The sequence below is a fragment of the Lonchura striata genome, chromosome 1 (assembly GCF_046129695.1).
Source record: "Lonchura striata isolate bLonStr1 chromosome 1, bLonStr1.mat, whole genome shotgun sequence".
In the NCBI taxonomy this organism is placed as follows: domain Eukaryota; kingdom Metazoa; phylum Chordata; class Aves; order Passeriformes; family Estrildidae; genus Lonchura; species Lonchura striata.
Genome location: NC_134603.1, coordinates 14015544 through 14159722, shown reverse-complemented (window position 1 = coordinate 14159722; position 144179 = coordinate 14015544). Strand labels below are relative to the sequence as shown.

Below are 144179 nucleotides of genomic sequence, written 5' to 3'. Positions count from 1 at the left end.
CACATAGATAAAAGAAAATATCTGTAGTTATTATTTCTATGCTTTGTACAGCTTGTCAAGAGAAAGTTGGTAAAACAAAGTTTGGTTTCAGTACTTTGCAACTGAGTTTGTGTCCTGTGCATTACCTCCTGTTTCCAGGCCCCACCAGAAGCATCTCACATGCATTGGTCTTAAATTGCATGTACCATGTCCCACTCTCTTTACAGATTAAGCATATCTAGATATTAAATACCAGAACTAAAACATAGAGCACAGAGTGATTTTGATTAAATTATTGATATAATGTTGTTTAGCACTGGGTTTTTTCATTAGAAATGGCTAAAAATGATAAATTGCAATAAATTAAAAGCTAATTCCCAAAACAAGATTATGTCTAATATTTAATAAGTAGTGATATGGAAGCAGCTACAAATATGCATCCTTAGCATTTTTGATTACACTTATTGACAACACTAAGATGGTTATTTCACTGCCATGATTTTTTTGTTGTTGTCCTATAACTAAAGTGGAATGAAACACTTTTGCAGAAGTTACTGTGAACTGAAGGCTGCACCTTTCCAGAAATAGGTTTTTCAGGAAAACGGCACCTGCTACTCATAATATTCATGCACACCTATAAGTACAGCTGTTACTAGAGAGGTGTCTGACAGGATAGAAATGGGTACAAGATTTATCTGTTAGTTATATCACAAGAGAGGTTTTAATACATTATATATAAAACAAGTGAGAAAGCCCTATCTTAGAGATCAAGTTGAGGTATTAGGCTTTTCAAGTTCTTAGTGATGTATAATATATAATCTATGTATTCTCAGAGTTGTACAAACACAGAGAAAAATAGTCCCTGTCCTGATCACTGCTGCTTGTGGATGGATCACAGAAAGCAGTGAGCAGAAACATCCTTTGAATTCAATTAGCCTGTTGATATGGTGAGAATTCTCATAAATATGCCCTCAAATGGGCATTGGCTCTGTCATCTGTCACAATACAGAGTACAGACAAGCCTAGCATGAAATTCTTCAAAAGAATTTGGGTTTTGATCTTTGCTTTCATCCAACACTAAGATCTACAGGATTTGAGTAAGATTTACAGCACTGAGGAGGAAGTTATTCAACAGGCAACAACAAAGTTATTTAACTTTGGCCAAGAGTGGGGAGAAGCAGAGAGTGCAAAAGTTGAGAGCAGGACTTGAGTCCGGAGGCAGAGGCAGCCACCACGACTGCAGGTGTGACAGCTGGAGGTAGTGTCATGTCCTCTTGAGAAAAAGCAGCAAGTACAAGATTTAATAAATTCATCTTCTGTTTTCAACTCTCCCTGCCACAGAGCACATTTGCAGCCAAATATCAGTTGCTTACACCTGAGTCCCAATGAAAAGAAATATCTCTCTCAACTTCTCTTTTCTTGGACTTTCACTGCACTGATGTTGCAGATCCTCTCTACTTTGGTCTTTGGGCATTAAAAGTGTTAGAAAAATATGCAACAGCCTAATATTTATCCTCATTTGGCTTCCCTGTATTTCCCTGCTTTGCTTTCTCTTGCATTTCTGCATCTAACCAGCCACAACTGTTACAGAATTTATTGCAGAGAATTTCTTTCTGTGATTATGACTTAAAAAATATGATCAAGCTGGAAGGCAGGGTCTGTCTGGGCACAAGAATGAAAAAAGGAGAAAAATACCTGTTATGACTTGTTTCCAAACACCACCACTGACTGCAGCCTCACAGTTTACTCAGGCAATCTGCCCAAATACTTCACAATCATTTCTGTTAAAAAGTTTATATCAGTGTTAAGCCAGAACTTTTCATGCTGATTTTGGGTGATCATTTCTTGCCCTATTCACTACAGATTTTACCTTACACATTGAAACTAACTCTTACATCCTTGGAAGGCTGTTAACCTGCCTCCATGCTCAGTCTTGTCTGTATCCAGGTAATGAATCCCAAATAAGTTTTCCTATCCCCACACATCTGTTTGTAGCCCTCTGATCAATCCTTGCTCCTGTAAACTTCTTCCAGTTACCCATACACTGCTTCAAATGCCAGACCAGACAAAAAACCAACAGCAGACATTGTCTGCCCCTTGTGAACAGAGTACCTGGATTATTGTATCTTGGAGGCCACACTCTTATTTGTGCATCTCAGTTGAGGTTGCCTTCTCCCAGTATTGTGACACTTTTGGGTCATGTTCTTTTTGAATCTCTATTCTTTTTATTCTTTTTTTAATTTTTTTTTTTAACATCAGCCACCTATCCTGTTGTTCCTATCCTAGATTCAGATAATTTGTTGTTCCTGATGCTAATCTGTACTGTTTACAGTGATTTTTGAACAATCATTTGGATGATTTTTCCAATCTTTTACAATTTCTTTGAATCTTTACCTGAAGCCTTTTTTTTTTTCCTGAAGTCTCTTCCAGCTGCTTATCTATGACAAGCTCAATACTGCAGTTCTCTGCTTTATGACTGTAATTTATTCTGGTATTGAAGATTTCACTCAACATATTGATACCTTCTCTTTGGCTTCCAATGCTGTCCTATATGTGGGCATAACAGTTTCAGCAAGATTACATCTTCCTAGCTTGCTTGTCATGAATCCAATTCAAATTATCTCAAAGTTAACCTATGTTATCTTTTACTTCACTCATCTAGAATGAGTTCTTCATTGTACAAGGAAATTTGATGAGCTTGATATGAACCTTCCTTGGAAAAACACATTGCTCATACTCATGTTATCTTCCAATGCCTACAGATGGTTTCTTTAATGATTGCTTTGGACTAGAACACTTTAGCTCAACTAGAATTTCCCAGCTCTTTACTTTCCAAGGTAAGTGTTGCATTTGCTGTTTTCATACACCCAGTGTTAAACTTGATCTCTACAAATTCTCAGAGAATGCTTAATATTTTCTGAGCTTTCTTCATCAAGTTCTTTAGGCATTTATGGATGACTTTTGTCAAGTTCAAATGATTTAAAACACCCAGATCACCTAAGGGCTCTCTAATTTATTTTACTTTTTGCTAGACTGAAACCTTACCTAGTACTGTTTTAGTTGCCAACTAGTCACTTTTAAATTATTGTGGATGCAGAAAACACTAGTATCTTCTGGGTAACATCTTTTGCTGGCTCTATTCCCCAAGGAACAGCCAACTGGAAATGACGTTGTGCTTCCTGTTAGTGTATATGTATTTAAATTAATATCAATCAGTTAATAAAAGCATTAATAATAAATGATAAAAAAATATAAAATAAAATTAACTTAGAAGAAATAGAATATCAGCTAGTTACTCTGCTGTACCTAGCCAAGCACTAGTGTTATTGATTTACAATTAATTTATAGCCAATCCAATTTCTATCTGATTTTCTGTGTGCTTCCTTCTAGAGTTAAATGCCAGTGTAAAGCTAAACATGTGACCAGACCTCCTTTAAACTTCTTACACTTTCACCATTCTTGGACCGATTATGCTTGTTCCTTTGGAGTATTTTCTTTCCAGACTTATTTTATGTCCTTAAATCCCTTCACTTTGGACTACATGTTTATGAAATCTTACCTACAGATCCTGAGTTTACTAATTCCTGCTCTCAGGAAGCCTCTCCTTTTCCTAAGCACAGGGAAGTCACCAGCTCCTTGCCACGCTTGTTACTTTTCTCGTTCACATTCATAACCAGCTTCTCCCTTTTTGATTAGAATCAAAACCAGAACAGCCTCTCCTAATAATTTAATTAATTTGTGCAATGTAATTCAGTATTGAAACAAATACTTAAATCCCTTCTGTCATGAAAACCTATTTTTTGAAACAGTTGTTAACTCTGGATATCATAATGGTAAAGTTCCTTTTAACTTTTTTCCTATAGGACTCTTAGAGGGACTGTCTAGTCTGGTTATCTATGCACTCCACATTATGTTCTAAAATGTTAGACCTTTGCTGTGGTCCTATTTTAAATATTTCCATTAAAATTGTACAATCCAGTTCTTCAGGCATGAGAAAGGGTTTTATTTCTGCAGTGTTTGACTTTCAGAGGCCTTTTAAACATTTTGGCAATTGGAACAATCATTACAGATTGGAAGCCTGTTGAAAAGATACCTTAGAGACTTTTGGCTTTACTTTGCATTCTTACAGACAGAAATCATTCAGAAGGATAAAAAGGAAAAGAAAAAATGAACTTTACTGTCCTGCTGAGAGTCACTTTACTGATTTTTCCCCTGGCCTCCTGTTGGAAGAGCATTGCAATGGATACCTGGACTTCAATGTTATTACAAGCAGAAAATGGATTTTTACATTTCTTGTCAAAGTCTTGCCTTTTTTTTTTTTTTTTTTGCCACCTTCTGATAGTATCACAATAGAAAGATCCCTTGATCAGAACAGTTGGACACACAAAGGTGTGTGAAGGGCTTTCTCATTTAATTGATCTCGTTCTGCTAGGGGAAACATGGAACTGGTGGTAGGTTAATATGGAAGTCCCAGCAGATTGAAAAGATCCAGAGCTCAAATCCTTGAAGCTCCAGAGCCACATTGGAGAGGCACAGATCTGTGCAGCCCTGTAAACTGTGGTGTCACACACCTCTGCACCACCACCCCCTCCACGGGGAAAAGAGTAACTGCTTGATTTCTTACCTGAAGTCACTGAGTAACTTCTCCATGAGCAACTATTGTCTTCATGTTTTGCTTAATTTGCTATTTCATATTACCCTGGGACATCTGCCAGCTTTACCCCTCACTTGCTTTCCTTCACTGACACCAGACACCTTTGGAAGGCCACCAGCTTGGACTAAGAACTGTATAATGACTAATCTGAAAAGCAATGGGGAGCAGCAAACTTCCAGTTTCCCGTGCCATGTTATGGGACTGTCCTCAGGAGGAATGATATTGTCCACAAGTTTTATACCTTTTTATCTGTAAGATCCTAATTGCTTTATTTTAATGAGTATCATCATTAGTATGAGAATTGTGGGACCTCAGAATGCCAAGTTTTTAAGTGACCTGCTTAAAAAGAAGTCTGGAAAAGTCAGGATTTTCCCCTCGGTCTAATAGAGGTGCTTCATACACATGCCTCCTACCTGCTGTTATTAAATATTCTAGAGAACAAGCCTGCCCCAAATCTGCTGATTTTGATGGAATTTTCCTCTATTAACATCACTGGGTACTGGATAAGATTCAGAGTGGGTGTGGAGACAGGACTGCTATGAAGCAGAAAAAGCAGAAAGTTAAAGAATTTGGGAATGCATGATTTTTGAATGAAATATGAAATGTATGAAATGTCAGTTAAGAAAGAGAGAAGAAAAGGAAAGAGAGACGAAAACATGAAGAGATGTCCTGAAGTTAATCAAAGAATTACAAAATTTCTGAATTCTGAGAAGTAAAAAACTGTAAATTCTGAGAAGTAAAAAACTTCTCAGTAAAACTCAGATGTAAAAAAAATGAAGAGATTTATAGTCCTAATTACCTTAAATTATTTAATTAAGAAATACAGCTACAGATTATGAACTCTCCATGGTTGCTGGGAGATGATTTTCCCCAGATGAATAGATGAACCGGGCTTGCCATCTGTCAGGTAAAAATGAGCATCAAAGCCCAATCCAGTCATTATTTATAAATGTTTTGGGATGCTTTTGTTTTAATTCTATGACCTTCTTACGGAAAATGGATTGAGGTTTGCAAAATATGTAGATCTCTATTTTGCTGACTTTTATATGGAAAACTCAGCTGCATCCCAATATTTGGCATCTCCATCTCTTTCCCTCATCTACACTTCAGTGGTTTGGCTCACATGGAAGCAAGTCAGCCAAGGAGCTGTTTGATGGAGCCCTGAGCTGGAGTTAGTTTTCATGCTGACTCTAAGAAAGGATTTCCCAACTGCACCCACAAGTAAAACTGATGAACTAGGTTAATTCCCCTCACTGCCCTTCTTTTTATTCTCCCTCATTTTTAAGCTTCTTTCTTTCCTTCTTTGCCTTCCTCTAGGCTCTAGTATTTTATTTTTTTCATTTTGAAAAAGTCTTTTCTCTTCCCCAGGTGCAGAGATCTCCTTGTTAATGTGGGTGATCAGGATGTTAAATTCCACAGGTCAGGGCAATTCTGGATGTATTAGCTGTCTCACACTGAAGCTGGGAACAGGACCAGTACTGACTTCATTGGGAGAAGCATTAAATCCTAGGGACAGCTATAGAGGATTTCCATATCTAAAATTTTCCGGTTACTTTGAAACTTAAAATGAGGTTTGGATAACCAAAACATTCACAGAAAGATATAAAAATACTTTATCCATTCCATCCTCCCCCCTAAATTACTTGAGTAGAAGTACTCTGAGAAAAATAAAACTTGGGTAAAGTTAAAATCTGAAAAGGACAAAGAACAAAATAGGTTGTGAAAAATTTTGCTTGAGAACCTTGCAACCTGGGCACCTTACTGCTCCTTAAAGAAGACTGTTCTGGGAAAAAAATGGAAATTAATATTATTAAAAATAATCACTGCATATTACTGAAACCATGTTAATCATAGTTTTGGAACTGTTAAAAATTAGCAGCTGTTATAAAATGGGATACTTTAAAGCTAACTCAATTTTAAGTCATAGAATAATATCATAGAATAAAGGTTTGTGTTGGAAGGGATCTTAAAAATCATCTATTTCCAATCCTTCTACAACAGCTTCATCAAGGTCATGCTACTTGAAATGCAGGTTCTTTAATTTCACAGAAAGTTTTTCTCTTGTACAAAATCAAGCATTGGCATTTTTAAAAGCTACCAAATATTCAAGCCATCACATACTTTGTGTGAGAAAAAAGCATATTTTTGCTTGGAGGAAAAAAAAACAAACCACAATGGTTTTGGGATCTGCTCAATGCAGAATCAAAACTGAGCTGGGAGAATAGAACCAAGACAATGATCAAAGTGCACAACATTATAATTTGAAAAATCTCTTCAATAAAAGAATATTTATGGGAAATAATTTCTCTTGTTCCTGGGATTCCTAGGCAGCTGGGCAGCCAGGGCAGTATCCCCTCTGGGGTAATGGACATGCTCAGGTGGATCTTGTTCTGGATCATTGTGTATGTTTAAACACCACACAACATTGGTGTCTTAGCCCATTCTTCTAGATTTGGGGAGATGCAGACAGGATACCAATGTTTCTGCCCTAAAAACTAGACCAGATGTACCACTCTGGGTCTCATCTTTCTTTCATATTATAACAAAGAGAAACAAACCACGATATGGGGTTTTATATGACATTTAAATGCAGAGAAATATTGTGACACCTATCTTAATGTAAGGAGGGCTTTTATTCAATAAATTAAATTAACTTTTCATACAAACCCTATGTTATTACATTGAGTGTATGTTCTAGGACTAGAAATGTATATTCTCCAGTGTATTCTCTTTGTCTCCAAGGGCAAGTTTGGCTTTTCCAGTGATGAAACGTGGTGTATTTACTAAACAAAAGGCATCTTTCCAGTATAGTGAACTGTTGAAATCTAGACAGGTATTTCAGGCTTTGCCTGCACCACTTTCTTCCCTGACAGTTTTGTCTCCTCTAATTGTTTCTTTGACGTATTCAAAGCTTCCTTTCTAGGTACTACAGACCAAGATGAACCAGGAAGGGCTATAACTGGCAAAATCTGACAGTAAGAAAAATCTCACTAAATTGATCAAGAGGTGTTATTGCAGATTACCACTCCTGCTAGTGGATTGCTCAATTAAGCTGTGGATCTATGAAGCCTGTGAACCTTGGCACTTTTTCTCCCAGACCACAGTACAGAAACATCTGGGTGAAATGGCATTGAGCTTACTCATTGTGAAAATGCACAGCTGAACACTCACAAACCTTCTTAACCTCTCAGGGAAGCTGCTTTTCATTCCTTCTGCTAGACAGACTCCTTGATGATTGGTGGTATGTTTCACCATTCATATTTAACATGTTCATAAATGTTTTGATACCTGTTTTCCAATGATTTTAATAAAAAGAGTATGCAGAGAACCCATGAGATGAGCTTCTCCACCTTCAGTAGTTATAAGTCATAATTGGAATGTTCCTGAAAAATACTGTATCAAAGGAGCACAGAACCTCCACTGCTGCTCAGCCCGTGTGCTCAGCTGTCAGCTGCCTCCTGCCCCACTGATCCCCACTCTGCCACTGCTGCCCACACCATTTGCTGTAACAGTAGCTGTGATATTGTGACTTGTTCTATGGATGATGAACTGATTTTTCTATTTCATAAAATTATGTATTTTCTTGTAATTATTATTATTATCAACTAAGATTGACCACCAAACAACCAACATTTAGTTTTGATTTACATCTGCTGATCATACATAAAAATTAAATGTGTATATTTTCATCTCAAGCATTAAGACCATAAAAATTACTACATATTTTCTGTACAAACTGTTGCTCCATTAAGCTTTTTTACAAGTTATCCATTTAATTACCAATAGAAACTTTATTTACTAAAGAAGACATTTTAGTTATTAATTTGCTTGTCAGTTTTTAAATGTAAAATTTACATAATCGAGGCTACCAATTTTTAAACAACCTAGCACCTTTCCACTTATTTATTGGAATTAGTGTTATCTGCAGTAAATGTTTTAGAGTTTAGTTGACCATTTTTTACCAATTTAGATGTTTTTATAATGCTACCAGTTTCTTCTGTTCACAAAAAGGGTTTTGTAGGTTTAATTAGATTTTGCATTTAAAAGTGTCACTCTTACATGTATGTTAAATGTCCTGAATTATACTACAGGAGATGCAATTAAATTACCAAATGAAAACATTTTAATTCATAAAAACTGAATCAGAGCAGAAAATCAGGAAAACACGTTATGCAGGGAAGAGGGAATACTTTGTTCAAAAGAAGAAAACAAAATAGATCATCTACTCAACAAAGAACTCACATTTGTTTATAAGAGGGTGATATTGCTGAGGCAATGTTTGGATGAACAGTATTTGGATGATGAACTAAACACATTTTTTAATCTTATGCTGTGAAACCCAGAGTTATGAACTGAACAGTTTAAAATGCCTTGCCAAAAGTATTTAGCATGATCAACTTCTGGTTTCATCTTCCATTAATATGATTAAATAAGCTTCTTAATTTTATTTAGGTCAAAACTATCAGGATCAGGGATTATATCTTTTTCAGTATCTGTATTGTGACTCCCACATAGTATTCTAGGAAGCTACAATATTATCTATTACAAAAATATAATTATTAGTTAAGAATTATGATATATACCATATCACTGAATTACTTATGCTGAGGACTAAGATTTAAAATCAGCTTTATTGAACTTATTAAGATCCCTGCATTAATCTCCAGTTTCATCATAGCTGTTTATGGAGATAGGGTTAGAATTCCATAGCAGCTAATTAAAAAGTTGCATTATTAATATAATACATGTCTCTTTTTCTTCTTCTATTTCTCTAGGTTTTCTTTTCCTTTTTTTCTGGTCTGTTCTTGACCTCCTTTCATTTATTTTTCCAGTTTATACATTTTTCCTCTCTTCTTGGCAGGAGGAACAAACTTGTGGCCTGGAGACTTTAAAACATACTCCTGTAGCCATGGATTTCACATACCTACCCTCTGTCTGCACCACATTTCAACTGAAAAACTACACTGAAGGAAATATTTCTGGAAATTTTTATGAACGAAAAGAACTTTACAGCCATTTCCAATTGCCTGGCACTGGCACTGAAGGATGAATGGGTGTCAGTAGGCAGGACACACCAACAAGCCTCTGCCAGCCCTTCAACACCTGTATGAGCCTCTGCAGAGGGTCAGGAGCAGAGCAAAAAAGAAAGAGATCAGAGCACAGCTCTGCTTTGCTTAACTATCCACCCTTTCTTTATTAGACTGTGGAACAGAGGGAAAGCAGCCTGGGAGAAAGTGCTTTCCCTTTCATTAAACAAGCCAGTGAGTGGCCATTTGTTGACCAAAAGTTTCTGTCTTCCTACCAGGCACAGCTTCCTTAGCTCCTGGTCAGCAACCTTCAGGGCATGCTGGTGCTGCAGTACAGGAGCACCCAGCAGCAGCAACTGCAGCTGCTCCACATCAACCATTAGTGGATCTGAAGTTCCACACTTCCCCCAAAGAAATCTACATTCAGGGGGATAGCTACATCCCTATGGACTGAGTAATGGATTACTATTTCATTGTGGCAGTGCAGTGGTAAGGAAAGTAGTCCCTGACAATCTGATTTGATATATAGGGTATGATTTTCCATTGTTAGATTTTATGACCCCCGTCTACACTTTAGAATTCCTAATTTCTTCCAACAAAATTGCCACAGGATATCCAGTCCAGTACTTGTCATGGATATAAGATCTTCAACACAAATCTGCCTATTAGAGATGTATGAAGACACCTAATTACTGTCTTGCTAATATTTATTTGGAAATTTCCTCCTTTCTTTGGCTTTCATATTAGATTTCATTACAATCTAGGCAATAAACAGCCAGTCACTGAAATTCACAGTGAGACCCATTGTGCAGGTTTTGAAGCATTGTTCACACATCACCACAGAAGTTTTAGATTTTTGTATTTTTCAGGACTAGTCAAGACACCTCTACAATGTGGCAGGATACAATTACATTGAAAATGCCCATGAGTACAGATGTATATGAATACTAATGCAGGGTGCTCCAGAAGCACAAGGTAATGTTAATGTCACTAATGAAGTAATTTACTACACAATCTGGAATACTTTTCTATCTACTTCCTCAGCTATGTGGATTCAGAAAATAATGGCTGATCACACTTCCTGCACATTACAGAGTTTATATCCACTAATAATCTAGAATACTTTCATATTTGCTTAGTATTTGCTTTAATTTATAGCTTTGTGCTAACTCATTAAACAAATGGGATGATGCCCAAATTCAGAAGAATCTTTCTGCATGTTCCTCTGCAAAAATGCTGACGTTGTGCTGTTCCAAGTGAGATTGTCAGTCTGTTGGGATATCGGTTTCTTTCAAGGCTAGAAGAAGTAGTCTAATTTCACAGACCCAGCATTATACACCAGATCAGGGAACAACCACCTCTCCAGTCCTTTCACCTTGGTAAATTCCTCCAGTACTCTCTCCAGCTTTGTGAGAAGCAGCAATTTGAGGCTAGAAACATTTCCCTGGATTTTCTTATCACACAACCTCTACAACTGAACTAATAAAACAAGCAGCTGGGTTGAATTTTTTTCCCTGGTAGCCACGCCATCCTCTTTGCATCTGCTCCCCAGCTGAACGAGCTGCAGTGGTGTCAGGTTGAGCCCTGCCCATGAATTGTTTTCCTTTCCAATGGGGCAGCAGCACTTTTATTCCAGGACATCCTTCATTCCTAAATCCCTTGAAAGAAGGCTAAAAACTCATCTCAAATTTTACCCACAGATTTCTCTACCTTCTTTCCATTCCTGGTAACTTTCACAGAGCAAGCGACTGCCATGCTAACTTCAGTGAATAGCTGCACTGAGTTTATTCTCAACTTAGAAGTACATGTATCATATGTTATCAAAGAAAAAGTACATGAGGGGAAAAAAAAAGTTAGTAGAATGCATATCTATGTTCCATTTCCACAAAAGAGAAAACAGAGGGAGTCTGGCCTGGAAGCCTTTTAAAAGGACCAAAACAGAAACATGGGAAGAGGGCATGAATTGTGTTAAAGCACTCTCCAGAAACAAGCCCCTGAATTTGATTTAGAAAGAATGGTATGCTGATCTAAATAGACTTTTTCTCCTACAGGGATATCAGAAGGAAAACCTGGACAGAATTAGACAAACACAGAAAAAGGCCTGAAGATAATTTACAAGGAATATTGAAAGCATTAAATTATTTGAGCTTGGCTAAAGAATGACACAAAAATATTCTCAGTACACAAGCATTTTTAAACTTTATTTTTAAGTGCTGTTTTCATGATGAAGTGAAGCTAATATGTGGACCACTCCTTTTAATACAGTATCTCCCTGGCAACCAGACCAGCAAAAATAGAAAAGAGATTAAATAACCAATCATTCCTTCCATCTCTCACGTCTTCGATTTCTTTGCTGGATGGCTGATAAAGTGCTTGGACTCTGTGGCTCCTGTGGGTGAAGCCCAATGCAGTGTTTCCTTTGGCAAGACTCGGTGTGTGCAGTTAGATATTATGCTGTGCTGGTATCACATGGCAGTCTGAAGGAGAAAAAAACTCTTTGGAGTACCAGCAATGAAGGCTTGGCTATCATAGGGCCAACAGTGCAGCATTTCCCTATGAATATTTTTAAGCCCTACGTTGCAAAAACATCAAGGAGATTTTGGGAAGATCAGACAACTGGTCCAGGAGCTATGGAAGGGAAGAGTTCCCTGGAAGGACATCTATCTTGCCAGCCCAAAATGAATTAGTCACAGCAATGCAGGAACTCAGAACAGATGATGGAGAAAATGCAAATGTGTTACTGACTGAGAAAAATTATAGATCCTCAAAATCATATATCTGAACTGAAATGTATAGTCTTCAAAATTATTCCAGCTGAAAGAAGGGGCACCTTCCGCCAGGCATGTCCCTGGTGCAAGCCTCTGTGTGTGTACTCAGTGTTCCTGCCCTTCTCAGTCTGAGACAGGAGGGCTGCCATGCACTCTCCAGATCCAGCTGCCTCTGTAGGGAATGAATTGCTTTTACATTTCTCTGTCTTTTCTAGCTACTCACTTGCTCTATGAGCAGAACTTGTTTTAACCTTAAAAACTTAAATTATAGGAATTACCTCTGAGACTGCCTTTATACTCACAGTGGAAAGGAACAACAGAGACTATAAAAACTTCTCAATCTGAGAGGGTCCTGTTTAGTTGTATCTCATTTGTTTCCCTCGCCTCGCATTCTCAGTAGTTTAGAGTTTCTAATTCAGAGCTCCCCTAGTTCAAAAGCCTCTGGAGCAGCTCATTCCCAGGACAAGTTCTTTCTTATTCAGTTATGACAAAAAAAAACATGACTAAAGCAACTGGAAAATGAAATGAAAACTATAAAATATGTTCTCGGTATTTATGGTCAGATTATTCAGCACTTGGCAGAGACCAATGAGGATATGGGAAATAAGCACAAAGAACAGCCCTAAATTTGGTAACAATACTTACTTGAAAATGTCTGGAACTCTCAATTAGCTGAATTAGGATCTCATCAGCCATATCCCTTTATGTCCCACATGCTCTGGAAAATGGCTGTTCTTTAGTGAAGGAAAAAAAGATAGGGAAATCCCACTCAGCTGAACTAATTTTCTGATTTCAGAACACCCATTTTAGTACCACTAGGTTCTTCAGTCTGTCAGCATTTTTTCCTGCCTGTGCTCACACAGATAAGTCTTATTCTCAAAAGCAATCAGTGACGGAACTCTTTAACAGCTGTTTCATCCAGGAAACCCCATATGTTCCACATGTATCTCTTCCTGAAGCTCTTGAAGGAGAAATTAGGTGACACATTCCTCAAGGACTTTGTTGGCCCTCTGAAATTGGTTTCACTCGGTGAATAAAGAAAGGAAAACTTTTTATCCATCTGTTTATCCATTATGATCTCACGTGGTAAAATGGGCCTCAGTAATGTTAATCTCGTAATTTCAGATCAAAATATAATTATATATTTAGGGTTAATACATTTTAAAATAAAAATAAATATAAAGACTATTTAATTTCTTTTGCAAACAACTATTAATAACCTTTTTCTGGCATAAATGTTATCCCTTTGGTTCCCAACAGAGTAGAAACTGTCACTACAGAAAAGGAGTACCTGTTCCTGAATATAACCACCTACTGCCATGCTGAACAGGAGCAGCCATTCATACCAAAGCAGCATCTACCCTCAGGTTACTTGCATAAAAACACCATTTTGGAGGGCTGTAGCATAGCCCTTAAGCGACTTCAAGTACTTTGTTCAGTCATTCCACTCTTACACAAATAATAATGTTTTATGGCTCTAAGGGGACAGAGAATTCCAGGGGCATAAAAATCAAAAGTTAGTGTGTACAGAGTATCTGCTCTAAAGAAAGACATCTCCAACCACTGGGGACATGAGCCATCCCTACCCTACTGTTCTCACTATTTGTGCTGTCTCTAATAGGACAGATACCATGTTTCTGCTGCTTGGCTTTCTTCTAAAAATCTCAGCCTGCACAAAATCACAGCACCTGCCATCTTCTGACTAAAAAGGGGAAAATTTCTTGCCATGCACCATAGCATTTTGAATTTAGGATCAATTATACATGAACAAATAATAATACCTTTCTAAAAACATCTATGTCTCCTCCTATATTCCCCAAAATAACAAAGCCATAACAAAGCCATGTGTAAGAACTTCACCTGCTGATTGTGCTCTAAGTATTCCCGGCAGGCTTTATAATTAAATAGGTGTGGAGGAAAGAAACTTTTGGTGGAACATGCATTTAAGAAGAAACTGGAATTTTTCTACTGAATTTCTTTTAAGCACATAGAACTGTCTGACTCAGTGATGCAACTCCCCATCCCAACATAAGTAACTCTGACATTTTCAAAACAATGTTTTGATTTTTAATGTTATTTCATTTCAAAATTTTCTTCACTTGTATGTAAGATATTTTAAAATAATGCTCTGAAGTATTTTACTTTCAACATTTTCCCTCCAATTTCTTATTTGCTAAACCTGTTATTTCTTTTATGGATGACACAGAAGGCAACTCACAAAAAAGTAAAATCCAAGTCACTGTCATTTGCATGACTCTTACTATTGCAAAACTCACAGTATCATAGCATAACTTCAGTGGGATTGTAGACCACCACAAAAAATACTGTAAAAAAATAAAAACTAGTAGAATTCTTCCATTGGCAAAAGGATAATACATTTTTTAATCTCCTCTCAAAAGCACAACTATGACTAAGTCTGTGGGGATAATTCTGATAACGACATTATAAATAATTAGAACTTACATCTTACTTTAAACAATGTCAGGGTTAGCAGAGGTAATCACTGAATGAAGCAGTTGCTTTCCTGGAATATCTGTCTCTCAGGTGAAGCAGGATGTCTTTTGGAGAGGGAAGGCACTGGGGCCAGTGCATGCACTACAGGGAAAATTCACCGGCCTGGTTCATTCAGCAAGAGCATCCATGCCCACGTCGATGGCGGTGGCGGCAGTGCCTCTGCTGTCCCTGTCACAGCACACACGACAGGATCACCATGGCTCGGCTCTGCTCTCCTCGGAGCCGGGGCCCGTCGCTGCTGTCCTTCAGCACCAGGAGCTGGGGCGGAGCAGGAGCGCCGGGGGGGAGAGGGGCTGCCCCGACACCTTCCCGCTGGATGGGCAGGGCAGGGGGAGCCTTCCCTTCTCATCCCTGCCTTCTCCTGCCGAAACCACACCCCCACCCTGACTGCAGGGGTGCTGCGGGATAAACAACTTAGTCACACGCACACAGTGATAAAACCCTTTCTCGGTAACAAGGACGCTTCCACATGTCGCTCGTGTGTGGTATCAGTAACGCCACCAGATGTTAGGAATTTGCAGCTGTCAGCTGCCGCTGGAAAGGGATAGCTAAAAACTAAAACCTGTGATATTTTCTAGAAAAATACTGCCATTTATGAGGTAGACTAAAAGAAAGGGCATTATTTATGAAACAGTGCCGGACAAGTGCTGAATTATCCACCTTGTATTTGTATCAATAAAACATGGTAAGACAAAAGAGCAAAAGGAGAAAGAGAAGGATATGATGTTTATGACAACTGTACTCTAAAAATGGCATTGTTTGACATACATGAAGAATGGATAATTTTGTGGAGCTACATGTTGTGAAGCAGTCACTTTCACAGACAGCTGGCTTTAAAAAGAGGGATAGCACTATGAATGCTTGAATTTTTCTAATGTTTGATATATATCCTGACACCTATGGATAGTTATACCAGAAACCTTCTAAGAGTTGACCCAGTTTTATTTGTAACTCTGTTTCCAGTCTTTTAGATACAGCTTTTTCCAGCACTTTTCCAGTGCTGAAAAACCTTTAAGTACATTCTTAATACTGAGATTCTGCTGCTGGGCTCTGTTCCTGAACTTACACCTCTCAACAGTGTTCTCCAACTGTGTTTCCCTGCAGAGCGAAGAACAGAGGTTAATTTCTTTACATCTTAGGAGGGATTACTCTTTGCAACAGCTACAGCCAAGGTGGCAACCTAAATATTAACTCACTTAAGTACAGTTCTTTTAAAAAAGCAAACACAGAGAAACTAAAATATTTATTTGTACTTACTAATTTTGTATCATGAATGAATGCTATTCATTGCCAGCTGAGCCAGCATGAAACACCTCCACTGATCATTATTTTACTCTGTGAGAAGTAACAAAGGATGCTTTCATATGATAAGAAACTTTAAAAAGTTGCAAGAGAAGTACAAACAAAAAGATTCACAGTTAGGAAAATAAACCAGTGTCCAAGAACTGGTGGTTCAACAGATTGGAAATTATGCACGGAGGAAGTGAAATATCTAGGAAAAGATACTTGGTCCTATTGTACTAAAATGTAGCATAATCTCATTTTCATAACTGGTATTGCATAAACAGAGTGTTCATAAGCAAGTGCAGCTTTAATAAATCTATTAAACACATGTAAAAGAGGGTGGGTTTTTTTTCCAAATTAAGTATGCTGGCAAATACTTTTTTCATTTCTTTGACTTTTTCTGCAGTTTTATGTGGTGAAATGTTTTTATAGACACCAGAAGATATTTAAGATGATATTTAAGATATTTAAGATATTTAAAGTATTTGAGATATTTAATATATTTAAGATATTTAAGAGTGGTGTGAAGTAATCTCACTAAAAGGTAAGGAAACTTTCAGTGACTGTGAATGATTACCAGCACTGAAAACCTCTGCAGATTCACAAGCAGTGAGATGGGCAAAAACAAGTCTTGCATGTGCCCTCTGGCTTGCAGGCTTGCTTCTGGGAACACTACAGAAAAAGCCTTGCTTCTTTTCAGCAAATCTTCATGCCTGGCCAAGAGCATTGGTTATTCTGTTCACAAGCAAAGTGCTGTAAAAAGTGGCTGCACTGACTGACTAAGTCAGAGATTAATAAGGGAGAAAAAAAAGAGACAAAGAAGGCAAGATGACCTGTTAGGCAGTGGGTGACTTAAATAACCTCAAACTCATACCCAAGCTGCTAATAATGTTTGAACAATCCAATTTTCCTCTTGGCTGGTCATGCTGTTTGTGCCTGAGAAAATGAAGGCCAGAGATTACATGATCCTGCACCAGTGAAATCTGCTTTCCCCAGAATGCCAGGCATTTTCAGAAATCCTGCTGTTGCTAGTTAGCATCAAGAAAGCAATGGTCACATTTGTCCAAACCAAAACTTCTGTCTTGTCATTTCTGGTGATGTGTTTTGCTTTGGTACAGAGCTACAGTAGCTTTGTAAATTCATGAGTATTACTTGTGTCATGTCTTAAACTTAAAAGACATCTAGTTTTCACTAGTGTGTCAACAAGTTTTGTTTACTTTTCAAATATTTTCTCTTTAACAAGCCATAACAGAATCCAGTGGATATTATCTGCCTCAGACAACTAAGGATAAAGCATATCTGTATAGGATATCTGTATAGACCCAAGAAGGCCTGCCTTAGGCAGAAGGCAATTCCTGCTGAGTAAAACCCGTTAACAGATTTAGTCTCCCTTACACTTGGCCTTAAATCTGTCCTGCACATGCTAAAATAACAGCACAGAGCACTGGAGTTACTTCTACAAAGCATTCCTGAGGCCGGGCCTGTTGGCTCTGTGTCCCCTGTGGTTGCATACACCATGTAGGAACTGAGTAGTCTGTGACCACTCCAACGCACTGAGTTGCACAGAGCAGGGAGGACTCCCTATGCAACATCTGTGTCTCATCAGCTGATACACCTGCACCTCTCTAATAAAGAACAGCGCCCGTGACTTGAAAGTGAAGAGTTCAGTGCCCACCAAGCTCAAAACGCTTCAACGCCGGGGCCAGGAGCAGTATAGCCCCGGGAGGCGTTTGGCTTTGGGGTGGCTGGTCTCCAGCGCTGAGCACTGCCCAGCCACGCCGGCGGTGCCAGCGAGCTGCGAGGCAGCACCGTGCCCCCTCGGCGTGCGGCCCGGGATGGACGCTGCGGGCACACGGCACGGGAAGGGGCCGTAGGGACCGGCTGAGGGCGGCAGGCCCCTCGAGGGCACTGGGTAGCTCTGGGCCAGCCCCACCCCGGGCAGGGGCCGGCTCTGTCCCCGGGGCTGCGGTGCCCGCTCCGTGCGCCGCCGGCAGAGGGGTCGCGCCGGCGCCGGGCAGGGCAGGGCAGCGGCTCGGCGCCGCCGGGGCAGGTGGCGGAGGGAGCGGGGGGAGCCGAGGGCCCGGCCGGGCTCCAGCTCTCCGCCTCCGGCCCCGGTGCCCGCCGTGCGGGGGTGGTGGCGGAGGGGGGTCCCCGAGCGCCTCTATAAAAGCGGCTGCAATGGCTCTGCCGGCAGAGCCGAGCGGGCGGCGGGCAGGCGGCGGCCGGGGCCATGGCGACGGGCGGCGGGCAGGACCTGCCCGCCCTGCTGCTGCTGCTGCTGCTGCTGCTGCTGCTGCTCCGGCCGTGCGAGGCGAGCGCGGGGCGCCCGGCGGGGCCGGCGGCCGGGGGGAGCCGGCGGCCGGCCCGGCCCCGTGACCCGGCCCCCGGGGCCGCTCTGTCCCCGCCGGTCAGCGGCCGGGAGCCGGCGTGTCCCCGCTCCTGCGGCGGGCGCTGCCCGGCCGAGCCGCCGCGCTGCGCCCCGGGCGTGCCCGCCGTGCTGGACGGCTGCTCCTGCTGCCCGGTGTGCGCCCGGCAGCGCGGCGAGCGCTGCTCCGCGCTGCTGCCCTGCGACGAGAGCAGCGGCCTCTACTGCGACCGCGGCCCCGAGGACGGCGCGGCCGCCGGCATCTGCATGGGTAGGTGGCGAGCGGCACGTCCCCGCCTGCGGCTCTCGGGGCGGCGGGAGACCCTGCCCGGCCGGGCCCGCCGCGCCCGTCGCTGCCCCGCGGCTCTCCCGCCGCCCTCCGGCAAGGGGCCGGTCCTCAGCACCACCGGCGCTGCCCCCGGTGCTGCGGGAGGTGCCAGCGCGGACGCCGAGGGGCTGGGGGGGCCGGGGACTGTCCGGGTGCCCTCTGCCTCTGCGAAATGCTTCCCCTTTTCCCACTAGTGCTGGAGGGAGACAACTGCGTGTTTGATGGGATGATTTATCGCAATGGGGAGACGTTCCAGCCCAGCTGCAAGTACCAGTGCACCTGCCGCGACGGCCAGATCGGCTGCCTGCCCCGCTGCAACCTGGACCTGCTGCTCCCCGGCCCCGACTGCCCCTTCCCCAGAAAAGTCGAAGTCCCTGGAGAGTGCTGTGAGAAGTGGGTCTGCGACCCTGACGATGAAGTGATTTTGGGAGGTTTTGCTATGGCTGGTGAGGAAAATAAAATTACTTATTATAGTCATTGTGAGCAGGAGGTGATATCATCGTGGAAATATCCACAGGATTGCCAGGTTTAAGACATATTGCTTGTATGGTCAGGTGTTTTTCTGCCATACAGTGACTAGTATACCAGTGGTTATTAATAAAGGCAAAGCTCATCAGGTAAAAGAAAGATTCAGAGGATGAATATGCATAGTAGTTTTAAAAGTTAATTAATGTAGTTCCCAATTTTTAAATTTCTGTTTATCTGATATGCATTGGTTTTGTGACCAGAAGAAAACAAGGACAAGGTCCTAATCCGCCAAACATTCCCACACCAAGGAAAAAAGAAAAAAAAGATGCAGTCTTGCTAGTTGCTCTGCAAGAATATTTTTCAACATATATAGTATTATAACAGTTTAGTCTACAATATATTTTCTCCCCACTGAATTCTGCAGCTCTTACAAGTGGTCAGCACGGTAGCTAAAATGCCAGTGAATTCCAGCCTGTCTTTGATAGAGTGCTCATGTTTATTGATGGCATTAAAAACATTACAGAGTACTTGTAGAGGCAGTGGTTATAAACACAGTGAATGGATTTGTAAGAAAACTCAATCCATTCCAAAGTGCAGAACTCAGGCTTTTAAAAAAAGCTAGATAGGATTTTCTTCTTTTTCAGTTTTTTCCTATTTTCAGTTTTTGTACTGAATTATGTCTCCATCCCCATTAAATGAAACTCTTAGTTCAACATGAATTTTCATAACTTTCTTCCAAGAGTGGAGGGCACTGCATTCTCTTCCAGTCACTGCTCTTTGTGATCTTGGGCAGTTAGTTATGCCAAAACTCAGCTAATCCATTTTAAAAACAAGTGAGAAAGGATTGAGGAAGAAAAGCTGGAGTAGCTTTTCAGTGTGCTGTGAAGTGTTACTTGTAAAGCACATAAGGTGTAAACAAAAAGTTTGACACTTTTCTATTACCTTTCCTTTCCTTTGATTTGTCTGATGGTGACAGGCTAAGCCATAAGGTGCCTACAGATGAATTGTCTGCATTCTTTCGGCAATGGCCATCCCTCTCTGGAGGGCACCTTTTTTTGGATCTTTGCCATTCAAAAGGCAGGAAGGCTGTTGCAGAGGAGCTTAACAGCAAGAGCTGTGACTGACGGCTCAGCTGTATTGTCTCCTCCTGTTGGGTACTGTGCTAATCAGTGAACAAAACTGTGCCTCAGCAATGTTTGCCCAGTGCAGCTTTACACTGCCAGGAGAGCAGGACGGTGGTCAGACCTGGCCATGGCTTTAAGTACCTGTGATAGTTCCTGGAAATGGCTTCCCTCGAGCCTCCCCACCATCACCCTGGCTGTAGGCTGTCAATAATTGACAAGATGGCGTGACTTTATGACTCTCAGGTGTAAAAGGACTTTTGTTCCATTATGTTTATTGGTTTAGATAAAAAATTCAGCCTCTCTCAAGTACCTAATATAAATACTTTTATGACATAGCTTTAGAATTGACTTGTGTCATATTTCCATTAGAAAGAGTGAAGAATAAAAATCTGTTAGGATTCTAAACTGATTTAAAAGTCAGCAATAATTCTTCCAGCTGTGGACTTGAGTGAACAGAATCTAAATGCTTTGCTGATTACACTGATAGACATCTTTCTGCTTTGGGGCTTTTTTTTTAGACATAGGAAGTTGCTATTCAGGATTCCTAAAAAGTCAGCTTTTCAAATTTCTAAATCCTGTCAAAGGCATGGATTTTGAACCTTATTTTGTCTCACATGTTCCTTCTCAGACATGATGGAGCTCAATTAGATATTAAGATTTCATGTGAGTTTTTTTTGTAATAAAGTTCTGTGGGGTTTTGTCTCCAGCCTACAGGCAAGAGGCCACACTTGGGACTGTGACTGATTCAAGTGCCAATTGTATTGAGCAGACAACAGAATGGAGTGCTTGTTCCACCAGCTGTGGAATGGGCTTTTCCACCCGTGTTACCAACAGGAATCAACAGTGTGAAATGGTGAAACAGACACGGCTTTGCATGATAAGACCTTGTGAAAATGAAGAGTCATCGGATAAGGTATGCTGCAGAGAGTGAGGCAAGGCAGGTCTTCAGCTCTAATTCCAAGGTTGCAATATTACAGTCTGCAGCGGTCCAGATGCAACTGTACATAAATGCACCTTTTAGCACAAGTGCAGCAAGCTGAGTGGTTTTGGTAAAGCAGTAGACTTGCTGTGTTTGCTCAGTAGCTTTGTGCTGCACCTCCAGCGGCTCAAGGGAGGTGATTTCACCCCTCTGCTCCACTCTGGTAACACCCCCCCGGAGCACTGTGTCCAGCTCTGGGGCCCTCAGGAAGGACATGGATTTACTGGAGTTAATCCAGAGGAGGGCCACCAAGGACTGGAGCAACTCCCCTATGAGGTAAAGCTGAGAGAGTTGGAGTTATTTAATTTGGAGGAGAGGAGGCTTTGAGGATACCCTACAGCCCCTTGCAGTACTTAAAGGGGGCCTACAAGAAAGGTGGGGACAGACTTCTAGTAGGGCCTGTTATGGTAGGACAAGGGCTAATGGTTTTAAACTAGAAGAGGTAGATTCAGACTAGATATAAGGAAGAAATTTTGCATCATGTGGGTGGTGAGACACTGGAACAGGTTGTTCAGGGAAGTAGTCAGTGCTGCATTCCCAAAAATGTTCAAAGTCAGACTGGACAGTGCTCTCAACAGCCTGATCTAGTGGAAGATGTCATTGCTCATTGCAGGGAAGTTGGATGGGATAACCTTTAAAGGTCCTTTTCAACCCAAACTGGTCTATGATTCTATGATAATTTAAGTCATCCCAAACAGATCACATGTACTGCATGTGCAGGTTGACAGTTCACACAGTCTAACTTCTCCACAAATGCAGCTGTACTACCTGTACCAATCAAGAGTTGATGCAGTGCTACAGAATGGATATATCAGATTTCCAGTCTATTGAGCATCTGGAACAGCAGGGAAATGTGTGAAATGTCTGCTTGATTAAATTAAATGTTATCTTAATCCTTATGATATTTTTTTTCCCAAAGCAGACCCAATACTGACATTCTGGTGTAAAAAAAATTGTATCTAAGAGGGAAGACTTTTATACTTCTACTCATTATGCAAGTGTTTCTGTCAGGGAAGATAACATTTAGCTACGTAAGAGGCCCATCAATTTATGTAATGTTCTGAGTGTTGGAAAGCATTTCTAAGGCCTTTGCTGACCAGTCTCTACAGTTTTATATACTGTATTTTGTAAAGGAGATGAAACATGTGGGAGGAGTTGAAGAGATTAACAAGAATAATCAGAGGTCTAGAAAACATGTTCATCTAGGGAAACCAGATAGAACTGAACTTCTCCTGAATGCAAGGGAAGAGAGATATGTTCTCAAATCTGTATTCAGATATTGCAGCCTGTTTTGAGTCCATGGAGGATATAACAAGAAATTGAGGGTTTAGACTGCATAAAATTAAGACATGAGTGAAAATGTACTAGGCAGTAAGAATAGTGAACTCTTGGGGTTGTCTGGGGCAGATGTGGAGTCTCTGTCATTGAAGACTTCCAAGGACAAGTTAGTCAATCATTTATTAAAAACATGTCTAGAGCTGGTTGTGCCTCGAGTCCCAGGAATGGGTGATGACTTTTGCAGTTAATTTTACCCCCTTTTCTCCCCCTGAACCTAATCCTGTAACTTGCTCATTTGACTTGTTGATTCTCTGATGGAACTACACTAGCCTGAGAAGTTTTTCAGTAGAGTATAATTTCTTAATGAATGTAGACTGGGATTTTCTCAGATGAAAAGAGTGGATTTTAATTATTTGTCTTTCATTACTGGCCCACTAACATGCTGGTGTTGAAGAGCAGATCTTGTCACCTGTAGGTAACTACTGAAGCAGTTTCAGGGTCTTCTTGCTGTTGAATGAATAAAGACAACTAATTTAAATTCGATAGATAGACCTGTATCCTTGCATGTCAGTTGTTAAATGCTGTCTGTCCTACGCAATGATATATCTGTTGTCTCTTCATCTTTCTCTTTAGAAAGGGAAGAAATGTATCCGGACGAAGAAGTCCGTGAGGGCGGTTCGCTACGAGCACAAGAACTGCACGAGCGTGCAGACGTACAGACCCCGCTACTGCGGCCTCTGCAGCGACGGCCGCTGCTGCACCCCGCACAGCACCAAAACCATCCAGGTCGAGTTCCGCTGCCCCCAGGGCAAAGCCCTAAAACAGCCAGTGATGCTGATCAACACCTGTGTCTGTCACAACAACTGTCCGCAGGGTAACGTCGTTTTCTTCCAGCCGTTAGATCCCACGTCTAGTGAAGCAAAATTATGAAAAGCATGAATTGCATAACACAGAAAGTATAAGCAGTTTGTACAAAACTTGACCCACAATTAGGTGAATGTAACAATCGCGTATATGAAACCTTTAAAATGTTTATCAGAATGGTCTTTCAAACTAGGTGCTTTTTTTCCCCATACTTTATTAAATACCTCATTTTCCATTTGCCCCCTCAAAATGTCTTTTAGTCACTTGAAGGAAATTTTGTACCTTGGACAGAGCCTTCTTTTTTTCTGGTAGTGCCATAAAAATTACAAAGACAACAGCAAGAGTTTCCCCTTGAGTTACGGGGATCATGCAGCGAGTTTCAGTGGGTGTAAGAGTGGGCTTCTTGAGAGTCAATATATTCCTTGAGGAATATATGATACTGCATCAAATAAGCTTCCAGGCTCTTAACTTCTCTTTCCTTACCACATATAAACACTCCAGAAGTGTTCTTTTTTCTTTTTAATGAAACTCTGTTTTTTGATGACAGTAAAATCTTACTGATGGAAGTGTTACATTCTTGTGGCTTATAAAGTACCTTCTGTCAATACCTCTGACTCTGAGGATTAAGATTGCACATAGCCCTGGAAATGACATAGGGTAAAATCTCTTATCCTGAAGCACAGCAAGCTGATAGCTAACAGCAATTAAATTCCTCTTTGGTAACTTCACTAGCAGTCTAATCCAAAAGCAAATTAAATCAGTGTTATATAAGAATTTGATTCTAATCCATGCATGTCTGTAGATATAACTATTTGGATGCAAATATAATATATCTGTAAATTCCTCTGAAATACTAACTGTATCATTTGGTGCTTCATTTCTTTGATAGGTGTATATGTAAATAGAAACTGTACATACTGTAATATAACTTTAATAAGTAAATAAACTTTATGTGATTAAAAATATTTTTTGCTAAAGTTGTCTTTCTTAAACACCAGCCTTTAACAGCTAAAAGCAATGGGAAGAAAAATGGGTCTGCAGACTCCTAAAAACAAAAGATTATTTATTGTGTTCCTGTACCTTATCTTAATCGCTGCCTTAAAAGTCATGCAGTGTCTTGCTACAGGGAAGGATGAATAATGTGTGGGATATATATTAGAAAGGAGTTTTTTTTTCAGAGTAAGTTAGCCTGGGAGATAGGATGACATAACTAAGGTTATAACTGAAATATAGTGGTGGTGGTGAGGAATAATTACACAATTCAGAGTTCACATTTGGGTCTGAACAGCTAACAAAGTACTTCACTGGGTCATGCAACACTTCAGCCTCACAAAATCAGCCTGTGACCATGTTTGTGTTAGGTACTCTATGGCAATACCCTCAAGAAATAAGTCTGAGGGTGGCAGTCTCATGTGTGTTAAATCATGTATATAGCAGGACTGTGCCAATAAGTACAATTGTGGAGACATTCAGCTTCTTCAGCTATGAGACCCAGTTTAGCCTGGTGTGTGTCTGTTAGTGACAGCAGAGTTGTACTTATGCCACAACTGTTCTATAACCATGTGGTAGGAAACAACTCTGTCTTGAGAAAAAAAGGTAGAAAGCCAATTCTTATATTTTGGCCTAGTGTTCTACTCTCCTAAAGGAGCTGTCAAACTCTGGTTTGGCAATTCCTGAGACACAGGCTGGGATTCAGTTGAAGGTTAAGGCTCCTCATTTTAGCCAGTGAAGCCTAAGGTAAAGATAACTATGGGCAAGCATCAACACCTAATAGGTTTTTAGCAACTTTTAGGTTATCCTTGAAATTATGAGGCCCTGGTGCTGATTCAGTTGAGCTTTAGATACATTGGGTCCTCATCTGAGCTCCTGCATGTCTTTCTCCACTAACTGCACCAATGATTAATTTCTCTGTAGTCATTGCTATTGTTATCAACACATCCCTGACTGCCTTATGCATTTCAAGCAGCTAGAACAAGACCACGTTTGTGCATTCATACAACACTCCCTGCACAATTTAATTCTCTATCATAGAATCATGGAATAGTTTGGGTTGGAGGGCACCTTTAAGGGTCATCTGGTCCAACCCCTCTCAACGTGAGCAGGGACATCTTCCAGTGCTTCAGGTTGCTCAGAGTCCTGTAAGCTGACATTGCATGTTTCCAGGGATGGGGATCTCCACTTCCCTGGGCAACCTGTTCCAGTGTCTCACTACCCTCATTATACAAAATTTCTGCCTTATATCTAGATTGAATCTATCTTTTTTAGCTTAAAACTCCTCTCTCTCAGCCTTTCTTCAGAGGAGAAGTACTCCATCCTTCTGACCAGTTTTGTGGCTCTCCTCTGGACCTGGTCCAAAAGGTCCATATCTTCTAATGTAACACCTGCTGTGCTAGGAAATGCCAGGACCTAGACAGGACATGGCCAGGACTCCTCAAAGCAGCTGAGAAGTAATTAAGGAGTAGATCAGAATCCAGGAGAGATGGAAAAAGGTGTTTTTAAAAATCACTTTCAAGCCACATCTCCTCCCGTTTCCTCCCTCCACCCCAAAAATCAGGCTGGTTTGTACAATGCTTCTCTAATATAATGCAAGCTATCACATATTTCTCAGGGTCATCTTGAAAATTACAGGCACCTTGCAACTACTGAGCAATGCAGCAATAATGTCTGGACAAAAATAAACAATTTCTGGATTAATAAAACCCAGCTAATCCTGAGCCAGATGTAATTAGAGATGAATGCAATCAGCTACTGACTTTGTATGAAGTAAAATTGTTCATTCCATTTGACAGTTCCTCTATGCTATATCATACAAATCCAATAAAAGCACAAGTACCAGGGAGAAGCAGTTTAATAAGTAGCTTCCACTTTGCAGGCAATTTAAAAAGCTCATCTGGGATATGAACCCACCATACTTTGTACATTAAGGTCATTTACTACTCTTAAGTTTGTGGGTTTTTTCCCACTACAAAGAGTTTTATTTCTGATATTTTTGAAGATACATAAATGCAGCTTCCTGCTGGGACTTTTCTTGTGGATGGTCCATCACTTCCTTTGGAAAGGGAATGCGTGCATGTCGCATATGAGTTCAAGAGCAACTTGAGTAAATCCTTTTGCCTACACTGTTTTTCCAGCACTTTAAACTGCTGTCTGCACTTCAGTGAACCAGTGCCAAAATGCCCTCATAACCTTTCTTCAACCTTTCTGTCTTTAACCCATTTTGTGAAAAGGCAATTGCGTTGTTGTGAGCACTGCAACCTCCACAAAAGAGAAGTGCTATAGTATTCAAGTCCTTGTTAGCCATCTTTATAAAGACCTGAATGACAGCAGTCTCCATGTCTTCTTACATTACTATAGCAGCTCAGCATGAAAAATTATCTTCTGGAAGGAACCCCAAATGTTTCCTTTAGACAAAAGGAGACAAAGATCTGATCCAGTTTTACTCTCTTTTAGACTATATACAAATACCAATTCAGTGGCTATTTTTACCTCAGCTCAATTGATACAGCTTTTCATCTGCTCTCAGTTTGGTTATACTCATTCAGATTTGTTTTACTTTAATATGGACAGTTGCTACCTCAATCTCTGGGCTAATTTCAGCCTATTCCTGAAAAAGCTTTTAACACTGAATTAATTAAAACACAACAGTGGTGTGTCAAACCTCTGAAATTGATAAAAGGAAACTCCAGTGATAAAATCCTGAACATTTCTGGTGTAGAACTTGATTTTACTAAAGAAGGGAAGTTAAATTACTCAGATTGGGAAAAATTAAAGTGTCTCATTTTCGTATCTCCAAGGATTCATATCTGACCATTTCAGGGCATCACTCAGAGTTATAAGGATGGGCCCATACAGCAATGTGTACTGAGTACGTGTTGATGAAACAAGCACAAAATCTGCTGGTTGGCTTGTTCATCCCAAGTTCTCTGAACAAATGTACCTTTCCTTTGTACTACCAGTGAAGGACTGCCCCCAAAATGTCACTTAACAGGTTTTGCTGTTAACAACTGGTAGCCTAAGTACACCTTCAATAACAAATGTTGATGATACCTAGTGTTACACCCACAGCACAGGTACCCTGAGATGTTTATAGACACTTCCAGGACTCTTTCATCTCCAGGACTTCATCAAAGCAGCATACTTCTTGCATTTAATGTACTTTGAATTTCTCTAGGGCAGCAATTAAAGATTTTGGAAATATGTCTCTTTTTTTTGCCTTCATGGACTATATAAGGAGACCAGCTAACAGCCTGTTAACTGATGCCTGATATTGGAGTGAAAACCTCAAAATGAGTAGAATTCTCCAACTGATTTCACTAAGATCAAGGCCTTTCTGTTTTCCAGAATAACTCCAGGAGTAGGAAAATGTATAATAAAATCTTAATGGAAAATAGAATATTGCTATTTTTTTTCCCTTCTAGTCCAAGCTATACTTTCCCTTCACCCTATTTTCAATAATTTCTCAGTGGATGGGAAGATGGTACTGTTTCTAGTCCTACTATTTACTGCAAATGTGAACTTCATGAGATAACATTTTATTTATCTCCTCTGAAAACTTACTACACTGGAATTAATTTTCCTTTTTTTTTTTTAATAGTAAAATAATTGTTTTGCACTCTTGTTTCAGGAAATCATTCTAGTTATATCCACCATGCTAGATTTTGTAATATGAACTGTATCTTGAAGGTACAAGTGAAACTTGAGGGAAAATTATTATTTGCCCTTTATCAATCCAGTTTGTGCATTACACCTGTTCTATGACCAGAGATACTACACTGATATCAGTCAAGAAACTTGCTATTCAACTGCAATAGGAAGAGTTGAGTTGCAAATATCTAGTAAATATTTTTAATATTGTTTAAATATCTAATGTTAAATTTTTTAATAAATGTGTAAAGTTAGAGCTAAGTCTGTTTCTTTATCATTAAACATGTGTTTAAAATCTCATGTTCTCCATGGACTGTAGAAGAAGCCCAGCAGATTGTCTCAGTGACCTTGCTAGATGAAATCAATCTCACACTAAGCCTCTCCACTAAGAGAAACAGTGCTGAGTAGCCATTGCTGGTCAATTGACTTAATTTAATGACTTGTAGGTTAGCAAACAGGCAAAAAAGCCAACCAACCAAACAAAACCCTATTTATATCCCAAGATGTAGATTTATTCTGCCTTGGACGTGCAAATGGTCACACTAAAATAATGAAGATAAGTACCCCACTGACCTAAACTCCTCCATGTTCATGGATGTTAATTTGATTGTTGTTATTCTCAATGTTAGAACAAAGTATTTCCCCCAAAGTACTGCATTTCAGTTCACACAGGGACACCTGGATCTCTGGTCTCATGTTGTTACTCCTCTTCTGTAGCCTCTCATGCTATCATGATGTGCTAAGACTGTTTTCCACCACCTTCTTCCATGTTTTTAATTTTCTTTCCTTATCCCACTCCTTATTATTCATTTCCACCGTGCCTTCAAGTGGTAAATTAAGCATGTATATGCCAGAGGCTTTCCCTATGCACCCCACACACCCACTCATCCTCTTTCCCCATGAGACTTGCAGCCTTCAGGACACACACTCCATTGCTTGGAGCTAATTAGAGCTTAAGCATGGCATATTTATTTTTTCTCCTGGTAAAAGATAAAGAATATTTAGAAGGATATAATAAATTATTTTCTAAAGAGAATAAAGTGTGTTAACTGAGGGAGATTTGCTCTCCTATGCCTCTGGGCCTGGCTCAATTAAGACTCAGCCTCAGCACTTCATGTTTGATTCATAGGAATTCAGAAAGAATCCATCCATTAAGCCAAACAGAGGCTTGAGGCTACACATACCCAGGATTGTGATCTGATCATCAGGACAGAAGAGTAAGAATGTTAAACCATGTGGGAAGATTGCTATTTTGGGTTGTTTTGGCTTTTTTTTTTCTTCTCTGTTTTTAATTAAACAATTGCACTTTAATAGAAAGTTGGGAATTTGTGCAAAGAGGCAAAACCCAGAAGTCCATAGATTGAGGCAGAATTAAATTATTTGAACTGCCTTTGTAGACAAGTATGACCATTGAAATGCTTGAAAAGTTGAACCCTCACCACTTTGTGAAAACTGTATGTTCAGCCTGTAACGTTAGACTGCCTACCCCAGAAAAAAAATGCAGTTCTTTGGAGAAAAGAATGTGAATTTTAATATAATGAAAGTATCCTGCATAAAGTATTAAGCTTTCTGCAGCTTCTGCTCTCACTCTGTGGGCTGTGAGCTTGCAATTGTACATAAACGCTGTCATTCTCATAACAGCACCATGCTAAGGCTGCCTTTGCCACCGCTGCATTGCTTAGAGGAGAGGTAGAAGAGCCCATCACTTGGGGCCAGCATTACAGGCAGTATTTCACTTCCAATTTACAATGAAAATGCCTTTCAGCGGCCAGGCTCAGCTCTCCTGCAAACCGTGGAGGAGGGGGACGCCTGGTGGCTGCGGCTCTTTTGGGCTTGGCAAGGATAACCTTGGGCTCTGCTTAGGAAAGCAGGGACGCATCCCCAAAGGATGAGGCCGGCCGGTGCTGCTAGTGGAAACTGCCACTGGATAGGGAGTCAGCAACAGCGGGGGAAGCCAGAAGCCCGATTTTTAAATGTATCTAAATTTTTATTAGCATTATGGCAGGGCCAGCCTCCTTCAGCACCTTGTGAGCTTTGTGTAGATATACAGTGGAGAAGAAAGTTTCTCATCCCAGACTTTCCAGTTAAGCGGGAAAGACACGAAGGATGAAGGGGAGGCCCTTTTCTCTAGTTAGCACACAAGACACTAAAAGCTCAGACTGTATGAGCAGCTCCCTTCCCACCACGCACCATTTGTGGTAACCAGGAAATGAGGCGTTTCTCTAAAGTCACCCTCTACAACCTTAACCACAAAGGCTCTCCTCCTGCTCTTCCTCCTGCTCCTCCTCCTGCTCCTCTCAGCTTTACCCTTTCAAGTCTGCTCACCTCAGAGGATCATGGTGCAGAGGAAATGAAGTAAAATGCTTTCTTTTCAGAGAAGGGGAAGGGTCCCAGGCTCCATGAAAGAGAGGCCTTTAGAGAATAGAAGGACAATGAGCCCAGGGAAAATTATGGTCTTGGGAATGGTGATTATTTGCTCCACAGAGAAGAAGTTGCTCTCTGTGTATGATGCAGATGTACTTAGGACAGTCCTACTTCACCTGATTCCAAACAACCTTGTTTTGCTTAGGGAGTGGAATGTGGTGGAATATGGCTTTGCACCTCATCCTTCACCTGCACTAACCATTATTCAGTGTTGCTGCCAAATCTTTCCTTTTCCAAGCTGTAGTGAACATTATATTTTCCAAATCAGAGTGGAAAAAGCCACAAAGGGATCAGTGTCTGCAGCTCATGCAAACTGACAGAACACCAACTCCATGAAGACACAAGGAAAACCAGAAGACCAGGAGCCCCAGGGCTTGGTAGTGACTCCGTGCCCTGTCTCCCAGGCACTTGTCACTGCCTCCCAGGCACTTGGCACACACACACACAAAAACCCAAACCAAAACAAATCAAAACAAAAACAAAACAAAACAAAACAAAACAAAACACAGCTTCTGCTGCAACCTTCAGCTTCAGGCCTGTCAGAAATAGAAAGGTGGAAAGGGAGATAGAAGGGCAAGGGAATTGTTTGGAGAAATAGGAAAAGCCTTAAGGCAGCTGTGTAGCTGTTACATGAAGTTCTTTGAGATTATCTGTGTTCTTCTAATTAAGCTTATTTGGGCTTTTGGTTCATGGAAAGAACTGATATGTTCTTGCTTTAATTCACATTTGTCCAGAATTTTAAACCCTCTCCTCAACTAAAAACAAAAAAAATCTCTTGAAATGCAAGTGCTGAACTTTACCCAGCTTTTCACCATTTCCATGAACAGAGGTTTTCCACAGGTTTTCAGATTTACCACGAGGGGGAGGCAGCTGAAAAATTATGAGTCATCCATTCTTAGAACTCATTTTTTAATGAAAAAACACTGGGACATCCACAAAAAGAGTGCAAACAATCTGTTTTCAGCCTTAAGGAAAATATTAACTTTTGAATGTCTATTATAAATTCATATACTTTTAAGTAAAGTGGGATTTTTAAATCTTATTAACTGCAGTTAGGATAAATTTCAGCATTTGCCAGAGGAATGATATCTGCTAATTAAAATGATGCTTTTGCTTTTATAAAGACGGCGAAATAATAAAAATTACTTCTCCAGAAGTTAAATGATCCCGTAGATAAAAAAATTCTTTCTAATTTTCACATCTTACAATTCACATTGAATTACACAATTCATACTTGTGCTGAAAAAGCAGCTGTTTTCTCTAATAGAATATTCCATACACTCTAAATCCTTTCCTCAAACTAATTAATTTCCTGTGTGTCTTAAACAGGATTTTTAAGGACATATCTATCAAAACCTAAGAACATGAAAAGTCTTAAAGTGATAACTAAGGTAATCAAAAGCCTTCCACAGCCCACAGCATGACCAGACAAGGCAGAGAAGAAAACCAGATGAGGCAGAGAAAGATCAGGTCTCCAGCAGATCAGTGGCAGATCCAAAATACAAGGGACTAGTAATGGGTCTCTTGGATGACTTCTCTCTCAGTTTCTCTGATGACTGTACTTCAACAGCCATGAAGAATTTGAAGGCCAAGGTCAACGTGAGCAAAGAGCTATGAAAAGCAGCTGGGGAACCCTTTGGGAACACTAATTATGAGCCTGTGAGAAATGGGTCTTTTCCCCTGTGTGAGTCGTGAATCTGTCAAAGATTGGTATTCAATAGCAAGCCTTCAGAATAGGCCACCTTTGAAAGCTATGATGAATAACCTCGAAAGAAGCCCTTATAAAATCTTAAACATGCTCAAGATACTAGCCAAGGGCTTAATAAAATACACAAGCCCCGCATGCAAAAAAACAGGCAAAACAAACAGAAAGCTATGGCAACTCCAAACATAACAAGATGGACTTCATAAGGAGGAATTAACAGCAAATCTCTCAATAACTTGCCTTTTGTGGCCAGAGGTCTGCTATCTCCCCAGGGTATAGAGCACAGAGAAACCAAATTAAACTGTGGTTATCTGATGTCTCTAGTGAGATTCACTTCGTCGCACGTCAGAGCTCAGTGGGTAGCTGGAGTCCAGGACTGGGAGTCAGAAAGTCTGTGTTTGGTTCCCAGCTCTGCCACAGGCTTGCTGTGTAGCACTGCTCTACTTACTCAGCCTTTGTTTGCCTCAGTTTCCATGGCAGAAAGAGCCAGGGATTGCAACAGGGCTGCTGCACAGGGCAACGCTGCAAAGCCCAGAGCAGGGCTGCTTGCATACCACCACGTCAAGAGGGGTAACCACTGTCAAAATGCTAGTTTCTAGATGTTCAGCATCACATATTTTTGAGTTGCTAGGATTTCTGGCAAGGAAGGATGACTTTCAGACTAGCCTCAGTCGATGGACAGTGGATTAAGTGATTGCTGGAAGATGTGGCATTTCTTAATTGCAGGAGGTTAGTGCGTCCAGATCTTGAGCAGTGTGGTGAGGGAAGACCACACAGCAGTACCATGTCCCAGGAGCCGGAGGCCACATTGCACAGCACTAACAAGGCTGGAGAGGGGCTGTGGTCCCTCAGAACCCTGCTGAGCTGCTGGACTCTGTTTTTCCAGATATTAGTGACCATGAGTTGCTCAAGATGTAGCTGTAGGAGCAGTCTGCTGAGCCACAGAGAACTGGGACCATATCAAATGGCAGTGATGATAGGGAACAACTGTGCAACCTTTGTGAAATGCCAGCACTGAAAAGGTGTCCTCATCCCCACAGTCACACAACACAATCTGCAGCAGAGCCAACCCCAGACAATGCACATTTTTGGCCTCCTGTGATCCTTGCAGTTTATACATGGTGTTTTATGGCCTGGGGCAAACTCAGTTTCATAGAAAACAAACCTTGGAAGAAATTCTGAGACCCTGGTGCAGATCTGTAGTGTCACTTGCAAGGTCTCATCCCATCATGTGCAGTAATCTCCCATATTACCATGAAACAAGCATTCTGCATCCACCCTGGTGTTTGATGGAGGTATACCTAACCACAGAGAGAGGAATTTGCAGGAAGCCTGTGGGGAAAAAAGGCTGTAGCCAAAGGCAATAGAAATGCACCTGGAATGTGGGAACATGAGATAAGAGTGAGCTAGATCCTGGCACAACACAATAACATTATTGCAAATTCAATCCTTCCCAGCCTAGAAATGTCACTAATAAAGCTGCCTGTGTGAGGTGTGATTCAAACACTTTCCTTATCAGACTCACTCTTTTTCTGCTTAAGAGATGAATCATTATCATAAAAAGGTTTGTGTTACAAGAGGTTTTAAAGATCAGGTTCCAGCAGCTTTCCATTACAAGATTTCTTGATGTCATGAATTATAAATTAAATTATTAATCTCATTGTTCCAATCCCCATAGAACAAAGTAACCAGGACATCACATCTTACCTGGGATCTGTGGCCAAAGCAAGTACTGTGTGACCCAAGAGCCCACCTCTGAAGAGGCTGGGCACTGGCTATAGCAGCTGGAGGAGGCTCCATGATGGCAAACCAAAATGAGGGGCCAAGGCAGTAGGAGCTGATTTCCCCTTGCAGACAGGCAGGGAACTAAAATGTATGAGCCAAACAATCTATGCTTACTCTGAAATAAGATTAAATCAGCCAGGCAGGAGTGGAATGGCTGTAGTGGAGATGTGCTTCTTAACTTCAGACCAAATATGGAAAGGTCAGTGGATGCTACAGCTGCCTTGGAGCATCACAGGAACACCAACCTCTAGGCATTTCTCTCTGCCAGACCCACTTTGCACCTCCAACGTCTTGACTTCCTACTAACCCTTAGAGGAAGGGTTAAAGGAATCCAGTGAGTAACTAACTCATTTACAAAGTTCTTTTCATCATCCTCAACACAATATCCTTGTACACAGACCTTACCTGGTTCAAAGCACTTCTAGTTTCTACAGCTTTGAGACTTGTGTTCTCTTGTGGGAGTATAAATTAAGGCTTGAATGTGTCCCTTTGGGAAAAAAATTTAATGAGTGAAGTAACTTCAGGCAGTTTTCTTACATTCAAATAGCCAAAATTACTTTCAATTATTAATAATCATTAAAATATGCAGTGGTTATATGGACTGTAATCCACCAACTCATGTCACAGGAACTGCTTTCTTTTTACATGTAACATCAGCCACATATTAGCTTCTATGATCCCTCAGACTCTCTTTTTATCCTCTTGTGTTTTTGACATGAGCTGTCATAGAATTTGCCTGGGGCCTTTGCTTTCACAAAGTAATTTTTAGTTGTTTCTACATTTCAGATGAAAATGTCATTTGCATTTCACTTCTAGGAATAAAACAAGTATCAGAGTACAATAAGACAAGACAATACAATAAGACAATAGAAATACAATAATAAGAGGTAAAGAGACTGGGAAGCCAGAAGTGACAGAAATTTATTAATAAGTTATCTGTGTCATGACACAGCAGAAAATATTCCAAAGATCATGGAAATCTTCATAAATTGTTCTATATACATAATGGAGCTCTGGGGGACAATTCTCAGAAATTACTTTGGCTGCAAAGATACAGGCAGTGAGGACCAGTCCTCCAGCCTCCAGGGTTTTTTCTGTTGTGTGCCATTTTCAGGTCTCTGTTCCACTGTTTGAAGGTTTTGAAGTTGTTTCAAATTTGCATCCAGAAAATCGTTACAAGAGAATTGTATCAAGATGTGTTTTAATAGACTTTATTTTTCCAGGCAGTCCTTCTATCCACCTCCCAAGTCTCAAAATTGTACTGAACACACAAATAACAAACAGGGTTGTGAAATCACCTCCACTGTGATGCAGCCCAGGCCAAGGCTCAAAAGACTGTGTTGTTCAGCTTGACCTACATCAGAAAGAAACATAAAACCTGATTCCTGATGCCCTCACTGTGCTCTGGCAGTGAGCCAGTCTGAGCATAAGCCTGTCACTGCATCTTACAATCTCTCTGCAGACTGGTACTGCTTTTGATCTGCTTCCTGTAGGTCTTGAGAGCTCTGAATAAAAGCCAGTTTTACCAAAAAAAATTTTCCATGTGAAAATATCAGTATTTTAATTGTGGTAAAGACAAGCATGAAAAAAAAATCTGTGTTCTCTTAAATTATACCTGTAATACATAGCCAAAAATGTTGCACAGCATCTCACAGGCTGCAATGACATTGCCACTGGAAGAAAATTGCCCCTAACAAGACCATGTTGCAGACACTTCTGAAGTTTGAACAATTTTGTCTCCGAGTTCTTCTGTTTCAGTTCTGAATTTTACTTTTTCAGATAGTGAGTCAAGAAGTATCAGATGGCACACACAGAGCAGGCGCTTAGCTAAAACAGAAATAAGACTTAGAGCAAATTATTTCTGACTAAGAGAAAGGTTAAAATCTCAGCATAAACTTTTCCCAGGTGTTTATAAAATACTTATATCACCACTTGGAAAGCAACCTTATTACATGTGCTTAGCGTGATGGTGCTTGTACATACAGCTCTGGTGCAATATAGATCATGATTAAATATAATAGTAATAGATCCAGTGTGGAATTAGTCTCCACACAAACACCTAACTCTCTTGTAATTGGAATAGCACTTGTGCCTAGCAAACAGCAGCTGAGACTGTCCAGTGTCCTGGAGTTTGAAAGTTGCAAAGCCATTCAGATCCAGAAAGAAAACCACTGTGTTTGGGTCAACCAAAGAGCATTCTCTTTTGGGAATTAAAACAAGATCTTGGTCTACATGGGGAGTCCATACAAAGTGGTTTTCATACAGCCTTGCTTTACTGTCCCTAAATGCTAGGACATGCCACTGTTTTTCTTGCAGGAAGGTGCAGATGCCCAGTGAGCCTGGCCTTGACTTACACAGGACAAGGGGAGCCTCAGACATACCAGTCCTGGTCAGCACACAGAGAGAGCAAAGCAGGACCGAGGGAGACTTGGGTTGCCTGGGGACTGGAGGAGCAGAAACAGGCTGAAACCTTATGGCATAGGATGAAAAGCTATATGTCTTGGGGATTAAGAGAATTTGGCAGAAACATGATATTGCGATTTGAGAACAACAGAAGAGGAGAATGACTGACATATATTACAGCTGCTACAGTGAGCCAGCCAAGCATACACGTGTCATACAGAAGGATAAATATTTCTGTGGATACAAAATAAAACTGATGTTCCAGGTTTTAATCAGTACAGGTAAAGGATTTTTGTTTGGAGGAACAGGATTTTATATGCTAGAGGAGCTATGAAGGAAACAGGCAACAGGAATGCCTGCCTTACAAGACAATATTAGAAGCATCTGTCTTAGCCTGGAGAAAACACACACTATGATTACTCTCTATAAACACAAAGTAGAAAAGCTCATTCAAGAGCATGTGGGCACGGGCTACCAATGAAGTTTAGGCTGTAAGTTTACAATGGGGTTCCTAATGGAGAAAGCAGTATATTCTAGTAGGAAAGGGAAAAGCACCAAAGCAAAATTGTTTCTAGGACAGTGCTTGTTAAAGACCTCTGAACCTTCTGTTTTACTGCAATGGCAAAGGACTTGAATTTAAAGTTGGGTTACTTTAGAGATCTAGGCATTGGATAGTCCTGGCTCTGCACAGTCTTATCAAAGGAAGCAGCTGGAGACTTCACTGACACCTAAAATTAACTGGGATGCCAAAATTGGGATTTGCACCTCCTAAACTATTTCAGAGGTGCCAGTTTTGGTGTGGGATCACCAGACAGCAGATTCTGGCACCTCTACACACACAGTAACAATTCTGCTTTCCTTCAGGTGACAGGGGCAGGGGTGCTGCTCTCTCATGTGTTTTAGCTCAGCAATGAAGACATTTGTCTGGGGAACACAGTATGAGCATCTGTTGGGAACTCACCCTGTTCTATGTTCACTGGGGAATAAGTAAAGTAAGAGGAGGTCAGAAGTCTCTGGACGGGTGGAACCATCCCTGATGTTCCTGCTCCTGTCTCTGCCCTGTCATGTTACCAGGCATTGGATAAAATATGAGGACAGCCCTGAAAGTAGAGAGGAGAGTCCAGGCCACTTCCTTGACAGCTAGATGCCCTCTGCCCTGAACTGAAAGGTCATGTTTGTGTTCTTCCTCTCCTGCAAGGTATCCTGCAACTTTCCCACGAACAATGCAGTTTGCACAGTCCAGAGCAGTCTAGAGCTGGTTCCTAAAAAAATGCTGTTTGAGGGGAGCCATGGTTTTGAATGTTGTAATCACCAAGGTATGGGAGGAGAACCAGCCCTATGCCCTGTGTCTGCCCAACTCCCACTTAACTGCACAAAATGTGAAAAACATCCCTCTTCCTTTCCTCCCAAAATACTACAGATTTTTGGACAAATACTTCTGATATGTGAATACAGTAGTGCATATGAAATGATGAGCTAAATAAATCATAAACTGGGAGGACAAGACCACGAAGAAACATTTGTAATACTTCATAATACTCTTATTTTTAAAGCTGACAAACAGAGCTGGCAACACAGCTCCCAACACATGAAAGGAAGGGACATGTTGTAACATTTAACTTCAAACAACGTAACACAAATGGACTGTTGATCTTCATAATTGTTTAAGCCAGTGTTTTCAAACTTTTAGAGTAATGGGACCACCACTAATGCTAAGACCCTCTTTTGGACCACCATGTACCCTGTATCATCAAACTTTTAATTGAAAACAACTGAAAGCTGTTCATCTTGGTTCTGTAGCCCATCTGTGGACCACTTACCATAAGATTGTGGACCACCAGTGGTCTGCAAACCACAATTTTGTAATTATCAGTCCAACTGACTCAAGACCAGGCATGTGCCAGAAAAAGCAAGTGGGGGGTACTAATGTCATTACAAAGATATTATGCATAACTAACCATATGGATACAGAGCTCTTTATACCACCCGCAGCTTTCCATGTGGGAACACTATTCCAGTTCCTGATTGTCTTCTTGCTAATGTCTACCATACAGTGTATTTTTTCCAGCATATCCTGGGATTTTTTTATATGTATGAGCTTTGTGCCACAGCCAGTAGCTACAATTAAGGCATAATTATAAGTGGTAGGGAAGGGAGGAGAACTTGGCTACCAGTAAATTTCACAATCAATGGTTCTCCTGCTACTCATGAAAAGGTTTAATTGCTCCCTTTCTTGTTTGCTTCATTATTTAACTAGTTATGGGCCAGGATGGTCTTTTAAAGTCCCTGAGTCTTGTGAGTCTGTATTTGAAGTCCTGGTTCTCCTCCTCACTTACAGGAGGTGGAGCAGTGCAAACCAGAGATCTCTAGCCACAAATGACTACTTCGAGTCTTGTCCAAATACAGTTTTCTTATATGTTTTGGGCATCATTGAATTCTTGGTTTATGTTTTCAGGTTCATCCAAACTCTAATTACACACTGAATAGCAGATACTTGTTTAACCTGCTGTAATACATGTACACACACGTACTCACATACACAGAGGGTTTATCTACAGGACACAGTGAGGTGCTGTGCAGAAATGCCTTAACTATCTATAGATGACCTTGCTAAGGACTACACAGCACTGCACAGAGCCATGCTCAGAAGCCCAGTGCACCTTAAAAGCCAACATTTTTGTTCAGGGTGTAGGTGGATACCACAAGGTAGAGAAGCCCAAATTGTCTCTAAACAAGTTTACTCAGTTAGTACAAATAGTGTAGCCATGACCCCATGAAGCAGTGTAGGCATATTGTAGGGGCCATACTCTTTAGTACTAACACACTTGAGGTTTCCATGGTGCCTTTGCAAAGGAAAACTCTCATTCTGTCCTTACTCTCTAGTGGACGGGTAAATAAATGCCAGGAAAGTCCCCAAGGCAGCAACAGGCTTAGCTCAGGCAAAGACCAAAGAGGCAAGAAAGCAGGATTCTAGCTGCCAGAAGGAGTAAGTGGGCCCCTTTGGGGCTTCTTGACAATCTCTAAGGTGAACCATTGCAAATGCATTTAAAAGCTCAGAAGAAATTGTATGTGAAATTAGTCTTTGGCACTTTCTAATTTGGACTAGGTAAGGCCCTTTGGACAGCATTTGTAGCTGCTTGGGAAGCAAGAGGCACGTTATTGTTTGGATACATAAAGGTTGGGTCAATTGCTCTAAATTACACAGAAAATCAGTGGCAGGGCCAAAAACTAAGTCAAGGAGTGATGATTACATGCTTTGTTCTCTTAACCCTATACCTCCATCCCAGTGCTGCAAAAGGCAGCTCACTTAGGCAATGCAGAGAGGGAGGGAGCAAGGAAGAGTAAGATTAAAAACTCTGGAAAAGAGATGATAGAGAGGAAGTTGTTGCCTACCACCACTAAAAAACTGACACAAGGAAACAGCAGAAGTACTCCCAGGCCAAGCCTGTGGAGACAAATTTGTCTCTTGTGCAACATTAATGAAGGGAAAATACTAGATTATTTCAAGAATGGATTTGAGCCAATAAACCAATGCAAAGTTGCTGTGTTGTGGCAGAAATTTTTCTTATTCTTATCTGTGACATTTTATTGGGAAAAAAATAGAGCTGAGCACAGCTGTACTCCAGTAAGAAAAATAAATCAGTAGCATGTGGCTTCATGAAATAGAAGAGCCATGGATATGTTTTATTCAAGGAAGATCATGTAGATATACTTGGCTTACACAAACACTAAGCTGATGCTAATGCTTGCCCATGGCACTCAATACAATGTGCTGCTCCAACACTGCTCAGTTTCTGTGTCTGAGAAACAAATGTGACATCTGATTAAACAATCCTGAGTCCTTCCAGGGGAAAGGGAAAAAAATTCTCTTCTTTTGCTTCCAGTGTTTCAAAGTAAGCGTGAACCAGTAATACTCAGAGGCACTCACAGCCTGATCCCCTGCTCAGGCCAGCCCGCAGGAAGCTGCTGGGGAGGACACTGAGCTTCCTTACACACGTGGCACAGCACAGGAGTGTGATCCTCACCACACACCAGCTCCCACAGCTGGGCTGGCACACCTCCACACCTCCACTGGGTGCTGAAGGCAAGGCAGCTCAGCTTCCAGGGAGCCAATGGCTCCATGTCCTTCTGCAGCCTTGCAGCTCTCTGAGAGGAGAGAGCCAGCTCTTATGTTCTTGACAGTGCTGTGTGTGTGAACAAGCATTTATACATTTTTCAAAAATCTTTTTCACAGATTGGTTTTGGAATCTGGGAGCTTATGGGTCTGGAATAACACAAAGTCTGTTTTACTCATGATACCTCAGGTCCTGCTTGGAGGAAGTGCAGAAAGAAGACCGGGCCTAATCTCATTTCATCTTGGAAGCTTCTTGAGAAATTCAGAAAGCCTGTGAAAACCCAAAAATAGAGAAAGAAAAGAGAAAAACCTGGAAACAAAGAAATCCAGCTTTATTTGGGTTCCCCCTAAACACATTTGTCAACTGCACAGCACTGCTTACTGATGATATTTCCTCAGGTATCTTATGACTCACTGAGCTACACAAACTGTTTGCCAGTCTCTAGGACTCTAAGTAGCTCATATTTAGTTCACCTCTATCCCCTTGCACTGTTCTCCTTATTTACTCTTCCCAGCTTCCTTCCATCTCTTACTATGCCCATTGTGACCTCTCAGATAAACAGACTTATAAACTAGTTTTTGTGCTGTTTCAGAGCAGGTTTTGGGTGCTGTGAGAACCCCGGCCTTGCTTTGGGGCCTCATGTGGTGGTGAAATTCCTCCTCCAACCCGTGCTTCCAAAGAAAAACTCCGCAGGCTTAGCTGTTCGGTCTCAAGGCAGTTTATTGCTAGTTATCTAACAGATTATGTTCTTGGACTGCGGCTATTTGATCAGTGGCCTGGGTAGAGGCACACACATACACTGACATCCTCTCTATCTGCTGTCTTCTTCGTCTCTCTCTCCGCCCAGGGCTGCTGCTATCTTTTATAAAATATATTACGTATAACATGTTTACAATTATTGCCCAATACCTACTACCTACGTTGCCAAGTGTTTTTCTACTCTAAACCAATCTGTGAGTGCCAACATCACCAAGAACATGGAGGTAAGGAAGAAGAAGGAGAAAGAACAGGATCAGCCCACTTTCCTCCGTCTTAGAACTTCTGACCCCCATGTACAAAGTGAAAACCCCCCTGTACATCTGTTAAAACCCCCCTGTACAATACTAGAAAAATTTCCCCTCTACTTTGTAACTACTTTTACTATACTATCTAACCTTTTGTGATTGCTTGTTCCACCTCCAAAGTCGGTAATTCATTCCATGGCTCAAACTCAAAATCTCAGCTGTTTTTCAGTTGTCTGCCAGGGTCTAGAATGCTTCTGACCAAGGCCTGGAACCTCTAAAAATGTCTGAGAGACATTTTGAGTTCCCACAGGGTGCGTGTTTTTTTCTTCCATCTTATCCCAGCAGCTGATTTGGTGTATGGTGGGACATCCTCACACTTTGTCCCCACAAACAGTTCCTCTGAGGCCTGCCACAAATTTTCACAGCAGAAGCAATGGAACAAACTCCCAAGGTCCGTTTAGGTTTTTACTCCACCAGAGACCTTAAAAAGAATGCTTATTTTAAAGTCCCACTTACTGTCCACATCAATGTAGGCAGGATCTTCAGATACATCTCCTGTCCCTAACACTAGGTTAACTGATGGATTGTCATGCTTACACTGAGACCCTCCTGTGTCTTAAATTGCATAAATATCCTTGAGCCCATGTGTCTGAGAGGTGCTGCAGCTGAAGGACCACCTCAGGGAGCCAACACCTCTTGGACTGAGCCCACCAAACAAAGCTGTGGGCAGCAGCCCCAGGGCACTGGACCCCAGGCCACCCTGATCTCCTTGTGCTTGTCCTCCCCTCAAGTGTGTGGCAGTCGAAGGCAGCAGGGAGGACCTTGACCCAGAACTCCATGTCTTTCCCAGAAATAGCAGTGGTGGCCTGACTCTCCATGCCAGGCAGAAAAGTTCAGCAGGCCTGATTCTGCCAAGGTGGCTTGGTCAGGAGTCAGGGACTCAAGAGCCACAATCCAACCCCTGCAGCTGCTGTGGTTAAACCAGCTTCTTAATTACACAGGAAAATGTGCTTGAAATCATGGGTTTCATCGGTTCAGTTCACCCTGCCTGAAACCAGAGTAAATGGGCAAAAGAAAATCAACGTTCAGAGCCAATTTTGCCTATTTGCACCAGCCCTGTCAGGATGTGGGGACATTTGGAGACTGGGAACAAAGGGTTTTTCCTGAAACAGAGAGAGTCATAACCAAGACATTTCTTAAACCACACAGATATTTTTCACAGTTTGTTGTGGTTCATTTTAGTTTACTTGCTTTTTACCCCACTCTCTAAGAAGCTACTGGCACTGAGTTTAGCAAGCATTGAAGATTTCTCTATCATGCACACAAACAATTTTTGTTAAATTTGTCACAGGTAGATACATCCAGAAATTTGGGATCAAGAACAAACCCCAATACATATCAACTTGCAACACTAACAATTGCCCTTGCTGTGCAATGATGTTTAAACCATACAATATAATGTTTGAAAATGTAGGATACATTATTTCAGCAGCTGTGCTTTTGGAGATATTGTAGACTTACTGCAAGAATACTGAAAATTACTTTCATCATGCTGTTTGGAAAAAATAGAGAAACTTCAGGGATTACTAATAATGTGTAAATAAAGCAAAGTGAGCATTCTGGGGAAGGAGTAAACAGCAGCAGTGCTTGAGATCCAAAATTTTGACCCAGGTAACAATACTGATCAATGCCTGTCTGGAGGAGGGAAAATTAGAGCATGTAGAACTAGAGACACCATACAGTTTAAAATTAAGAGAGCCTTAAGCTAAAGAGAAAGAAACAACCTCATAAGGTTGCAAAGGGGCTTTTTGCTCAGTCTGTGCCATGCCTCCTTTCATTGTGCAAAGCTGTTATGAACTTTCATTAGTAACTCTTTTGGAATAAAAATTTTCTCCCATGAAACATGCAGAATTTTATGGACCAAATTAAGATTATTAAATTAAAATCCTGGATGCTTGGCAGTGAAATGTGACTGAGGAAAGAAGTCTGAAAGTACACAAGAAACAATCAAGTCCCTTGGCAAAAAGAATAAGCAAATATATACTTTGTAGCTGCATAAATATTATATTGTACTAGCTCTCAGGAATATCAGGGGCATAAGCTCACAAGCAGAGCAAATTTAAATTCTCTTCTAACTCAGAGGCCACATGGAGCACTAGATTGGGGTCTCATCTTTTCTTTAAAAGCATGTCAATTTATTTTACAGAAGCATTCACTACATCTGGAACCCAGGACACGTAGTCACAGCTACTAAGCTGTGGAATGCTTCTTGCTTCCTCTCACTGCAGGAATCCTGCCTGCAGAAGGCATCAGCATCATCAGGAGTACAGGAGATGTTCCAGACTGATCTGCTCATACCATGAGAGCTGTTGCATGTGCCTGGAGAGAGGCACAGAGGAGTAATAGACCTCCTCAAATTGAAGAGTGAACTGAGCTTGGGTCTTAATGCCTACAGTTGTCTCCACCCCCAGTTCACAGGGACAGGCTCCCATACTGACCCCTTTCCTGCTTCCCGTCGGGTCTGTCCTTCCACACCACAATTCCTGTGGGTCTTCTTTGTGATAGATAATCAAGAGAGGGTAGGAAGAAAATCAAAATCGAACCAGGTTAATGCATTAAGGCATAATGATAATAATCACTTTGGTGAGTCTCATGGCAGGCCCCACTCTCCTGCACCAAAAGGCTTGTGCAAAGCTGGAGCTCTCTTATGAAAAGGAACAAGTCACAGTTCCTTTTACTTGTCCACAGTTAGGCAAGGAGAAAAATTGACTTTATGAAGTCCCCAGCTGTCTGCTCTGTTTGTGCTGGATGTTAAGTTCTGCACCTTTCAGACTGGTTCCAAGAGCAAAGAGGGAAGAAGAAGTGCAGAGTTTGTTTCAGAAACTGCACTCGCTCCCTGAATCCTCCTCCTGGACTGTGCTGTCTGCAGCATGGAGAGACAACAGAAAAGAGCTCTCCTTTGCTTTTTAGTTAGTTTTTTTTTTAGCTAGCTGAGGCAGAGACGTTCCCCAGACTGTAGCTTTTCTTTTTCTTGGAGCTTCTTGGCCCTGCTGTGGACTGAAAACCCAGAAAACCACCGGGAGCTCAACTGTGGCCCACTGGGGCTGGGCCACAGCATTTCCTGCACAGGAGGGACTGGTAAGAGACTGAGCGAGCTAAGATACACCCCATGAAAAGGACTTCTTGAGTCTGCCATCTCTTCTATCAGCAAGAGGTTTTATTGTTTAATATTATTTTCTTTTTTATGCTTGTGAATACTTTGCTTGTTAAATAAACAGTTTGTTTCCACTTTTCTCCAAGGAAATCTTTTTCTGAACCAGTAGGGGGAAGAGCCACTTGAATCTGCTTTCTAGAGGGTCCCCTATGGAAGTTTTCTCCCAAATCTGCCCTAAACCAGGACAAACATTAACTTGGCTTTTAACACAGATCTTCCACTCTTCTCTCAGTAATCTTTACGAGTAATGGGAAAAAAGCAGACCCTTGATTATGGTAGAGAGCATCAAGAAACACCTTCAGCTTGAGAAGCAAGAAAGGGAATCCCTGCAGACAAGAAGGAAAATACAACATGGAGAACTAGAGAGCACACAGTTCCTACAGGAACAGACATGTAACAAAATCTGCAGAAACACTTACATAAGAAATACAGACCCAACTGGAGGCAGTACCAGCACTGGGGCCGTCTTGACAGTTACAAAGGAAGGAATTGGAGAAGCTGGCTTGATTTAATTGCATGCAGACAGAATGAAATCCACACCAGCAATTCTATGTACTTAGTGCTTTCAAGAAGTCAAATTACACAAAGCTGAAAACAATTATGAGCCAAATTATTGCAGAGAAAGAATTTAAACAGGAAAAATGTGAGTGATAATTGGGAACTATTTAAACACAATTTGCTAAGTGCCCCAAAAGGAACATTCTCACATTGCACAAAAGAGGTCAAGTAGAGTTAAAAACAAAAGCAAAACAAAACAAAACAAAAGCACAAGCTGGCTTAGATAGGAAATTAAATCAGCTTTGTAAAAAACTCCACAAACAATCCCCCTTCACAATTCACCCAGCAACAGAATATTAAACAAACAAACCCCACATATATCATCATTAATAAGGAAGGAACTGCTGATAACAACTGTGTATCAGGCACCAGCAAAGGCAGATGAAAGGAAACAATGGAATACAAAGGGGGGAGGGGGAGGTTGCCCATTGAAATCATAGCAGAGAAGATCTTTTTTTTTTCCTAAGCATATCAGAAGAAAAAGGCCTCCTAAGAGTTGCAATTATTCACTGTTAGATGGTAAAAATGGAAGAATCATAGAACCATAGTTCTAGGAACTTTTGATTTTGATAAAGGTCATCATATTTTCACTGTGTTCTTAAATCTCCATAAGAAGATTTTGATTTAGAAATTAAGAATGGGGGGAAAGTAATACAACAATAGAAATTCAGTTTGTTGTATGTTAAATGTGTTTAGAAATGCTGACCCACTGCAGTGCCTCTGAGGCAGGCAGCAGGGCCCAGGGGACAGTGCAGGTCAGGGAAGGCATTAAATTGGACCTTTCCTGGCTGCATGCACAGACCTGTCCAAACACAGACCCCACGTCGGGCACAGAGTGCTCCCATGATCCCAGAGCATGCATGTGAGGAGGAAAAGGCCACTTTGTCAGCTGTGCAAAGGTGATGGAGATGCTCTGTAGGAGATCCCTCTCCCATGTCACAGATCTGCCAACCTTTATGCACCATACCCACAGATTTTGTTACAAAGCACCTCTGGGCACCTTGGGAGCTCAAACATCACCACAAGTATGACCTAACCAAGGCCATATGTGTTGAAAAATTAACCCAGGCCTCTGCATGCCAGTGCCTGGGTAGCAGTGGATCAGGCAGAGATGGACAGCATACATGGGGCCAGCACAAAGTGGCTTTTACCCTTCATGTCTGTCTCCCCAGCTTGGCAGGACCTGGGACCTTACACAGACACCCCTGGGTTTTGTAGGCTTTCTGCCAGTCCATTTAGCCTCCAATGCAGCCTGATACCTCACCCTTGAAAGACTATTGCCAACAGTGCTGGTGCCCTATGAGAGGCATCTTTAAAATGACTCTGAAGTCCAGACTCCTATGGTAACTTGATCAATGGCATTTATGCTGAGTTCCAAGAAGAACCCATGAGAGCGGTGGTTTTCAATTGCTGTGACAGATGCTATGTGCTTGGCTCACAGCTGGTTGAATGTGAATATGTTGCATCCATTTGAAAGGATTTGGCTGAACAACTGAGAGAAATGCTACCAGTTAGCCTTGTCCTGCTGTGCTGTGGATCAGGCAGAATCGTTTGTGGGGATGGCAGATGCCAGGTGACATTTTCTCTGAAAATCCTGGGAGAAAACTGTGGGCAGGAGTATGTGGTGAGCAAAGGGAACATCCTCCTTTGGCAAAGCAGGAGCCCTTCAACAGAGCAGAAGGTGGAACATGCAGCCAGGTGCTTCTCCCAGATGCCTTGAAACGTTCTTGTCATGATTTATCTTCCAGTAAAGCCTGGGCATTGAGTTCACAAGCTGCTCTGGCATCTGGATGCACTTATTTTCCAAAAAAAGCACAGATCTTCGAAAAGCGCTGCATATCACCCTGTCTTCTGACAGCCAACCTACTTCAAGACAAGGCTCAAAACCAGACCAAGGCCTTTTCACCCATTGCTGCAATTCCACCCTCTCCAGACAAGTTTTTTTTTGCATTGACTATTACTCATAGATAAAGAAAAAAAGAAATTTCACCTATGAGAAGCCTTAAAATAATATTTTCATGGCACATCCTCCTCAGGATCAAAAAAATTCCCAAAAAATTAACAGCCAAAGGATATTAAAATAGTTGATGTCTAGAAAAGGAAAAAATGAAACCATAGAAGCATTTCTGCAAAACAGAGTTTTGCTGCCTGATTCTGCCACACTTAAAGGACAGCCCAGAGGGGAAATAATGGGAAATGACCATTGTGTTTGAAAAAATTATCTTAAAGGTCTTTTCCAACCTAAATGATTCTATGATTGTATGAACCCACAAAACAGAGCTGAAGCTGTGGTTGAGGATGTATTTGGCTGAAGCCCTTGCCCTGGTCCTTCACTGCCCTGGGCCAATACTGGCCTGGAACTGTGGATTTTGTCCAGGCTGGATGCAAAATCCTTTTTTCTTTTTGTGTACAAGATGGGTTTTCTGAATTTTGGTAGAGCATCTGTAGAGCTAATTGGCAAACATGTACCCAAGCCTGGCTTGATCCAACTCCTCCCTGCCTTACTGCCCCACTGGCCCAGGAGCTGCTCCTGCTGCTGCCACCCCAGCAGCTCCCAGGGGGACCCTTGGAAGGCAGCTGGGAAAACTTCTCAGAGGGGCGTGCAAGCCCTGCAAACAAAAGGCTCTGGGTATATAGCCCTATTTTTATAAATTTCTAGACAGAAACAGGGACTGGAGAACAAGCTCACTGAGCTTGTATTTGCAGCCACTGTGTTGCTCGAGGAGTGATGCTTCTGCTGGGGTCCACAGTGGGGGCTTCCCTGGACTCTTGGGATTTTCTTCCCTTCTTATCACTGGTCTCTTCTGTGAGCTCTCTCATCTCAGCCTTGTAGTCTGCTAAGGTGGCTGCAACAACATTTCCCAGAGGAAAACAAGGATATGTGGGAGCAAAGTAGTCAGGCATCTCTTTGTATACTGTTCAGACATGCTTCCAGGTTTAAGTTCTGTCTAGGCATACAGTCATTTCTCACTGTATAAGAATATATTTCAAGAATATAAGAAGTATTTCAAGGAACATTACTAATGAAAACTTATTACTTTAAAATATACCTTGCATTGCTTAATAAAATTTTAGCTGTAAGACTTTCTCTACTAAAATGTTTAGAAAAAAATAATGTGCTCAATTAATCTTCTAAGGTGAGAAAAAAAAGGGACTTGATTTGAGCCTCTGCACTAAGAAAAAAATCCCATGAGCTGCTGCCTGATTTTTTATATTGTGAGGTCATCTTGTTTTCCCAGCATATTATGTTTACTGGTACATTTGAACACAACAGGTCAAAAATAGGCTGAGCTGTATATGTAAAACAGATTAGCAGGTATATGAAAATATGTCAGTTTAATATTTATATCTTTGGCCTGGATTCTACTTAACATTTTACAACTTTAATATATCTTACACATGTATTTTAATTTTTACCCCATTGAAAAGAGTGATTTTAACTTAACATTTAAAGATTATTTAAGAACTATTTTAAGTGTTAAGTGCTTAAAAGTCTTCCAAGACTCAACATGTAAAGTTTCATTTATACTAAGAAATCAGCTGAGATGAAGGTATCACTTAAAATACAGGGTAAAACTATATTTTGTAAAGCAGTTGCCAGTTAAGTGTATGGGATTAGAACAGATAAAGAGGTTCTTTAACAAGCTTTGAAACTTGTGTGTTAAACCAGCACCAGCAAAATCACTACAGGACAGTCAATGTCCCATAAGAAGATAGGAATTAAAATGCCAAAATCAATTTTGCCCTTTTCCCCCCTCCATCCTTACTTTGCAGAAACATTTTTTTCAACCTCTAGGACCTCAGACCAAGGCTCTTTATATAACCAAAATAAAAGTCAATTTTTATATTGTTCAATAATTTGTAATACCAAAGATCCCATCAAGAGACAAAGATTGCTTCCTTTGTTTGTTTCTTACTGAAAGCTCACTACCTGGTAGAGCATGAACTGCTAAGTTCACTGCATATTAATCACTACTACTTTGCAGGCACTCCTAGAAATCCATCTTTCTTTTCTCATTTCCTTTTATATGCTGTTTTGGATAATCAGTGAATATAAGAATTTATTGCAGGTGAGTATACTTAAAAAACAAAACAAGAAACCCCCTAAACTCATGCATTTTGAAATAAACTTAAGTTAATGGAGCAAAGAATTACTATTCCAGCAAGCAGAAGTTATACAGAAATGCAATGAGCAAGTACCTTTATACATATAATTCATAGATGACAGACATAATACTTACATACAGAGTTCAAGGTTATTTTCAGCTATGCATTACCATTTCTGGAAAATCAATCTACACTATTTTTAGCACAGGTTAGGAACCGGAGTAATGATTAAGTGATTTGCCAAGGACATGGTTAGACAGACTTGGAAAATGGGAATATGTGATTTCTTTCCAAAGGGAACACGTAGTTTATAGTCACAGCTGGTATCGCTATGTAAAAGAGTTCAGTCTTATAATCCATGGTGTAAGAGATCAAACAGATTTTAATACAAAGCCTCCTAAAGCCTCCTATTACCAGAGTAAGAGGAATTATCTTAAACTGCAATCAGGTCTGGGACCCACTCTGAGGCTGCAGTAGGACACAGCAGGAAACCCAAAGGATATGCAAGGATTCACAGTTTGTAAATACTTTTCCTACACCCTGGTGTACTTCTCCCGCAAAGGAAAAACCAGTGTTGAAAAATACTTTGCAGCTTTAAACACATGATCAAGTGCCCTCAAAAATCAAAGGGATTTCAGTATAGAGATGTGAGCTAAACATGCATTTAAGTATCCTGTTGGATTACGCACACACACAAATTTGATATGACTGATTGAACCCACATTCCAGCTACTGGAAGATGTTTAAAGCTAAGGCTGTTGGTACAACATATCCATTGTGCAATACCCCAGTATTTTGCCAAGGAGTAGTTCTATGAAGCGTTACGTGTCTATAAAAAAGATTTAGGGAAGAGTAGAGATGATGAGAAGGGTTTTCTCCTTTTCTAGGGTCCAGCTTTATCTAGAAAAACACTTTTTAATTTCACTATAATTAGAGCTACTTAAGGTCATGTTTCCTCCTCTATTTTCAGCTGAGAAATTTGTCCAGGCAGCTTCCATACTACAGACTTGTCTGTGCTGCCCCTCAGTTCTGGCTTTCAGAGGCCCTGGGGCAGCTCAGGTCCCAGCAGACGGCAGATGTGCCAGATGTGCTGGCAGATGTGCCGTGCAAGGCACGGGGTGCTGCTGATGGCTTCAGCATGTTCAGAGTCACTGGGTGTGCCACAGCCAGTCTGTCCTCGCTGCACCCATCTTCTCAAATGCCACGCTAATTCCAGGAGACTTTCCTGGAAACTAGAAGTATCAGATGAATAACATTACTGGTTCTTCCTCTTGATTCAATCAGTCTTTGAGACTCCAAAGTTTTGAATAACTGGCCAGGCCAGAAAGAACAAACTGTTATTTAATATGATTCAATTTGTTTTGCTGTCGCAGTGAGAGATCATCTATCCTTGCAAAAAATTTATACTGTGTGACATTAAATACCCATCTTTCTTAGAAAGATCTGGAGCACTGAAATTCCTTTTGGTTTAAAAGGAACTTCTTGGGAATGTTTTACACTTATAAATGTACTGATTTGTGTGGCTTGGGTAACCAGAACAATGCCAAGTTTAAACCACAAGTAGGACCCAGTGTAAAATGAATCTTTTTCCCTCAATAAATTTGTTCATAAATGGCTTGACAATGTCAAATTCTTCCTAGATAGAAAGAACAAAAAATAATCACAGTGGACAGCAATGATCTAGAGATGACTCAGCATAAAACCAGGATGAAAGGCAGGAAGAGATTAAGCACCTTTCAGAGGGAAATACTGCATTTTACATTGCAAATAGAGGGCATCAAAGAAAACACAGAAGAATCAGATAATAGAAAGAGCTTTTTCATTCAAATGTTAAAAACATTTTGAAGACAATATCCTGCATACAGACACTTGCATTGAAGTGCTACAAAAATGGCTTCTGTTCTTTCAGCCTTAAATATACCCACTGAAAAAGCAAAAAAAGTGAACAGAAAAAATGGAATTGCCTAAAATGGGCTTGTGAGGATTCAGTGAGAGGCTCCTCAGCTGGAAACAAAGTATGAAGCAGCAAAGAAAATGTTTGATGCAGAAAGAAAAGTTCCAAGAAGGAGGCCTTTGGGAAAGGGGAACAAACTGCCAATGAAGTGGTTAAACCAGCTCTTGGCTCACTTAAAGTGAAGTGAGAATAGGGGGCATTTGCAAAGGCAAGAATAAATTCATCTAACAAGGATTTTCCCTTAATAGTGTCTGGTGTGATGGAAGATGCAGAAACTGCATTTCATCAGGCCCACATCTCCTCAAGGCTGGATGTTTCCTTTCACAAAAATGCCATATATAGGACTTACAAAAGCCATAGAGATGTCAAAATATACACCCACTGTTTGCATCTTCTGCTTTCTAGCAAGTCTATTGATGTATCTGTGCAGGTCCTCCAAAAGAGAACACTGGACAGAACATCACTTCTATTTATTGCACCTGTTGGGCCCAGATTTTTACCCACTGATTATATGAGTTGAAATAAATCCATGGAGACAAAGGCTGTTGAAGGTAGGAGATCACACAAATGATGCAATCACATCATTGGGTCAGAAATATGTGTCACCCCTGAGAAGAGTGTATTTTTCACGCACAGAGCATTCCCAGCAGTTGCATTAAGCAAGTATCTGGATCTAGGAAGCTGCTGAAATGCTTTGCTGAACAGAGCTGTGCAGTGTCAGGATGTTATTTTCAGGCCTATGAACAATTAAGGAATCTTACTGGAGTTCAGAGAAACAGTCAGCACCATTAAAAATCAAGTCATGTGGCTAATTGAGCAATTAGGTATTCAGGCCACTGCCTTAAAATGATTATTTCAACACATGCAAGGTCCTCATGCTTTAGACTAAAGCTCTCTTAAGCAAGAGAAAGTTAGAAACATAGAATCAGAGAATGGTTTGGGTTGGAAGGGAACTTTTGAGATCATCCCCCTGCAATGAGCAGGAACAGAGCTCCTTAGAAGAAAGCACAGCAAAACAGAAAATTTCTTAGCTCTGGCCCACTGCAACTGGTAACACATGTCTGTAGAGAAGTCCTCTACAGACACCCTCATTTCTACTTTTCATGAACATCAGCAGAGGTTCCCTTTGTTAACATCTGAGAGCCCCTCAGCTGAGCCCCCAGTCACCACTTTTGGGAGCAGCCCCAGGATGAAGTGCAGGGGATGGGCTGAGCTGAGAAGAAACATGTGCCTGAGTGGGAAAGTTGTGCTTTTGGGTGGCATTGCATTGTCTAACAGACTCAGCTGCCTCATAGCACTACGGGGCAAACTTGCACAATATGGGTAACTGAATTCATTTGAAGCATTAGTAAAGGTGATCTAAAACAATCAGGCTTCTTTGTGACTTAAACAGATAAGGGCTGTGAAGGATCATCACCTCGACTAATTCTCTCTGTCTCAAATGAAAATATCTTTAGTCCCCACTAGATCATCTCAGTCACTCAATCACTAATTGCCACTCTTTTTTGTTTTCTAACTAGGCATATTCTGTGTTACTTCCTAACTGTTTCCAAGTAAAATGATCCACAGGAGTAGAACTCTAGCTTTTTAACCCTTTAGTGAAATAAACTGTTCCTCCTCCTCGTGAAGTGGATTAGAGGGATGCAATTCTGCAAGTACTGAGGAAACAATAACCCTTGCCAGGAGAGGAGACAATATCTTCTTCAGCTAGTTCAGTGCAGCTGAGAGTCTGTGTCCAAAGCCCAAACATATCATATGATGTGCTTCTGCCACACCAAGAAATTTAACCTTGGGATGGAGGTGCTGGCTCGTTAAATCACCCTAGGAAGTCCCACGAGACTATATCCTTAAACTAACACTAAATTATGTGGGGATGGACTGAGTAGCTGATGAAGAATTATTATCTTTGTGCAAGCTTTATTTGCTAGTGTACATTTAATTATGTGAGTGGAAAATAGAGTCTTCTCTATGGCATCTGTGGAGGCATGTGCTCACATAAATCTAAATCTGTAAGATAAATACAAATATTAATTGAACCTCCTTTTCAGGAATCAGTTGCAACAGCTTCTTTCTTTATTCAGAAGAGATGTGCTTTTAGATTTAAGAAAAAAGCCAAAATAACCAAAAAAACAAATCCCAACCAACTAAAAAAATATTTTGGAAAGGAGTGGGTGGATTATTTAAATACCAGTAAGGAAGGCAAACTTCTTAGGATAAGAATGATGTTGACACAAAAGGAATAAGAAGGATAAGAAGATATAATCCGACCATGAACACATTAAGACTTGCCATATTTTATCATTTCAGTTCTGGATTTAGCTTTCACTCAGAGCAGAGAGGCCAAAAGCTTGACTGCAAGTGCTTGTTGCAGTTCCTACTAGAGGTTTCCTAGACCTGCTCTGATCTCAGAAATTCACTACTGAAATTATTTGTACATTCTTTTGAGTGAAATTCAGAAATGCAGCCTCTAAGACTATGTAGTTTGAGATACTTCTTTTTCTGTTAGGTAATGCTTACGGTAAAAACAAAGCTCAAAAACCCAATCCCTTGGGATAATTACACAGTGCATACTTGATGCTGAAATTTTGGGTGGGATTTTCCATGAACCTCTGCATCTTCAACATGTAGTGCAGCCTAGAAACTTCAAATCCCTTTCAACCCTTGTGGTATGTGCTGTGTTATCTTACAGATGACAAGGCTTGAGGTATTTACCCTCATGAATATCCAACTGCCTTTACAAATTCCTGGGCAGAGAGGGAACATCCGAGGCTCTCAGCCTTCTCTGGGGAGCAAATCCAGCATCTCCAGTGGAGCACGCTGGGATCTGCAGCCGCGGCGAATGTGTGAGGTGGCAGAGCCGGGTGCTGTCCCCTTTAGTCATACAGCACGAAAGAAACACTCAGCAGGCAAAAGCAAAGGGGCTATTTCTCCTCCTCCCCTTCCTCATTTTTACCTCACCCTTTCTTACTCCCTCATAAACCTGCTCAAGGTTGCTGACGCTTCTGCTTCTCGTGTGCGATGAAACAGCGTTGAAAAGGAAGCAATTGACCATGTGGAAACAGAATTTTCCTGAGGAGCTCTACAAAGGCCACAAAATGAAGGAAATTTAAAACCTTTTCTGCAACTTCAGCACAAGGTTAAAAATAAGCACACAGAACCCTCAGAATCACATCTCCAGCAAGGAAGACAGTAAACTTGAAATTTGTGTTGATGACATTATTTAATGCACAGCTGGAGGGTTCTGAGACAGGCTGATGATGAGAGCCTGACTATATCAGAGCAGAAAGGGAGAAGCCCACAAGGGACAGCAAACAGGGAGAAGGAATATGGTGGGAAGAAAGATGAAGTAATGGGCAGATCGTAGGCAATACCCCAACCCTGAAAAGATATGTGGACAGCATCAGATACTGGCCAAGGGGAGTGAGATGTAATGAGATTGACCCATGCAAAAGCTCAGGAAACTATCTAAATTTTCTTCCTTAACTGACTGGAGTTTTCTCAATTAATACTCCAAGGATAAAATTCAAAATGGAATTGACTGCATCAGATTTCGGGCTACAGCTGGAAGAATAGCTGATGATTTTGACCACAGGAGGGCTCCAAGGTTTCATGAATGCATATGGAAACCTTTTGAGGAAGGCTAGAATTCGATGATGAGGTGAAAGCCATTGAACTCTTAGGTCAATATGGAGCCCAATATACAAGCCCAGCTGAGCATGCTGCATATAATGGCTTTTTTCATAAACAAAGAAGAGAAACAAAAATAATTATTTTTCTGCAAACTTCTTTTTTCTCTTCTGCCCTAAAGGATCATAAAAATGTCAGTTGTTAGAGCCTCAAACATCAGTGTTTATTCTGGTGTTACCAGTAAGGAGAATCTTAGATTTTTTTTTTTCCTAACAAAAAATGTTTGGGGATTCAGTGTTGATCACATGGGAAAAGACTGATCACATCTGCCCCAGCTGCAGCCCACATAGGTTAGATACAGCCCAGGAGAAGATAACACATCATGTCTTTTTCTCTAGACTCTGCAGAGGCAAACAGTAAGTGTATTACAATCCTGAGTCCAGAAATGTGGCCATGGGGAAACTGGGACAACTGTTCATGTGGAGGAGGAAGAGGAGGATGTAGTTACTGTCAACCCAGAACACCATGTCCATGCACCCAAAACACATCCCAAAAGCCAACTAGAAACATGGAAAAGACTGCAAGTACAAACGACAGTGTGCAACTGAAATGTGGATGAAAAATTAAACCTTATAGTTTTAATAAAGATTTGTAGGGAATGGGTATGTTTCTTTACAGTGTTAGATGCATGTGAGGACTTATTGCCTTTTAATGAACATGTGCACTTTTGAGAACTCTCGATCCTTTTTTATTACTTTTACTAATTTTTATATGCATAGAATTTTACGATAGGTTAATGCATATTTTTTCTGTTGATTTTGCGTTATACTAACAGCTAGTTACAATTGTATTCAGTTTTTGGCAGAAAGTATAGAAAGAACTCTTAGGTTACTCTGCCCTGTGTGTTTTAAGGTTTGAGGAGTTTTTCTTATTTTTTATCTTTTAGTGTGGAAATTTGCATTCTTTTTCTTTAGCTGGGGTAGTTTTGCTAGTGCTGCAGTTACTGGACAAAACAGCGTATTTAGCAAGCTCAAAGTGGTATATTTTACTTAAATCCAAATGGATTTCTACCCTTTTAGATCACTCTGTCTCACAACTATTCTAGAGGTGAAAGTGGACCAATGAGCAGAGGTGATCTGTCACAGTCAATGCTGAGATAGAACCTGAACTTTGGCTCATCTGGATTGAGTCTGAACTTTCAAGTCCCAGAAATTAAATCCTGACATTATGAATAGTTAATTTTCTCTGTTGTTAGCAATGGGCTAGCCGGTCATGGCCTGGGTGGAGAAGTTCTGTTTGATTCATCAGAGCTTTGGCATTCTACCCTCAGTGACATTAAATGCCTTCAGACAAAGACACATACCTGGGTAAAGGCCACCAGATTAAATACTCTGAAGAGGGTTTTTATCTGCAAAACTGGCCCTGAGTTTTAACTGCTCTGGAAAAAAAAATGGGGATATATCTGGATCATCCACATTCTCTTCTATTCAGAAGTGTATAAGACTTGACAGAGCTAAGAGCTGGTAGGCTAACACTAAAGCTATTTGCAGATGATTAATAGATCAAAGCTGAAATAAAACAGGGAGGTCAGCAGGAAAAAAAATAACTCTGTGAGGAGATAAGAGAAATTTCCTATTTCAGGAGACAGAAGAGGTTGAACAGGTTGAAGGTCCAGGAGTTGCTGCCAGAAGGGGACTGGGGCTGGAGATTTATTTGGTGGGTGTGCAAAGCTCCTGTTCCCTCTTCATCCAGCCTCTTCTGATATATCAATCCCCCCCCTGCAGAAGAGGAAATAATTCCCTACTTGCTGCACGCAGCCAAGAAAAAAACAGATGAAAATATCCCCTGAAAAGGATTTAATCCTTTTCTGTTGACAGTTTATGATGTCAAATAATCCCACCTCTTTTCTAGTAAATTCCAGTTCTAGGGTCAATCAGTTACAGCTGTACTAATCCACAGTTACTGACTTCTTTGCCTGCTGATGTCTCCATGGTGAAACCCACAGATGAAACCTGGGTGACCTCCCTCTGCCTCTCCCCACCGTGTTTAGAAAACAACAGATAAGGTAACGCAGTAAGGTAAGGCTCCACAACAACTGTGCACATACCATGGATGCTGTCAGCAGGGCAGGGATTTTCCTTTGTGAGGGCAGGTCTGGATAAGCTACCTCCCAAACTTTTGACTTGTAAAGGGAAAGAAACTGGTGGGTTTTTTAACCACAGCTGACTGTTAAAGCAATGCTGCTTTTTATGTCAACATTCATTTTAGTAAATGTTAGTTTGTACTCTGTAGTGACAGGCTGTTTGCAGTAACCTTGGGAATACTGCTCTTATCTTGTATTTACACAACAAGTGCAAAGAAAGGAGATTAGGTATTTTTCCACAATGTTTAAAAACTCCTATTTTTCTCTTCTCTTGAACAAGGACTGAACTTTTCAAACACATCTCCCTCATTTGGAAGATGTACAGTTAACGTGGTATTATTCATTTACTTGCACATCTATCCTGGTCAGGTTATACTTATATTTTCATGACTATACCACTTCTCTTAGGTCAAGTGCAACAGTGGTCTGAGACTGCAGTAAGTGAAATTGAAACTAGTCAAAAACCAACCTTGACTAAGACCACATAAAGGATGGACAGACAAGTACTGTGGCATCTCTCTGGGATGCAAAAGGACTCTGGTAAGTAACCAGGCCTCCAAAAGCATTTTGATACATGGGATTGATAGAAAACCAATTCAGCATTGTTTATTGCCCCCAAAGGAAAGGAGTTTTCCTTCTCTTGCCCTGTATTCAAATTTTATTTCAGCCACATGATTCTGAAGTTTTGTTTCACAAAACTTACCTTGTGCTCTCCTGACAGTGATAGCACTACCAGAAATTATTTCAAAATGTCACATACTAAACCCTGCACAAGAGCACTGTGACCAGCTTTACAGGCCATACTATATGCATGCCCTTAAACAGATATCCAACCTCTCCATGCCACAGTTTCCTCCATGCCTGTGGTAACAGCAGCCTCCCAGATATGTTGTGGAGTTTCATTTGTCTCTCTGTGCCAAACCAGCAGAATGAACCCAGCTGTAAGTGCCAGACTCTTTGGAAGAGCACTGTACAGGAGCAGAGAGAAAGTGGCAGCTTTGCAACACCCACACCCACACCCTCCCCTGCCCAGCTGTATCCCTCTCCCTCAAGGCAGAGCAAGTGAATTTGCCCCTCTGTTGATAAGGGCTTGCAGGTTTTCTAAAAACTGCAGGCAGGATCTCCTCTGTCTCCAGCAGAAAGGAGCCAAGGAAATCTGCACAGAAGTGTCATACAAATTTAAAGGTGTTTGATGTGGATGTGAGACTGAAGGAAAGGATTTCTGGAACATCAGTTCCTGCTGCTACAAATTTTTTTCTTTCAGTGATGTCCTGCACTGTGTCCTCACTGTCCAAGACGGACACTGCCCAAGTTCCTGTTCTCCTGCAACAGGCAACACTTTCAGAGGGAACCTTCTGCAGATTTCCTGAAAAGATTTTTGCTTCCTGGCTGTGTGCAGGAATTAGAGAGCTATTTCACCTGTTGTATCTGGCAGACTGATGTGTAGGAAGAAACCAAATGCAAGGGAAACTGGGACTTAATAATCCTGCCATGCATATGTATTTTCATTAGTAAAGTCTTAAAAATTTTCACACATTCAGCTGACCAACTGTTTGCATATAAAGCACTGAGAAGCAAGGGATCATGGCAGGACTGCTATGGAGCAGCCTCCAGGGACACAGCAGGATTGGCCTAATTACACATGGTTATTGCTCACACAAAATCCATGTGAATTCTGGAAAAACCTTCACAAGATGGCACAGACCAGATAATTAAACCTTTTAATTTTCTTGTTCATCTGGAGATGAAATTGCTTTATAACACAATGCAAATTGATCTGCTGTTACCAAACCAGAACCAATGTCCAAAAAAGTGCAGAAACTGCTGAATATTGTACCTAACCCCATAAAGAGGCTAAAGGCTGGACATGGAGAAGAGAGAAACAGCAAGTAGAAAGTCTCTAATCAAACTGTTAGCAGGCCAGGATAGAACATAATCATAAGTCATTAAGTACTCTGGTGTTATTAGAACAGGATGAGGACTTTTGCTATAATTTCACCATCACAACCATTCTGTTGGTCAGGTTACTTAACCTGCTTTCAGTGCTTATCTATTAAGGAGATGTGACTGTGGAAAAGGGGTTAAAAAAATTAACAGTTTCCTGTAGCAGGGTTATTCTAATTGCGTAACTACATCTGAAGGATTTTTGCCAGAGCAAAAGGACTCTGCCTGGTGTGCAGGACACCAGAGCTTTTGTTGTTGTGTCAGTGCTCAATTGAACTGCCTCTAACCCATTGAACATGCCTCAAATTTTCATCACCAAATACAAACAGTAATTACCCAAATCCTCAAAAATAGTGTTTGCTTGGCAGAAAAATTCAGTGCTTGTTCTCCTCAATGGACCTCTTGCTGAAGCCAGAGAAATATCAAGAAAAGGTAATATGTAACAGAAACAAGTGGTATTTCATATTTTCAAAATGGTCTAACAGGATTGGAAGGAAGAAGAGTTCCTTCCCTCTGCTAAGCTAACATTCACCCTTGAAGACTTTCAGAGGCAAATTACAAATTATCTTTAAAATACCTGTTGTTCCTGCAGAGCTCATGTTGCTCAGAGGGATTTACAAGGCTTTAGCTTTGCATTAGACCTTTTGGGTTGATAAGGCATCTTTCAATGGGAAAAGTACCCCATGCCATGTGCAGGAGTCACTACAAATATTTCTCAGCAGTTTTTTCTGCTAATGCAGTAAAATAAAACAGCAATACCATGCAAGAATGTGGAACCAAAGGCTGAAGAGAAGTAGGTAAGACAGAAGTAAATTACTAGTATTTACTGTCACAGTAAATAGTAAAAAAAATTGATGTTTCCTTACACACACTAAGCACCACTGTTTAGTGAAACCAAGAGTTAGATTGTCTCTCCCAACCATTTTCAATCACTAATTACATTTCAGAAGCAAACTTCTCTGAACACAATATTATTTTTCAGAGCTTAAATGTTCCTTTGGTATAAATGTCATGTTCTTTTGGGAGAAAAACAAAAGAATTATATAATTTGTTCAATTTGATTAAAACCCAAATAAACAGAGCACCAGATTAATGTGAAAGTAAAACAGCCGTGGTGGTCTTTAGTTTAGTTTATGAACCACCACATTAAATCATTGCTTAAGTTCATGTTGAAGGAATTAGGTCTTAAGAGAAAGTTCTTTTAAATCCAAAGGAAATACCCTTTGTAGTACATGTAAGAACATAAAGTTTATCATGGCAAGAAGCCCTGCTGAAAGCTTTCAGGAAAATATTTCTGTACTACCAGACAACCACAAGAGACAATATTTAAGTTGCAAGAATAGGATGTTTCCCATAGCTTTGTGCAGTTATTAGAATTTCCATCCTAATATTTTGAAGGCATTAAAAAGTATTCAAGATTTCACTTTACTAAATTAAACAGAATTAATCAGATAGAAGATTAAATTTTGTCTGGTCACAAGAGCTTTATTATCTATGTTAACATGATTAATCTCAGTTTACTATTTTATCTTAGATGGATGCTACAGGGATGCAAGTTACAGTTGTGCTAGATTAATTTTACTTAGGAGACCCTGGCTACTTGTCTGTGTATATGGCTGAAATGCTTTCCAGCCCTACCCTCTTCCCTTCAATAGTTGCAATCCTCAAGGAGAAAATAGACACAAACAACTTTCATAGAGAGAGGGAAATGTATAAGTCCAAATGAAGTTTTTACAATATTGTCATTAGTGGGTTCAACCTCAAAGGCATTCTAAACAATAATTTCTCTTTTACATCATCTAGGTACACTAACGCTCCGTAACATATGTCTTCTATAAAAATCCTTTCCACAGTTCTGGGGCATGGCCAAGTGGCATCAGGCATAGGGTGCCCCTGCTAGCTCAGCAAGCATCCTCCCGTCCCAGCTCTCCCCCTACAGCAAAACCTAACCAGTAATGACTGCTGTGGGTATCTATTTTTTGGTCTCATTGCTGAGTACCAGGGCAGGGCACCTGGACCCCTGGCAGTCCTCTTACCAGCAAACCTAAGCTCTTAGGAAGGGCTCTACCCAGGAAGAGATCTGTAAGCTGCCCGCAAGCCCCTCTGAACATCCCTGTGAAAGGAAATCAAAACACATTAAAAAAACTGAATGTGTGGTTTATTATATTTAAGATGCTATTTATCTATAGTGTTTAAATATGTCTGTCACACAGTTATCAGTAAATGAGTGTAATTTTACATGTTCAGTATTTTGATACACAGTACAGGACTACAAATGTGTTAAAAGGAGCATGAGAAATTAATATTTCCTTGATGCACGCATCAAACTTTGCAGCACCACTTAAAAGCTCAGCGTAAGGACTCAAAATGCAGTATTACAAGCACTACTAAATCAACCAAGAGACATACCTATATTAAACATTAAAGAAACAAAACAAATGACACAAAGGTTTAATGTTTAAGATTCGATACAGGATTAAAATACTAATATTTTTAATGTCCTGGCTTCAAATTAATAAATATAAAAACAATATAAAAATATACACCAGTTGATAAAGGGATGCACTGAGTAAGGTTAAAAAGCTAAATTTCACTTTCAAATGTATGCAGGTATGTCTTTAGGGAGAGGATTTCTGTGTAGCTGCGACTGGTCTTTCGGAAGAAGTCCAAGCTAGTGAGCTGCTCGATGTCACGGACACGTGCAGTGTGCATCTTAAGAAGATCTTCAACCCACTTTGATTCATCCTCTGAGTTCTGTGGAAAAGAAAAAAAAAAGTTTTATCACAAGTCTTGTCAAAAATAATCTCCAAAAGCAAATGCAACTTGTCTACGCATTTGTTCCATATTTGAAGAATCTCTGTGCCTTATTCCAGAATGAATAAGGTAAAGAGTTCCAAGAAAATAAATTTGACATTTAACATGCAAGAAGAATCCTGCAATTTTATTTCAGTACTCATTTTATGATGGGGTTGACACAAAGACCATAATCATCTAGAAAAACTAGCCTCAAGTTGCAGGTGTTTCAGAAGAACAGCCATACGTTTTTAGAAGATCCACTGGTCGCTCCATGGTTTTTTATCTCACAGAAAGAACTCCATATTAATCACTTTTGAATTACCAAAGCCCAAACTCTAGGCTGTTTGGCTTTAAATTCTAAGCCTACCCATTATTCTCAACTGACCATTACATCATCTAACACAGTAATATTTTAATCTTTCCATTTTACTTCTAGGGGACCTTTACAATTCATTACACAGCTGGGACAATGGTTTATTATGTAAGTACCTGAAAACTCTTGTGGCTGGAACATACATACTATTCACTAACAGAAAAAAAATTTCACCAAGCATTTTCCAATACAAAGAGAAAAAATAATAAGGAAGGTGATGCTGCCAGAATGTTTGGGGTCAGGTTGTGTTCTCTTAGGGGATAGCATGCCTTGTGCCAGCACCAGCACATGTTGCAGTCATCCACAAACTAAGGTAGCTTGCAAACACATCAGAAAATCAGCCCTGCAAAACACTGCAGTGACTGGCTGTTTGTGTGCCTTAACCAGGCCAGCGACACGTGCCACAAGCATTGCACCCAGGCCTGGGGACAGCACAACGGGGAGCAGACGTGAGAAAAGGACAAAGCAAACAGGACTCTTCCCCTTTGGCCCCTCTGCCTGCTACCTGTGCACCACTGCTATGGAAGAAAGGAACGGTGGGTTGTATCTCGGGTATTTAGACTTTATGTGTGTGACTATTCCTGGAAGTGAACCCTTTCCTGACTGTCTCAGCAATGTCCCCCTACCAAATGATCCTTTCATGGACCAAGACTAAACTCCAGCAATGCCAGAACCTGTCCAGTGCAGTAGTTGAGCCGCAGACAAAGAAGTGGGTCACCTGACAAAAGGCAGGAGGGTGAGGTGATCATTTGCACAGAGAGAACACAAAGTCCCAGACAGATCACAGCTGGCTGCTCTAAAGCAAATGTCCATGACCCAGTCAGCACCTGCTTGGCTCAAAGCTCTCAGCCCCAAACCAGCTCTCCTGTCCATACCACTAACAACCTGAGGACCAAAACCAGGTCTGGAACAAGAAAAGAGAGATGCAAATTAAGAGGGAAGAGGAGGGAGTGCGTCCTGCTCGCTCTCCTTTGCCTGCAGTGCTGTGCTCTGGGGAAGCCCCTGCTCAGCCTCCAGCCTGGCAAGCAGGGGTCTGCGAACAGGCCTCAGCAGGGCTGCCAGTGCAAATGCAGCCACTGAGACATTTTTGCTTTCTTCAAGCCTTGCTTCTGAGCAGAAAATCTGCAGAGCTCAAAAGGAAGTTAGGAGCAAGCTACAGAGCTTACTTTTCTTGAATACAAGCGGTTTGCAAAAGATCTGCAACATGAATAAATCACAGGATGGAGAGGCTTGTTTAACCTAGTCCAGAAAGACAGCATTTGCATGACTCCAGAAAATCAATCAGCTGATCTATGTTTTATTTTTTCCAGTCCACAACTGGCCCATAAAGTCTCAAGCTCAGCAGAAAGGATTTTAAATAGTGATCAACTAACACACTATTACCACATAACAGTGAATGAAGTGTATGCATTTAAAATTACAGTTTTCTCCAGCTTTAGTGCTTAGTCTCACCTCAAAAATAAGGAGAGTTTTAGAAGGAAAAAGTAACAATAGAAAACATGGAGATAAATAGGAAGAAGTGATCAATTAGGAGGCTAACACAAAATCCAGTGGAAAAAATGCCAGATATTCTGCACAATAATCTCTCTGTATATCAATTAGGAAGCTGAACATGATGCATGTAGACAGGTGGGTGAGGAACTGACATAAGAAGAGAAATTTAAACATTTTGCTGAAAGAGAAAACAGTGGCCTGGAAGAATTTTCTAGTAGTTTCTAGGGTTCCTTCAACTTTGGTCTTAAAAAGGATTTTTCTGTAATGTTTTCACACTCACTTCTTGTGCCAAGGTCATTTGCTGCTAGCAAAATCCCCAACAGTTGGGAGCTCCTGTCAATGCAGAGGAAGACTGGAAGAACACAGTGGAAGATGCAGATGCAGGAGCTCCCAGGACAGAATGAAGTTGGGTTATCCAAACTGATATGCAGAACTGAAGGACCTGAGCGTACCAGCTGTGCATGAATGTGAACCTCTAGCTATTATAACACAGCTATGGAAAAAGAAAATTATAAGTAGTATCAGAGGAGTTGTGTCCAGTGGAAAGAAAATAATTTTCATTTTGAGATCTAAGCTGCAGTACTTAATCTCATTCATGATCCAGGTGAAAAAACAGATTGGACTGGATGAGATGCATAGGAAATCTATTCTACCAACAATCTCATCCTCTCTTACATGAGCAAAAAAGATCCTGGATCTTCCATGAATAGATAGAAGTTATATGCCTTGGGAATCATCATAAATCATCTCTAGGGTCAATCCAAGAGAAGGGCTATTTAAGACAGAAAAATGTTGACACAAGGATAAATGGGCATAACCTCACCATGAATAAACAGAGTTTAGAAAAGGAACAAATTCAGATGAGAAGAGTGGTGGTGTTCTTCAACGGCTGTATGAAGAGAATGTGTGTACAGCTAGAGCAGAGCAGAGGGAAAGCTAATATTTCTTCAAATCTTAAAAGAAAACGGTGGAGAGGTTAAGTAAAATTCCTATATTATGCATTTCATCCATGAAGTATGGTGAGGTTTTACGCAATCACTTCTTTGAGCAAATATGGAACACCATGTGGAAAAGCGAGGCTGATGATGGATTTCAATGGCAAAAATTTGCTTAACTGTATTTTCATTCAAGAGTGGTTCTTTGCTATATAAAAGGCATGGACCAATATCTGCTAATGACCTTGCAGAAGCACTGAAGATTCTCTCAAACTGTAAATACGTATACCATATGTATTTACAAGTAGCTTGACCTACAGAGAAGTCTCATTTGAAATATAAGAAATCAGAGACTAAACCAGACCATTATTGTAAAGAGCTCATTAAAAATATTGCAGCCGTTTAAGAGAACTATGACACACAATATAAGGAGGAAAAAATAAATTACTTTGTCATAAAATTACATATGGGCACAGTTACAGAGCAGAGACACTAATAACTACCAAAATAGTAACTTCCAGATCACTAACTGGATCTTGATTCAGAGCAAAACAGTCCAGGAAAAAGCCACAATGCAATATATGTAGGATTTCTGGAGACTTCTGGTGAAAAACGCCTCTGCCCAAAACAGTTGAGATCCAAACAGGGCCAAACCTGCTCAAGAGAGAGGGATACTTCTCCAAAAGCATAGGCCCTAAAAGCAAGCAATGTTTGATGAATGAGAAGGAACCAGTGCACAAGGTCAATTGTGCTCAGAGATGGAGTAACTATTTCTGTTTGTAGCTGGAATAGTCTTAATGTTTTTTGCCAATAGAAAATTTATAACATTAATGCCTTCATTCAGGAAATGGTTGTTTGGTGAGTGAGAAAGAAACAGTGTTCCAGGTGAATTCTGTACAGAGTTGAAATGACTATTTCTGCCTGTAGCTGGAATAGAAGTCATAACTCTTTTGCCAATACAAAATTCATAACATTAATGTGTTCATTCAGGAAACAGTCTCCTGGCAGCCCATAGTGAAGCGCCTGTGTGCAGGAATCCACACAGCTGTGTAATGGAAGAACAAGTTCAGGCGGAAGGACAAGTCTAAATACAGCTGCCTGGGAGCCCTGCTGTCCTCGTGGAGTGCCAGAGCCCACGGGGGACCCAGCACCCTCCTGCCACACAATCAGCTGCCAAGTGTGAGCTTTCTGCACTGCTGGCCAGACCAAAGCCTTCATCAAGATTCTAACAGCAGAGGATCGTGCATCCTAATGGAAGATAGAAAAGAAACCAGGAGGGTATTTGGCCATCTCTGTAATAAGAAGCCAAACTTTTCCCTTGAATCAAGGTGTTCTGCAAACAGCAAGAATTGGCACTCTACCCTTGGCAGGTTCTAGCATATACTTTTAATACTGTGTGTGTTGGATGTAATCATGTTGACTGATGCATCCAGACTGCTCTAGCAGACAGATTGCATTGTATCTGCAAATGGAAACTGACCTCCATAAAAACATCAGGCTGGCTGCCAGCATAGTATATTTATGCATACAGCCTCCCCCCAGTCTGTTCTGAAGTTCCACTGTAAAATGTAGAATCCTACAGACAAAAAACAATGCTGCCAACATATTGTATGGCAGTACTTCGAGACAATTTTAGGTGCAGTAATAGTTCCATACTTTTGCTGCTGTCATGGAGGAGTGCTTTTGTCTAATGAGCTACTGACATTTCAACAGAGGCACAACCCTGTGCTTCCCATTGAAGACATTAGTGAACACATGCTTCTAATAGTAATGGGTTTTCACATGTCTCAGGGACATGTTTACCACAGGGCTGCAGTAGCACAACTAAACTTACATTGCAGCTCTCATCGTTGTCAGGCCGGTGGGGAAGGATGTATGAGAGAACAGAGAGTGGTCCATCACACTTGTCAGCTGGCTGAGTGAAATCTAAGCAGCTGGTGATGATGGCATAGTAATGCGTTGGAACAGGGATTGCACTGCCTTCCACAAACCTGGGGGAATAAAGCAAATATTTATCCACAAAGGATGAACTTGTTTGGAAGAAGGTTACACAAATAATATAGTCTTTCCTCTCCTACGTGTGAGGACACACATACATTGTTGAAATGTGTTTGATTCCTGAACACTATTGAAAGGGAGCATCCAATTAGCTCACACTGTGCTGCTGAAATATCTCATGCAGTGCTGAAAGGCTTCTTCAGTTCACAGACATAGAGAGAATGCATTACTGAATTAACAAAAGACTTGAGCATGTAACTCGATAGCACAGCTCTTAAGTTCCTCCTCCTTCTTAAATTCTCCTTAAGTAAGGAGAATTTTAGAGACAATAGACTATGTGGAGCCAAATTGAACTTCATCTGGAGGATGAAAACAATTTCAAAGTCAAGGTGAACAGCTAACTGCTGAATTGTAATTTTCTTATTTTTACCATTGTCCTACCTACACTGGGCATTCAGCCCCAATAACTTTAGAAAGAGCTAGAAAATTATGTCTCCTCATAAAAAATTAAATAATGTGCGGGTAATTAATTGTTTAAGATAATGTCATCATTAAGAGAAGCAGCAGCAAACCAATTTAAAGACAAACCCTTACTGTTTTATTTTGTCAGGTGTGTCATGTAAACCATCATAGTCATAGTCAAAGATTGGTCCACTTATAACATTGACTCCATTTCGTTCAGTGGCATATCTCTTCACCAAAACCCTTTGGAAATAGTTCCATACCTCTGTGGGGAAAAACAAACAAACAAAACAAAACAAACCCAAACCAACCAATCAATCAAAAGTAATAAAAAAACCCCAAAACCCAAAACAAACAGAAAAATCCCAACCAAACAAAAACCTCACAACACACCAACATTTGGATAATTCAAAACATGTCAAGATTATAAAGTTTTTTCTTCCTCAAGATAAAAATCCAGAGGGTATTATTCATATGACAGTAGGGAATATGAAAGACTAAGCATTACAGAGTTGCTGCAGCTTCATTCAGTTTTGTCAATAAAGCCTATTCAGACTTTGTTCTCAGTTGATTTTTTCCCCCCAACCGCTGATAAAGGAAATACATGCTACCACTCCAAGGACAGCATTGTCATAGGCCTTGCACAGAGATTCTGCTGTTCCTTCACCAAACTGGAGAAACAACTATTCACAGGTTTTTGATATCTCTTTAAACACTGCCTTTGTCTTTGTTATCTCCTTATAGGGAACTGTGCTGGGGTTGTGTTTAGGGGGTTTTTATTAATCTTAAAAAGGATACAGTACCGCAATTAAAAGCTAAAACCAAACATTTTAAAAGAAAGAGAAATACAAATTCATTGTTAAATTCTTCTTCAATATAAAATGTTTAACTTTTAAACTAGGTGCCATCAAGGATGACCAAAGTCATGTCATTGCAGCAACCTTTGGGAAGAGCATGATACACTTTCTCCCACTGTGTCCTCCTCAAAAAGTTAAGATTCTCGCACAGATGGGAAACCCACTGGAACCTCCAGTGATATAATTATTTTCTTCTTTTACTTTTTATTTTAACTAACAGAAGTGTGGGTAGACAAAACTTCTGAGACTTGTAAGAATTTAACTCTTCTCTTGCCAGCTCAGACCATTAAGCCCATGGTTCCCTGGGGCTGGTGGCAAGACAGCCTTAGAAAGGCCCCTTGGACATAGTTCCAACATTGCTCAGTGCCACATGCAGAACCAGCTGGGGCTGATGCCCAGGGCTCCACCAGCAGTGCTCTAACAAAAACCTTAGCCTAATCATTTGGCAATACCACTCCTCCAGCTGCTCACTCCTCCAGTGCATGTGCTTTATCAATGAAAACAGTTCAAAAAAGAAAGACTCCCCCTTGTTCCACTGCCTCGAGTTTTGTATCTAAATCAGATTGCAGTTCCAATTCCCACTGCAACCACATACAGAACAATGCCAGGGCAATAAGTGGCCAGCCCAGGGGTATCATTTTTGGAGCTGCAGCAGAGCACGAGCTGCTTAAGCCAGTCTCATTAGGGAAAAAGTGGACACAGAATTATTGCCAGTGGGAATGGGATGGGACAGTGAATTATGAACACAAAGCAGAGGAGGGGGCCTCTGCAGCCAGCACTACCACCAAAGCCAGTGCAGCATAGCACTGCCACCTCCTATTTAACCTGTTTTGGAAAGAAGATCCATATAATGAACTTATACTTAGCTCTCAGCACTGCAACCTGTACACATGGAGTGCTTTGTAATTCTCCAGGAATGACAGTGGTACCAAAATTTGCTTGTAAGGAATCTTTCACATGTGATGAAGAAGGCCACTAGACAAAATGAGCTGCTAGAGGTAGGTTGTTCTCCTGTGATTAGCATTTCAGCCAGATACTTAGATTAATATTAACATTAAGAGCATTTTTATGAAGTGATTCAGGAGTGGGAAATCCCTGATAATTTTTCACTCTTTAATCAGTCAAGTGCTTTTGCTCAAATTTCCAGCAAACATCACCACTTGGTCCTACACAGAGGTTTTTTCAGTTAAAAACACTCTTTATTGGTTTTAAAAAGGAAAAGGCTCCCACAGGCTTTGATGTTTATCCAAACCTCTCTGGCCTAAAATCTGAATTGGAAATCTCACAACAGGCTCTTGAGATTCTTCCAAGTCTTGTCAATCCCTGCCAAGCCAAAAATGCCACCAGAATAGCCTGATGGTTTTCCCACCTCTTGGCAAGACTAGAGAGAAAAAGGATGTGCAGACAAAAGAAATGTTAGTAATATAACCCTGCAGCACTGAAAGTTTCAGACAGGTTTAAATCATCCCTCATTTTCCATAAATGGGTTTTCTTCTCTCTCTCTCTTTTTTTTTTTTTTTTTTTAAATAGGTAATAAATATGTTCAGTCTCCCTCTAAGGGCATGGATAGAAAAATAAAATGTAATCACTTGTCCCTGAACTACAAAATACCAAGGGCACACTCCCAGGCTTGTGCAATCTCTCAGGCTCCAGTTGTTGCCTAAGAATGTTCTGCACTAGCTTGGGCTACAGACAAGAGAATCTGAATAGCCTTACAGAAAGTGAATTACTGTGGCACAAAGCACAACTGTGGACCTACAGCATGGCTGTGCCCTTACATTAACCCAGCACCAAGGAAAATAAACCTGTCTTAAAACTTAAGCCCTTCTTGTGGCATTTTGCCTGACCATACCTAGCACTATACAGGTGTCCACAGGTACTAGCTGCTGGCTACAGGTAACTGAATTTAATGTTCTAAACTTATCCTATCAATTCATTCCATAATCCAACACAAAGTAAAAAAAAAGCTTGCTGGTAAAGAGAAGCATAGCCATGGAAACGGCACTTACTTTTGAAGGCAGGATACATTGGAATGATATTTGTTATTAGAAAAGCATCGTACTTTGCTTCTGCAGAGGAACTTAATTCTGAAAACAGGGAAACAGAAAATAATTAATAAGATTAAATATAAGAACTTCAGAGAATATAGAAATGTTTTGAAAATGGCTTCAGAGATTAACCAAGGGTAATACCATAATCTAAACAGCAATCTGTTATATTCAGAAGTGCACACTACATACACAAAATTTGTCTTTAATGTGACAGCTGAACATGGAAAGGAAGAATTTTATCTTTGCTTCAACTTCAGTCAGTTCAAAATATTTTCATATAGCTTATCTATTTTTGCTGTCTTAAAAAGCAGAGACCTCTGTGGGCTTTTATAAAAGGCGCCAACAATTTCTTGGGAGAGGAGTGCGGGATTATCTTCTAGTTCTGAGCAAGCCTCTGCATGAGTAATTCCATTTCAGAAATCCACCATAAAGTATTTCAGCCACTGAGTGAGGAAGACAGAGCAATAAAGTTCTGAACTGTGAGACAGTTGTGCCCCTTCAACATTTACTAATCCCAGATGATCATAGATCCAATACTGCAGCAAAGCAAGTGCATCAGGAGACTCAAGGATGCTTGTTTTACTCAGGTTTTCTATTCTCACTATTTCTATAGGATGGTAAAAACTTTCACAGTATGTAAGAATCTAATTTGGATTTATAAATTAAAAATATGTTTATCTTACTTGTGTTTGAAATCAAAATTAGTCTGTTTATATCTGATGGAGTTTGCCTGAAGTATGTTCACACCAAAGGTTTTCCCTAATAAAACAAGAAAATTACAAAACCCCTAGGTACTAAAAAGCTATCTAAACTTACGAGGAGGAAAAAGGAATCCATAGGAGAGCTGTTTGTCGCCTCTGTAGGCAGCACAGCTCTGGCTGTTTCCTGGAGAAATGCGGAGGTCAGGCCTCACACAGCTGGCCAGATGCTCTGGGACACCTGATACCTCTGCCTGCATTGAGGAACAACAACGGAGACAACAAAAAAAAGTACTTTCAGTTTTTACAGATAAAAGGAAAGTAGGTCATACCATTGACAGACTACACAGAAGGCTATACATGCAGCAAAATAAACCACTTGGCTGTACAGCCAAATCCTGCTCCTGCATTGCTGCACAGCCCCTTCTTCAGGGAGCAGAAATCCCCATGGGAGAAAATTCAAATGAAGTCACTCACAATAAAACAAACCCCTGCTGAACAAAACTTTAAAATAAAATTAAAACAGGAGAAGAAATACACAACGCTTCCCCTTAAAATAGTTCTCATTAAGAAAATAAAATAATTTGATCATTGTTTACACTGGTACTTGACAATTTCTGGTGCGAAAATTTCCCTAGGGATAGGAAGTTTAAGGACTTCAAAAATATAGATACTGAAGAAATCTTCCCAAGATTTTTAAAGCATGTTTCAAGAGTAGAGAGAACACTAACCTGTTTGGAAATAGTGTAGGATGTCCACAGAGGCATCAGGAATGTTTCACTGTAGCCACTTTCAAAGTCATGGTGATGCAATATATTGTATTTTGTGCGGTACAGTACCGCAGGGCGTCCATATAAAAGATGCTTATCTAAAAATCAAAAGAAATTACATTTATGTTTATCACTGAAAATCTTAAGGATGAAAAAACAAGGTGGGGATTGGCTTTCCATCGGATGTTGATTTTTTCAGTGATCATTACTGGGATACTGACCCTAAATAACTACTAAGGAAATCTTGACAGAGAGAGAACAAGAAGTCTTCAACTGTTCTGGTTGCGATCCCATTATTCCAGGTTCACAAACACCCTTAGGGATTAAAAGTCCCTTTTACACTTGAAAGCTTCGTTTTGTCACAGGGTGGAGAGAGGATGTTTTTTCCAAAAGCTGGAGACTCTTTAACAGTCTTTGTGTCCACATGTCAGTCACACATGAGGTGGTAAGCACTTTCTTTTCATAGCTTTAAATCAGTCCCTAGTCTAACAGTCCTGCCACTCTTCAGTGGACTTTCTCTACTTCCTATGTCTTCTGTAAAGACTGTCTCAAAAGTCCATAATATCAAAGAAAAAAAACTAAGGAAAAAACCTTTTCCTAAAATTAGCTACAAAAAGATGCCTCCAGCTCTGTAAAAGCAGTTCTTCTTTCTTGGTGGTATGTTACAGTTAAATGTCCTTAGATAACTCTGACAAGCTTGCTTACAAAAAGACAAAAACATTGAAAGGGGTAGAAGAAAAATTAATTTCCTGGATAAATATACTATGCTGGATAATCTTGCATTGTCCTGTACAGTCCATTGAATTTGATAACCTTTTGGCAAACACACTTGGCTTGCTTTTTTGAAATTAAAACATAGAAACAAGGAAAGTGGCCTAACACAGTTCCCAGATAGGCATTTAACCTGAAAGAATAGGGCATGTTTCATTAGTGCTTGAGTACAAAGAGAGGATGTTTTTATAGGGCACAAAGAAAAAAGTAGGAAAGGCCTACTCTAATGACAAAGATGATAAACTTGCTTTTTTCAATAGAAGCTGAAGTAATCTTTTCCTTCTGCCTGTGAATATCAATATGGTGCATCATGTTGTAAAGTGCACCATGAAGGAAAACATAACTTGCATGAAGAAGAACCACTTGTTTAAATAAGGACACATCATGCCATTTAACAGAAAATTGACAAATGAGCAAGTACAACTGGTTTAAATGCTTACATCTTAAAATATGCCCAAAATACTATTTTTGTATTACTACAGAAAGAAGTTGCAATTAGAACAGTGAGGGTGCTTTCTTCTGATGCTATAAATTGCCACAGTGAGGAGTAGCTCTTCATTAATTGGGAAAATCAGTATAACAAGATGAAAGCTGCAGAAAGACTTACAAAAAACTTACAAAAAAAAAAAACTTACAAAGAAGAGGACTAAGCTCACCTTTAGAAACTAAAGGATAGGCTGCATTGCCCATTCACAACAGAGAATCAGAAAATATCTTCATAAGGGAATGAAAACAAATCTCCTTAATCATCTGAACAATGCAATTTGAGGTACCTCAAAAAATCTTTGTCTAAACTGAAAGCTTCAGAATTTGCTAATTTGGACAATTGTTATGGTAAGGGAAATGCTGTGAATTGTTATGCTGAACTCGATCACCTCTGTGAGAAGGAAAACTCTGCTTTGGTGAGCCTTTCAGTCAGCAGTGCTGCTCAGAAAAGCAGCTCCCATCCCCTATCCTCTCTCCTATTGCTCCACTTTACCCTGGACCATGGCCCTGATGCAGCTGAGGGTCCATCCACACAGAAGTCAGTGCTGGCACACAGCAGGAACTAGTGGCCAGGAGAGCTGGGAATGCTTTCTCCTGGGAGTAACATTGACTTGAACACTAAAGAGGAAAAGAATTGCACTGAGCAGCTTGAACTAGCAAAACACTTGTTTCTTTGTGCAACCTGCACCCTAAGAGCCAAGCAATAAGATTCTTTCAGGGATTGTCAAAGCAACTGTAGCATCACTGTAGGTGAAATCTAAGGCTGGAAAACAATGGTAAAACCCAGCCCACAAATACAGTCTGGTTTCTTCCTCATTTACAGCTGAACAGAGTACTGCCTCATGCACCATCTCCTTTCCTCTTCTCTCTGCCTTCACATCTGGGCTTAAAACTTCTAGAAGTGATGGAATGGAAGAGCTATAACTCACATTGCTTTGAACAATGCTTTAGTCTTGGTTCAGCAAAAGGTAGTGTGTACTTTCTCCAGTGAGCAGCACTTCACCTTGCCCATGAATCTCACATGTGTCTGTGGGCTACCTTGACAGGTACTCAAAAAGACAGTTTACTACACATTAACTAAACCACACCAGGAGTTGCTCTGGTATAAATGATGCAAAGTAACTTACAAAAGAAAATTAAATTAGCTTTCATCAACTGAGGCACCAGGCTCTTACCTTCTGTTCCTTTGACATGAAAGCGTTTGTTGAGTTCATCCAGCTTGTTCTTCTCAAGAACAGAAAAAAAAGGAACGAGATTAGGACTACTGAAGCACTCTGGAATTTTGTTTTACTAGCATCTAACAAAACAAAACTAGTGCTATAAGACAGGATTTTCCTGTCTCCTCTTTTATAAAAATCCATAGGTTTTCCAAGGGGGCCCCAAAGGGGGCACAAAGACTCCACAGGAGGGACTTGGGAATTCTTACAGATCAAGCCCTCTCAAAACAATAAAATAGCTACAGCTTTACCAAAACTACCACTAATAGTGGAGGCTTCCACAGATCCTACACACCTACCTTATCATCACATGTACATCCTATGTCGAAATCTGATGCAGAAGGTAGAGCTACAGGATACAGTGGTTTAGCAACTTCATCTGGCACAGTTGGTTTATAAACATTGGCTCTCAGCAGGTGATTTAAACTTCCATGGGTGCCATTATTGGGAGCAGGTTTTAGTCCAAGCAGATCTATGAAAGCACCAAGGAAAAATGAATGGTGATTACACTCCAAACATATATTCAAGCAGCAATTCTATCAAGCCAACATATTTCTTAGTAATACTGTTTATACCTACAGCTTGTTAGTGAAAACTTTTAATGTAATAAAACACTGATTATTTTTTTTTGTCCAAATAATAAAACTGTAAATGTCACATGAATAGTATCTTTGCCTTTATAACAAAATGTTAATTTGCATCAAGACACTGGAAAAGTTTAAAACTGGACAAAGTTTTATTGTAACAACTCCTTCACCTTCCAGTGCAAACCTGCAGTCCATGTGCTGACCTCACACCTAACATCTGCAGCACAGTGATTTCTAAATAAGGGCTAACTACCCCTTAGGTAGTTAAATATTACATGTTTGGGGAAAGAAGGTGAATTACACCTCTGAAACACCTTAAAGTTTTATTGTGAATTACACCTTGAAAGTTTCATTGTTCTAGAAAATCAGTACTAAAGAAAAGACCCTAATGAATATCTGTATACATCATCAGATTCATGAATATCTGTATACATCATCAGATTCTTCTTCACAGCTTCAGTACAAATTCGGGAAACATAATCATACAGGGAAATGCCATAGAAAACAAAGTGATCAATCTGAACTGCTGCATCAGATGTGCAGATGTAGAAGCAGTCTCTGAACAGAAATCTCCTTCCTAGACAGCTGAGATGTGGACACCAGACATTGTAGAGGTGTCATTTGATCTCTGTCAAGCTGAAAACATCAAAACTATACTAACTGCCTTTACTGGCCAGTTCCAGAGCAAACTGAGGCCCCTGAGAAGTGCCTTCAGCCTTCCTGGTAAGTGTTTGGGAAAGGGGGACTAGGGAAAAAAAACACTGAGAGGAAGTCAGGGCATAAGCTCATGGCTGCCTAAATGAAGCCCTGTTAAAATAAGTTGCTGCTTTTCAATTTCTCAACTAGGCAGCTTACCACACATGACGTTGTAAAGTTCAATGTTTTCAAAAGGAGGCACTTTGGTCTTGTACTTGAAGGTAGGGCCATAACCTATAAAAACAGTCTTAAAAAAAAAAAAAAAAAGAATGGAAAGAATACAAAAGAGCATTAAAATTTAGAGAGTTTTCACTGAATATTTACATTTCAGAGATCTTCAATGACCCTCCCAGACGTTGCTCATACCTGCATGCTGTTTATCTTGTTGTCATAGCCATGGTCTCCATGAAAGAAACATTTTCCTGTTGGTTTCTTGTAAACATCCATGGCTTTCCTAAATTGAAAAAATTTTAGAAATTTTCTTCAAAGGTGGCTGACCTGGCAATATCCTTCTGAGCAGGAAGGATAAGGTTACAGGGCAATGCATTGTAATAATTTATCTTTCATGAGTAGCAGTAGTAAGGACTTGCAGGCTTATACAGCATCCCCAGGGTTTCTCCCTCTACTCCCACTCTAAGGAATAACTCTTATTATTGATAAAACTTCAGTATCTATTACTTTCTCACATTTTCTCATATAATCTCCTGCAGACTGGAAGCGTTGGACTTCCAGTCCAACAGAGGCTGCTCAGAAAGCACTTTTCTGTTGTTACAAAGCTGCAAATGTCATACAATGATATAAAGTGCTTTCACCTGTTTGCCTACAGCCCAATAAGCAAAAATGGGTAACAGAAAAAAAAGAAATTAAATATATTCATGAAGACAAATAGCTGGATAATAAGTGCTGTACTATAGGAATGCTAATTATCATCTTGTTACTGAGATGGAGTTTTTTACAAAATACATGGAAAAATATTTATTTTGTCATAGGAGTTATAATCACCAACTTATTTCAGAGTACTTCTATACAGTTTTATAGGGCCATGTGCAGGGAATACATGAAGAGGGCCACATTATCCTACAAATTAATTTCTTCATCTGCAATAAAATAATGCTCAAAGTCAAAGTTTGATTTTGGCCTTATAAATTACTAGACTTGCAGCAATTAGGGCTGTAACTACAATTTTCCTGTAACTACCAATTACATTTACACTAATGAATGAATTACTGGTGAATGAGATCTCTGAAAATTAATAAATAAGCAAAAGAAAGACTGATGTAAGTAATAAGAAATTACTAAACGTAAATCAACCTGGGCAATCCCATCCATTCCAGTACAATTCTTAACACTACAGCTTTTATAGACCTAAAATTCAGAGTGTGATTCTTTGACATATACATAACCCCAACCACGGGGCAGCCTGCCAGCAGTCCCGTTATGCAAGAAAGCAAATGGGGTTTCTCATTCACTGCTTCAGCAGAGTGATCCTTGCATAATTCATGGAAAGATAAGCACAGATGTCAAAAGGCATTTACAACACAGTCTGTGTTTGCCTGGCAGGTATATGGGCAAAAAAATCCAACCATAATTTAAAGCTCATAACAGTCCACCATGAGCCAAAAGCTGTATAATCTTCCAAGAAGCACTGAGTCAGATTAATGCAAAAGACCCCCCACCACTCTCATATTGTAACACACCACATGTCAAAGTATATTCAAATAGAAAGCTGTGCACCATCCACAATCAAAGGCTATTCCTCTCCTGTTCACTCTATATGTGTATGTGCCAACTGATTTTTCCTCATTCCATTTTTAGCTAACTAATAAACACTGCACATATTCTATAACCAAAAATTCAGAGTCATAAGGCTAAGAGCAACCCAAACCAGAGTTTTTGCCTGAGCTAAAGCATCCTGGCTTTCTGTGGATTTGTTTTGCAATGCAATACACTGCCAGCACAGCACTTTGATGGCCACCCTGCTATATTCTTCCACATGTTCTCAGACATTCATCCAGTCTGCCAATATCTTCATTTTCTTTCCATTCACCTACTGCATCCACTCAAACTCTTGTTCCCTAACATTCCCTCACCACATAAGCCTGCCCATATTCCCTGCTTCCCTCTTGGACTAAGCTTCCACCTCATTAGAAAGATTTATCACCTACATTTAAGCTAATCAGTCAAAATCACTAAGCTGCTTGAGCAAATCAGTCTGGGTTTCTACCTCTTATCCAACAACTGATTTTCCCACACTTTGAAATACTTTCTGTTCTCAAAACTCCTTATTCTCACAGGGTAGAGTAGCAGGATGCTAACAGACAGGGCAATCCTAAGTGTCCCATTTCCTCAGAAGAGAAGACTGGAAATCAGGATGGAAGCAAACACAAAGGTTTACCTTGCCACGTGCCATTTGCGATCCACCAGTAAATGGACATCCTCAATCCTTCGGTTGTTGGCATAGTGCAAACGTTTAGGCAGGTGCTGTTTCAGGTAAGGCTTGAAGTGCTGGTCAGGCTTTCTACACTGAAAAATAAATGGTTACAAATAGCATGCTGTCAATTAGCTTAAGATGCACACAAAGCCTTTGACTACAGAAATCAAGCTGTTAAAGTCATTACTGATGGTGTCTGGAAAACAAAGTGCACACCTAGAGTACTTAGTCCAGTTATTTCTGTGCAGTATTTACATGCAGCCAAGGCCCAGAGAGCCATTCAAAGATGTATTGGGAAAGTTTATTCCTGTGACAGTCTATGAAACCATCAAACAAAGTATCACACATACGTAACTCACACTTGAAGAATTTTATTCTAACTGAACCAAAACTTAACCAAAACTTAAGTTCCAGCAGAAACCTGAATGCTCAAAAATACACCTCATCTGCAGATATATTTAAAGCCATCTGGTTACAAAACTTGGGGGGTTTGTTTTGATTTTTTTTTTTTTTTTTTATTTTAAATTTAAACACTTTTCTTCCATTAATGACAAGGTTAGAGTTGAAGGCTATCAAAAGCACTTTTTCAGTATCTTCAAAGTGCTAGTAAAATGTTTACCCTAAAATATTTTTTTCCAATTCTGAAGCAATGAATAAATAGACTAAATTCAGGGAGTAAAGACAGTCCAGGAGATTCTATTTCTGCACTGCCCAAAAAGGTTATAAAAGCTACTAGAGCAGCAGACAACAGAAAACATAACAAACATTAATCTGTGCTCATGAAGGACATAATTTAACATTCTTTATTTATAATAATGGTTGGTTGATTTTCCTGTCTAAAGAGTGAGAAGAGAAAACTGAATAATACCAAGAATCAAGAAGTGAACAGTGAAGTATAGACAGATGTCTCCCAGTCCTAAATACTTACTGTAAGGTTGGCAACAATCATTTTAGGGTCATCTGTTAAACAAAGATTAAAAAAATAGAAAAGATTAAAAATTTTCGAAAGAAACCACAAGGTTTACATAAGCGTACTTCCTAATACTTCCCTGACCTTTATGAAAAGTTCTTTGTATTTATCATAGAATCACAGAATCATTTGGGTTGGAAAAGACCTTTAAAACCAAGTCCAACCCTTAATCCAGCACTGCCAACTCTATCACTAAACCATGTCCACAAGTGCCCCATCTTTTAAATACCTCCAGGGATGGTGAGTCCACCACTTCCCTGGGTGGTCTACTCCAGTGCTTGACCACCTTTTCCATAAAGAAATTTTTCCTAATATCCAATCTGAATCTCCCCTGGTTCAACTTGAGGACTTTTCCTCTTGTGCTGTCTTTTGTTACCTGGGGGAAGAGACCAACCCCACCTGGCTACAGCCTCCTTTGGGCTGTAGAGAGTGATAATGTGCCCCCTGAGCCTCCTTTTCTCCAGGCTGAACACCCCCAGCTCCCTCAGCTGCTCCTCTCAGACTTGTGCTCCAGACCCTTCCCCAGCTCTGTTGCCCTTCTCTGGACAAATCCCACCCCCTCAATATTCTTTTCTGAGTGAGGGGCCCACACATGAACCCAAGATTTGAGGTGCGGCCTCATCAGTGCCAAATACAGACAATTACAGGACCAAGACAATCTCTGCCCAGGTCCTGCTGGCCACACTGTTTCTGATCCAGGCCAGGATTCCATTGGCCTTCTTGGCCACCTGGGCACACACTGGCTCATGTTCAGTCCCTGTTGACCAACACCCCCGGGTTCTTTTCCAAGGGCAGCTTTCCAACCACTTTTCCTCAGCCTGTAGGACTGCATGGGGTTGTTGTGACCCAAGTGCAGGATCCAGCACTTGGCCTTGTTGAACCTCCCACCACTGGCCTTGGGCCACTGATCCAGCCTGTCCAGATCCCTCTGCAGAGCTCTCCTACCCTCCAGCAGATCAAAACTTATGCCCAGCTTGGTGTTGTCTACAAATTGATTCAGGGTGTCGATGATCCTCTCATTCAGATCATCAGTGAAGACATTAAACAGAACTGGTCCTGATACTGAGCCTTGGGGAGCACCCTGGGCCCAGCCATCCAGACAGTTTTTTACCCACTGAAGGGCGCACCTACCCAAGCCACAGGCTTCCAGTTTCTCCAAGAGAATGATGTAGGAGACAATATCAAAGACCCTACAAAAGCCCAGGTAAACATCATCCACAGGAGCAGGTCACTTTGCCATAGGAGACCATGTTGGTCAAGCAGGACCTGACTTTCCTAAACCCATTCTGGATAGGCCTGATCCCCTGGCCATCCTGCATGTGCCGTGTGATGGCTTGGTGACATGTAATTGCTTCGGTAGTGTTCTCACTGTCTATAATCTGGGCCTTGGCCTAATACTTATTTTGTTTTCTGCAAACACATGCTTTCAAAACGTTTGTCTGTTTTACTTTATTAAAATAAAGAATCATCTGCCAACACAATGACTTTCCTTCAAAAATTTTGAAAGCATACTTGAATGCAACAATGCACTCTGTTAGGATGAGTACGATAAATATGTAGCATTTTTGGTCAGTTTTAACATTTGACTGAATTTCATAGGCTACTGCTGAGTAAGTGAAAATATTCTGGATTTGTTTTTGAGCTCTTAAAGGGATATGCAAGATGTAGAAAAGCCCAAACCCAGTAACAGTCCATACTAACTATGTTCTTTTGTGAGGTGGGCGAAACATTTTTCAGTCACAAGAGGAAAAATAGGCTAGAAGAACATTTTGGGAAGTGAAAATCTCTTGTTCAAATACTATTGTTTTGGTTGTTTAAGGCGTGATCTTGCTGAGCTTGAAATGGGCTCTATAGCATTTCAAAAGACAAGCTGCAGGCTTTTGCATTGCAAAGGTGTGTTGGCAGTATTGACACAGTATTATAGAACAATAAAGAATAAAGAATTTGGTAATTTGCCATTTAAGGAGGTAAACCCCAGTTCTAAAGGCAAGAAACATGCTTCTTTGTTCTATGTTCAAACTGCTGATTAACTAGCAATTGCAAATATTCAAACTAGGAAGCTGCACACAGAGGCCAAAAGATGCAAACATTGTGGGAAAACCTCTGGTATGACTCAGAGGTCACACAGACAAGCTGATCTTTTTGAAACATATTGCCATTCATTCTCTAAGGAAAACTTATTTTTCCCAGCAATTTGGAAGACTGTGTAGTGTAGGAATTCAGTCTCATGCTAGTCTAGAAAATTTGAATAACATTTATACTTCAACATTTTCAAGAAATCTTTACACACTCATCATATATTCCTTGAGCATAAATAACCAAATACTGATTTGTGTATGCATTTATTTTACTATATTTTTTTTTTTACCAGGCAAGCAAAGTTTATAGTAAAAAAATGCATACACAAATCAGTATTAAGGATGTTTTATCACATTCTTAAGATTTTTGCTATTATTCTAGAAATATTTAATCTTCAAAGATGGATCTTTCTATGAAATTTGTCCTCACCCAAAGCATATTTGAAGTGTTGTGAGGGAACATTTAGCTATCCCAGATGTGAGATCTTCCCCTCTATCAAAAGTTGTCACTCTTGGAAACATATGGTGCAAAAACCACAGGTACTTATGGGTTATTTATCAGTTACATTTACAGTTTGCATGGTGGCTTAAACTGCTGGCAAAGCCAGGTTTGCCCTTGTATACTGAACCAGAGCAGTCAGGGTGCTGGCACAAAGCCCTGTCGTAGTACTGGTGCCCTGGAGGCAAAAGGAGGACAGTTGGTCTAAAATACCTGAAATTACAGAGTTAGTTTCACCAGAGGACTCTTACCCTGAGAACTATTGTCAAAGATCAATTAATCTCAAACACTAAGTCAGGGTAAAATTCTAAAAGCATGGTTCAAAATAACAAGTTTTACTGACAAAATTGGCCCTGGATGCATTCACTAATCTTCTGTCAACATCTCCAGTCTGTTGCTGTTTAGCAAACCACATGACTTCTCATCTATGCCAAAAGTATGATAAAACTACTGAATTCAAAATTAACAAGTCACTTGTTTCCTATTAGCTCATAAAATGTACCAGATGCTTTTTTTCTTACATCCAAGCTGTGTAGTGCTGAGATCGCCCAAATACAGCTTTTGTTGACAGATGAGAAAAGTCCATGAATAAACTCAAAATGACACGTAAGCTGGCATGTGAAACTGGCTTGGAGCTCCCATTCCTCCATGATAAAAAAGACTGGTGTTTAACCTAGAACTTTTAAGCACTCCCCTGAATAGTTCTATCACTGTGGTGTCTGTGAAGTACAAACTGGAAATGGAGCAAGCAGCTGTCTTCAGTGGGATTCCTTCTGAAATTCCTGTCAACACTCTGCAAATTTACACTCTGTGGACAGCATCATTTCAAGGAAGGAATAGAGTCTAGTACTCAGGATATAAAAAGGTACAATTGAATTAACTTACACTTTAGGTTATTGCTAGACCTAGGGCGAATTCGCCCTAAAGATCCAGGCAGCAAAATTATATCATCCACATTAGTCAGATAGTTGCTTAAAAATTCAGTTCTTTCACAAGTTGTGTCTTCCATCCCTGCAAAAAGGAAATGCAAAATTAATCCACCCTGAAAATAAACACATTTTCCAGAACAGAAAAAAAAAGAGACCCCAAACACTCCCTATGTATTATTTCCTTTTGGATGACTAATCTTGTTATTTACAGCCATCTAATTCCAACATAATACATTGGTGAGACTCAAACTGGAAGTGCTTATGTGAAAGAAATACCAGTCTAGGCATCATAGGAACAGAACCACATATATCATGTGTGCACTGACTCAACTCCAAATTAAAAATAATGGAAAAATCAAAGTCTGTTTCTAGTTTAATGTACTACTTAGGGGATTATTTCTTTTTAAACAAATTATTTTAAGAGGAATAGCACACAAAAGGTATTGTCTGATGGTGGTCTGTTCTAAGGCAGCCGCAGATAAACAATTTTCTCTTGCAGATATTTGTGGTGGGTAAGAATGTACTGCCAGCCACAGGAGGTTCTCAGCACAAAACTGCCACCCCTGGAAAGCCTCCCTGACCCTTACCCTCCTCTACCCACATCCAGAAATGGGGCATATGCCATTTTACTGTTGATGTAGCAGTTCATGTGAGACTGTCAGGAATAAAGACCTAGAAAGAAGAGGACCTTTGGTGGCATCACTAAAAAGTTATGCAAACCCAGGTTTTCCTTTAATAAAACTTGCTTTTTATCTTTGCTAATATTAACTATTTCCTATATTGCAAAGTTTGTTCTAATGTTTGAAGGAATAAGACCTACCAAATAATATCTGTACTTTTAGGTGACTACATCTGACCACAAAATATCTTTTACCTCTTTCTTCCATTATTTTGCTTACTTTTCCATCTAAGTGGGACACAGTCTTATATTCCACAGATATAAGAAAGATATTCCAGTCTTTCTTCTAATAGGATAACGACCTATTAATTGCCATGGAAATACCTCAATCTAAAGTCCTATTCTTCTCATGTACAGGAGAACAAGGCTATTAAATTTTTCATTCCATTACTTATTCCATTATTCCATTATTGGAGGGCAAATTATAGCTCTCCAATACATGCAAGAAGAGCCACACTTGGATGTGATATCAGAAACACCAAGATTTGAAAAGTTCTGAGTTAATATCCAGATGACTGTTATGAAAGAGAAGTCTCCCTCTATGATGTTTAACAGGTGAGCCAAGTGGCAAGCCCACACCAACTGACTTTATCTGGGAGAGTAAAACTACCAGAAAAAAATAACAGCACAAAAATATCTGAAATGGAACTTTGATTTAGATTACCTATTGAATTTACAGCAACATTGCTTAAGCATTTATCTTCCAATAAATATTATGATTTAAAATTTACCATGATCACCAACAAATATAACATTGACACATCGATGTAGCTTCAACTGTTTCAGTCCATCCATTAGTTGTCCTACTGTCTTGTCAATCTCTCTCAGGGGATTCACCATCATCTGTATAAATATTCAAAAGGAAAAAAAAAGTTAATTCTGTCATTGCAATCTTCCTGCTTCTCCAAATGGGGGTCCTTTGGCAAAACTCTGATGAGAAAATCATCCAGGTCAAGAGGCAGAGCCTTGGCTGAGCTGTTACTCCTACAATTCTTGTACCCTTTCCTTTTGTATATCCACACCATGATTTCATTGTGAGAAAGCCTTGCTGAGATCCTGACACAGCACAGCAAAAGGTCTTTCTGGCTGATCCTAGGCCTCCCATGAACATGTGTACAGTTGGTAAAACAATGTGTAGAGAGCAGAAAAACACATGTGACTTTGGGGTTCAGTTAATTTCTTATAGATAGAAAGCAGTGTTTTTAAGAGAAAACAGTGAGATGAAGCTTTAGACTTGGGATTCATATGCCAAGGCACTTAATGAAATTCACTTCAAAGAACATCTGATATTAAGATGACAACATGCACGTCACTTGAGTAGCATATGGGGCTCAGAGTAAGTGTTCTTCAGCTTCAAAGCCAAGAGTTTCCAACAGCTCAAATGACAGTTCTGGCAAAATTATCAGCAGGCTCCAGAGGATACAGATTCTGTACTGTGATTTCTTCATTAAAGATTTTTTTTATTAAAAAACAAAACAAAATAAGAAATTAAACACAACAAAACAAAAAATACCCAATCAAACAAAAAACCAACCAAATACCCCCCAAAACCAAAAAGAAGTAAGACATGGGACTATGTTTTCAGCCTTAAGAAAATGAAAAATTTTTTTACAAGATGGCACAGAGAGGGGGAAAAGTAAGATTTTAGGCAGAAGACTCTTTTTGTTTTGATTTTGAGAAGAAAACATTTGTTGTCACTATATGGCAACTTCTTCCTCACTTGTCTGTTTGATTTGGCTGGTTCAAGTATCCACAATAAAAAATCCTTCCAATGACAAACAGAATGATAACAAATTCCGGATGAGAAAAAACTAGATTTCAGAAGAATTTTCTAAAATAAACACCATGTTAGTGTGACCCAGAAAGAGATGGTTCAGAAATTCTCCCTCTGCCTGAGTCATTAAGGGGTAGATGTTAAATGAGTCTGCTAGGTTATGAGACAGGAAATGTCAACTCCCATGTGGCACTATAAATACAGAGAGAAGGGACTTACAGGAGAAGGAATCACGGTAGGAAACAGGAGGAACAATTTCTGCAACATATGCAAGTGGTTCAGACAAAGAGTGAAATTTTGAAATATTTTAATTCAGGAAAGCCTAAGTAATAATTTAAGTTATTAGTTTTAAATTTTAAATTTACTTTCAAATTTTAAAAATTTGAAACCTTCAAGTTCAGAAAAAAAGAAAATTGTCTGTTTCAGCATTCTTTCACTCTCCAATACAAAGAGTTTATTCTACAAATGGGAATTCTATTTTTATGAAAGTCTATTTATGTTGTGTCAATCATATAAGGAAATACAACTTTTACTCAGAATCCAAAATGTATTCAAGAAAGCTGGAAATCCAGACAGATTTCCCATTAATGTTTACTTTTGTCAGCAAGCTGCAGTCTTCTTTTAAAAAATAATAATGATGATAAACAGCAACAATAATTCAAGGATTTCAAGTGATAGTTCTGTTTAGCTACCCTCTTCAGCAACCTGAACTCATTTTACAGCTCCTCCCAGATGTAACATTCAAAAATTTACTGGCAAACAAATAAAGTTGTAGCATAATCCTTTCTTCACCTATTATCAAGACTTTGCAAGACTGTACAGAACCATTTTATCGTTCAAGATATATGGAATTCTAGGATGGTGCTACAATAGAGTTTTGTAGCATTGTGAAACACTGTAGCATGTCAGCTGGGTGTGGTATCTGAAACAAAAAACATGCTGGATTCGCCTACAAGTTTTCCCATAGAGGAAGTCTGATTAGAAGGAAGAAAGAAAGAAAGAATCTTACTTTTAAATTTTTTTAATAATTGGGAGGAGCCATCCTGTACTGCATTTCATTGCTGTCAAACAGTATCAAAAGATTAACTTGCAGATACAATGGCAATTATTATGTAATAGTAGGGGGATATTTTTTCTGAAATAATTCTGTCAAATCTTCACAGCTGACTTATAAGAAGAAGTTCTTTAGCGGTAAGTTTGGATGACCTTTTCATTCAGAGAAAGAAAGGCAAAAAAAAGAGGAACATATGTTCACATCACTAGGAATATTATTTCTACTCTATTTCATAATTCTAATTTGCCAATCCATAGCTTGGAATGGCAAATTAGTGAGTAATAGCAATATCAGCCATAGTAATTACTAGTTCTCCTTTCAAATAAATCTTAGAATGTTAAAAGTTCTCTGGAAAATTCCTGTTTGTTTTTTTTTTTTTTTTTTTTTTGCATGTCCCTGTTTGTCATGCTTTTACACTTAAATAATGTGTCTCAATATAACTCTTTAAAGTTGAATTATGCAACAACTCAAAAAACATTCTCACAAAAAATCTCTTGAGAAGAATGTTTATAGCCTACTGTGGAGTGTAAAGGCTTTGAAAGGCTTTTGTTTCCAGTGTAAAGGAGAAATACATAGATTGTTAAAGCCAGGTTGATAAAGATGTACACTAAGGAATACTCCTTTTATCCACTTGCACTTTTTCCTAATAAAGCAATTTCTATTTGATGTGAAAACAGACTTACACACCACATCTTGCAAATACACCATTCAGAATCCTGCAAAAAAATTCCTTACCCTCTAAAGTCACAAAATTACTTTAAAATGTGTATTTTTAAAACAAATCCTTTTAGATTTTATTAGTCACTTTTCAGGACATTTCCACAACCATGCTGACTCCAAAACCTCCAATAATCACTATGTTCCCATGAGCTGGGAGTTACAGAGCCTACAACATATTGCAGAACTTGTAATGGTTCAGAAGGTTTAGCAGCAGTGGTAGTGTCTTCTCACAGATTTTTCTGATATTGCCTCCAGCTGGTGGCTGGATTTTAAAAAACAAAGAGATTATAAAGATAACTTTCCCTAATGCAAACACACTGAAACAAGAAAAACACAACTCCCAGAAGGCTTGGTCTGGTTTGTCTGCTCTCCTTTGGGCCCTTCAGTAAATTTATAAAAGTTTTGGCTGCAAAATCCCAACCTGAAGCCTGAAGTGAACTCCCAAATTGAAAAAAAAAATAAAGACAGTGTAGTGCCTAAAAAGTGGCACTTCCATCATAAATTTTTGGAACTTACTTTCTTCCGACGAGTTTCCGTAGAATATTGATCCACTCTATGTACTTTTCTTCTTTTCTTTGGAGCTGCAACTGGTCTTTCCTGTCTCCTCTTAGGAGGAAGCTTTCTCTTAGGTCTCTTAGGCGGAGTAAGAGGGGAGCCATAACTACTCTCCTGTACTGGCAGGGAGAGATGTCTGGACTCAGAAAAAAAGCCTGTCTCAACTCACATCAGATAGTAAAGCTACCTGTATCAGATAATCCTGAAGCATAAATGCTATGGCCTTATCAAATATTTAGGCTTTTGGACAATTTAGGATCTACCCCTTTTTAAGGAGGAATTCACCAAATTGTACTGAAAGCGGAACAGCAGTTACAAGAGTAGACAGCATAAAAGCAAATTAAACTGGTGTTTCTAAAGATACGTGGGGTGTCTGTGTTTGAAAAGACATAGTTATATAGGGGGTATTAGTTATCAAATATTAATCCATATTTCAATTACAGCAAAATTCACTGCATACAACTTGATGAGTTTCCAGGGTAGAGTATTGGTGGAAATGCAATATTTCACTTGAACAACAGTTCAGGTATGAGTATTAGAGGCTGTCCAGTCTCAGTGACTTCTGCAAGGTTTCCCACACCAATGTTTTGGCTGAATTAGTGAAATCAAGTACCCTCATCCATAGCACTAGCAGGTAGCACTATTGTGTGCCACACCGTGCACTGCACTGAAATCACCAGAACTGCATTTGCCACTATTTGAGGTCTGCAGATCAGAGCTATGCAACTGAGACCCAGTTAACATGGAGCTTCAAATTAGCTGCATGGGGCACATTAGTGGCAGTGAATGAGAAATCTGTGCTGCTACCTGCCGTATTGACAGCTTTTTGGGCATTTTGAGAATTTCACTTCCTAGCAGTTTCAGAGTGTCATCTCATTGGGTAATAGTATTGTTCCTAAATGCACAATACCTAGGATAGACTTATGGAAAGAAAAATAAAAAATGTAGAAGGAAAAAAACCCCTAAGATCTAGCTAGAATAAACTACTCTCCCTTTAATCAATTTGCTTGTAATTTTAAACTGTCCCACTCTTGCTGACTGTCACACAACTCGCAGGCTCTTGGCACTCCTGGAGATGGTGTGAGAAGAGCCGACACCTACCAGGAGATAAACCACAACCTGCAATGGAGCACACTGAGTGGGATGGGGAAGACTTGGAAATTTGTGAAGGTAATTAAGTTCTATGTACTTAGGTAGCTTCTCCCAGTTGTTGAGTTACAGAGCTCCATAAACAGGGAAGGGGAAGAAGGGGATGTTACCATCTGCCATGCTGTTTCATTGCTTCCAACGCAAGCAGCTGGAAAGGAGATTCTAGTCCAGTCTCATTCGTCTTTCTCCAGAAAGGCATTTTAATAAAGCAGCACCAGAGGTTTCTGTTTGTAAAACACTTCAAGCTTTGTGCAGTCCTGATGAGAGGAGCGGCAGGGAAAGGAAGGATTCTCATTTTACTGTCTCTGAGTCGGCTCAGACAGAGCTCCACAATGCCAGAAACACACGCGCGCGGGAGACCGCGGTCTGAACACTGAGGTGACTGTCTCAAGACAGCATGTTAGAGGAGCAGCAGAAATGGCTTAGCACTGCCAGATTTTGATGTATTTCAGAGCTCTTATGGTAGTATATTTCTAGAATATTTTATGTAAAAAAAAAAAATAGTTAGCTAGGAAAAAAAAAAAAAGCCAAGTTCTTATTAACCAGCCAATTCTTAGTCTTGCTTGAGAAGAGTCAGAACAGAGTTATGGAGGAGGGAACCAAATCCCTCCCCGCTTACAGAAGGAAACTGTAACATCACAAGGGTAACCAGCCAGCCAAAGCTTTGCTTCTTGACCTGGATGGATCAACCTACCAGAGTTCAACTGCAGAAGCACAGAGGGAAAGAAAAAAAAAAAAAGGCAGAAGTAAATCAAAAGCAAGCATTTTATTTTATAACTCCCACAACTGCTCCTGGAAACATAATACAACCCACTGAAATACCTCCTGAAATGTTTAAAAAAAAAAAAAAAAACCAACAAAAACATGAAACACTTCTACCCCAAAGCAAAAAACCCAAACAAAACAAAAAATCACCACCAAACTCCAAAACCTAGACAACCAACCCATTTACACTGAAATTCATGTTAGTGGATATGCAAAGTTACACTTGTAGAGATTTACTATAATATCAGTGCCATTTATATAAAAAAACACTGGCAATTGACCAATAAATTTCAAGTGTATCTAAGTCCCTTTGCTTCTCGCTTTGAGACACTGCACATAGCTGCTGTGCATATCCTGGGAAGATCTAAGAGCCATCTGGATGCCATTAAACCTCTAAGATTATACATTTTAAATAAATTTAGAACATTATTTCATATAATAAGCTCAAATAAAAATTCCCTTTATTCTAACAAAGATTTAGAGGTTTTCAAGGTAAATACCTATTCCTCAAATGACTAACTGCAGTAAGAAAAATCAGCATGAAATAGTCACTCTCCAAAAGAAGAAATAAGAAGACCATTGTAAACATAACACAGAGTTGTTACAAGCTTGTTTTCAAACTTTATTGTTTGGTTGATCTGTCTTTGCATGAAGAAAAATGGTCAGTAATTCCAAATGTCTAACTGCTGCCAGCTGTATACAATAAAAAAGATTTCACAGGGAAGTCATGCTCTTGGTATCAAGGAATTAGCTAAAAGGGATCCTTTTGAGGACTTTCTTCCAGATGATATAAATTTCATAGCTTCTTAAAATTATACTGAAACCAATGTTAAGAGAAACAATATAAAATACTTCCTCTAGCTCCTCTGTCCTGAAACCAGCCCCCTAGCAAACCTCAGCATCTGTGTACTTACACAGCTGTATTCGTTTACTTAAGTTTCCATTCACAAAGTTGGTCCACTGTTTGAACTGCAAACACATACATGTTCTTCTGCTAACTCATCTGTTCTCAATTTGCTAAAAATCTATTTCATGGTCTTCTTGTGTTTAATACAAATGACATGAAACTATCTATTTGCAAAGTTCTCATAAGCTATTAATTCACACTTATTAAGAGCTGAAGCCTTGCCTTGCAATTAGAGATCAACCTTCAGATAACAATCCACAAGAACTCCCCTACAGGAAGAGCTTTTGGGGGCTTTTTGCTTTTATAATGACTTTTCCTATTATGAACACTTTGCCACATTTCACTTTTTAGGCTCTTATAATTAACCTGAAACTAGATTGCCACATTGGATGCTAAGCAGATTTGTTAAACACCACAACTGAAAGAACATTTTCAATGTCATCATGTTAATATTCCCCTTTCAAGTCCATGGAAAAAGCTCCACAATTCTGTTCAGAAGGAAGTGGCTGTATCCAGATAAATAAAATTAAAGCTTTCAATCATAAGGCACATATAGTAATTGTAACATTTCACTAAGAGGAACTATAAAGCACTATTAAGAAATACATCATTAAACCAGAGAGCTCTCATTACCAGTACCTTGCCTGACTGAATCAGATACAACTCCAGAGCCAAATGACAACATGGACACATATCCATGTCTGTCAATTTAGCAAGTGTTGGCAGATCTGAACCCCTGCTTATCCAGAAAAAGGATTGCTTCTCTCCATCCAACATGGTTCTTCAGTGCTGATTTGATTTCTCGCACCCACTGCTTTAGGACCATGGCCCAAACTGCTCCAACAGGGCTGCTACCGACAGCAACTTCATAACCACTGCAAACTGTTTAAACAGCCCAAATAACTAAAGTCTACTACAAAATATTGATGCTGCTTCTCTTTGCTCTCTTCTACTGTCAAGAGCAGTCAGCAGATACGCACCAAACAAATAAGAAACTACTGCTGGGTACCTGGCTGCTCAAGGAGATCAGTATTGCCTTCCAGAGGGCAGGTATCTGATACACTCCTCACTTTTTGAAGACTGCAAATATTTGTTTACCCTTTGAAAATCTTACATATAAAGTCTTGCAGTCTTGTGATGGGAATCTGCAGGCATGTATTTGCACTGAAACTAGGGGACTTTGCAAGATGTCAGACATCACTGGAAATGCCAGATCCCAGCTACTCAAAGTAGGATATTTGGGTAGAGCATTTGCTTTCCCTCCCCACATATCCCAGACAAGTGCATTATCTCTACATTCTTGTCACCTGGACAATGTTGTCAGGGGAAACAGTACCCATCGGTCCCAGCCAGCTACACAAAGTCAAACAAGGGGTTAAACTACTGCAGCATGTTGCACATAATTTTTCATTAAAATGTCTTATGGTGCTTTAAAACTTTTTCCAAACTCAATAATATGTTCCTGAGGGAACAGTATTGAAAAAGCTTTCTGAACCCCTGTAGGGCCTATATGAAACTGGAACTAGCAGCTTTTTACATTTCCTGACAGACTGGAATTATTACTTTGGCTACTGCCGGCTGTCAGCTTTAAAGAAAGCTTTTTTCTTCTCTACATTTTATCTCAATATTTTCAGTATTATATTTTAATTACTTTGCAGAACGATAACTGTTAGAGGAAAGTTATGTTGTTGCACACAAATATACTCCCATCTTTGCCAAATAAATCTTTCCATTTGCATTATCTTATCACACTAAGCAATATCCTCCTTAAAGGCACAGGCAGTTCCTTCTAGAAGTGAATTTTATATCATAAATCCTTTAGAAGACAACTTTGTTTTCTTCGGCAGAGGGGAAGCATACTGCAGAAACAGGTGAAAACAAAGTTGCTAAACATGTTACTCCTCAGCAACATCAATAATTTGGGGGCAAAAAAACAAGTATTAGAAAAATACTGTAGAAAAAAAGATCTGTAGAAAAAAAAAAAAATCTGTGCTAACCTCTGAGTTGAAAGGACCATATCTGTGGCCAGCAGCATCTGGTTGCTCAGAGTAGAAGGCATAAACATATGGCCTGAAAGAAAGAAAGGTCTTGTTCAGGTTAGATTTCCTTTGACAAAATCACAGAAACACAGGCTAGCCAGGTCAAGTCAAATCAAGTCAACTGCCAATGAGACTTAGCTCTATGGAAAAAGAACTGTTTCTCAGCCATAGAATCCTACAATTATTTAGCAGTTCTCTGTTTCCATGGCATGATTAGTTGTTTTGCAGCTTTATTAAACTCAAGAACATGTGCAAGCAGGCACATGGGGTGCCATCTGAGGACACATGCTCATTCTAATTCTTGTAGGAGAAATCCCAAGAGCAGCTTGCCTAAGCCTTGCAGCAGCATGTGGGAACTTGTGTAGTAAAAGCCACTCCTAATTAAAATCTTAACATTTTCCTAGAGCTCTGTGTCCAGTTCTACAACTGCCATTGCCTGTAATGTTGTTAAAACATATTAGGTTCAGTAGGATAAGAACAATACAAATTAATCCATGTAATTACATGCTTCTTGATAAGAAATAAATTCATACCATACATTGATTTGGAATAATCAAACTGCTGATGGCTAAAAGCTGATATTAAGAAAACCCAAACCAACAAACCAAAAAAACCCCAAAATCCCAAAGAACTCACACTAAACACAAAAGCCAAACAAATCTTTAAATCAGCGATGGCTTGTAACAGACAAAAATAAATTTCAGAATTAAATTTTTTCTTGCTCTTCCAGCTACTTATAAAGAGAAGACAAACTAGCAATTATGCAACAGCAGATAACAAGTGAATTACCTTTCATTGTCTGGAAGGGTTAACCACTGAAGTATTGTTAATATTCTGCGCTCATGGGGGATGACACTGGACCACAAAATACAAAGATATACCTTGTTATCATAGAATACAAAAAGCACCAACAAAATTCTTGTTATGAACTGAATTTAATATTAAGGTAATGTATCATAATAGCATAATTTGCTTTTAGCATGCTGTATTGTCTTTGTTGCTTAATACTGATTCTTAATTTGCAAACAGAATCATATTAGACCTCCTGAATGTCTGCATACTCCAAAAGAAAGATGATTAGAAGTTTGCAAATGTAGTCAGAACTCAAAGCAATAAATCTACCTCTTCTAAGCAGGAGTGAATAAAAGATTCATTCAGGTGGCTTTAACCCAGATGAACTTTTTTGTATGCTGCCATTGGATAGCTGGCATAGGTAAAATCCACTATATTGCTCACATCAGTACAGGTTTAAAAAACCACCCTGCTCTGGTAGTACTCCTTTTTTTTGTTTCCAGACACTGGAAAAATTTCCATTGCCTTAACAGTAGCCACTGAGGGCTAGGCTGGTGTGAATCAGAACAGAACCATCTGAAACACCAGGCCAGCAACACATGGACTTGAACCCTGCAGAACAGACCCATCTTTACTGTTTGTATAGTGGTTGCCATTCTCACTTGGCTGCTGATGCCAAGTTCGTGCTATGACAATGACTAACATTAGAAACAGCTGTTAAAGTTCCAAATATCTTATCTTAGGAAAGCTCTGCAGGTCAGTGACCACACAGTCATTTTAATACACTAGCACAGTCAGTCCAGAATCCATTAGCTCAATAGCAGAATCCCAAGGCAGGAATCAGACACCACCATCAGTCACCATAATGAACTGAATTCAGCACTCTTTGGAAACCTCTGGCAGAGAAATAGAGATGGCAGCAGCCATTTGCAGATACCTTCATTTTTAATGCCTTGTAAACCAAGAGTAGTCCTCAGTTTCCAGCTACACAGAGAACTTTGGGTTGTAAAAAAACATAAAAATGAGAATTTATACTAAAATTTGCAAAAAATGCAAAATTTCAAACTGGAATAATAATTTTGGGTACTGTCCAACTTTTATGTTTTTATTACTTTGCCATATGAAAAAAAAAGGAAATCCATTAGTTCAATTAACTCATTTCTGATTAAAATATTTTGAAAGTTCTGTTTTCCTGAAAGAGTCTGCTTGAAAATTCTCCCAAAAATATTCTGTGTACCAAATGAAATAAAACAGTTTTAAGACATAAATACATAATTGGCTGCCTCATTCCCTTACTAGTGCCATTCATATAACCTGTCCTTAGCTACCTTTTCTACATTCTGTATCTCCAAGCATGCATTGGCCAGGGTGTTTATGTAGACTATGTAGCTATAGTTTAGTTTGTAGAGCACCAGAGTGGAGCACTGTGAGACTTCATCTTGCAAGCCTAAACCTATTATCAGCTTGCGGTATGCTTTATTATTCACACTATGTGCTTTATGATATTTAGAACAGTAAAACGTGTTATTTCTAAAGGAATCACAAAAAAAAAGTCAAATTTCTTTATTACTTCAGTATTTTAACTTAAACATTTCCTTTGCTCCTGCAATCCTACCAGTCAGAAAGACTGATCTGCATGAATTCCTCAAAAATTATCAAAATTCATTCATTTTTGGTTGTAAAGATACATTTTAGTGGGAACAAGGAAAAATAAGTGGGAACCATTAAACAAGAGAACAAACAGCATAGATCCTTAAGGCTGTCTCTTAGGAAAGGGAAATTTAATATCTTGCTCAAAGGATGGACTGTATTGTAAAATGAATGAATCAGACCTTTAGGTCAATTAGATTGGTGATGCAAATTAACATAAGAGGACAATAAAAGTCTTCCACACTCAGAGGACTAAGAAACATTGCTAGCAATACTAAGGTAGGAAAAAAAACACACTTTGAAATGAAAGACAGTAATTCTTCACATAGGCACATATCTTTTCTTTAGGCAACTGTTAAAAGTCAGTGCATTAATCTAAAGCAGCAAACTGTAGCATCAGCTTTAGTTATTAGCAACTTTGCACAAATGAAACAATAGAGGGTTACAGGTAGAGTCTCCAAACTACCAAATGATTAGAGAAAGGAAATTAACTTAATAAACGCTTATGTTGAATTAATTCTGAATTATTAGTTAAAAATCTCTAGAAAACAGAAAGTACTTACATAGACCAGAAGAACGTGCCAGCTTTCACCCCTTGCTTGGCTGCAGTAATCCAAATCTAATGAGGAAAATATAAGAGGATTAGAATGTGTTCAGATCTCTAATGACTCTCTGAAATCAAAAGAAAATGTTTTCAGGACACATTCTTCTACCCTGAGCCTAGAAGTGAAAACTGCAGTTTACAGCCTCAGCCCTAATTTGAAAACGAACAGTGACAAACCTATGCAAACTCTGTAGCAGTGGGTCAGCTGCTGTGCTGTAGACTTTCACCCCTAAATCTCTATGTTGCTTTAATTAAAAGCACTAAGTTTCATGGCTAGGAATTCCTCCAGTATTTAATTTCATTTTCAAAACTCAGCCACTACTCACCTGACCCTTTCAGCGTTCAGGTTTTGGAGGATAATCAGTTAGAAAGGAACATACCTTAACACTAATCAGTGCCTGCATAAATGTCCCTCTTCTCAGAATCCTACAATCAGCAGCCATCAACAGAAGATGTGTTAGCAGAGAGTACACTAAAAAGGCCAGAGAGTGACACGGAGCTGTTGAGACTGCAGGGAGGGACAACACCTTCCTACACAGATGTTTAAGAACTTCTTGAGCTCAGCGTGAGGTGATTGATGAGAATGACTGAAAGATCTCCATGAAATTTTCGAACCCTTTTTTTCAATCCTTCAAGTCCCTTGTATTTTTCTAGCTGTAAATCAGTTTGCAGCAGAAAGATCTGCAATGTAGTCACACACTCTGTGAGTGTATTTTTAATATTGCTTGGTTTAAAACCTGCTGGTTTTTCAGTGGATTAGGGTACCATTCTCATACTTCAAAACAGGTTATTAATCCTTTCTCTTCCCACTTCTATATGGCATTCATGATATTCCCCTCTATTCATTCCTTTTCAAACACAGGTTTGTTTGATTTTTTTCTAATGAAAGCTATACCATACTCCTGGTTATCTTTCTCTCTTCTATCCTATGACTCCACACAAGGCAGGGGAATGAAAATGCTGGAGAATCAGAAAGGTTCACAATCTAGGAAAGCAAACAATGTTTGTAGCTCTGCAGAACTAAATTTCTCTTGCAAGGAACTATCCAAATTATCTCAAAACTCATTTCAAAAGTGGCACTGCGTGTAGAGCTAGATTATTTCCTCCCATTATCTATGCATACTGCAATATATACATTTTATGAAGCATTAAGACAAAATGCTCACTTACATAAAAATTGCAGTTTTTTATTTACTTTAAATCAACTCTTTAAAAATTCAAAATCCCTATACCTTGCTCAAACAGGCATTTATCAACCGTCATCTGGACATGCATCATTCAAATCACATGCCTGAATTATTCATACATCAGTCTTAACTGAAATTGATTTGGCACAGTAATGAAAGATCATTTGTACAATGAGGTTATAGTTAACAGCAATTAGATTTGGATATTGTTATGTTATTGATGGGAAAATTGGTTATATTTGCATTTCCATTACCCTGAACTTGACCTTTAGCTCTCACCTTCTATTCCACCAAATCTGACTGGACTCAGTCCAATATTCTAACTTTTTAATAATGCTAGGAATCTCTTTTCCATTGAAAACTACATCCAGACTAACACTATAGAAAGCATGTTTTACTAAATATATGCAGAAATATCAGGAACAGAATGGCCACGAGTTTGGAGCCCACTCTTTGTTTTCAGGTGCCTCGTCTAAAGAATCTGATTTCAGGCTTGGTTCATATTTACAAACACTCAAGCTGCCACCAAGAAGGGAGTCCCCCAAACATCTGTCCCAGACTCTGCAGCCCCAGCCTTCCCCAGCACCACATTTTGCATGGTGATCACAAAATTATGTGGCTGCACAGTAACTGCCAAAAAAATCCATTGCTTTGAATTTATATTGGAATTTGGGGGTTATAGTTGAATAATAGCAATATTGTTTTCAATATCTCAGGATACTGAAATTTGAATATCACAGGATACTAGCTCTAATGGGAAAGATGCAAGTGAACAGGAAAGGGAGCGTGCCTACAGCCCAGTGACCACGCTGCTCAGCTCACACACTGCAGTCAGGAGTATGATTGCAATGCAAGGATGCTTGTTTGGGCCACCTAAGTCAGCACAGTCAGGGTATATAACCAGCCTAGATACTGGCTAATTAAGGCAGACATTCATTACATATTAATTAGTGCATCATGGTACCCCCAGGTGAAAAAGGGCCCACACTTAAAGCAATTTCCTTTGCATTGCAGATTTATTCATAGAGAAAAACCCAGTCATGGCAGAGAAAGGAGGCCAACAACACATTAGGCATGAAATATGTGTCAACTCCCACTGTCGTTATGCTCTGTCTTCCTCCACTTGGAGGACCACTGTCCCCACAGCAGATTTATTTTTCTTTGAAAATGTTTATGTTCCTGCAAATTCTAAACAATTTTGGGAACGTACCAACAAACTAAGTCCAGGGAATTCTATGTTTGGATTTTACTATCTGCAAACTCTAGTTTGACTTCCTAGTGCTTTGATCCACAAAGGCCCAAACTGGTCCAGTCTGCCTGGCTGTCTAAATGAGACCAGCCAATTTCTACCCTGAGCAGTTGAAGATGTCCTGTGCTGCTCCTGTCTTATACAGATGAATTCAACTCTGTATTTTAGGCAGTGATTTTAAACACGTGCCAAAAGACACTCTCCCTCCAGCCAGGTGAGTAAAACACTTGTCATCCTGACAGATGAGTAATTGGATCATTGGTATATTGCCAAGGTAGCCAGCACATCTGTGAGGAAGTGGTCGCTATATTTTCATTCTTGTTGAGCATAGCGTGTGCTTCATGAAAACCATGTGCTGGGGTAATGCACATAAGTGGAGATACTCCCAGTTGTGCAGTCCTAAGAGCAGTAAGTGCAGCCTAAAGGCATTCAGACTGGCTTCAGAGAGGGAAAAGCTGCACCTGCCAGTACTTCACCTCAGGAATGCAGCCATTTACATTGGCATTAGCAGTTTAGATGAGTACAGGTGTCTGCTGCACTTGAAATAAGAGGAATAGCTAAGACAAGGATCTGTTGAAGTCTAAAATCAGCAAATCAAAGGGCCTCTATCTGTCTGAGTGAGTCTCAATGACTCCATCCTGACTTTGGCAGGCAGAGCCTGATTCAACTCAAGCTTACAGCAAATCACTACTAGACCTCTGCTCACCTTTGTTTTTTAAGGGGAAAAAAAAAAAAAAAACCCAGCCAGGCTATTGATTTATTTAAATCCAAATCAAGAAAAATCAACTATCACCATGATACCTAAAACTGTTACTCAGCAATACATTGTGGATGTCTTTCAGCATGCAGAGAAGCAGCCATATCAAGGTGGAAGAATTTCTATTTGCATTTATCATGCTCTAAATAAAATACTCAACATGTTTCAGAGCTGAGACACTGCTGATAAATCTAGTAGTAGCTGTTTCTACTAGAGATATCCTTTGTTACCCAGACCCCTTAGTGGATAGGCAAAAATAGACAACAGACTGGAATAACTGATGGGAGCACACGAGTTTATTTAGAACTTTGGCTATAGGATAACTTCAGGAGAAATGTTGGTAGCAAACTCTTACTGCAGTCTTATCACCAGTGAACACCTCTAACTGTCTTTAAATAAATTCATTGCCTTTCAAGGCAGTCTACAAGTTGTGCAGCAGGGTGGGATAGAAAACAAGTTATCAGATGCCCTCTCAGTGTTGTCCATTCAAACCAGTTGAAATTAAGATGCAAATAAGGGTTATTGTTCTGCAAGATCAGCACCATTTGTGAGCTTATGCAATTTATTTGCCATATGTAATTTTGTTGGGTTTAACTTAATATGTTAGAATTTTATAGTCAGCTGTTTATGTCAAATGTCCACTCCTGGGTTTTTGTAGGGGACGAGCCTAATTGTGTTGCAAACTATATAAAGGACATATTTCTGAATTAATTTGCTTAAGTAGAGAGAAGGGGAATAAATATTTGAGAAATAATGAGATCAACCACTCTATCTTCCTACCATGCCACAGAAAAGCAACATTATATAGCTTTACCAATACAGAAAGACCTATTAAATTATGCAATCACAGATTGAAACTTAGTAAACTGGCATGTGTCCCAAAAAATAGTATGCATGCTTTCCCAGGCATATGTTAAACATATCCTGTAAGTTTAATTATTTTTATTTTTATATCCTCTGTGTTGAATGACTACAATTCTCCTCCATTACCTATGGATGAAAGGAGACAAAGCTAAGCAATCAGTTAGGTGTCAATGTCATATGGAACATGGAAGTCCCAGATTCTCCCTTCTTCTCACTGCTAGACACACTGCACACAGCTGTGCAAGTACTTAATTCAGAGTTATGCAAGATAGCTGTGGAATTTTCTTTGAAAACCTGCACAGAAAGTGGGACACCTCCCTGGTTTTAATCTTCCATGAATAAACAAGAGTCCACAACTTCACAAAGCATGACACATATTTGATGTATCAGATGCATCAAAGGCTGATATAGCAATGAGAAATCTCTTCCACATCTAGGCAAAGGTGGGAAGGAGGAAATCAAAACATTTCCAAGTAAAGAAAATGTGTACAAGACTGGTGCAAGCATGTAGAATTCATACCACTCCTGCACCATATGCAATTTGTTCTGCAACAAGGTAAAATGTGGAGTAGCCCCTTCCACACTTCTTACATTACAGAAATGTTATCCCGGACTTGGCAACTAAGCATTGCCTTCCTGCCCAGACAGAAGATTTTTGGAACAAGAAGTCTATTAAATAAAAAGACAGAGTCGTGTTGCTTGTTCATGGCTCAAGATGGATAAGAAGTACTTATAAAACAGAATTACAGATATCTCTCCTTTTGCTTCCCCTACCAATCAACAAAGTGATTGCAAGACCTGTTCAGGATGGAAAGGCAGATGACAGCATTCTGAAGCTCCTTTGATAATTATTAGACAGACAAAATCACCAAAATTCTAATAATGGTTTTATTCTAAATACTGAGATATAAATTTGGATGAATCAGGAATATCAAGTTAAGATGCAGGGTCATGACAGACTACAAAGACAGCTTCTCAACATGCTGTCTGATACCTAGGAATGTCATGACCATGTTTAAAGATTAACATCTCATTTTTTTGCGGGTTGTAGTCTTTAAAAGGTTGATAGTGAATTTAAAGCTACATACAAGACACCCTAAACATCCATCAATAATTTTAAAATTATGGTATTTCTGAAGTGAAAGACATTTTTTGAACTCAACCTCAGATCCAAACCAGGTTACTTTGTGAAGGAGCCTCTCTGTCCCCATTAACCAGCAGTTGTATACCTTGCTTCTTCTGACCTTGGAAAGGCTAACAGGTTATTTCTAAAGATCATGGAAGAACACTTAAAAAAACCCCAATATATGTAGTGTAAGCTTAAACTCACTACATCAAACCAAGACATGGAAAACTAGTGCTTAACAGAAGCCAAAGACAGCTGGGGCCTAAATTTAGTGCCTAAAGTTACTTGGGATGAAAACAAGAATGTCAGTGTCCTGAAAAACTAGCAGTAAACTTTGTTTTCCCCATGGGCCCTAATGCTCACCATTTCTGTGAGATGCTGTTGCAGTATGAGGAGTGGTTTTATGGCTGTTTCCTATGAAACACTTTTGTTTTGAAAACAATGATGTTTTAAGCTTATATAATAAATCAACATTGTATACTAAATCAGGAAGTCACATAACCAGCTACAGCACCCTGAAACACTTCCAAACTACTTTCTCCCCCTTCTCCCTTTCCTAGTGCTATTAATTTCTCATAATTCCTGGAGTAAAAACATTCAGATACTCATCTGCCAAATCCCACTGATGTCTGGGGTAATCTGGCTGTTTTTCAGCAAAAAACTGAGTATTAGAACAACTAAAGAAAGAAAGAAGGAAAGACCACCAAAACTCCCCACATTTTCATAGAGCCATATACAGTAGGCCAGTTTCCAGGAGCAAGAAAGTATTCCAGAAATTATAGACATTAAATCACATTCCTTTCTAGGCATTTTAGCCATAATACAAAGCTGGGAATCTCGGACACCTTTTCTGCACAGAAAAATAGTAATTTCCAATCCTGTGCAAACCATATCCCACTCTGCTGGTTTTAAGTACTTCAGTTTGAAACCCAGGACCTAAAAAGAGTCAGTTGAATATATGATATGACAGACAGGATTCCTTTGATACATAGACCAGGTATCCCTTTCTACTTCCTTCAACTGTCTCATCTTTCAATACCCAGCTATTTTGGGCAGTCTGTGTCAATGTCATATTTAAAGAAAATTATAAGGAGGCATTAGAAATTGACTGTATCTAACCAATACACAGACAGAGATAGCTTCTCTTATAAAAATCTGCAGTTCTCTTATCAAATGTGAATTCTTGAACATGCAGAGAGAGTTTAATTTATATCATACTTCTGCAAGAGGTCTATCACCTCCTTATCCAGCTATTGTGGCCACTCAAGCAGGTTTGCCCAATTTATATGTTTCCCTCATATTATGTGTATGGGAGTTGAATTATATTCCTTCCTCTGTGTATTTGCTTCCATTTTTCCAAAGACATGTCCAGTTTATTACATGATTAGTGTGTTTCTTTTTTAACAATTCTTCAGAACAACTGGTTTATTTTATCATCCCTATTTGGGTATTCAACACACCCACGCACACACACCCCCATCCTCTGTGGATTTCATCCAGCGTAAGGTCACCCACTATTGCATAACTTTCTCAAACTCTTCTCAGATAACATTTTTCATCCAGAAAATCTTTTAATCCCTGGAGTAGCATAGGTGTGGGAATTAACAATGTTCCCCACAGAACACAGCACATGATGAAGTATTCATAGACTTCCATCGTACTTCTAAAATATCATACTTGAAAAGTACAGACATTTGTACAAGCCCCAACAATTAGTTCTCCACTAACTCCTACCTAACCATGATTAAGGTAAGATGCAGAATTAAATTTGCAATGCATAATTAAATTCCAACTGCTTAATGAGTTGTCCCACAGCAGTTGAGCCACAGGATTATCTATGAGCTCGACTCCAGACTGGAGCAGGTTTTAATTCTGGCTCTGGCTGTAGCTGAGATAAAGAGGTTACACACTGTTGCTCTTTCACTGCTCCTAGTTTTGATCCTGAGTTTTTCCTTCCATCTGGAAAGGTAATAGCTACGTTCCTCACCACTCATGCCAAAGCATAACCCAGGTCACAGATAGCCAAGGGAATGCCTACACTCACTGACAGACTTTACAACAGCACAAATACTTCATTCTGACTCAGCTACAGGCAGACACATCTGCCTGCAGCTCTAAATTGCCTTGTCGCTCATTTGTAGTGGACTAAACAACTTGCAGACAACACACACACTTGCTAAGCCTGTAACTGTCAGAGTAAATCCCTTTAGCCACTTGGGATATTTCTGTCTTAAGAGATTTGGGGGATGATATGGATCAATTTAGCAAACAAAAGTGACAGATTATGTTGTTCCCAAACCCCTTCCAATTTCCTCACCTCTACCATCTCACTCTTTTGAGAGGTTAATTCATCAGGGAGCATTCAAACCATAGTTCCCTAAGCAATCAGTGCAATGAAATGTGTATGCACCTTGTCTTCCTGCACTTAAAACTTACTAGTTTGACTTTTGTTGTCAAAGAAAGCAGTTACAGCATGCACTAATAGGGGAATGTGCAGCAGAAGCAAAGCGACTGTCTTAGCTGTAGTAACACAGAATACTTGGAAGGACTCCATCTCCTTACCTAGAATAAGGGTTCAAACCTAGGCAAACCAAGTCCAACACTCATCCAAGAGACTGGACATAGTTCAGCCTCTGCTGCTATGCTCAAAGCAGAAATTAATTCTCAAGTTTCCATAGCCTCTGCAGTAAATTAGGTAACAGTGATTACTTGTGGATGTTAATTATGAAATTACGCTGTGCTATGCTGACAAAATATTTATACTAAAATTTCTCAAGAACATTACTAGGACAAAAACCTAAGAAACTCATAATGAAAATGAAACATTATGCCACACTAACAAAATCACAGTGTTATACTGCTGCCTCAAGTGAGGGTTTTATCCTAGCTGTGGCTAATTTATTCTTATCAGTGCAAGCACCTTTCCATAATCAATGGATTTATTATTCTGAAAAGAAAAAGCCAACTCAAAACATTACATTAAACTGATAGACGGAGGGCCAGCTGGAGAGGAGGGGGTAGGGATTAGGTACAAATTGTTCACATATGTTTTTTTTAATTATTATTATTGGCTATGTTCCACAGCACAGGGGGAGGGGAGAAGAGAGAGGAAGAAAAAAGTAGGAGGGAATTTGAAACTTACTGGTTGACCTCCCCACCATCTGTGATTGAATTTCTCTCGCCCTCGAAGACTGAAGCTGGCATCAAACACTGGGTCATACATCGAATTGCCAACAATCCCATGTGATTCAGGATAGAGTCCCTTTGTGCAGAAGTAGATTAATTAGTAAAACCCTAATGCACACAAATGCAGTGCTTCATAGCTATCTGAAAGTACCACTAAATTACGTTAAAATAAGTATATTTGTAACTACATACCAGAAAAGATTTTTACTTTCAGATAAGCATATTTAAATCTGGCTGTAGTAATGAAAGCAGTAAGAGACTATTGAAATGTGCTAAAAAGAACAAAAACTCCTGTTAGTTTCAAGTTTTTCACACTGTTAAAAACTTAGTTTGAGGTCATCAAAGAAAAAGCATAAGATTGATTTACTTTCAGCTCCTCTTCATGAATGTCCTTTCTGGACACAATAATTCATTCTCTGGTTGCAACAGTAACACTTAGCATTTCCATTTTGTACTATTTTTATCTTCATGACTGCTTCTGTTAGGCAAGTTATTTCCAAGAAAAAAAAAGTGAGGCAGGTCACCCAAAGCCATGGCTTTATATCACAACTTGTCTTGCAGTAAAAGCAATCCAGAGAGAAAAGCAGAAAATTCCTTTCTCTGGGCCCTCTCCCAACCTATTCTTTCTCCATATGTTCCTGTCTCATCCATTTAAACATTTGTGCAGCAGCTGCACAAAAAAAGAGAAGGGGAAAAAATTGCAGCTGCAGGTGGAAAGTCCCTTATGGCAGCTTTGGGAGCACTATCAGTGTCACACAGGTGTGGGGACAGCCTGGCTGCCAGCCCTGCCACCGCAGCACAGCGCTGGCTCCTGTCACCGCAGGGCCAGCACAGCGTCCAGACACACTCAGCAGCTGCACACTGCCCACTGACTTCAGCTGCTCCAGCACAGAAACAACTGCTGGTTGTACTCAGGGCAGCATTTTGGGGGTGGTTTTTTCCCCTAGGAAAACTTTGACCTGTAATTACGCAGCAGTACAAATAACTGCAAAAGCCGGCATAAGCATAGGAAAGCTGTGACAGTGTATAATGGTGTGATACAATCCATTTCACCACTTCAAAATAAAAGAAAATACTTAAATACTTTTTCTTCAAAATGAAGAAAATACTTAACATATATAAATACCATGAAGGATGGACAATAAAGCAGTTATACATATATATACACATTAATATGTATGTTGGTTTGTTTTTTTTTTTTTTTTGAAACCTTGCTTCCCATAACACACATTTCTACTACAGTGCAACATTTTATCATGAAAAAATCCTTCCCAGGGACTTACAGTAGCAAGGGTGTACAAGTTGGGGAATGTTTTTGTAGGATAAACAGGTCGCATATAAGGAGAATGTGTTCCACAAGATCCTGAAAAACCAAATGCAAATGTGAGGAAGCAAAGCTCTTAGATATAGAAAACAAAACCAGGAAAAGTAACTCCTGTGACTCAAAATTATGCAGAAACAAGTTAAATTTTAACTAATTTAAATGAACTTCCCACTGCTTAACAGCAGTCAGTAGTAAGGGCAGTAGTAAATCTACTCATGCACTCTTTGTACTTCACAACTGACAGCTGAAATAATGCCTCTAGATGACTACAGAACCAGTTATATTCCCATAGACTGGTTTATCTTTCCTGAGCTAGTCTCTATCTGGAGTCATTGGAAGTGTCTTGTTAAGTAAAACAACATGAGAAAACACTGGCTTATTTTAAATAATAAATACGCCAAAGCTGCAGTTTCACACTGGACTTTGTGGGCTCAGCCTCCCCGTCATTTAGGCTAGAAAAGACTTTCATTGAACCCAACTATAGGTGACTACACAAATATGAGGGCCAGCACACACACAGGGGAAAAAAACCCCAATACATTTCAAGGGTACAGGCACACACAAACTACCATGCAGTACAGAGAGGCTCAAATATTCAGTGCACCCAGTCCTCCACAAACCCAAGAGGATGCCCATTCCCAGGAGGGTGAGTGCAGAGTACAGCTTCTGCAGCCACTTATCCACACCTCTGACATTTCTGAATCAAGTGGAAAATTTTGAGGGTACCTCCCAACTAGCCTGGAAGCATGCATGATATGTATTGTATACTAAAGATTAATTTCTTTGCTGACAAAACCACATGAAGGTCACTGATTCTGAGCAGCACTTCCCAAAGCAGCAGCTGTGTGCTGCATTTTTCAGGGTACTTTCAAGTCACCAGTTGATATCACCTAATTTAAAGGGGGCTTATGCCATTTCATCTCCATGCTGACCTGAAGAGGGTCCCACAGAGAGCCAGCCAGAGTAATGATGCTCAAACCAACGTGGCTAGATGTCATCCTCTCTTTATTGTCTAATTTTTACATGTTTTATACCTTTATTGCCTTACATAATATAACAGCTACTTAACATTCATTGGCTAACATAATATAATTACATATACAAGTTACCTATTGATTGGCTGTTATACTACAAGCGTCTGGTCAGGTTGTAGTATGTGATAGTTTTTCATATACTACTCAGTGTCCAGCATTGACTGTTGTGTTTGTACAAAGCTTACTGCTTTTTCAAGGATGTCCTAAATACTTTAAAGTAACTAAAGTAACTCTGTAATCTGCAGGCCAAGGTTGTCCAGTTCCTGCAAGGGAACAGCATCAAGGATAGCATGTCCTTGTTCTACAAGAAATTCTGCACTGACCCTTCTGTTGCTCAATGAACAATGAAAGAAATCGGGCTGCAGAAGACTGTCTTTCATTTATTGACAGAAAATAGATGTACTCACTCAGCTTTTCAATATTGGGCATGACCTTGTTCCCTTTCTTCATATATGATGCACGGAAACCATCAACAGAAAAGATGATCAAAGGAGGACGAACAAAGCTGAAGGCAAAAGCAGCAGGAATATAAAGCAGCATTTCAAAATTTTCATTTTTTTAATTTCCACTTGCTCACTGAGCCTCTAGGAAATCCAGAAGTTCAGTTACTGTATAAACTATATACCTATAGTCTTTTACATACTTAACAGACCATGAGAAACAGATAATCCTCACACTTAGTAACAGCCAGTGTTCAGTCACAGTCAGTGAAAGGGCTGATATCTAACATAAAAGACATCATCCCTGAGCTAAAAACATATAGCCCATAAAGGCAAATGCTTATAAAAGGCGATGGAGAAGGAAATTTACCATGCACAAGTACCCAGCCCAGCACACAATCTCTAGTTAAAAACCACGTCTCATGACAGTTGTTCTTTCTCAAACAGAAGCCCATGGAACATTCGAGCCATATGTGAATACAGTTCAGGCCTGTGAGGCACAGTTCACTCTAGCATACTAAAGATGACAGTATTTCTTGTTACTTTATTACTTTTTGAATTTACTACTGCTACTGAAAGTCAAGTCCAAGCAGGCAGATACACACCATGTATGGACACACCTGGGCTTTTAATGTCATCTGCTGCAGGGGTTAGCAGCAGTCACTGCCACCACGAGAACAATCTCCAAACTATCCTTCTAACAGCACAGGCTGAGGTGCAACCCAACACAGCACCTGAGCAGATGCTTATCTTTAGGGATAATAGTGAGAAAAATGCTTTCAAAAGTTACTTACTTCCTCCACCTTACTTACATGCTCAAATTCCTCACTAAGTAAGCCTGTGACTCACTGCAGTTCAGAAATCCTTTCATTTAAGAGCATAATGCTAAAAGTATAAAATTCCATTTAAAAAAACAAATGGCCTGAACTGTGTTCACATATGGCTTAACCTGAATTTTGCTGAAAGCAGAACAACCTAGACTTTCCACTGACTTCAGAGGAGTCTGGCTACCTTCCCTATGCAAGAAAGTGAAGCAGGCAAAACCAGCAGCAGGTGATTGAAGATCAAGAGTTCAAACCCAAATATCATCCACCACTACTCATCCAGCAGCTCAAAGGCATGACAATATTATGAGGCCAAATTAAGGCAAATGCATTACAATATTATGAGCCTAACTTTGGAAATGGTGAAGCCCAGGAAAGCATCCAGCCCACAGTTATTCAGCCTGCATGACAGAGCCAGTGCAGAAATGCGATAGGTAGAGGTCCAAGGCAGAGCTAGGGACCAATGGCTTTGCTGCATTTGCCTTTCCAGATGCAGGCAAAACACTTACCCTGCTGGACATTCAGGAGTCTTTATCTCTTCACAGTCATCATCCACCCAGTGGGTTTCTCCTACCAGAAAAGTCACATTGTAGTTACAAAAAGTAAAAAATACAAAATCTATGGATATAGCTACAGGTTTCACAGAAAATATACATAAAAAAATAAAGTCTATCTCCAGTTAATGGACCGATTTGTCACACTTCCCATGAATAATAAGAATGTATTTTCACAAAGCTGAACAAGTGATGTGGTTGTATTCTATTCAACAAAAATATCCAAACTAGCACTTCTACAAGCAGCTCTGGAAACTGGGATTAAAAGTGTCCTTTTGACCACAGGAGGCAGTGGTAACGCTTTAGACACAGTGGTCATCTATTTTAATTTTTTTTTTTTTTTTTTTGATCTGTCAAAAACAGGTAGTGCTGCTTCTGGCTGTGAATTCCCACCCTCCTACCATCAGTTCTCATGGCTCCATGAGCTGATTCAGCCAGCTAAAGGCATAAAACAAAATCCATTCTGGGAAAGAAAAACAGCTCTAAATAGTTTCCAGCTGTCTTAGAGAGGTGATCAGCTCATGGATCAGGTGAGACTCAAGCTAAAAAAAGCATTAAATACTCTTTCAGAGCTACATTACTTAAAATGACTTTGTGTAATCAACTATTTTCTTAAGGTTTTCACTGCTGAATGCTGTCTATAGAGAGCATTCACTATTACACTTTTACAGATCAATTGAAAAAAACGAAATTATTAACCAATGACCCTATTTCTGAATCTAGTGCTATTAAAGGAACTGCAATTCAATTAAAATAATGAAACAAAAAACATCATAGAAAAGACCTGCAGAAAATGTGTGCTGCAACATGTTCCAACTGACCATGACAGGAGGTGGATGGACAATTTCCAAGGGAAAAAAAAAAAAAACAAAAAAGCAAAAAAAAACCACTATTCTCAGATAGGCAAAGGCATGAATAAAGAGGAAACACTGTTCTTACATAAAGCTTAGTCATGTCTAAGTTCCAGGGTTGTTGAGATAAATGAATATTATGTACATTAAAGCTAGAGATATACAAATTCCTCTGTCTTGACCCTTGTGAGAGGAAGCTTACCAAAAAGGCAGGAACTTGAAACTATATCAGTATTTAAGTGGTCTCAGCTTCTGGTTTCTTTGGGAAGGGGAAGGACAATCTAAAGGGATTTGTTAGAAAATACATACTCCACTTGGATTCCCAACAGCAAAACCCAAGTAAACGAAAAGGTCCATTTTCAGTGTATGGATGGATCTGGACTATTATAATTTTGTGAACATAGGCATTTGTTCAAAATGGTGAAACAATTGCAAGCTGTAACCCTTGCCGACATAAAATTAATAAATGAAAAGAACTAAGAATTAGGTGAGCTACAAAAGCAAAAACCTGTAGAGCTCATTCAAGGACCAGAAGACTTGCTGTCAATGGCAGACACACTAGACAGGCATCCATGCTCTAAAAGAGCAGAGCAGTGGATGAAAACAAAATCTCCAAAGCCCATCCACCCAGCAGGCAGTGCAGGCTGCTCTGAGCCATGGTGGGTCAGCTGAAGCCCATGCCACCCACCTTCGAGTAATAGCCCCTGCATTCTTCCAACTCCTCTTCCACAAGGAACAAAGCCTACAGATCTTAGACCAAGTAGTTTGAGCAGGAACTTTTGTGGTGAGGGTGGAGAGAGGTCTTTGGGACAGAGATAACATATCTAGGAATGCTCTGTTCCTTCTGGGATCATTAGAGATCCCTGCACTCCCTGTGATGCAGACAAATGCATCTGAACACTTTAGAGCTTTGCTTTAAACTCTTCTTCATCCACCTCCATCTCTCCTCTTTCTACCGCAAAGATAATGTCCTTTAATATATTATCTACCCCTGCTAGTGCCCAGAAATTTACAAATGCGATTGCCCACTTCCCCCACCTCTTAAACCAAAAAAAAAAAATCAAAGCAAAACAAGGAGAGTTCCTCTTTTGGATTAAAACTCGTTACCCTGCATTCTATTGGGTTTGGAAAGATAAGAGATAGAAAGACCAAAGACCTACCTTTGCAAACGACTTGGTAATTAGTACAACAATCTCCTCTACTTAAGCAGTCTTCAGAGCAGTGACAAGCATTGTCATCATTCCTGGTTTCTCCACAGCGATCTTTAGTACACTCCCAGCCCCGAGCTAAAATATTCACAATGTAAGCAAGAATGAGAGATTGTTATCAAAACAAAAATATTCATTCACACTATAATGAAAACACTCTAGTCATTAAACTAGGTATGTCAACCAGAAACAAAAAGGATCCTGGTCACTTGCAAGTGCAGGAGGGCTCCTCCACAAATACGTGTGTATTTCTGCTACCCTCATGTGCTGTACTACAGGCTTTGTACAGTCTGAATGCTAGAAAAAGTGTGGAAAGGAAAAGACAAAAAGGATCTTCACGGATAAATGGTGGAACCTAATGCACAAACCAAGAATTCCAGTGTTTTTGGGTAATCTTTGCTTTTCCTCACAATTACTACAATCCCCTGTTCAATCCGTAGAAATAAGAAAGTAGAAAACAGACTACATCGAGGCAAAGTGATGCCTTGCTCCCACCATCAGTTCCTCACCCACAGGGCAGATCCAGCACCAGCCTCAAAGATGTGAAAAAACAAAAGCTGTTCTTCAAGGAAAGCATGGCGTGGCTGCTGTGAGAATTCCATCTTCTCTCATCTTGCAAATGAATTTAAGATCTGGCCTGTCGACATTAGGTGCTCTCTCAAGGGTAGTACATTGCTTTGGAACAGGGACTATGGTTTTAAACATATGGTTTTTCCACAATAAGGCCCACACAAGAAACTATAAAAACCACTTTAGAAAACATGCACCCAGTAAAAAGCCACACATCAGAGCAATGCCTTTTATCCTCTTTTCTGCTTCATTTGGGGCTTTTTCCTATAATTGTGTAATACTTACAGATCACACATGTGATAATTGCCTGAATAAATGCCTGTGGGAGTATATGACTGCAAGCACAACAGCCCCAGGGGCCATACAGGTATCCATATGCATATGTGAACATATGTGTCTGCTATGGACAGGAGGGTGAGAGACTGAGATTCTGCCCTCTGGCAGCCTCTCGTTTTGCAGCCATTTACAGCAGGGGCAGAATAGCATCAGGCTAAAATTTAGAAATTTTTGGCCTGGAACCAAACTTGTTTTTCATACTAGATTAGCTCACTCTTTTTTGGTACCAGTCTATGAAAATTATGTAACCATAAACAGGACTGAGGAAGTCAGGACTTTCAAGCATGGCACATCCATAGGCAATGATATTTTGAATCATTACACTTTTCTTCTGGCTGCTTAGTAAGTATAATACTTCAATAAAGCAAGAACAACTTCAGTGGCAAAAATAAAAGGCACCTGTGTCAACACTGACCTCTGTGCAAACACTGAAGGAGATGGGTACAACTAATAATTTAAATGCACTATGCTAACAAGTAAAATATGACTCATGTCCCTCTTTGAAGTTTTCCTTGCCTATGACTCATGGGAAAAAAAAAAAAAGCCAAGAAAAGAAAGTGAACCTATTGCTGTATTTCTGTCCCCCAGGATCCAATGAATTGAAGTCAAATGTTTCTACCAGTGTAGTAATATGCATCCTAACACCTGGAAATCAGGATCTGAGGCATGGGTAGGAAGCCCTGGCTGTCCCCTGCTCCAAGAGGACCTGTACCCCTTCAATGATCCTAGCTTCCAAGGCATGCTCTTAAGTGAGCCTGAATTGCTCCGATATTAAGTTAGCAGCTGGAATGAAAAAGGATGGCTGACACAAAATGACCAGTTTTTACCATGGCTTTTGATTGTAAACTAGAGGTTCGATGGGTGCCTGAACACTATTAATACTTTTAATTTAGCGTCAGAATATCTGCTTTTCAGTGTGATAGGAAGAGTACTCTGCTTTTTCTGCCCCCCACAGTAAGGAGCAATAGGTGCACATTCCTACTGCTCCTTGCAAGGAAACACGAGCTGCATTTTGGGCTGAGCTGAGCCTGGCCAGCCAAGGCGAGGTGAGGAGGAGCTGCAGGTTATGCCAAGAAGTGCTGGTTTATCAAGCAGGTCCTGAGCACTGGCAGAACCCAGGTGTGAGCAGGGCCGGGCAGTGCAGGACAGGAGACCCACCATACCTGTCTTTAAGCACAGCTCATCAAAGTCGAAGCAGCAGCTGTTGTAGCTCTTGCAGAGGTTGTCACAGCGGCAGCCAGGAGGCTCTGCCTCTTGAAGTTCAAAGCATCTGTTTCTGCAGGAGCCAGAGGTATTGATCCAGGGGGAATCTGACAGGACTGTGTGGAACAAGAAACAGGGCAACATCTGTCAGGCTGGCAAGCAGTGGGGCAGCAGCTCAGCCCTGAGCCACTCGAATGAGCAAGACCTTGGGTGCTTGCTCGGAAAAAAGAAGGGAGAGCAGAAGAACTGCTTGAAGAAACTAAACACAAAAAGAACAAAAAAAAAAAAAAAAAAAAAAAGTTGTTCTTTTGGGGAAAATAAAAGGAAGCAGCATGCTGTGATAACATCCTGCAACGAAAGAGCCCTGGCTTTACCTCTGTAACAATCAAGAGATCATTAGCAGAAAAGTATTGAAGTCTCCAAGGCCCCATTCCAGGAGCTGCAGCTATTCCACAGAAGCAGGCCTTTGTTTTCAGAAACCAAGTGACATTTTCATGGCTGGCTGGGCAGTTTACATAGGAAAAGAGTCCAATTAATCTACATGCAGACAGCAGGACTTGGTCTGCTACACTGGAAGGTGTCAAATCAATGTGAAGCATGAAAGAAAACTTTAAAATGCTCTGTAAATTAATGGAGAAATAAAGCAAAGCTTTCTGATGGACTTCTGCAAAACACTAAATAATAAAAACTTTTAAAAATACTGAAATATTTAAGAAATTAATAATTATTATGTATATAAGTAAATGGAGGGTTGCCAGTCTGCAAGCCATGAATAATGTATTAGACTTCAATAATCTATTTATTAGTAAGGGCCCTTAATGTCAAAGCTGATATATGTCTGCTCTTTCGTCAAAACTTACTATTTTATACACTTCATATATTTTAAAAGTTTTTATTGTAGGAGAATCCTACATAACAGCTTATATGAAGCAGGAAAATTGTGTGCTTATCTCTAGGGTTAATTGTATTTTATGAAATAAAGTAAGGAGAATGTATGTTATCCTTTAAATATAGAGGTGTTCCAAGGAAAATTTCACAATGCCTTTTGTTCCTTGAGAGACCTATTAAAATTAAGTATTTGAAGTTGTCTTGTGTTTTGTTTTCTTTTAGGCTATGGTTTGGTTTTGGGTTTGGCAAACCTCAAGCAGTATGACTTTTAGAGGACTGATGCAATGGCATTTTTGGGAAATAGTTGCTCTGATATTTTCTTATGTACTTTTCCCCCTACACTTTTACATAGCTGAGAGTTTAGTTTCCACATAAACTGAAGGGAAATCTCTCTCCAAATAAGATGGCATTAACTGAGAACTATGAGAATGGATGGAAAAGATGATGAAGGGAGAGTCTGGAGGTGACATTGCAGCAGCTGATGTCTCACCAGTCCTCATCCCATGCACTACTGCTCCACCACTTCCCTTGGAGTGGCACTGACTGGACACCAGCACAAACCACTGCAGGGAGCAAACCTGTCAGAAAATCAGTGCTACAGCAAGATAATAGGTAAGAAACCCAAAAGGTGCCACAGTTGCAGTCATGGCTCATAGCAGCAACAAGGCACACTCCTGTAACTGCTGGAAAAGGTAGTAGCAGATAACCCCATCTTTCTGGTTTTGTGGAGTTTTATTTCAACCAGTTCAGCAGTGCTCAGGGTGAGTAACATCATACAAACAGTGAAGTTTCACTCTATAGGTACATACCCTGCAAACATGCTCTCAGTGAGCCATTAGTGTTTTGGCCATCTGAAATTCCAAGAAGATAGAGTGTGCATCTATGCTGGCAACACACAGATCAGTATTTCCTTTGCTTACATAAGTAGGTCACAAAGCTATGCTAGAAATCAACCACACAAGAATTATTTCAAATAATTTTAACACTCAAATTTTCACAGCTATGAAGCTGTGGTCCTTATTTTTGATGAGAGCTCCTTCCTATCAAATGCTTCTGAAAATCTATTACCAAAAAATAATTTCATTTTATTTAATCTCTTACACTACTTTCTTTTTTGGAAGGTAGGTAATACATAATCACAGATCCAGTAAGTGGCAAATCAAAGGTATAAGAAACTTGAAGGTATTACATACCAGCATATAAACCTTACCCTGGACATGACTCTTTTCATTTCAAATGGCTGAGAGGGAGACCTTTTCAGAAGGCCAGAAAAACCCAAAACCAACACATCAACATGTGTTTAGGAAGAGAAGGTGTAAATCTGACTGCAGATTACGTAAGAGACAGTTAATTGCAGCTCAAGGAATGTCCACCTGTTGTAAAAAGCAACTCATTTATGCAGGCAACCACCCCCACAGAAGCTGTGCAATCTCAGAGCTTGAAGATTTTGAACAAGGGCTGAGGATCTAGAAGATCTGTCAGAAGTACTTCAGTAACAACTGACCAGGTCTTGGGATATGAAGGTCTACATGGCTGTTCAAAATCCCTTCTAGCTCCATCTTCTATAACTGCAAATAGGGTATCCATTTAATGCAAGAAAGGTTTAGCCTACCTTGTCTAATTTTTTCACATATTTTGGCAACCACCTCAATAGTGATGTAGTGAATTATCCCAAATAACTTAGCAAATTCAAGTCACACATCCTGAGTCAATGTAGGACACTTTCCATATTGCAGCACAAAAGAGAACTTTCTGAATTTCTCCAAATACATTAAGATCACTCTTTTGTTTCTCATGCTTGACCTTGCCTTTGCAGCGAAACCATGATTTTCAGGTCATGCACAATGCCATGGCACAGGTACTGGCGCATGCAAAACAGTTTGAAAATATGCCATCAGGAGCTCTGTCCCTGGTGAGCCCCTTCAAATTAACAGAAACCCCTGTATAGAACAAACTTAGACATTTTAAACTTATTTTCAAAATTCCTGCATCCCTCCACAGCTCCTGCAGTCGGTGCAGCAGGCACAGGGACCTCAGCCTAAAGTCCCTTCCTTCAGTATTTAATGCATAAAGCTTTTAACACTGTTTTCCATACATTCCTTTTATTGCCATTAAGTTCAAAATGGCCATCTAATTGTCTTCTATGTCATAGGTTAGAGAGTGAAGCTAAATAGGGCAATAGTGCTTTTGTGATTCAGTTCAAGTTGTTACATTCCCATTTTAAAGGTGTTATATTTATCTTAGAAAGTACCATATCGAACTATTTATTTTGATTGTCTTATTAAAAGGTTTAAAAATAATGAAATCTATTTATTTGCAGTAGTGTTTAAAACTGGACTACACAATATAGATATGCTCACAGAGCATTAGGAAGACTACCTAGTAAAAATTTACCATTTTGGATCCTATATGGAACAACAAAATACTTAAAGCTTCTGGAGCACTAGTTCTGCTAGATGATACTCCTATTATAAACTTGCTCTTCATCTTTGCAATGAGTTAAATCCAAATGGAAAGTCAAATAAGGGCATTACTCCATTTTTAATTCCATGCTTAAAACTACAGTGAGAAGAGATAGAAAAACTACAGTGTTTCTCATTCCAAAATATTAAGTTATCCTACAGTGATCAAGAACCATGCTTCAAGAGATTACTAAGGCCATTTTCCCTGAAAGTGCTTTAAAAGATGACTAGGAAATTCATAAAGCAAGTAACTTAAAATGGCAAAGTTAAGGAAAAATGTGAGCTTTGGTTCTCTACTGGCAAGAGTATCGTAAACTTTTGAGTAAAAAAATTATTTAAATAAATAAATTAATAAATTCAATTTGTTTGGTGTAAATATTCAACATCTCAAGTGTATAAAGACATATATCTGTACACTGTAAGAAGAGAACAAGAAGGGTGTATTAATTACTATGGTGGTACTTTGGAGTGCATTTGCAAGGGTCTAGGAAACAAACATGATGTTTTTGGCTCACAGCAGAATTCTATGCTAGATGAAAATGAAGATTTGCTTACAATCATGGCATACCTCTGGAGAAATACCAAACTGGTTTCTACAATAATGCTTGGTAAAGAAAGAGGTTTGCCAACATAAAATAATTAATTCTCAGTGTCAAGACACTTGGGAGCAAATAAGCTAAAGAAGAGTGAAGCTGAAAAAGAATTTACACCAATTTTTTCTTCTGGATATTACATTGGACTACTCTTCTAATGAAGTATAATTGGAAGTCATGCAATTAAGAGTGACTAAGGTTCTTTGATCACAGTGCTTTCAGTTTGCTAAAAACCCCATACATCTCCAGTGTAACTTTTTACTGCCTATACTTTACTGTGACTATACTCCTTTATGCTTTGCTATCATTTTTTTTCTCCTGCAATAAATGTAACCAAACTACAGAAACACAGAATGGACAAAATCATCCATTACTTCTGTCTCTTTTTATTGCACCCTTGCCTGGACTACTTCAATAGTAGGCAATCAGTCTCACCTGCAAAAAAATTTTCAATAGATTTCCAAAAATACCCTATCTCCTGCCCTTTTCAAGAGATCCTGTGTTTCTTCCTACTTTTCTGGAATGCTGAGCTAATCCTCCTGCTGTTGGAAGGAGCACACGGCTACTGTTCCCAGCTCTGGAGGTGTTGAACAGTGCTGGCTGGCTCAGCAGAGTTGGCACCGATCAGCAGCCATGGGATCACACAATCAGACCTCTGGGTCTTCAGTAAAAACCAGCTGAGCCCTGCCCTGGACGGTCACCAGTGAAAGCAAAGCAACTGGCACTCAATACTGAACTCTTGAAATGCAAATCCTCCCCATCCCTATTAAACACATTACACATCTGTTCTACAATTAACGTCCTAGAAGATTTTTTTTTAATTATTTTTCAAGCCATTTTTCTTTTACTGCTATAAAAATCAAAAGCAACAGCCACTGTCTTCTCTACTCAGCGACCAGCAGCCCTGATAGGGGCTGTGATTAGACAGCAATTCCTCAAAGAGAGAGGACAGCAGTACACAGATACATTACCAGGAGCACAACAACCTCTGGCCATGGCAAACAATTTTATAATTAATCTTCACAGACTATCATTACAGACAGGCACTGAGAATGAAACCCTTTCACTCCAGTTACGTTAACCAGCTCTAAGTCAATGACCACAAGTTTCCTTTCTCCTGCCAAAGGAACAGAGGCACAACTCAAGCCCACTTTTTCTTGAATAAAAAAAGGACTAGTTGTCTGGTTCACACATTTTTCCATTTGGACTATGCTTGAGCTCACAGAACCCTATATTGCCCCACAACATAAATAACAGTTCCTCCTGTGGCATGTTCTTGCTGTCTTCCAAAGAAAAAAAGTAGTAGGCGTAAGAAAAGCAGAGGACTCGGTGACAGCACATCTGCACGAACACCTGCTCTCCTCTCCCAGCCCTCTCCGCCGTCAGATGTCTGCCGTCTGCTGTTCACAAACCAGCATGACCTCAGGAGCCACAGAAATCCCAAAAGCTTTTCTCACCAGTGCCTCTTGAAAGCATTAATCAAGTTTCTAGAAACCGCTTCAATGCTACCAAAATAAATCCACCACCCTTAAAGCCATCAGGGAGTTTCTCTTAGCACTAGAAGGAAGCCGTGCAGAGTACAAAACACTGCAAACACTTCAGGAGCTGAGGAGACCAGTCTCTGTGAGACTGACAGTGCTCAGTCCTAAAATAAGCTAAATTTTCCGTAGTCACATGCACACAGAGCAAAAGTTTAAGTAAATAGGAGACCTATAGGTGAGTCCCAAAGGTCAACTGACTTGGGCTCAGCAAGTTATTTATTCTTCTCCATATCCTAGAGGGAAAAGGAACAAGCAAACTACTGTGACAGAGTAGGAATGGTTTCTAACTGCAGTCTATAACATAAGGCTATATGGTGATGTACAATTTACGTCTGTTACTGTACCTGAGACGGGGCCCTCATCCCATTCTTCAGATCTCCTAATTCGGTTTGTTGTAAATCCCATGCAGACATTTACTCCAAAGGCAAAAGCAAATAAGGATATAACCTGCAAAAGTAAAACAGCAAAGTAAGCAAACTGTGCAAGAAGAAGGACTTTTGCACTAGGAGCATTATGCATAAAGGGCAGAGATGGTCCTCAGTACATTGGAGCTCCCTAGTACTGCAGTTCCCATCACTGGAGCAGCAGCTGACAGCGTCACCGTTGGAGAGTAACACAAACCAGAAGGGGTTTATGAATAAAACATCTCTCTCTGCAGCTGAAACGCTCCTTTTTGTAGGAACTTATTCAGGAGAGACGGGCTACTCCTCCTCTAAAAGCAAACAGGCTCCTCTCCTCTCCTACCTGGTGCGAGTGGACGCAGCCCTGCTTAGCCATACCAGGGAATTCTTGAAAAGCCTGCGCCGCACTGTCGCCTTTTTTTATAGTGAGCGCAGAGCTGTTTGCTCGGGGAGTTCAGGCTATTAGCTACGAGTAAACCCACCTGGTGAGGTTGATAGGCTCGTGTGATTTGTCCAGGGGGTGATTTCATCATGTTTCACTCACAAATCGCAGCTCCGAGTGCAAGAAGCTCCAGGCATCATCGCTCGCTGCGCCCTCCCCCCAGACGCACACCCGCGCGCTTTTATGTGGTTTCCTCTGGCAGAGCGGGGCTCGCTTGTGCCGCTGCGGCCAAGAGCTGTTCCTGCTCGTTTTATTCTCCTCACAAAAGTAACATGCCTAAAAGAGAAACCAAATGCGGCTCCATCTGGCTCAGAGAAGGAGCAGGGGGAAGCTCGCTGGGGGCTGCGCGGTGCAGACCTGGCGCTGCCAGCCCCAGAGCTGGCCCGGGCGGTGCCAGGTGCGGCCGCCGGGGCTCGGCCGGGCGGGGCCGGGGGGCGCCGGCTCCTTCTCCGCGGCGCGCCCAGCTCCGAACCTGCCCGAGCGGGGCACGGGGGCATTTCTCAACAGCGTTCTCCTGCTGCTGTGGCAGGGCAAGGCTCGTATCGATGGAAACACAAGCAGTTTCATCTGGATACCTGGAAACCCCAGACTTCCAGAAAGGAAGGGAAGTGACACGTTCCCTCTGCCCCATATTTCCCCCTTTTCATCAGCAAAGAACTTGGCTGTTTGGATAAGCACTTTTATTTACAAAGCAAATGATAATGCTGAACAGAATTACGGTTCAAATCAGTGGCTTAAATATTATTTGCCAAAGCAAATTATTTACCACTGTAGTTTGCCACTATTTTTTCTCTGATGAAAGCTTCTTTCATAAAAGTGTTTACTAACAATTACATTTAAAGGGACAGAGTCAAGGTTTGTAAGCCCTCGGGTGGACTGAGCTTCCCTTGGGACCTGTCCCATATTCTATACTGGCATTGAAAGACACAGTACAGTTTTCTTTAAAATATTTTGCAGTATTAAACACATACAATTTTGAACTTTGTTTAGAGGTAACTTTTACCTGCTGAAATAACTCCCCTACCGTGTAGCTTTACAGGAGAATCTAAAAATCCCTCCTCTTTGCCGCCCAAGTGTCAGCCTGCCAGCCTTTGCTAGGACCTGATCCTTTTTTATGCAGTTTCTTAACCGAAAGTGGCTCCATTGTGCAGCTGCAACTTTGCATTGCAAGGCTCAAGGCAATGTAATGAGCTTGAAAATTCCAACACGAGGACATTGCATTCATTTTCCTTTGACAAACTGAGACCATGTATTCAAGACTCATCTTCTAATGTTCACTTTATCACTAACTGGGCTAAAAAAAAAAAAAAAAAAAAAAAAAAAGGTTGCAATAGGCACTGTGCATAGAGGTCTAAAGAAAAGTAATAATCAAAAGTTTTACTAGCTGTTCCTATAAAACTCTTCACCCTTAGCCTCTGGTATATCCTGTGGTTAAACAACTTCATCCCCAAACACTATGTAAGTACAGCAGTGTATGTCCACAGCAAAAGGGAAACCTGAAGTGTCACAAATGAAATTGCACAACAGTGTTGCCTACGTATCTTAGCTAATGAAGTTTATGGTTTCAGAGCAAAATATGGGAATCAGCAGCCCCAAGCTCTCCTCCAGGCTAGAACCTTCGGATTACAAAGAGACTCAGGCAAAACACAATGGGCTTTTCAAATCAGGTGGTCAATTTTGTGTGCTCAAACCAATACATGCAGTCTCTGAGATGCTCTCAATTTTAGAACCTTTGCTGTTCCTGCATATCTTCCTAATACACAGGTCCTCAGGTTTTTTGAAAGTTCCTACATATGTTAAAAATGACCATTCAGAAAAAAAAAAACACCTTAACAAATAAAAAAAATTACAGCATTAGGAATTACTTCTACAGATTTAAACATACATACATACGTATTTCATTCTTCCATTCATATAACATCTCTGGAGCTTACAAATTTCACAATTTTACATAAATGGAAGAGTTTATTTTATGTTTCCTAGTCCATGTTACAAGTATATTAAATTAATTAAGCTCCTTTGTAATGTCCTTTAGAACTATAGATGATTACTCTGAAATGGCTAATATTTTTCATCTGTGTTATGTAAGACATTTTCTAGTAGCTCTGAACTGAACAGTCAGATGCACAATGCTCTTTTAATCACAAGGATTGTGCCTGAAGCTATCCCACAGATTCAAACGGAACTTATTAGCATAAACAATGTCTAATGATTTCGTTCAGGAAAAATTTCACTGTTTGGATCAGTGGCAACTAATTTTTCAGCAACTAATTGCCATTTTATTAATCAGAAAAGAAAGGACTAAAGCTGAAATAATATATTCCTGGACCACGATTTCAGCAAATCAGTGGAAGTTTTAAGGCTTAAATGAAACACGTTAAAAAAGAATTTTAAGAAGATCATCAGGATATGAAATGCCTCTTCCTCAGTTTTTGTGCATAAAAATTGGCCTTTGGCTTTCCAGGCTTGCATGATTACACCGATTATTTAACACGGGATGCAAAGCTTACAACGAGGCACCAGATGGCGCCTCACAGGAGTTCGTGCTGTGCCATTTCCAGTTACAAACATCCAGAGTCACAGAATCGTTTAAGTTGGAAAAAAGTATTAAGATCACTGAGTCCAAACCCATGTCCACCACTAAATCACGTCCCTAAGTGCTACACCTAAACGTAATTTAAATACCTCCAGGGATAGTGACTCCACCAGCTTCCCTGGGCAGTTTGACAACAATTTCTGTGAAGAAATTTTTCCTAATATCCAGTCTAAACCTCCCTTGCTACAAGCTGAGGCCATTTTGTCTCATCCTATTATGTGTTACTTGGAAGAAGAGTACATATTCTGCCTAGCTGCAGCCTCCTTTCAGGCAGTTGTAAATAGCGAGAAGGTCTTCCCTGAGCCTCCCTTTCTTCAGGCTAAACAGCCCCAGCTCCCTCAGTTTCTCTTCATCTGTGCTCCAGACCCTCCTCCAGCTCTGTTTCTCTCCTCTGGACATGCTCCAGTTCCTCAATGTCCTTTTTGAAGTGAGGGGCTCAGAAGTGAGCTCAGGATTCAAGGTGCAGCCTCCCCAGCACCAGGTCACCGCCCTGCTAGCCCAGTTTCTGATCCAGGCCAGGATGCCTTGGCTACCTGGGCAGACACTGGCTCATGTTCAGCCACTGTTGATTGCTCTCCCAGGTCCTTTTCTGCTGGGCAACAAACTGACAGAAGGTGCCCTCAACCCCCTTGTCCAGGTCATCATTAAAGATATTAAACATAACAACCCCAGTCCTGAGCCTTGGAGACTGGACACCAACTGGATTTAACTCTCTGGGCCCAGCCATCCAGCCAGTTTTTTAATCCAGTGAAGATGGTTCCCATCCAGCTCATGAATAGCCAATTTCTCCAGAAGAATGCTATGAGAAGTGGTATCAAAGGCTCTTCCAGAGTGTTAATATAAGCAAGGCAGTCTTATATAAACTCGTTTTTCTTGAGCAGTTTTTCTCATGACAAAAGGAATGCAGAGGAATCGAGTATACTGGCTGAGTCAGAGGTTGGGGGTGGAGTGGACGCCAGTAAAATGAGCCTTTTTAGCTACTCATGTCAACTTTGCCCTGGATGTTGGATGCATGGGGTGACTCGGGGACCAGGGCGAAAGCCTCCAGTAGGGTTGACAGCAACATGAAAGACAGAAAGGTGACTGACTTCTCTCTCTATAGCGCCTCAGAGCTCTCATCCTCCCAAACACAGCATCCATGTATAGTTGTGGCCAAGAAAAACAGTCAGTTGAGTACACAAAATAGCAATTTCAAGGAACAAAACCTTTGGACAAACCATAGAAATTCAGATTGTATCCACATCAGTCATATTCAGGTACAAGCACTGGGAAACCAAATGAACTTCCAACAGCCAGAGTGAACATGGGAAAAGTTGAGTACCTTACTGAAGACACCCTGAGTCTTAACAAAGTCAGAGGCACAACATATCAAGTAGAACTGATTCCTGTGCATAAAGAAGTTTAAACCACATTTTTATTACAGACTCAGAGAATGATTAAGGTTGTAAGGGACCACTGGAAATTATCTAGTCCAACCTTCCTAATCAAATAGGATTCCCTAGAGCACATTTCTAAGGATCATGAATATATCCAGAGAAGGAGACTCCACAGCCTCTCTGGGCAGCTTTTTCCAGCTAGCTCCAGTCACTCTCACAGTAAGTTCCTCCTCATATTCAGGTGGAACTTCAGAAGGCACAGGACTGGCTGCCAAGGAGCTGCACCACTATGCCCTCTGCTACCCCACGAGCTTGGGGAGACCCACAAACCAGGCTGTGCTCACATGAAAGTACAGCCTCCTCACCGCAGTTTCTCAAAACACCACCAGTCTTCAATTATCTGTCTGCTCATCACTGCCCCGAGGGGAATGGTATGCAAATGATAGTGCCTGGTGCCCTGGAGGGCTGTGCTGAGGATGACTTTCTTGGTCAAAAAGGCCCATAAAGCGGTGCCAGACCTTCAGGGACAATCATGGACAAATTAAAATCTTCAAAATTGCAGTTTGCTGCAGCCCAGCCCCTGAAGCATGAAGTGCCTTAGGCAGATATAGGCCCATCAGCATTTCTGAGCATCCTATATAAGGCCTGCAGGGTTCACAGGGCTGGGGGGAGAGCACCCATATACAGCCAAAACTCACTGAGTACCACCAGCGCAGCACGTTGACCAGCAAACCATGTTGCACCCCTCCTCACCTCACTTCACCTCACCTCACACCCCTCCTCACCTCACCTCACCCTCATGTACATGTCCTGCTCAAAACAGGGACAGTGGGTTCATGCCTGGCTGAAACTGAGTTCTGCCTACCCAGAGACAGAAGAGGAACCACTGGCCAGGGGAGGACTTGAGTCCCTGTCTCTGCTTTACTTATGTAAAACATTTGTATACTCACTGGGATAATGACTGAAAAGCTGGTGGAGCATCCTGGTGAGAAAAAGGGGGACATAATGCAGTAGAGAAATGAATTTTCTCACACCCCACATCAGATACAACAGCTTCAGCAGTTCAGTGAGGACTGTGGATTTGGTGACAGCACTGCAGCTCTAGAAGCTGCCTAGGATGCCTGTGGAGGGTTCTTAGCCCAAGTGCACCCTCCACACACAATCACCATTTGTGGTGGCATACAGGCAGAACAAGGTTTACAAGCAAGGTTATGTCTTTTAGCAGGAGAGCTAGGTCAGCTGGAAAGAGGAGAGTTTTCAGTGACCTGGAGAAAGCTTTGGGTGCCTGAATGCTCATCTCTCTCCCAGCAGTACCACAACTAATGCACCCCCCACTCCAAGGCTGGGAGTTACCGTCTGACTGAGCCATACACCACAGCAGCAGCGTTTACACCAGTCCCATATCGCTGCCTTCCTCATGTGCAAAGAAACTAACATATACCCAATTCAATTCCTGGACAATATCACTATTATGAAGCAGCTCAAGCACTTCACTAAAATGCACTGAGAATTGTATTTCTTAAGATAGTCATATATAAAAATTCTAGCAACTGAAAATAAAAACTGTTCTGTGATGAAACAGGGAGAATATGGAGGGGTGAAACATAGAGCCACAGGGCCCATATGTGCTTTTAGCACAGCCCATAAAAGCTGTGTATTCAAGTCCCCACTCTTGTTTTCCAGTGCTTGATATGGGTGTCATAGGAACCCATTAACATCTTTACTTCGGTCTTTTTCAAAGAGCTGTAAATTTCTGTGGTGTGAAATCCACCCGCCTACCCCCCAGACAGCAGTCTGGAGGTTTCAAGGGCCTTGCATATGTCACATACAATCACTGTTAATTTATTTGAATTTTACAAGTGATACAACCTATTACATCCCACAAAAACCGTAGCCTCTTTAAAATAATTAATTGAAGGTAAATGAGAAAAAAAACCCCAACCAAAACAAGAAATTAACAAACAAGAGTGAAAAAAGCTAAAAAAACCCAAAACAAAATAAAACAAAAAAACCAAACCCACAAGGATGGGAAAGCTACTTAAAGATGTAAAAAACAGGTTTTCTAGACTTCAAATAATATTTCCAGTTTCTTTTTCTAATTTATATGTATATCCTTTACCATGTTCAAACCTTTCTCAGTAGAATATTAGCTTTGAATCTCCTGGGTATATAAAATTTCTTGTGGGGACTTCTACAACAACCCTGTAACATATCTCTCTGACTTGATTGCATTTACCCTCAGCTCAAACTCTATTTTGGCACATTTTCAAGGTCAAGATTTGGATATGATTAAAAAATTTCCAAGTGCTAGTCTCTCCCCTACAAGTAAAATGTGGATATAATTAATACTGTTTACTTTGTTTTCTTTGCAAACAAGAGTTTCTGTTTGTTTGAAGTATTTTTTCATGTTTTCAGCACTTGGATCAAAAAAGAAATATTTTAATTAATATCTTTCTCCTAGTTAATCTTAAAAAAAAAACAACTGATATTTTCAAAACAGAAAAATCTTATTTGATTTCAGTTTAAAGAGATATGTCACTAGGCATATTGTTCTCAACTTGCCTGAAGCTGAGGCTTTCTTTGCAGCATCAGTACTTCTACAGAAAGATCAAAGTGGGGTCAGGCTGGAGACAGAGGATTCCCACACAAGTAGGGACACAGCTTCAGGTGGGCACATTTTCCTCCTGGTTCTACATATATCAAGCATCTAAGGCTGAAGAATTGGCAGCTGTTATGGTGATGTGTGTTTCCACCTAAAGCTTTTTTTTGGCATGGTGAATAAATAAATGAACATAGAACAGACTGTGGCAATGTTACAGTTAAGACAACAACAACAAAAAAAAAGCTGAGGGCCTTGTGGGATTTTAACCTACTTCACATGAGCATGAGCCTGACTCAAGCAGATCTATTTGCATAAGGACAGCAGGTTTACACCACCACCAAGAGAAGGAAATCGTGAAGAAATTAGGACAGCTGATGAAGAAGAGATGTCCTCTTAAAGAGAAAAAACAACAATTATTAAATGCTGCCTAAATTGCCTGATCTGATTCAAGGGGCACGTGGACATTTCTGTGGCAGAATATACAACAGGAACTGCCCAGGCTTTTGTTCATAGAAAATTGCATAAAATGGGGACAGAGCTAACATGTTAATAAACTTAATACCATCTGCGGCCGTTTTTTGGATGTAATGATTTATCTCATACTTGAAACACACATCTTTCAAAACTATCCCTAGTTGTTGAGAGGGGTGAGATATTTCCACATCTTTGAAATAACTGGCTTTTTCTGGCCTTTTCCTTCAGAACAGAAATAAAGCCAGCAAATAGAATCCAGATACCTAATATCTACCACCAGTCCTAGCAGACTGGCAACTCTTCCATCCTCTCACCCCAACTATTTCTAGAGATACGCTGCAAATCAAAACAGGTTAAAAACTTCCCTTCCTTTGCCAGGTTTTACAGTTGGATGAGTTTCCAGCCCGGGTCTCAGCCCTGGCAGCAGAGACACGGTGAGCTGCAGGCTGAGCTGGGCCGGTAACTGAGGAGCATCCGTGGGCAGGGGAGCGGGAGGGGGCAGGGACCAGCTCTGCTGTCCCCCCACTCCCCCTGCTCCCAGGGGAGCGGTGTCACTGCTGCATTCACTGAACACCCTGCATTTCTTAACAGGCATCTGCTGCTGCCTGCTGTAATGGCAAAGCACAAAAGCGTAAAACAATCACATCTTGCTTTTTGGGTCATTTCGGACAGATGGGCCACTTTCCAAGCATCACAAATTTTCCTAAGTTGAAACATGTCACCACAAGTTCAGTTGAAGGTCACATTTTTTTTCTGATTTCAGCCAAGTGCAAAGATGACAAATGTAAGTACAAAGGGAAAAACATCCTGTTGGAACAGTACTCCCTGTTTTCTATGGGTGAGAAAAGTATAGGCAACATTTCAACAACTAAACAATGTGATCCATTGCTGAATGATTGTTTTTAAAACCCATATCATAATGTGTAACTGAATAAATTTCAAAGTCTGCAGGAATGCAATATAAAAATAATGAAGATAAATGCTAGTAATCAAAACTATGCAATTCTGCATTGGTTTGCATAAGGATTATCAGGGGGTTTTAGGCAAATACTTTTTTCACTTTCTCAGCATAAAACTTTGGAAAGGAATAAAGCATTTTTTCTAATGGATTAAACAAGTAAACTGCAGGGAAACTCAGGTCACTTAAATATTAATAGACTTCTTCATTATTTTAAAGCAAATAATCTTACTGAGTTAAGCTTTGTTTAACTTATATTTTGGGTTGGTGTTTTTTTTTTTTTTAAGCAAAACAAGACTTTCAGAAAGAAACAATTAATTGGTTTAGTGATTGCTGACTGCTGTAGACAAACAGCAGCTCTGCTCTAATCAGCCTTCAGAGAAGGCTCTCCGCCCTAGTAAATGTCCTTTTTACAGCAGACAAGACTGAAACCAGCTTAAAATTATACTTGTTGAAGATTTCCATGGCAGAGACAGATGTTCCTGGGCATCCACAGAGAGCCTGCAAAATTATATATTATCTTTTCACTGTCCATGGCTAACCCTTCTCCAAGACACTGAAACCAAACAGCTTTGATGACAACACGTGATCCAACCCATGTAAAAAATACGAGTAAACTACTGCTGTGGTGAAGAGAGCAGGGACATCTTCACCAGCTGCAGGGAGGGCCTCCAGTGCCTGCTGTCCCCGCTCAGATGTGCAAGCCCATTGTGTAAGGGCAGGTGGAAGTACAGTCAGACTGCAGGATAGACGGCACAGGGGAGAGGCATGGGAAACTTTCTGAGAAGTGGCAGATTCAACACACAAACCAGACTCGATGCTGCCAACAGCAACTGCCAGGACAGCACAGTAGATGGAGGGTGCCCAATATCCAGTAGTGCCACAGCTGTCTCCTGCCATCTGTGGGGAATGCTGAGCTGCCTTGGCAGAGCAATGGGAGGGCAGAAAAACACATCTGAGTGTTGAGCGTGAAAAGAGACAAAATATATTAGGAGAACAGAGCTTTGGAGATGCCAAAAGGGAATCTCCTTCTTGTTCCTGCTGTTGTGAGGACTGGAAGGAGAAAAACATCCTTGTGATCTCTGCCCTATTGCTAATGCTATTTCAGTTGTACTCTACTGCACAAGTCCATATAATGATATGCTAGAGAAGTCAAAACAGAAGAGCATATTTAGGTGCACTGAATTTATATGGTCAAGCACAAATGTCCTGGGTCAAATATCCTGCTTTTGGACTTGGCAGCCAACTGAGACTGGGACCCTTCAGGTTGTTTCCTGTAAGTGAGGACTTAGATTCTCTGGTAGAATACAGTCATTTACAAGGAATATACAAAGAAATGCTGTTCCCCTGAGCAGGAAAAGGACTATTCTGGATATTCCAAAGGCACTTAAGGGCTTCTTACATTTCTCTCAGATGAAGGGTCATCAGCTCCAAGGGAATTTCACCCCATCTTACAACATTCCCTCTGTCCAAGCTGGAGGGGTGACCTTTTCTGGGATTTGCCTTCATTGACACTTTAGCTGCTCAGTCTCAGCATGGAAAGAAATAAAAACAGACATTTATGGGTGATGGCATCTTAATTATTTACAAAATATTGTTTCATCAGTACATTTTCTCTTACCCTCATAATGACCATATTTTCATTCCCTGGATGTCCAGTTTATGGATATATTTATATTTATATTTATGTTCATGTTTATGGGTGTTTATGATTGTCCCAGCCAAAATTCATTGTGGGTGTGCAAAGAGCTTTTAAGGAATGCCTGAAATGACTGAGAAAGCCATTCCTCTCTTCTAGTGTCACCTGGCGCAAGTACCAGATTGCAGCCACAGACTCATACTCTTCTTTCTCCAAAGATGGCTGAACCAAGCCATACTTTCTCATTATCTAGCCTGTGAAGTCTCTAAGTATTGCACTGATACAGATGAGTGCCAGTCCCCACCATCTCGCTCACATCTGAGGCCAATGCTGACACACCAAACCATGGGCTGGTGCAGCTGGAGGGCCACTGATTTGTTACAGTCCTTGCAGTTGCAATCACAGTTTCCCTGTCCTCTGGCAGCTCCAACATTGAATTTGGTGCAGGGCTGATCCCCCTTTGTTGCTGCCACAACACAGGTTCCTCACCACCATCCTGTTGCAGCTCCAAAAACCCTTGTCCCATTCCCCCTTTGTCCTGTCACTGGCCAGAAAAGGTTTTCAAGCTGCCACATTCATCAACAGCACCAGGGACATACAGCTAATGCTACTTAAAATATTTTTCAGCAGGGCAAAATACACAGCAATAGGTTCAAATTCACAAATGTCCTGTGGATAGTAACTCCTACCTTGGAATTCACTTCAGCATCTTTGTCCTCTTTTCTTGCTATTTGTAATGAATGCTGGTGCATCCTGCTGCACCAAAATCTCCTACCTCAAGGACTAAATTAGGCAGTCTGGGGCAATTCTGCAGAGCCCAGTTGCTGTAGTCAACTAATTGAAAATTTAGGGTTTTGGATGAGGTGTCCCTGGGCTGTGTTCCTCCCCTCTACTTTGTTATGCTGTTTGCAAAACAGCTGAGGGAAGTGTTCCAATCCTGTCCCAGGTTTGCACAGGGTTCTCTCTAAAGCCTGGAGTGATTCCCTGGATGGATGTGTCTGGGAACTTGTGCTGGCTAAGTGCATATGTAGTCTGGCAGCCTCAGCAGCTCATCCTGCCATGTCCTGGCAGGCACCTCCACTGCCACAGGTGCCAATGTAGAGCCAGAAGCTTGAAATTTGGCATAGATCAAGAAACCTGCACGAACAAAGCATTATTACTCAGGACAATCCATACATCCAAAGTTGCTTGAGCATCATAGGTATGAGAGGCAGAACCTCAGCTGAACGTGCCATTAACAACAAGCAGCAGGGAACAGAAATCTGTGAAGGGAATAAAATGTGACATTTCAGTGAGGGGAATGGGAACCATCTCCTGCAGCTGCTGCAGGAGGGAGGATTTCAGGAGAAAAATGGCAGGAACAACCCTGGTCGTGTCCCACCAGTGGTGTTTCTGCAGATTTCTACATCAGATGACATGGTAAGAAAAAATTAGGTTATAAATATAGGTTTCCAATAACTCTTCCAAATAAAAAAAGGAAGATAAAACTGGTGAAGAGCTAAGCGACAGCAAAGCCAGAGAAGTCTTTAAAACTAGAAGGCTTTTAGGTTAAAATCTAACTAAAAAAAAGCGTGGAAGCAGAAGAAGAGAGGTGAGGCTCCAGAGAGAGGCGCAGCAGCCGCAGCCGTCCCAGGACGGGCCGAGGTCCGCACAGCCCGCGGGGGGAACAGCAGAACTGGGTAGAAAGCGCCCTGCAGGCAGCGGTGAGGGGGAAAGTGAGAGAAAAGCTCTACAGGCACCAAGGAAGGAGGGGAGGAGGTGCTCCAGGCACCAGAGCGGGGATTCCCTGCAGCCAGCAGAAAATACCTTGGAGAAGCAGGTTTGTCCCGAATGCCCCTGGCCCATGGAAAGGCCCCACAGGGCACGGAGAGCTGTGAGCAGGGAGCAGCAGAGAGGAACTCATGGACTGGTGCTGCGGGGATCCTGGGCAGAGGTGGAGGAACTGGGAATGAAGAACTGGGAAAAGGGGAAAAAAAGGTGATCTTTGCATTTTTAAATTTGCTTCCCACTACCTAAATCTATTTTAGATGGCAACAAATTGAATTAATATTTACCAAGTTGAGTCTGTTTTGCCCATGACACTAATTGGATAAGTGATCTCCCTCTCTTTATATCAATCCATATTTTCTCCCTTTGCCCTGTTGAGGAATGAGAGTGGGCATCTGGCAGCCAGACGAGGCCAGCCCAACACAGCTTCCTAGTAAAAATCTCTACAAGAAACTATGACGTTTGATAAACAAAGGAGAAAACTTTTGAACAAGACTTCTGAGTTACTTCACAAGAAAAACAGTATGGAAGGAGGGCATGAAGCCCCACAAAGAAAAGAAAAGAAAATGATTGGCTAGGAACTGTATTAGAGGAGCAGGTATCTGAGGACACCATCTCCCAGCCATGGATGTAACCCAGACGCAGTAGGAGAGAAGTTCTGTCTGGCTTAGGACAAGAGGACAGGAGCTGAGCATACCTGCTATTATCTGGTATTTGTAATCTCTTTTCATCCAATTTTTCACATGCAGCACTTTCAACTAGAACTTCTATGCAATTCATCACTTCAGTGTTTTGAAACGTGAAGACTTCTAGAACAAAAGACCATTTACCACGAATCTTTCTCATGGAATTTAAACAACTGTACACAATAGGAAAATAGTTCCCCAAAAGTAATAGAGCTAATATGCATTTATTTCTATATTTATGGGGGTTTTTTTTGTACAAAAGCAACAGTGACACTGTTCTATTTTATTCTAACTGTGTGGAGGACACAGAGTTTCCTGGGTTTTGAGACAAAGGAAGTCTGTGAGATCATTTGGTCTGGCTCCCTACAAGCACAGTTGTCATCTCACCCAGTGATGAGCACAGGGGAGGGTACATCCCAGCTGGGCTGGTGTGGGTGGTATGGAGAGACCTGTGCTGGGAGGCTCAAAACCCCTCATCCAGCAAGGTATGGCATAAGTCAAGGATGCTGTCAGATTTGTAAGCACCTGAAAAACAGTTTGTGTTACTGGTGTGTCAACAATACCAGGTTTTGATGTGTTTCCATAAACGATCCATTAATCTGGGGAAATGCCATAAATTAGCACTTCCAATAGCCCATGGGAATTTGCACAAGCCAGTGCTAGCTTCAGCACTGCCAGGAGCACTCATGCACCACTTCATTCATCTCTCACAAATATTCATTACCTCCACTTCCAGTTCAGCTAATGTCAAAGGATTCATTTGGCACCCTTTGGTAAAGGCTGCAGTGCAGGCACTGCTATGAACATCTCCATCTTTCAAGAATGATGCTAACATACCTTTAGCTGTCTGACATTCAAACTCAGCTGGCATCTTTGATGAATAATTGGAAACCTCCTTGATGTAGTGACATTAAACTTATAGTTTAACCTTTATATTATAACCTCTGAAATAAGCTAAGATTTTGTAGAATAAATATTACTACACAAATGGAGCACTATTTTGTTTTCTTAACATCTTATACAGGTCAGACTCCTAGGAGGAAACATTTCTCCCGCCTTGCACTTCATGAGAAGCTCTTAATATAAAAATGTCTCTATCTGTCCCTGACAGGTACAGCAGGTCTTCTGTGGGCAGCCAATGTTAGAGGCACAGTCATCTTTGCTTTCTTTTAGGTACAGGCAACCCTCCAGTATCTCTCCCTATCCACCCGGCACAGCCACTGCTCTCTGCCAGCCCCCACCCACCTCCCCACAGGTCCAGTGGGGAGAGCTGGAGTACTCATGTAAGCTTCAGGCAAAACTGGCACCCTGGAAATGCCCTATTTCCCTGTTTTGTTTCTCATGGACAATTCAGTGTCCCAATTCCACTTGCAGAGCTCAGAGTTTCCATCACAGATGTGGTGGCAATAAGGAACAGTGTGCACAGCACTGACACATGCTGACAGGAAGCTTGCATAGATCAACAGAAATTAGAAGCAATCACAATCTAAGCAAATTAGAAGCAAAAGAAACTTGAAAGGACCCAAGACTAATACTTCAAAATCAGAATAATCAAAATCATCATGAGTCCATTATGAGTAGAGGAACTGTGAGGCATGCAGCATTTCATTGCTCCTTATCCAACTTGTCTCTCTAATCAGCACCTTACAGTTGTGGCATAAGGAGTTATGGGAAAAAAATACAGATACTTTAAGTGTTACTACCCTGATTAAAGAAATCCATATAGTTCCCCTGGAGAAAAAGGCTTAGGGAGAGGTACTTGTAACAGGAACTTTATTGAGACACATTGCCTTCGGGCCCAGAACTTTACCAGTAAGCTCCAGACACCGGAAATTTTAATATAAATCAAAAGCCAAGTGATGTAGGAGTTCTAAACATGTATTTATGTACTTGCATAATATTAATACTGTAGGAGGTAAATATAAACAAAACACAAGATATTTGCTCATGTCTATGCTGGATGCCAATTTTCATATTGCTGTAAGGTAATATATATGAAAACCCGTTTATATTAAATAGGTTAAGAGAGGAGATATCTTCAGGAGGCAAAACAAGCTATACAAGAACTGCTATGGTTTCTAAAATACATTTTCTTCTCTGTGCATTAAATAATATTTTATCTTTTTATTATGAATCAGGGGACTTTCAACATTATCCCTGAATGCATTTTGGAAGGACTTCCTACTTGCCAAATCCCAATCCGAGTTGCATTCTGCAAAACCACATTCATGCCACTTCATTAGCTGACTTCGCTTGTAAATGATATTTATTTAAAGCTACTTTGGCAAGCCAGGAAAACACGCAGGGCAGAAGGGGAGTGCAGATGCTCCTACCGTACCAGCGGCTCTTTTCTCTCCATGACCGAAGCTCGGTGTGGAAAGTGCGGCTGGCGCGGCTCGGCGGATGCGCGGGGAATGTCCCGGGAGGTCGCGGGCCGGGAATGTCCCGGGAGTCCCTGGGAATGTCCCGGGAGTGGCGGGGAATGTCCCGGGAGTGGCAGGGAATGTCCCGGGAGTGGCGGGCGGCCCGGCCCGGCCCGGCCCCGGTGCGGCTGAAGTCAGGGTGCAGCTGCCCCGGCAGGACAATGGCTCCATTGGCAGATAGCTGGGGGACAAAGGCGCTGCTTTCAGGAATGATTTTATATGCGTACATGTGACCTTTGCCTGAAATGGTCCTTTGGAAAGTGTCCCTGTCCTGAAGCTCTGCTTTCAAATGCAGAATTAATGCGCTTGCTTAATCTGTCCTTTTTATTTCCTATTTTATTTTGTGCCGCAGATGCCTCAGGAGAGGTCAAGTGCAGATAACAAGGTGGCGCTGAGCTTTTTCTCATCATTTAATAGAGCTATTCAGTAATGGATAAGATTACTTTCTTCACTTTGCAAAGTCCTTCACCAGGATCTGCTGCCTGGAGTGCTTTTTCTGCTTTTAGGAATTTAATTACAGAGTACTCCAAAAGCAGAGTATCCCAATTTCCAATCCCATGCCTTGAGCCAGCTAGCACTGGCTAGCATTTCCAAACACATCCAAGCTCAGGCCACCTTTGCTAGAGTGCATACAATTTTAAATCTGTGCATTCAGATAACAACAGAAAGGTCTTTGGGTTTTTAGTGTTTTGGAGTGGCTTTTATTAAATTAAATGTATTAAATTTTATTAAGTAAATTTATTATAAATAAATTTATTAAAATTGTGTTTATTTTAACTGTGATTTTTAAGTATTTTGAAAGCTTCTTACTCGAATAGGTATAAAATAGTGGCTGTCAATACACAGCATGCATGAAGTCCAAATATTGTGCTAGCTGGAGGTGGAGGAGTGAAGACAGAATTTATCACCTTTTTCTTGGGATATGGCAGTAAATGCTGCAGGTGAAGTGATGGGCCCTCAGAGTGATTATTAATTAGGTTACAGGGAAAGTTAATAGCAGTGTGACTCTCAGGTTAGCCAAATTTTACTTTATAAGACCTTGATTTTTGCTGTTTATTGCTTTGACGAACTTATATTTGCACTGACATTTTTGTGCTGAAAAGAGTTGGGAATTTTTAATCTATTTTTAGTTTGCAGCAAAATATGCTGAACATTTTTGAGATTAAAACAAAGAATGTATTCTTTTCTATACAAATGTTAATCAAAATTATCTGTCCTTTCCATAAACAGCTCTCAGGCTTACATACCCTGGAGCAACAGACCAGATCTTGAGGATCAGGGAAGAATGGCCTTTGTCAAATGAATACATTCATTCATTGCTACCAACTTCCAAACAAATTTTGCCAAGTTATAAATCTTTAAGAGATCTATGTGTATGCTGAGCACTGTGTGCAACTTGCTTACACTTAATGGCTGAGCTTTCTGGAGATCATCTTCTCTGGATGCCTTTGAGGTCCTCACTGACCATGGGTCACACTGCAGGTTTATTTCAAAGGAAAGGAATTTTAAAAGGTGCTCACAGTCCCAGCCAGGTCCAGGTTTGTTGTCATGGCTCTCTGTCATACACCACTCCCTCAGCACAGTTGCACACACAGCCTGCATCTCTTCCACAAAAAGTGTGCTGTAAAGCATACTGGGAAAGCAAATTTCTTGTGCTGAAATAAATCTCAGCCCAACCCTCCAAAAACCCCAAACCCCAATGTGAAATCTCCCTAACCATCCTCCCTGTCCCTTACAGCCCCTTCCTTCAACATCAGTTTTTCAAGAGAGGGAACATTGAAAAGGAGGATAGAATCAAAGCTTTGAGGAGCTATTGCATAGGTCCTGTCATAAATGAAACAGGGCTTCTATTGGAAAGACAGCACAGAGCACCTGATAATGCACAGAGAACACAGAAGCAGACAGATTTCGAGTGTTTGAGGAATATTAAAATTTCAAGAATTTTAGATACAAATCCAGTTAGAGTACTACAAATAATGAATGCAAGCAAATTAAAATATACATATATTCTGCAATATCTAAGCACAAAAGATCTGAGGAAAGGGAGCAAAAAAGTACCAGAGGAGAAGAAACAAACTAGCAAATGCACAGATCTCCACCTCACAGCAGGCTGTTCCCAACACTGTGCTCCCTAATACTTGCTTGAATCCCATGTGAAAAAAGATGTATCTCACTTGCCTTAGAAGATAATGTGCAGCCTGCCATGCCATGGACAACCTTTTAGCCCCATCTCACTTAAATATAATTTTCCCTTTTTTCATTTATTTTAGCTTGTCACTTTTAATTATTTGTTACACCATGAAAAAACGTCTATTCTACAGCAGAGGGGCTTAAGCTTATTACAAGTACTCTGCTGAATAAAGACATGTCTACATTATAAATTAAATTATTTCTCCATATTTATAGAGTTAATATATACTTGTATTTGGAGAAAAGCACAAGCTTCCCTACCAAGTCTCACTTTAGCATGGTTTACAGGAACTGGCAAGATTTAGCATTTCCTAATATATTCATTGCACTCTTAAAATATTTTGGTCAATCTTTACATCAGTTTAACCCCACAACATTCTTGGTCATACAGCTACTCACTTTTGAGTCATACTCAATTAAAATAAATCTTAGGCAACTCTCACTCTGTATAAACACATTCAGGCTATTTAGCAAAACAGAGCTGTTGTCCCTAGGTGTCATGGGGAGCAGTGGGTATTGCTTTAGTTAATGCTTCCTCAGAATTGGCCACCTCAGTTCAAGCAGGAGCAGTGACCTGGGGCAGAGGGACACACAGTAATGGAAGTGGAAGCCAGTGCCTGTTCTGAAGGGCTTTGGGAATGGATTTCTACTCAAATCCATATAATTTTGAAATGTATGTGTATAAAGAGTTATTTAGGATCTCTAAAAGGTGATCTGTGCAGTGCCACCACCACTCTTTTATAGGCTGTGGCCATCACGCATTTTCACAGGATCATAGAATGGTTTAGGTCAGAAGGGACTTTAAAACTTGTCTAGTGAAAAATTCCTTCCTAATATCCAATCTGCACCTGCCCTCTTCCCGTTTGAAGCCATTCTCCCTGCCCTATCACTACATGCCCTTGCAAAAATATCAAAGAGCCTCTCCCTGCAGCATACCCTCAGTGAGCTGTGATCAGAGATGTTGCATCTGCTTTCTGGACTTGGCTTTAGGCAGCAGCAAGGTACAGGTTGCTCAGATCAGGGCAGCGCTGCACTTGCACAAGTATAGCTGCAAGTAAGACATTTCAGACACCAAGGTCCTATTTTCATAATTGAAAACATCCAAAGTAATGAAAACAAAAGTGGTAACTTCCCCGACACACTGGGTTTGGATATCAGTATTCAGGAATTTGAATTTACAACTAATGCATTGAGGAGAGTACTCACTGTAAGGGGCATAGGGTCATGCTTTCATGTGTATCAAAGTTTTAATGAAAAGGATAAAAAATACTATTTATTTTTCAATATTCAGAACACATAGGAGAAAAGATTGTACAAGCTCAGCTTTAACGCAGCTGTTCTCATCAGAATCAATAATCTGAACATCTCTTGATCTCGTGCAATCAGAGGGAGTACCTATATAATTAAATCAGGCCACACATTGAGCAACTATATATGGATTTCTGGAGCTAACATTAAGATCCTATTTTTAAAAGCTGTGTTTACCGGCAAGCCAGACAGTTAGAAATAAAGATCTTTTAAATATAACTTCTTTTAATCCCTGCACTTACTGCAGTCATTTTAAACAGTATTGATGCAAATAAATTAATCAGAAGATTATACTTGCAGCTTGATATGCCATGGGTATTATGACAGTAAAATCAACCATAAAAACCAGTGCTTCAAAAAAATTGCACTGCAGATAGTCATGAATAAAAGAAGATTGTGACTTACAAGAAATATACAACCCCTCCTCCTGTTAATCTGTTCCATATTTGATCACTGAGCTTGCGTTGCAGTTGAAAAATATCCTGGGGGACTACTTAGTGTACTGCCTAATCCAGCCATCCACCCCCTGCAAAGTACAACCTCATGCGATTTTGTTTCATTATGAGTTTCTCTGCAGCTCCAATGACCCAGCTCAGTTTCACCTCCAGCAAACAGGTCTGAGCATGAAGAAATAGCTTCTGTGGCCAGAACTGTGCAGAAATATGTAATTCTGTACCAGCATAATTGTGCGAGCTGAGCTAATGGAAAAAACCATACTTTGTCCAGTTACCTTCTAGGCATGGCTGGAGTTACTCTGTCTGCAATCTGAATGGATTATGTAGTCTTGTATCTCTGACTTTGCTTTGGCATATTTTCTTGTTCTTAACCCTTCATTGGCAGTATTACAGCTACATAAAAGCTTTGTTCAAATTCCAAAGGTTTACCGCTTCTGTTAAACAATGTTCTTCCTGCCATTGCCCACCAGTGGGGATGTTACAGCATCCTCTATCCTCAGTTAAAAGAAAAACACATCTTCCCTCCGAAAAGTCATCAGACCTAGAGCTTCTGAAAATCATCTGTCAAAATATTAATCCTCTTTTCCTGGGCTCTGTTAACCACAGTATGCCAGGCTACAAGCAGTTATAAAATATCACAGCTTTACAAACCTGCACCAGCAGGATCCACTTCTGTGAGGGTGTCTTCCATGGGGAATTTAGGATGGAAAAGAAATGGCCATAAAATGTAGCCGGGGTAAACGTGTGTGGGGAGATGAAGTTTGGATGTTTGAAGAATCATAAAGATTGTAAAATAAGGCTTAGTTCTCCCTGACCAACGTGAACACTCTGCATGGGCTGCAGTTTTCCTCTGAGAGAGTGAACTAGAACTAGCAGAAGCAGCTCACAGCTTTATCACTTTGGCCATCATGCAGGGCACTCTAAGCCCTGGATAAGGCCAGCAAAGAGCTTCAGGGAAGTGCAGAGCATTACCAGCATCAGCCAAGATCCTGTTCCGTGGCTTGTGGGCTCCTTATCTACCTGTCTTATCACTAAGACATTGCTTCCTATACCTTCAATCCTTCTACTGGTTTTCTTGTCCCACAGACAATCCCTTATGCCCTATCCCAAACAGTATCTCTTTAACACAATTACAGCTCCACCTAATTTTGAAGTTCCTAGTCTTGCACAATATGTACAAGTGAAGACAAATTCTACATCCTGAACAAGATGTACAAATTCCTTAAATTAAAAAGTACCTCACAAATTGTAACTAGGGACCAAGTTAGTAAAATCCCTAAAGAAGGGAACACGAGAAAATCCCGTGTTGAAACCTGACTATAAAGGCCTAACAAGAGATGCTGCACTAGAAATGAGGGCTATGAAGGTTGAATAAAAAATAATATCATGATTACACACTCCCAGATCATAACACCAGTCTATAGGTGACAGTAGCCAACAAACATAGCGACAAATACATTCACCATACCCTAGAGACAGAGAAGTAAAGAATCTCCAGACAAGGCTTACTAAGGCAGGACTGATGACTTCCAAGGGTCCCACTACAGGGCAGGGGTTGAAAATTCACATGGATTTGCAGGTGATACACCAAGACCTGCCTTTGGAGCACAGTCAGGAATTCTGACCACCACCATCTACTGTACTAGCAAGAAGCTGTTGGTCCAAGCTGTGACATGATCTGGGTTGCAGATGCAGCATTTGTAATTCAAGATCAGTGGATTGGCCACCATTACTACAGTGCTTGGATTTTCATCTTCCTGAAAAGAAAAGAAAGCTAAATCTCCAGAGAGCATAAACATCTCAATATTTTTGGGGCAGGGGAAATTGGATAAATTTTTAAGAAGTAAAAACCAATAATAATAACAACAAGAACAAGAACAAGAACAAGAACAAGAACAAGAACAACAACAACAACAACAATAATAATAATAATAATAATAATAATAATAATAATAATAATAATAATAATTTTATCATCTCCAGTTGGGGTGTAAAAGCTGTTTCAAATGATTGAACAACTCGTCCTTGTTGTGTGAAAAACCATTGTGAGAGGAAGCCCAACTGCAACGTGGATTAGGGCCTTACAAGTGCTGGACTGAGCAGGTATCAATCACAGTGACAGCTGCTCCTGCACTGAAATTTACTCGATTCTGGGAAAAAAATCCCAAGAGTGAACTGTCTTATTTAGCTTTGGTTGCTGCACAGAGAATGATTGTGCAGTGAAGGTTTTTGTGCTGCACAAGTCAATTTTACATACAACTACTTGTGAATTCTAAAAGGACTTGTTTGTTCACAAAGTTTAGTTTATATTTCTGCTTACAATTTATACTTCTGTTTTTGATTTCTCACAACGTTTCTGTCCTTTTTCCAGACCCCCCTGCAAGTCTTTATTCACTAAAGCTTTCAGAGTTTTGTTTTTGTTCTAATGTTTTTGCCTTCTAAGTTGTTTTTATTATGATGTACCACACTGAGTGCTATAACAGCCTGTGAGGGATAGTTTCTAAGAAGAATAAATTATGGGCATTAATACAACAAAGCACAGAGCTTTTGAACATTTGTTTTCAACGTGGAAAGATTCTCTTTCATATGAGAATCATGTTGGGGATTTACTTCTAGGGGACTTTTTTCTGGTATGAAGATCTAACGAAGCAGTATTCTAGTGAAGGCTTGTTTTTTTTCCTTGCACATTCAGTCATGGTTATTGCAGAGCTCTTCTGCTGTTTCTCATTTCACTGCAAGGTACCTATGTGCATATGAAAGGTACACTGTGCAGGGTTTGCTTTCAAGTTTTCCATTAAGTGGGGGGAAGGAGGGTATGGGGGTTTTGTTTGAGCTTCTTTTGTGGAGAGAGATTAAGGGAAGGATACAGAAACTAGGGGCAAAGTAGTTCTTTAAATAAATCCAGATCTCCCCTCTATAAACATATGCTAACCAAATATACAAATTATAGCAAATTGTTTGTCTGTGTTCACAACTGGGCTCATGCTAAAAACTTAAGAACACTGTAAGCATGAGTTAGAACATTTATTTGGACCCCCTTGAAAAGTCTTCCTTTCAGTAGGTTCAATCCTGCAACATAAGTAATTTAGCTCTCATGAGTAGTCCCATTGACTAAAAGCCGGGCCTGGATTTACAGGGTCACCTAAACCAACAGAGGAGTTTTGAATGCAACATTTTCCCATAAGTCACTTCCCATTATACACTTTTGCCACCTGGACTCCATCTCCTTAAATCTGCTTTATTGGTCCCATATGCTTTTATTCCATGAAGTGCTGGAGCTTTGATGGAATGGCAGGGACACAAGCAAGCACCGAGCAGCTTTGCTGAGCCGGTGCTGCAGCCGTGCTCCCAGTTAATGCCTGCATTCATAGAGCTGTGTCCCCTCGCTGCACGCAGGGAACAGCCTCCCACTTGTAGTGGCAAACATGCTGGCTTTCTCTTCCAAATCTGCTCACAAAATCCACTGCATCATGGCTTCTGCCAGTTTGCAGCTCTGTGCCCATGTCCTTTACACGATGGATTTGCCTTTTGCTGAGTACGGCTGAGTGCTGGACACCGAGTGCTTCAACTCCCATGGGGTTTGTTCCCAAGTGCCCAAGAGGATCTCATCTGCAGCCCTGCAGGTCTGGAAGGTGACAGCCCCCAGCTGGCACCATGGCCTCCTTCTTGTGCCATCTATGGCTTCCACTTGGCTCCCAGGGGATTTAATTTAGTTCTTCAAAAGGCACAAAATACTGTTTCCCCCCCTGATTTTGGATCTGGTTTCTGGCTGTTTACCAAACTGACTCACCAGATCCAGTGGAGCCTCTGGGCTGATTCTCAGGAATCTCCAGAAGTGGAGTGGAGGAGAACAGGATCACCACATTCAGAAGGCCTGTATTAACTAATTGTAGAATCATACACAAATTAGGAAAGAGAAAGACATGGCTCCATCTATCCTTCTGGCTGCATGTCTCCATACACCTTCTCCTTTTTGTCCACATTTTGAGATACTAAAAATGTAAGAAAATAGTTTGGTGCAGATCTCCTGAAAACAATGGCAGTTTTTGGACCTGAACAGATTTTTAGCAGTACCTTAATGTATTTCAAAGCTGGCATGTTAGCTATACACCTACTTTTAAGGTAATGATGCAAACAGTTTTATTATATCACGCTCCAGGTCAAAAAGTGGGGGGTGGGAACCACAAGCTTTGCAAAGTTTGACTTGAACTCAAGTGAAAACATCTGAAGGCTTTTGTGGGTGTTTGAACTTTTCAGGGACAGGAATCAAGGCAAAAGCAGCCTGATTTTTTTCTTTTTATAACTTTCCAGCTTTGGTAAAAAACAGGAATTTGTTAATTACTTCAGACACCAGTGGTGTTGGATTGGCAGCAGCAATGAGCTCCAAGCTTTTTCCTTGTAACTGCTGTGCTGAAAAACTCCTGTGTGTTTCCTTCCTCACAAGATGTCTCACAAAGACATTTATGGCTTTGTCTTAACCATGTGTCAGTGAGCCAGTGCATCAAGATTTACAGCAGAAAATTTGGAGACTTACCTTCTGCTGAATTTTCCCACTGAGAGCTATTATAATTTATAATAAGTGTTTGTATATTTAGTTAGCTGTATGGTGAGATTAAATGCTAGAGAAAAGTGGCCTAGATGAAGCAAGCAAGTCAATGGCACTTTATTCCTTCCCAACCCTGCAAAGGGTAAGCAGGACCTGAGTAATGAGTTCAGATTTTTAGCTGCACCATGCTGCTCACCAGCAGCAGGAAGTTAGTGTATAGGAATACCAAGAAATGGATATTTATTTGCATGTCCTGAGGTTTTGCTTTAGTTCTTGCAGGATCTCTTACCATCAATGCTACTTCTGTCAATTTGTTTTCAAGTGGACTTCCAAACATCCCAGCAGAGACAAGGACCCATACAGTAAATTTAAGGTGGTGATCACTTGCTTAGCCACCTTTCACTAAACTAAGAATTTAAAAGCCATTTCCCCAGGGTTGATTGGTTCTGATTTTAGTTCCTTTTTTGATTTTGGCAGTCCGCATGCACAGCGCAGGGGTCTGGGAGACTGGAACAGAGAGAGGCAATGCACTTGTGAGGGGGTGCCAAGGAAGAGGCCTGGGGCAGGTGAGAGCTGAACACCTCTATTTTCTTTACATCTCCTAGCACTGTATTTCTTGACAGCTCTCAGCTGCTTTCATGACATGGATGCCAGGGAATGAACAGCACAGCAAGGAGTCCCTGTAGGTGGCCTAAGCAGCACAATTTGCTGTTACAGAGATGTATTTTTTTCTCAGACCTGTTTTCAGCCAACAAAAGCTCAAATCCAGCTAAGGTGATGTCAGCTCCTCCCTCTCATTTTCTGGCTCATGCCCAGATTATAATCTTGCTCCACATTTTAAATATGAAACCTTTCATTAGGGCTTTGAGCATTTCCAGTTTAAGTTGTTGCAACCTCTTCCATGTAACCAGAAGAGCATATAAAACTCAAACACTACAGCAACTTGCCAAGTTGTGTTCAGCTGAATTTCTTGCTTCCATTTGGAGTTAGCTGTTATGGATCAGAGTATTGAAATAAACACATGTCAAACTGCATTAATGAAGAGCTGTTGAGCTTAGAAAACTCCAAAAAGCTCGTCATCAGCCTAATTTCAGGTTTCAGATTTTTTGTTTCATTTCAAAGATCCATTATTCTCAGTACCACTGCTGATTCTTATCACCACTTTTGGCCCAAAAGGTGAAAACAAAGCCAGATTCAGCCTGCTATGCCTCTTGCTATCATCCCACCATTACCTCAGAGAAAAATATTTAATAAAACAAGCCTAGAGAAGACTGGCAAAAATTAACAGGTGACAGCACCTATCCTTCTTCCACTTTTTCTTCTTGCCTCACTGACAGTAATTTCTACATAATTTTTGCATACAAATGTCTTTCTGCAAAAAACATATTTTACCTTTCACAAGGTAGCACCTTCAGAAAACACTACTGAAGTAAAATTTTGCTGTTTGAACTGTCAGTCTTCACACATCTTCCAGGGGACCAATAAGAATTTCAAAAGTAAAATCAAACCCAAATATACTTTAAGAGATTACTTTTTAAGGTGTCTTCCTCCATTTTAAAGGATTTGTACAGCACAATGTTATCTTGTTTTCTTCCCAAGTTACCTGTAAGACACGCAGGAATACTTGAAACACAACAAAAAGCCGATTTATGTATAAATGCAATACATGCATAGTAGAACTAAAAAATGAATAATTTTAAAAATTTAATTATTGGAGCATGTACTCTCCAGCAAAGTTTCACCCATCAATTAACTCAGCTCATACTTTACCAGTAGGTAAAACTAGCAGGATTAATGTGGAACTATGCAAATACATAACACTAATGATACAACATCAAGAGGGTTCCAAGGGTGCTGCCTCTCTCTTGCAAAGCAGCAATCTACCCTCTCTGATCCCTTACGCTTTCGTCATTCATCTCAGGTTGGACGTAAGATGAAATTGTTAAATCAGAGGCTGGGGAGGATGCCAGACTTCCAAATCCAGGCTGTGAAAGGCCCCCTCTGTCCATTGCAGGGTTTCACAGGGACTGCAGACAGCAGATCTGAGACAGCCTTTCAGGCCTCTCTTTATCAGTCAAATCTCCTCTTGTGCTCTGGAGGAGCCCCTGGAGAGGCTTCAGCCCCCTGGTAGTGCTGGTGCGAGGGGGCTTGGCTGTCTATGCCCCCAGCCAGCCAGAGCCCAGGCTGCCAAACTTTCCCTTTACACAGGCCAGCTCTCAAGCAGCACCAGCCTACCTCTGCTTGCAGGACTTCTGGTTCTTAAAAAAGTTTTTGATATACAGAAAAATAAGATACATGTCAGAAGGAAAAATTAAGCCTCTTTCAGTTTTATTACATTCCTTCTTTTTTATAGGTAGGATTTTTCTTTTTTGTTTGCTTTGCAAAATACATTATAATATAGTAATCAGCCACTGGAAGGAGTTTGCTTTTGGTTGCTTTGGGTGAACTGCCTTAGATAGACTGCGTTTGAAGCAGAAAAGATTAGTCCTGTATTTACTAACATGCCACAGGCTCAGGGAGAAAAGGGGGGAGTAATCCCTCAAAAAGGGCTGTTTGTTATAAAACCCACCACAAGTAATCAATACACCCCAAAAGAGCAAAGGCAGTGATGGAGCAAACCCTTAATGTGAACCAGACTGAGTAACACGCAACAATCAGCTTGATGGGTGAAGTAGTGATTTGGCAAATGTTCTGACATCTCTTGCCATGGGATTTCCGGACAGTCATGGTGAAAGTAAGTAAACATGCCTCCTCAGAAATAACATTAGCAACAGGCCCAACAGTAACACACAGCTGGGCTGTTCATTCAGAGCAGGGATTCCTTCCTTTACCTGATATTAAATCTTACCCTCCACATGAGGCTACAAAGTAGCTTGGATATGAATTTTCTATCAAATTTCACTTTCATCAAAATACCTCTGAGCTGGAAGTGCAACTGTGTGGTTGCCAAGTTCACCCTTCATGACAAAACCAAGAGGTTCCCTGAATTAATCCATATCCATTGCAAATGTTTGAGAAAACAATCCAGGAGCTGGCACTTTCTGTCTCTCCAGCTCATGCACTTTCCATTCCAT

General features: G+C 40.3%; 2 protein-coding genes across 5 annotated transcripts; one reads left to right on the top strand and one right to left on the bottom strand.

Moving 5' to 3' along the window:
• The first annotated feature begins 18456 nt into the window (after positions 1 to 18456).
• Positions 18457 to 24597, top strand: CCN3 (cellular communication network factor 3). The gene is made up of 5 exons (XM_077781569.1): positions 18457 to 18530; positions 18639 to 18862; positions 19114 to 19365; positions 21219 to 21424; positions 23402 to 24597. The coding sequence occupies exons 1-5, from the start codon at positions 18457 to 18459 to the stop codon at positions 23696 to 23698; spliced, it is 1053 nt and encodes a 350-aa protein (XP_077637695.1). The 3' UTR covers positions 23699 to 24597.
• Positions 24598 to 61400: 36803 nt separating this feature from the next.
• On the bottom strand, positions 61401 to 132651 carry ENPP2 (ectonucleotide pyrophosphatase/phosphodiesterase 2). Of its 4 annotated transcripts, none has more exons than XM_021546581.3 (25): positions 132522 to 132651; positions 117587 to 117689; positions 111719 to 111874; positions 109602 to 109727; positions 107546 to 107606; positions 106180 to 106277; positions 104698 to 104777; positions 103371 to 103490; positions 95005 to 95060; positions 92789 to 92854; positions 91958 to 92030; positions 83768 to 83879; positions 82314 to 82439; positions 78810 to 78841; positions 77846 to 77973; positions 75817 to 75904; positions 75610 to 75697; positions 74467 to 74639; positions 74126 to 74174; positions 71655 to 71791; positions 71042 to 71177; positions 70184 to 70261; positions 67450 to 67582; positions 66692 to 66848; positions 61401 to 62013 (listed from the first exon to the last, which is right to left on the bottom strand). In XM_021546581.3, exons 1-25 carry the CDS (start codon positions 132540 to 132542, stop codon positions 61843 to 61845), a joined length of 2568 nt encoding a protein of 855 aa, XP_021402256.1. In that variant the 5' UTR covers positions 132543 to 132651; the 3' UTR covers positions 61401 to 61842. The 4 variants fall into 4 exon arrangements, with proteins under 4 accessions (XP_021402256.1, XP_021402252.2, XP_021402254.1 ...); XM_021546577.3 differs by lacking the exon at positions 132522 to 132651 and adding an exon at positions 118126 to 118454; XM_021546579.3 differs by lacking the exon at positions 132522 to 132651 and adding an exon at positions 117987 to 118110.
• Between the last annotated feature and the right edge of the window lie 11528 nt (positions 132652 to 144179).

Coding starts and splice junctions, on each gene's coding strand:
- ENPP2 (XM_021546577.3), bottom strand. CDS start 118,176: ATGATGAAATCACCCCCTGGACAAATCACACGAGCCTATCAACCTCAC. Junction 74,175..74,466: donor GATGTACATGTGATGATAAG/GTAGGTGTGTAG, acceptor GTTCTTGAGAAG/AACAAGCTGGATGAACTCAA. Junction 70,262..71,041: donor TGGATTCCTTTTTCCTCCTC/GTAAGTTTAGAT, acceptor CCCTGTTTTCAG/AATTAAGTTCCTCTGCAGAA.
- CCN3 (XM_077781569.1), top strand. CDS start 18,457: ATGGCGACGGGCGGCGGGCAGGACCTGCCCGCCCTGCTGCTGCTGCTG. Junction 18,863..19,113: donor GGCCGCCGGCATCTGCATGG/GTAGGTGGCGAG, acceptor TTTTCCCACTAG/TGCTGGAGGGAGACAACTGC. Junction 21,425..23,401: donor ATGAAGAGTCATCGGATAAG/GTATGCTGCAGA, acceptor CTTTCTCTTTAG/AAAGGGAAGAAATGTATCCG.